Source organism: Pelecanus crispus, chromosome 2 (assembly GCF_030463565.1).
Source record: "Pelecanus crispus isolate bPelCri1 chromosome 2, bPelCri1.pri, whole genome shotgun sequence".
NCBI lineage: Eukaryota > Metazoa > Chordata > Aves > Pelecaniformes > Pelecanidae > Pelecanus > Pelecanus crispus.
In genome coordinates, this window is record NC_134644.1 from 70,097,821 (window position 1) to 70,218,097 (window position 120,277).

The window sequence follows — 120,277 nt, forward strand, 5'->3', positions numbered from 1 at the left end:
CGCCCGCCTCCCCACCTGCTGCCCGAGCTCCGGCCGCCGCCATCCCCCTCCGCCCGCCGGCCGCTCCGCAACGCGGGGCACGGGCCGGCGGCAGCAGCCGGCCCCGGGGCGGCCCGTGACGCCACAATGACCAGCCGCGCCTCCACCAATGAGCGACGGGGCCGCCCCATCCGTTCCGCGCGCGGCGCCCGGCGCCCGGCGCGCGCGCGGTCTGGCGCCGGCGACAACGGCTGCAGCAGCAGCAGGAGGCGGCGGCGGGCGCGGCCGCCCCCTCGCTTCGCCGAGCCCCGGTGACCGGGCGCTGCCGGCGCCGCGCCCCCGGGGAGGCTGCCCCGGGCGGTACCGGTACCGGCCCCGGCCCCGGCGCCTCTGCCCGGCCGCCGCACGGGTGCGGGTCCCCGGGCTCGCCCAGGGAACGCGAGGCGGCTGCGGCAGGCGGCCCGCCCGCCCCTTCGCCCCGGGAGGGCGCTCGGCCCCCCCGGCAAAGAGGCGTCGCCGGGCGTAGGCGCGGACCCTTCCCCTTCCCCTTCCGCTCGCCGTTCTCAGGCGCTGTCCCAGATCCTCCTGCCCTGCCGCTGGCTTCCTCCTTTTCCTAGAGAGTTACGAGAAACTCCGTCACGCTTCGTGAAAATCACATTTCAGCGGCTCTCAACGCTGCGGTCGCCCCTTAACTAGATGCAACACAACTGTACTCAGCACATCGCCCTTACAGGGTGCGGGGGGAGGTTGGTCCCCCAGGGGTATTGATAAAAATTGTCAGGGGGAAGGAAAGCGTGCATCTTCTACCCGAAGCGATGAGCCCGTCTTCGCTGCTGTTTGCACTGGGCCAGCAGAGAAGCGCAAGCGCTGCACACAGGTGCTACCAGGAGATTGATAGCATGGCCACTGCATCCTCAAATGGCTGCTTGAGGTGGAGGCAAAACTTTAGCGATACCAAGAAGGCCAGTTCATCCATAGAATCATAGAATTGCGTAGGTTGGAAAAGACCTTAAGATCATCCAGTCCAACCATTAACCTGACACTACCACGTCCAACACTAAACCAATTAAGGGTAGAGTAGCAATTTCATGTTTCCTGGCTTGGTGGCTGGATTATTTTTTAATGAAAGTAAAAACTAGGAATCATTAAGGTTGGAAAGGCTCTCTAAGATCATCAGTCCAACCATCAACCCAACACCACCATGCCCACTAAACCATGTCCCAAAGTGCCACGTCTACCCATTTTTTGAACACTTCCTGGGATGGCGACTCCACCACCTCTCTGGGCAGCCTGTTCCAACGCTTGACTACCCTTTCCATGAAGAAATTTTTCCTAATACTTAACCTTACAAGTGACCCCACAGCTGTCTTCAAAGCTTGTTGCTTGGGCTCCCCACAACACCTTCATAGACACGTTGCCTCCTCCTTCCTTGTATGTGCTCCTGCTGCTCATCCAACAGGTGAGAAATGAGATGAGGTTTCCTGCAACTGAATGATGTATTATTTTGTGTCATATGTAAATGTTTGTTGTGAGTCTTGAATGGAAATGAGCTGAATTAAAAATAGAAAGAAATGTTTGTTTCAGGGCTTCTGAAGTCTTTTGTTTGCTTCCTGCATAGCAGCACCTTACTCAACTGCAGCCATTTCTGCCACCTGGCAAGTTTTTGCAGCATACATGCAGCACGTCAACCTGCACGTTACTGCAAAGTGTATTTTTCAAAGACCATTTTTGGGGTACCCATCACACAAACATCGAAAACACCCTCCTACGTAGATGAGGTGACCGGTGACAACATTAGGACTCACCTTTCCTACAGGGAAGTAGTAGCTCTGCTACTCGAACGAAGCTCTACTTCATTCCACAGACCTGAAAGTTTGATTGTTAAAGTTAAAAATACACAGTGGAAGTCTTTAATTCTGATTTTTGGATGAGGAGCCTGAAGTTCTTGATTTTAGAGCATCTGACTCATTCAGAGAGAGTAGAACAATCAAATTATGTATTAACTGCATAATTTAAAACATACTTTATTATTTAATGGCTCACATTCCATATATCACTTGTGCATTGTTATAATCATGCAGTTATACCAACTTCTTTCAAAACTTTTCTTGGGAGCCTGTGCCACATTATTTTTCCTTAAGCACAAACGTCTAAACAAGTCTCAAGCTGAAAATAAGAGTAGGCCAGATTAGGAAGCCATCTTTTGTTCATGTAAATACAAGTGGTTTTGAGAAAACATTGAGAAATTATCTTGGAAAAAATAGATATTTTGAAGTAATGGTTACCTACATAGAAGAAACTGCCCAGGCTGACACCAGTTCTCCAGGTTAGCTTCAGAATAATTCCAGGACACTTTTAAGTCTATGTGATAACAACTTTCATGCAATATTAAGATTCTAAAGTACTCATCTGGAAACAGACGACTGCCTTAACTTAGGTTGTTTACCCTTACTTGAAATTTTAAGGGTAAAAATGCTGAATTACAGCATGTTGCTGTGCGAATGTAGTTCAGTTTTGGTCACTGAAAAACACCCTAGTTGTTTAGGAGTTAATCCATTGATGTAAGCTAAACTGACTAGCGATGCCAGACACTTGGGGGGGGGGGGGGGGGGGAATGACAGGTTGACTTGAACTCCTCAGGCTGAGCAGCTGCACAAAAGCTTGTGCCAGCACCAGGGAGGGACCGATCAGGTGTCAGAATATTCTAACCATGCAGGGGCAACTTTCTTTGGCAGTGGTGCCATCCTAAGGTGCTCGCTGACTCCAGCGTAACATACAGCCCAGCACACAGAATATCCAACCACAACAGATCCAGCAAGACTCCAGTAGGAGAGTTCCTGGGAGATAATTTATCTAAAGCTTGGGAGATAACAGGTGATTGAAGAGAGTCTTGCCTCATCAAGGAAAAGTTCCACAACCTGCAGGTCTGAGTGCAGCCTGATGAGAACGCTCAGCCTTGTGAGGCTTTACATCAAACTACTTTTCTTTGTCTAGTAGTTAGTAACTGAGAGGGAGCTCAAAGGACCACCTCCTTGGTGTAAAAGCAGAGCCTACCCTATGGCTCTATATTTCTATATTTCCTATGTTTCTATAAACAGTACTGCTTCACTGCCAGACAGCAATCCTCTGTTTCTGAGTGAGGAGAAAAAGAACAGGTGCATTTATTTTTCCACATGGACTGGCAAAATTCCCCCTTTAAAAAAAAAAAAAAATCTCCATTTGCTAGAACTGCATTACCCATTCAGAAAACAGAAGCAGGCAGTATGTTTCACAACAGGTCTTTGAAGACTAGTATTACTCTTTTTATGACAACTGCTCTAAGAGAATTGAAATTGAGTATGTGAGCAGCTCTAGCCACCTAGTTACGAACCAGCTCCTAGCGGTTAACATTTTGGTGACAGCATAGTTATGACTGGAGGTTTAGGGACAAGAACTTTGATTTATTCCAGATTAAGAAATCTGATAGAGATTATACCTGTTAAGAAATGTTCCTATAGGATCTTTGGATACAGTTTAAGCAAGCTGAAAGTGGTGAACAGGCATGGGATGTTTTCAAAGGGATCTTAACATGGGTAGAGGTGGTAAAAAATATTATGTAAGGTTTTGTTTTGCAAGTAAGTCCACTGAATTAGAAGAGTAAGCAGATGCTTGTTTCTACAGTTGGCTCCATGTAGCCATATTCCTAGCAGAAGGACACTAGGGCCAAAAGGACACAGGAATCGACCACACAAGTTGGACCAGTTTCCAGACTGAAGCCTTAGCTGCTGCTTTGCAGTTTTCTTACAGGAAGAGGGGGGCTGTCGGTGCTTCACTTGTAGTTACTGCAGTAGCAAAAATAGCAGATTGCTGCAAGTCTTCTAACCAGTCTGTTGTTCTGTCAATTGATTTTGAAAGATGAGTATTAAAAATATTTTACATCCTACATTAGAGAAATGCTGTTGCACTGAAGCAAGCATAAGAAGTCGCTGCAAGACACAGGCTAAAGACACAGTGCAGATAAGCTCTAAGTCACTCCTTGAACACATTGCATGATAAATGTTGTCATAAGGATTATGTGAATTCCTACGGTAGCCAAATTCCCTTCGATTATCACGTTATGTCTCATTCTACAACTATAGTCATGGTGAGATTAAAAAGAAATAGTCACTGTACTGTTGATAAAACAAGTAAATAGGTCTTAAGTACCTTGAAATTGGCCATTCCTACCAAGATGTATTATCACTATAGCGGTGGCATGCTCTGCACCGGGCAGCGGGAACCAGGACCACACAGGCTGAGCTGATTAGACTCCTCTCTGTACTTGGACTGCTCCATCTCCACAGACAAATGATGAAAAACCCCCAAACCAAACATGCCAGAGAAGCAGGAATCAACCTGACAGCTGGCAGAGATACATGAACCCTTCTTCAAACCATTACAGCAATGTCAAACTTCACACGAGTGGAGAAATAAACAACATAGCACACAGGCAAGAAGTTGAACCGGGACTGCTTAAGCCACAGACTGTTCTTCGGTCAAACAGGTCCAGCTGACTACAACTGTTCCTTCCCCACGTGCTCTTCGTGTGTCGTTGCACGCCCCGTGGCCGAAGAGTCACCTCAGCCCACTGGTTGCAGCTGAGCAGCCTGCAGGCAGCTCCCGCTCAGCACCACCCACTGCGCCAGCTGCACATCCTTGCTCGTGTCTAACTGTGCAGCCAGAAGTTCTCACGTCAACAACCTTTAGGAGTAGAGTTGTTTTCTCATAAGAGAATGTATAATAGCTCAAAGGACCAGAAACGAGGAACGTCTCCACAGACGGGATCTGCAGAGCGTGCTGTGGGAAGATCCATGCAGGCTCCATCCAGTGCTGAACCAATGCATGGTGCCCAGCATCGGAAAGGACATAAGGTTTACTCGCTATCTGTATTCCTCTTTCTGTTCTGTCTTATTAAAATGGCTATTTTATTAAGCCATTTTTTGTTGGACCTTTCTCGCTGAGTTGCAGAAAGAGCCCTGCACCATCTCCCTCTCACCCGCACTTCACCCCTCCCCAGGGCAGAATACTTACTAATTACAGGATCGCTGCATTCAGCAAGAACCTGCTGATACTGGGGAGTGAGATGGGAAAGAGGGAGTGTGGTGGGCTGACCCCAGGCAGCAGCAAAGCCCCGCCACAGTTGCTTGCTCCCCCCAGTAGGGTAAGGGAGAGAATCAGAAGGGTGAAACTGAGGAAAAAACCTCATGGACTGAGATAAAGTCAGTTTAGTAAGGGAAGAAAAAGAACAAAAATAAGTGATGCAAAGGCAATCACTCACCACCTCCCACCAGCAGACCAATGCCCAGCCAGTCTCCAAGCAATAGCTACTTTGGAAGAAACTACGCGGCCCAGCCTGTTTTTATTGCTGAGCATGATGCTACACAGTCCAGCATGTCCCTTTAGTCAGTTGGGGTCAGCTCTCCTGGCTGTTTCCCCTCTCATCCTCTTGCCCTCCCCCAGCCTATTTGCTGGGGGGCAGAGTGAGACACAGAGAAGGCCTTGATGCTATGCAAGCACTGTTCAGCGATAGCTAAAACACTGGTGTGCTATCAACACTGTTTTGGTCACAAATCAAACACAGCACCATACAGGCTGCTATGGAGAAAGTTAGCTCCATCCCAGCCAGAGCCAGCACAGGGAGTGAAATGCAATTTGGGAAATCCTTAAACTGGCTTTATCTCTGAAGAATGAGTGACAGTGCAAGTGCAGTGTCCCAAGTCTCACCAGAACTATCCCTAGCCTTCTCTGGCTCATTTTCTCTCCCTCTTGATGAAGCTGTGGGGTGGCTTGGAAGCAGAGAGAGAAAAGAAAAATGACAGAGAAACTATAGCTTCAGCATGATTCAAAATACCACCATGTGATCTGGAGTCAGTAGCATTACAGCATCCAAACTATTTTTTCTTTCTCTGTTCCAGGACAAGGACAAAGTGCTTCTGGTGGCATTTACACACTGTAGCACGCTCCTGGTTTGCTTCTGTTGAGATAAGCTCAGCATCTGTGGTACACATAGGAACATCTTCTACACATAAGAGCAGAACAAAACAAATTTACGCTGCCCTTACCAGTAGCAAAGAGTGCATCGGGGAAAAAAAAAACCAAACCAAAAAACAACTTTATTGTGTGAGTAACAACTGAGTCCAAGACAATAATCTGATCTAAATTAGTCTGATTTTTCTGAAACCCCAGATGCTGCAGTTACAGGTCCTTTTTGAATAATACAATATTGATCCCAGAGAGAAGCTGAACATCCTCACATGTCCTCTGAGCCCCTCCAGCCAGCACCAAGAGTGGGAGCAGCCTTGCCCCGCCCCCCCAACCTCAGTGTGACTTGAACACACAACCTTCTGATCTGGAGTCAGACATGCTGCTGTCGTGCCCTGAGGCCATGTCACTGTGCCCCTTCCCCTGGCTATGGAGGGTCAAGTCACCAGTGCTCTTCTGCCCAGGTGACACTTGTGCCGGTCTCTGCTGGCAGCATCCCTTGGCACCCTCTGGTCCCTCTATGTCCTTGTCATTTCAGATGCCTTTTGCCAGGCACACTTGGAATACACACCCACAAGACTCCTGCTGGCAAACGCCACTTGAAGCACTAAACAGAGGAGGGGTGGGAGGGCCTCCTACAGCAGCCAAGCTGCATAAAACACCTGTCATACTCTTAGCATCCCCCTCTCTGCCGCAAATGTCTCCCAAAAGAAAGCAAGTGAAGCAAGCAGGCCACTGTCGGTAAAGGTTTCAGCCTTAAAAGCACATTTGCAAAGGATCTTCGTTTCAGACAAGGAAGCGCAAGCTTTTTCTCCCAACAAAAATAGCCAAAGAATCAGATTTCCACATGCTTGGGTTTTTATATTACTGTCATTGCTCACTGATTCAAACCCTGCTATTAGAGTACATATCATTTATCCTACACCTGATGTTCCCCAGTGTTATTCCCCATATTTGCCCAAATCTACCCATGTTTTCTGCAACCACAGAAATGCTTTCCACTAATTCAAGGTGAATTTAAATTGCCTGTACCAGGAAAACACTCCAGTTGTCTTCTCTGGGATAAATTATCTCTGAAGCCGCAAGGAAGCATGAACATAGCTGCAGTTTGCTCACAGGAAACTTTAGCCATGGTTCTTTACAGCTTCTGGAAAAGCAAAACATGCATCTTCAGACAAGCCACTCCCTCCTTTGTCCAGCTTCCAGCCTCTTCAGCACAGGCTCTTTTATCAAATTTGGTAGAAAAATAATCTTTCCATCACACACCCCCACACACGCCACATTTAATCTCTGTGTACAAAACACACATTCTGCTCTGGACCATGAGGTACCTGGAAGGGAGCCACACGAGGCTGTGGGATCTGAATGCATGGGGTCGGATCACCATCCTTGTGCTGCAGAGGCTGCCTCATCTTGCCCTCGCAGCGGAGGCTGGCAGAGCTTTGCCTGTTACACATTGCATTTTCTTCAAGAAAGCTCCACCATGCACATATGACGCCCAGCGTAAGGAACAGGACTGCAGGGTGATTTGAACGCAGCCTCCAGATCCAGTGTCAGGCGTGCCACCAGTGGGTCATGAGGCCAGAGAAACAGACCCCACTCCCTTTTCTGCTCAGGACAAACACCTCCAGCTCCCTCCTGCAGCCTTTCAGGAGGGGAACTGCTTGATGAATGCTCCTCCACCCTCATTGTCCAAAGACAGCAGGAACAAGGCTGGAGCAGAAAGCAGCGTGGGAAGTAGCATGTCCTACCAATCATGCCTGGGAAACGAAGATTTCTGGATCACCACGTAATAATTCAGTCAACAGCAGCTAGACGGGTGATTTCACACAGCCACAAATGACACACAACTCTTCACAGAGCCAAAGGACGCCACCACGCCAGCCTCTCTAGTCGAAGCATCTGTAGCGGGCTTTCTGCTGCTCCTACATTTATCCCCAATGCAGAACACTTACAGGGAAAACTATACCTTGTTATCTGTTACAGCTACGTAGTGATACATGATGCTCATAGTACACACAAGGAACTTCTGATAAAGAATATCCTTAACCCTGTCAGTTTTCTTTCTGGAAAAACTTGCAGAAAGGGGCTGACTGAACAAGTTTCACCATAAGGGGATTTGTGAGCAGCAGTCCCAAAAAGCAACACTTTCACTGAAGGCAGAGCACCTCCATCACGGATCAGGTTTCCCGACCGCTGGAATTACCCTTTTCTCTTCAAAGATACAGAGCCTGAAATTTGAACCATGCACAAACACCCAACCTTTTAATATTCACCTCAAATTACTTGTCTTTCAAAGAAGCACTACAGTTGTCAGACACCATAGACCCAAATGCCTTTTCCCCATGCCTGAAGCATTTGCATTTCACTCACCACATCTTTCCATGCTTTTAAATAAGAGCCACTTGTTACTTCTACTGATGTTACCAGATGAAAGAAAAGTGATGTCTTCACCAGTAAGTATTCCAGTGGAACAAGCTTTCAGTGAACTACACTATGCTGAGTCAAGAGAAACAGATAAATGTGAAGTTTGCTTGCAAGAAACATCAGCACCATTTAGGACTTCAGCATATAAAAGCTGATGACCTAGTGTCCTGGTTTCAGCTGGGATAGACTTAAATTTTCTTCCTAGTAGCCAGCATTAGTGCTGTGTTTTGGATTTAGTAGGAGAAGAATGTTGATAACACACCGATGTTTTAGTTGTTGCTAAGTACTGCTTATGCTAGTCAAGGACTTTTCAGCTTCCCATGCTCTGCCAGGGGCACAAGAAACTGGGAGGGGGCACAGCCAGAATAGTTGATCCAAACTGCCCAAAGGGCTATTCCATACCATATGGCGTCATGCTCAGTATATAAACTGGGGGGGACTGGCTGGAGGGCAGCGATCGCTGCTCGGGAACTGTCTGGGTATCAGTCAGCGGGTGGTGAGCAATTGCATTGTGCATCACTTGCTTTGTATATTATTATTACTGTCATTATTATATTGTTATTATTACTACTACTATTTTACTTTATTTTATTTCAATTATTAAACTGTTCTTATCTCAACCCAGGAGTTTTTCTCACTCCTACTCTTCCGATTCTCTCCCCCATCCCACTGGGGCAGAGGGAGTGAGCAAGCGGCTGCGTGGTGCTTAGTTGCTGGCTGGGGTTAAACCACAACACCTAGCAAAGCCAGACATTTTTTCTGCACATTACGTCCCTCTAAACAACAATTGCAAAGTGACTCAAGAGAAGCTTCCTAAGAGAGAGGGCACGACCAAGCACAGCATGACTCAAAGACCCAACCCTACAATTTGTCTTGTACCATGACTGTGGTGCAAGAACTAGCTCATACCTAGCCCTTTTCTCTTCAGAGAAAATTTTTGCAACTGCCCATGCCCCTGCCAGGAAGAAAAAAACCCAAAAATTTGCAGTGTGATTTGCATCCTGCCTTCTGATCTACAGCCAGACACGCTGCTGTGGTGGCCCAGGAATACTTGCCTTCTTGTCTCCTTCCAGGACTAAATTTCCTGTTTTCTTTCTTACAACACACATAGTACTAGGCTTTTTTCCAAGATACCCTCTTGCTCTGTCCTCACCTACATTCCAAAGTAGCCCTGAGCCAGACATGCTTGGAGTATGTGACCGGAGGATTCCTGACCCCTGGTATATAAAATCTCATTTGTCAGCAAAGAGGAGAGGGAAGGGGCTTAGTATCTAACATCCAAACAACAAAAGTAATGCATTTCCACAAAACAATTCCTTTTTTGCTCCACACTGCAGGCTTTTACAGCATAGCATCATATAGTAGTGGCATTGAACTTGGAGCTTAGGACTATAAATGTTTAAACATACTTTTATTTCCTAACCTGCTACCCTCACTTCTCCTTCCAGCATTGGAGAGACTGGAATTTCCTTAGGAAAAAGCAAGAGAAACATGTTTCGGATACCACTGCAGCACAAAAGCACAATGTGAAGAGTTCACAGCACAGGCCTGCAGTTCTGAAATAGGATGGAAGCAGATGGCTCCCCAGCCTCTAGGTCACCCTGGTTTTTATTTTTACTTCATGTGCTTCATACCAAGAGGACATATTTAAATTGAAAGTGACTGAAGTCTAAGCTTTTTACTGAAAGAAAGTAGCATAGAGCATATTCTGGCAGGGAAATTAATTTATATTGTCAAACCTTCTCTTTTGTTCCTGTCTCTAACCCCCTCAAGACCTGTTTTTGTACTCATTGCCAACATAAACTTCTTGGTACCCTTTTAGTAAATGAACTATTCTTTACTTGTTGCAGTAAATACTCTTATGAGCACTGGTTGTTTACTGGTTCTCAGCTAAACCTCTGGTTTTGAAACCAACAGAAGGGAAAAAAAAACCCCAAACAGACAGACTGTTGCCCAGCTTCCCTTTGCCCATGGATGCACTCCCAACATGGATTACTGCCTTTAAAAATATGGCTCATCTTACATTCCCAGATTTCAGACCCTGGAAATGTAAGAAACAACTCAACTCTGAAAAACTGAGCCCTCTGAGGAGGGAGAGAATAGAGGACAGCAGGGCAAAGCCGAGAGTGCCAGTTCTCTTTAAAAAAAATGCATTGTTAAGTGAAGTTTTTTTGGTTTTGCTGTTTGTCTCTTCTATTCTTAGGTTTTCTGAACTTTGGAACTTTTCCATGACCATTTTTGGCTTTACAGACAGTTCCATTGTGACTCCATAAACCCAGCTGTGGACTATTGGCCTAATTCAGCTCAAGATTTGAACTAGAAGGGCCATTCAAATTAGCTGTGAAGGCCGCAAAGTAAAAGACCCAGACCTTTGGAGGGGGAAATGCATGGTGAAATACTTCCATCAGTTTCCTTCACAATTTAATTGCCCTTCGTCCATTGATGTGCTGTCTGGATACCACATTTTTTTTGTTCTGACCCCACTGACTTGCCACAGAAACAAGAGGAGCCATTTACAAAAAGCCTTTACCAAGTCACACTTGTTTTCAGTTGCACTGTAACCTAGCCATTGCTAAAATGCGGTGCTACGAAGATTTAGTGCAATTCTTGCAAATTCGTTGGCTGTATAATGCTTGCTCCTCCACATTCCTAGCCAATTCTTTACCCCTGCAAGCTCTTCACTGCAAACAGGACTCTCTTCTCTATTTTGACTTTATTCAAAATACCTGGACACAAGCAGAGCGAGCCACTTCAGCGGCCTCCCGGGGTAAAATACTGCTGCCTAAGAGGGAAGCTGATGTAGCTGTTTTGGCAGGAGGGAAAACCAGGAAGACTATGGCTGTTATCAGGAGTAAAAATGCAAAAATAGTACAGCGCTACTATCTAGCCCTGAGGGAAAGGAGATTTATTAGCAACGAATAAACAGGTAAGAAGCAGCCATTGTTTCTTACTGTTTATGCAACAGAATGCAAAAGCTATGTGGTTGCAGCTAGTAGCTTTGTACAAATGCAAAGCACATCTATATGCTTATTATCGTTCAAATTGTTTTATCTAGTTGACACTGCTAGAGCACTCAAACTCTGCAAAACTTGTTGATCTTGCTACAAGAAGAAAGGCAAAGAGGAGAATCTGCAAGAGTGGGAAGATAAGGATGTACAAAGGAGAAGCCATGATTATGGGAAGCAGGCAGCAATACGGAGGTTTGCTTTGATGCCGGAATCTCACCACAGAGATTAACACACGTTCCTAAATGAGGTGGGGAAGGTCAAGAAGGAAACAGTTAAGTTTATTAAGAAAGATTCTGAGTGATAGGCTTGCAAGAGATAATCTTTCCAGCATTTGAGGTCACTACTAACTCCTGAGAGAAACTTGTTATGGATGAAGGCACTGTTAGTGTTTGGCGTATCTGTAAAGTAGTAGACTAAGGAAAGCTATTGCCCAGCAGTGATATTCTCCTAACCATGTAGGCACAGTAAATTGAAAAGCTCTTCACTTACATCAGGCAACAGTTACAGCACTCGGACACCTGCATCCGCAGCAACACACCTCTGCAATAGATGCACCAGGAGCTTTTTATGCTATAAAGCTGAAAACCGCAGGGATGACCTACATGCTAGCGTGACTGCAAGAGGCACCGCCCAATTCTTGCTGATGCCTTCGGTCTCGTGTGTTTAGACATTCCGGTGCAGGGAACTTCAACAGCCACGGTGTTTTTACCACTCGCATTACAAAACTAATTACATGGGGGAAAAGGAAACAAACCTTAAAAAAAGAGCAACCCCAAAACCCGGGCCTTGTTGGTAGACAAGCGTTTTTCATCCTTTATCCCTTCTGTCCTATGAAATCGGAAGACCCCTGAAGATCAAACCTCAACGTCCTCACTTAGCCGGTGCCCCGCAGACCGTGACTTCTATGGAAAAGCAAAGGAATAGCGCTGTCGGGTGCTACTTCAGGATTCACCCGCTCCCTTCCGAGCGCCGCGGAGCTCCCCGCGCCGCCTGGGCTGCCGGCGGGGCGCGGCGGGGCGGGGCGGGGCGGGCCGGGCCGGGCGCTCACCTGCCCGCCCCGCCGCGGCCCAGGGAGGCGGGCGGCCGCTCGCAGCCGCAGCCGCAGCCGCAGCCGGAGGTGATGGCGGCCGCCGAGCCGCCGGGCGCCGAGGACCTCTCGCAGCTGGTGAGCGCGGTGCTGGCTGCGGCGCGGCGGGGAGCGGCGGCCGGCTGTGCGGGCACCCCTGCTGCGGGGCTCCGGGCCCGGGTCCCCCCTGTGCGGCCGAGCGGAGGAGGGCGGAGAGCCGCCGGAGGGAGGGAGGGAGGGAGGACGCCGGCCCCTGCGGCTCGCTGGGCCGTAGCTGCCCTCCGTGCGCCGCCGCCCGGGGCTCCTGCTTTCTGCTTTCTCTTTTTTCTCTCTTTCTCCTCCCCAGGCGGAAAATGCGCTGCATCAGCTGCAGGAGAATTTTCAAGCGCTGATTGAAAAGATAACGCTGAGAAATATCCTCTTTGGAAGCCGGTGACTCGCTCCGCGGGCGAGGCTTCGCGCCCCCCCCTCCCCGGCCGCGGTTCCTCTGCTGGGAGGGCCCCCCGCGCCTTGGTGTGAAGAGGGGCTTTGCTTTTTAACGTCGGGGTGCGCTTTTTTCCTAAGCATCAAATTAAGCTATAATGATTGACGTTGTTAAACACTTACGTTGTAATGACAAGTGACTTGCCCCCCCCCCCCCGCCCACTTGTTTTCCCCTTTACGAAGAAGGAAATCCTAAAAAAGCTTTTATTAAAAGTAGGAGCTTTTACTAAAAAGCTTTTAATGCCACTTAAATCAGTGTATCGCCACATGTTGTTGGTTTACAAACAACTGTTAGCCTCCCGAGCGCAGGAAGGTGAGCCCTCGAAGAGAGAAATTATGACCTGGAGGGGCACTGAGCTTTCTCATTAGGTGTATTTACAGAAGCTACCTCTGCTTTCTGAAACTGTGAATTTATTACATTTTCCAGTTTTTCTGAAACTTTTCAGGAAGTGGCTGCTTTAGTGTAAGAGAATAATAATGTTTTAGCGGCAGTCATATTCTGATTGTGTAAGTTGATTGTATAGTATCACCTAAAATAGTTCCTCAGAAAGAAAGCAATCTCCTACATGGAAGATACTCCAGTTTACTCATGGGCATGCAGGGAGGTATTTGAAAATATTTAGAACTTAAGTGCTTCTCTGCTGCAAGAGAAAGTGGGATTGTCTTGTAACAATACAACTTTCTGCATGTTTCATCTTGCATTAAACATGAGTAAGAGGCTGAGATCTGGAAGAAAGGTTCTTGTTATTCTCACAGGAAAAAACTACTAAATTACTTTATTCTTATTTATAAATAAGTTATCTTTAACTTTTTACTGGAAGAAATGGGTGAGCGCATTGATGACCTTGAGAAGCACGTTGCTGACCTGATGACAGAGGCTGGGATAGAAAACACTGATGAAGAGTTGAGAGTAAAGAAACCTTCATTTTTACTGTATTTTATGTATTTCCATTTAGTTTTGAACTATGGGCAGCACCTAGTATGAAAATACTGTGTGTATTATCATACCTGCATTTCCTTGGATTTTGAAGAATAATGAGATTCTTTTTTTAAAATATTTAAAATTACTTTGGATTTCTTTTTGCCAAGAGCCAAAGAATGCTACCGCTTCTTCAAAAGAAAAACGGTAGCTCAATGCATCTGTTCCAGCCGAGCACCACATACAAGAGGTAGTGCAAACTGATCCCAAATATGTAAACTTGAGGCTGTACATTTGTAGTAAAAAATGTATGGCTTAAAGCACTCCTGCCCACTGTTCCTGTCCCTCAAGTATGCTAACCTAGCTGACTGAGGATTCTCGCTGGTATAAATTTACATGCATCTGCTTTTAAACCTGCTTCAGCTTCCCATCGTGGCTCGGAGCACACATCTTAAATACCTTTGCTCACCCCAAAGACAGCAGTTGTTTGTTCTTGCAGCAGTAGGATGGCAGATGGAAAGAGCAAGGATAACTTCAGTATTATTGTCAAACACTAATATAAAATCTGTAATATAAAATCATGCTACATGTCAGGATTGCATGCAAGATTTTGTACTGCTGTCTGTTGCAAATGCCACCCCCCTGCCCCAATGGATACCTTAGTCAGTGTTCTTAGTATTTATGAGGCAGCATTACTTCCGTGTTCTGTGGGTGCGGGTGATGCCGTCTTCCTGTTGTTACACGCTTTCCCGATTCAAACCAAGACACATCAATTATTTTTGTCACTTACAGACTGCTTACACAGTGAAAGACAGGAACGTCTGTAAATACATAGACATAATTTAGGCATCTATTTGTTCCGATGCCTTTTTCATGATAAGCTATGTAATAATTTTCAGAAATATAGAAAGACAATCATGAAGATGTATTTAACTGTACAGCGATCTATTTTTATGCTGAATCACATTCATGAATAATTAAACCACTAACCTACTTATTCACTGTTTCTTTGCAGCACTGAAATGGGGATGTGATCAAGAAAAACGGAGAACAGCACCGCACTGAATCTGGGAATCTACAGTCAGCGTCACTAGTCACAAAAAGCATCAGCAAAACCAAACTTGCTTGTATCACATCACAATAGACTCTCAATTTTTTTTGAAACTACCGCCCCAGGAAAAAAAGTAGAAAGCTGGGTTTATTCATCTAAATGGGACACTACTTCTGTAATTGGGAAAGAACTATCAGTTTCACGGGAGTCAAAACCACTATTTTGGATACAAAACTGCACCCTATATAGTGAACTTATCCAGTCACAAACTTTTTCATTGTATGAAAATGTATTTCACTTATTTTAATAATGTTAAAATTTTCATTGTATTTCTTTGTTGCCTTTTTAATTTACATGTCCTCAGAATAACAGGATCCTTCTATGAAAACTTTCCCATTTGCGTGTGCCATTTTGATGCTCCTTTAAATGTTTTACATTACAAAATGCACCTTATCTTATTTGATGTTATTACAAAGGTGCATTTGCAAAACTTCATAGGTCCAATGAACATAAACTGTTCTGCACTAAAAGAAATGGCAGTATTTGCAGAGATTACAGCTGTTCAGTTGTTACTCTTTCCACAAGCCCACCCAAAGCTGTGCACACCTGTGCAGGTAACATCATCCAGGTGCGCACACTGTGCCAATTTCAGTTCTTTAACATTAGCCATTTTGATGAAACAGCCTCAAGACTTTGAGATAGATAGGAATTCTAGTTACGAAACGTGCTGAACAAGACATGGCAGAGTCAAAGAAAACAGGACATCTGCGCTAACTTTAATGTTCTTGTACACCAAAACATTGGCCCTTGTGGCAGGAAAGATTTTGTTTGAAACTTACTGGTAACCTCTTAAAACAAATGCAGAAATGGAAGCATTGTAAGGTAAATAGAATACCTCAGCTAAGGAAGGATAAATATGCTTTTTAAAACTTTGGCAGGTGTTAATACTTACCATCTCTTATAGATTCTTCATTAATATCAAGAAATCATTCTAATCAATGCTTTAATTGGTATGGATTTGCAAGCAATGTCAGACTTAGGGGGAGAGGTTGCTATGCTGGAGGACAGGCTGGAGAAATGGGCCAACAGGAACCTCATGAAGTTCAAAGGCAAGTGCCAGGCCTCACCTCTGGGACAGCGTAAGCTTACGCTGCAGTACAGTTGTGAGGGGCTGGCTGGCGTGCAGCTTTGCGGGAGCGGAGTGGGGTCTGGTGGCCAAGTTGGAAGCGAGTCAGCAGGGCACCCTGGCAACAAAGGCTGCAGCCACGTACTGGTCAGTATTAGCACAAGTAGAGCCAGCGGGTCATCCCCCTCTATTCGACTCCTGTCAGACCACACCCAAAATACTGTGTCAGTTTGGGGGCAGAAATACATTGTTATGAGGCAGTTAAGCAGAGAGCCACCGAGATAGGGCAGAGTACAAAGCATATGAGGGTTTGAGAGAATTCTGTTACTTCAGCCTTAAGAAAAGACTATGGCTTGCTTGCTGGCTCCTTGTTGGCGGTGTTTTACACGAGAGTTAATAAACACAAGGTGGAACACAGGAAACACAAGAAATTCCAGCTAGATGCAAGGAACCCTTTTTTTTTTTTTTTTTTTTTTGTAACTATGCGGGTGCTGAAGCAGCAGAATAGGCTTTCCAGAAAGGCTGAGGCATCTCCATCCTTAGAGATACTCAACACTGGACAGTCCTGGGCAACCTGATCAAGTGGGACCTACTTTGGGAGGTTGGAGTAGACGTCCAGTAGTCCCTTCCAACATAAATGATACTGTAATTAATAACCGCTGTAATTAATAACCACTGTAAAACATTAATTTAATTTTACTTTCTTGACTAATTCTAAATCCTCTAAGACACACCAGATGGTGAAAAAGCATATTCCACTTTGTCTTGTGACAAACTGGACCAAAAGTACAGTTATCTCCTTTCTGCATAGTCTGGCTTGTTTTTAATTAATCCTCCAGTTTAACAAAAAAAACCGAACCAAAACTAAAACACCCACACAACACTGGCTCCATTACTGCAAAACAAAAGTTGCCAGAAATGCAAATGAGAACTTCAAAAGCCATACCACACTGGAATCCAATCCAAGTCTCATGAGTATATATGCATTTCAGTACACCATTAGACAAATTGGAGGTCAAATGAGAGAAAGCACACCTCATCCTTTCTTCAGCTGCTGAATATGCAGCAGAAGGCAATTACCCTTTGGCACTGCAGAACCTATTAAGTACTTAAAACTGACTACTGTATGCATAATCACCATGAAAAAGAAGTCCATCACCACAAGTCAATTAAGCTGGGGGGGAGGGAAGTCATGGAAGATATTTTCTCTGTGTTCTGCTAAATATTCATAAACATGCTTTAGTGTTTTCTTCCTATGTTTAGTGGAAGAAGACCAAGATAATATGCAAGGAAATCCTGAGAGAAGTGATAAGCCTTCATCTTCGATGTTATACATCCAGTTACATTTGTTTTCATTCTCAAATTTAATTAGCTAAAGAAAATTAAATTCATTTTATTCTTTTTTAAAAGCTATAGTATAGTTTTCCCACATATTTGTGTAACAAAAGCAAACAAAAACAGTTGAAATGTTTTTCTGCAAACAGGCTTTTTGTGTACAAAATACATCATACCCCAAAGACAACACAAAGTATTTAAAAAATAAAAACTAAAAAAAAAATCCAAAATTCATCTACAGTATTACTGCAGTGCGACAGTTCCAGGCTTTGTGTCTTTTACTTCTCCAAACAGAATTCAAAGCTTTTAAATAATTCAAAATATGCTCAAAGTTGAAAGATTTGTAGGGGTTTTTTTCCATTTAATATATATATATGTACACACATACACAAGAATAAATTTAAGTGGACGTAGGGTTAAAAAAAAGGCAGCCCCAAAGACATGTCAGTATCTGTATTTAGTGGAATAATCTTTTGGCGATACCACCAAACCTCGACCTTTGCGGGCTCCTCTATAAACAGTTTCGGTAATGTCAATCATCTCTTGCTTATCTTCCATTGCCCAGTTGATCTTGTTGTTATTACCTGTACCTAAATCAATCATGATGTGTTTGTTCCTTTAAAAGGAGAGAAAAAAAAACACCAGACAAGTTAATATGGTATTATAATTCAGAAAGAAACTTTATATCCCCCACAAGAATGCATTGCAGGATTCAAAAGAAGCCCTTATAACATCAACAGGCTTGCAAAATAAGGCTCAAAGAAAGAGTATCCACTCCTGTCACTCAAGTTGACATTTTACTGCCTATTTCTAAAGCTAGAACAAAGACTGCAAACATGCCCCCAAGATTGCTACTCAGTACAATTATCCTTCAGCATATTCCTCATTGTTTGTATTTCTTTCCCACTACTGTCTAACACCAGAGGGAGTTTCACACTTGTCAGTAGCACATTTTATCTCAATGTAAACACCTTAGCTCCAAAAAACCTTAATACTTTGGGTATTTCTTTAAAGCAAGTTTGACAAGCTTGACTGCTGTATTACTGCAGTATTCTATACAGGGAGCTTCAGATTTAAAACTAAAAACAACGGATAATAAAAACAGTTTTCACTATCACTGATTTTTATTCTATTATCAAAACACTGTTACTAGGCTAATTGGAAAACAAGCCATTTTCCTACTTAATCAGTTTACTCTTTTGTAGACCAATGAAAATACAAGCATCGGTATGCTGATATGAGTTTAGAAATGATCTACTGACACACTGTATTTGACACACAAAAAATTTAACTGAGTTACGTTCTGGAACCATCGTGTACCTGAAGAAAAACATGACGGTACAGGGATCGTACAACTCGTACATCTTGTTGAAGTCTGGTACTTCAGTGATATCCACAAGATAAATAACAGCAAAGTTTTTTACCTAAACAGAAGAAAACAGGAAATATAAAAGCAATATATATTACCAAGCCTTTGATTATTTGTATTACCAATTAAAAGGCATAAGCTTTCATTATTGCAACACTTACTTTCCAAAATATTAAGTCATAAAATCACCATAAACAGTCTTGCCATTATTTTTAACCACAAGGACCAATTAACATAGAAAATATTTTTAAATGTAGCCAAAATGCTCATTTCACATCCAGTATCGACTAGAAAGATACTACGCTAAATCAACATCCAGAGAAACAAATGCCCTTTATACACAACTGAGGCCTCACAGTGACATGCACAGCTCTAAACAACTAGAATAACTGCTTTGCGCAAGCCAAGCTGACACATTTTGCCTCTGTTGTCAGATGCTTACAGACTTCAGAAAATTAATTATCTAAAATGCCCTGGTGCCTGCCTCCAAGCATTTTTTCCCCTCTAAACCATCTAATTTGTTTAACAAGGCTTGTCAAATAAAAATAAAACTGGTAATTTAATAATAAAACCTGATAGCTTTTTTGAGAGGCGTAAAGCTAAAACAGGAGCTTAAAAATTTAACTGGTAATGAAAAAAAGACCTTGATGAGAAGCTATTCTCTGGGCAATTCTGGTAAAACAGGCTTTCATTTTGCAGTTACTGAATTAAATGCACAAGAATGCCTCCCCCTTAATGTCATAGTTAATGTCTTCATTCCTGAAAGACATTTTTGTTTCCTAGATGTAGCATATTTAACCTTAAGTGGAATTAGGGGCAGTTTTAGTTTCTAAACTTAGCTCATACATGTACAGTAGAAATGAACACACACATTAAAATACAAGTCAGTAGGCATCTAAGTTACACAAACCTTTAACTGTAAGGTACATTGTCAAATACGTCATGCATTATACCATGAACACACAACCTTGCCCCACCATCCTTACTTACATACAAACACAATTTCATTCCTTCCCATTTGACTATGCAAAATTACCAGTCTGAGGTAACATGTGGTCTAAGGTTTATGACAAACTACTGTGTCACAGTACTTCCCACTTATTAATTTTGCTATCAAATGTCCAGAAATGCTACAATGAGTATAATTTCTGCTTAATATAAAGATGGTTTATTTTAGTCCACAAAACAGCATTAGACTGCACCAGAAAAGTATTATATATGGCGTACCCTGTACTTAAATACCCTAGCAAGCACTTACAACTGAGAAAGTATGGAGATACTTGTTTACCAAAACCAGAAGCACACAGTAAATAAATTTCGATGGACTTCTGCTTCAAGACAGTTTCTAAATTATACAAAATAATCACACTTCAAAGATGTAGATAAGTATTAGTAGTGAAGAAAGTCAAATCTCTTCTGGAGTGAAAAAACATTGAAATAGTTTTTACTGTGCTTTTATGGAGCCAGTTATAATCTTAGACTCTATCAATAATCTAATGAAAGCATCCCATTTAAGCTATGTTCCAAAACAGGCAAGAGGTAAAGCCATGAAAACCCAAGTTAGTCATAATATCAAACTCTAACGTGCTCTGAAGTGAGCATTCATGCCCATTTCCATTTTATAGGAAATATTTCTAAGAAACTTAATGGGATGTTCAGAGTCAACATTTTAGCAGAGAAGTAACTGAAGTTACTCCCTGGTTAGCCTTAGGGGGCAAAAGACAGTTGTTTGGGTTTGGTTTTTCTTTTTTTAAATTAAAAAAAACCCAAACTTGAAGAGCTGTTTTCATTTTCTCCTATCACTTCTTCTTCCATCCTGCTGACATTTTCAGCATCAGCAGCACAGCTTCGCCGCGTGGCAAAATTTCTACAACACGTTTGGCAATTCTGACAAACTAAACATAAAATCTTTGAACAAGTACTTAATTTGGAGACTAGAAAATGTTTTTAAGCTAAACCAAGCATTAACACAATGTTCTTAGGACCTGCTTTGTTCACTGAAAGATTAGTCCAAGGAGAGATTATATGTCACACCAGAAGACCACTACAAAAGCTCTACTAAACCAAAATTTTACTTCCAAGAACTGCATACGCCACATAGTACTGGAACAACAAAACTTTTAAAGTTATTTTTACATTATATACATTTAATTTAGTTGAGCTGTTGAAGAACCAGAAATGCTTGTCACTTGCAATGAACATCAACAGCTTAAGATTTTAGAAAAGAGAACCAGAGTTAATGAATGCATTAGGTTTATCTTCTGAAACTCAGATACTATTCAAGTATTAAATCATGTATCTTACTCAAAAGGACTGGATCATTCAAATCACCTTTGCACAGCATATATGCAAGTTATCACTGCAATCCAAGTATCTCAGACATCAACTGAACCAACCTTCTCTCCTACATGGGAATAAAAGCACAGCTACCTACTTTTACAGAAGTGAAACTGATGACAGTCACCTGCTCAAAAGCTTGTATGAAGTTTAAAGCAGACCTCAAAGCTGGATATGGACTCTCAAAAAGTGGCTCTGTTCTTTCACCCTTGCTTTCTTAATTTCAAATCTGGCAAGATTACCACTCCAAAACCACTTAGCTTGTAAGTGCACTGAATAAGGATGTGTTTTGTTGAGTTTGGACACTGGCTGCCAAGGTCGCCCTTGGCATGGGCCTTGCCATGCAACAGTCCAATATATGTAGCAGCAGGAGGCTGGGATTCAGGCCCAAGAATGAACTAGATAAAAACATGGGTGATATGGAAAGGGTGATGCAGAAGCACTGCAGTGGCCATAATTATCTACTGTTTAGTGGTCATGCCGGACTGGGCAGGCTTGTCACCAAGAGGCTTTTTATTTCAACACAAGCCCTGCAGAACTATTCAAATGGGGGAGTAGGAGTTTCCCCTTTGGATGGAGTAGGAAACAAAGTCAAACAGCAGCATGGATTCAAAATTTTATCAGACTTACTTTCATGGGTTGGGCTTCAATTTTGGTTATTTTGGTTGGTGTTGTGTGTGTCCTCCCCCCCCCCCCCCCCCCTTAATTACTGTAGCTTCACAGATTACTCTATGTTACTCAATGTGCATATACAAAAACCAAAAGTACATTATTGCCTAGCCACAGTTAACAGTCTATTTTAATACTTCACAGAACTGTATCTGCTTGGGTGGACTACTATTAGATCTTTAAACAGAACAGCTCAAGACTATAAAGCAGAGGAATCTATGGGACCCTTAAGATCAGATACAGATTCTCTATCCTATCTTGATCAACACCACACACTTAGCTGGTAAATAAAAAACACAGATGTAGGAAAAATCATATACCAGATTAAATAAATCTCATTTGTCCTCCAAAGTTCTCCCGCCTGACTTTCTTCATTAATAATGTCATTCCAAAAAAAAATTAATGCATTCCTACAACATGAGATTGCCACAGCAATATGATCAATGACTAGGAAGAATGGCAATAATCATGAAGTCTCTTTAAATTTCTGTTAGGGATAAGTAATACTCTTTTTTTTTGTGTGTGTGTGTGTGAAGATTTCAGCTCCCTTTAAGCAGTCAATCTCACAGCCACACATTACCTTACAGCCCGAAGTGCATACAGCAAATACCTAAGGAAATCTGAGACAAGATCTAAGATTCTATCTTCTCATCTTCCTAACTAGTTTCTAGACAATGTTTTTTTATGTTTAGATGTCTTTCTGGACAGGGAAATCACAGGGGGAAAAAAAATACAGGAACTGAGACTAGCTTTTGCAACAAATCATTCAAGTTGAAGGCAGCTAGCAGACTTGCATTACTGAACTGAAAGAGGTGGCAAACACAGTAAGTACAAACTTCAAAGTCTGTACTGGCAATATTTATTTCTTTTTTTTTCTTGCTAATTATGCTTTATAGGGGAAAAGACACAGACATTATACTGCCGAGAGCAATACCTACAGCTAACAATTTTGAAAACTATAGCCATGAGTAAACAGATTAGCTTTGCTCAACTTGAATTACAAACACCAGTAACTATAATACCAGTACAGGTTTTTTATAGCTCCCTCTTTCCCCGCCACCTGCTTTCTCTTCTCTGACTTTTCATGTAGCCTTAACAGAACAGCAGAGGCACAACCAATGTCTGAGCAAAAGCCACAGCTACTCAAACTTCTGATTATGGTTAAACAAACACAAAACATTTGAACAATCCTCCCTAAACACACACTAACCCAATAAAACCTGTTGGTTAAAGTGACCTGATTTCACAAGAGGTTATCTGATTTACAGTAATCAGTCCTAGATCAATCATGGTTTAAAAATATTTCTTAAAAAAGGGGTATTAAAGTAATTTAGCAGCCAAAGCCCTATATTTCAGGGGATGGGTTTTTATAATTGCGAGACCCCTTTTAAAAAAACAAAAAATGTGTATTTTTAAAACAGGTGTTCCAGAGGAATTTTATGAAACTCAGTTCTTAGATATTTGGTTGAAACCCTGACAAAGCAAAAATCTAACATCTTACAATCATCTTTTGTTTTGAAACTCAGTGAAACCTTGCTGCTTTTTCATGTAACACTGGGGGGGGGGGGGGGGGGGAGTCAACTGTAACTAAAGTACATTTCAGTGAAAATAATCTGCTTTGTATTTTCATATAGCGTTCTAGTTTCTTTTTCCCCCAAAAGGATTCGAACAAAAAAAATTCCTGTTTTCCTATTATGAAGTACAGACAAATATTACTGCTACCCAAAAATATGCTGCAGACTAAAACAATATTGCACCATGGTACCAAATGTAAAATATGGCTACATTTTCTTCAAATGTAGCATTCAATTACAGCATGTTAACATTCTGTATTATTCTCTAGTATAAACACCTGTACAATTGGAACTTTTACTCACTCTTTAAAACAGCAGAGATCCAAACATGGCTTGTAAGCAAGAGGATGAGGAAGGATCTCCCCCTTTAATCTGCCATTTCTGCAGAGGGAGATTTTTAAATAAGAAGTTACATTGTTCTTTCTTTCCCCAGTCACCCCTAACTGCCAATACGTCTGCCACATTGCCAAGCATCCTGCCACAAGTCAGTATTAACAGTATCTGAGCATAATACACTCCCACCACGTTAAACACAAAATTACTAAATTAAACCATGTCACAATTCCTTACTGTATTCTATTATGCCTTGGCTATAGGTATAGATCTATTTGGCTATAGGTATAGATCTTTCATTGTAGGGATTTTAGAGACAGAAGTTAATTTATTTAAAGATAACATTAAAAGAGAAAGGAGTACACCAAGAAAAGAACTCTGTATCAAGTTACGTAGTATGCACACAATTTTACATGAAGATAACTGACTCCTTTTCCTACCAAAGTTACCGTTTCTGATTCAGATTTTTTTGCTTCATTTTTTATGTGCTTCAGTTAAAGAAGAGCTATCAATTTTCTACATCTCTCACTATGCAAAACCTTAACCAAATACATGAAAAGATACATTATAGCTGATTGTATATGTTAGCAGCCTAATTTGTCTTCAATATCTTTCTTAAGTGAGTGACCAGCTGTCAGCAGGCATTTAGTTTCCACCTGAAAACAGCTTCAGAGTTTGGCTCCTAACATTTAATTCATGCCATGCAACTCAACGGAATGTCACCTGTCTCCATGAAGAACATTACTGGTACATCAATCAACACCGTCCTGCACATTCTAGGATCTTACCATTTTTAAGAGCCAAAATGAAAGTAACTTTTCAAGTTACTTAAATGGAAATTTGAAGCTACTATACATTCTGATTGTAAAGTGACAGCACTGCATTACCTAGAGCCACAGCAGTCCTACTACCAAGCACTTGTTTCTGCTTGAATGCTCACGTTCATTAAATGATGGATTATTAACAGGCACCAATTTTTATTTCAGAACTTGCAACACTTTTTTCACCCCGTTAAACACTACAAACACGAGGACAGTCAATGACTTTAGGAGACACTCAGGAAAGCAAACCAAACAGCTTTCTCGCTGCCTCCTAAAGCAGGAGTAAGTTTGCAGATGACACCAAGTTGGGTGGGAGTGTCGATCTGCTTGAGGCCCCTCTGCCCTGCAGAGGGATCTGGACAGGCTGGACCGATGGGCTGAGGCCAGCTGTATGAAGTTGAACAAGGCCAAGGGCCAGGTCCTGCACTTGGGTCACAAGAACCCCATGCAACACTACAGGCTTGGGGAAGAGTGGCTGGAAAGCTGCCTGGCTAAAAAGGACCTGGGGGTGTTGGTTGACAGCCGGCTGAACATGAGCCAGCAGTGTGCCCAGGTGGCCAAGAAGGCCAACAGTATCCTGGCTTGTATCAGGAATAGTGTGGCCAGCAGGAGCAGGGAGGTGATTGTCCCCCTGTACTCGGTGCTGGTGAGACCGCACCTGGAATACTGTGTCCAGTTTTGGGCCCCTCACTACAAGACAGACATTGAGGTGTTGGAGCGTGTTCAGAGAAGGGCAACAAAGCTGGTGAAGGGTCTGGAGCACAGGCCTTATGAGGAGTGGCTGAGGGAACTGGGGTTGTTTAGCCTAGAGAAGAGGAGGCTGAGGGGAGACCTTATCGCTCTCTACAACTACCTGAAAGGAGGTTGTAGCGAGGTGGGTGTTGGTCTCTTCTCCCAAGTAGCTAGCGATAGGACGAGAGGAAATGGGCTCAAGCTGTGCCAGGGGAGGTTTAGGTTGGAAATTAGGAAAAATTTCTTTACGGAAAGGGTGGTCAAGCATTGGAACAGGCTGCCCAGAGAGGTGGTGGAGTCACCATCCCTGGAAGCGTTCAAAAAACGGGTAGACGTGGCACTCTGGGACATGATTTAGTCTAGTCTACCCTTGATTGGTTTAGTGTGGACTTGGCAATGTTAGGTTAAAGGTTGGACTGGATGATCTTAAAGGTCTTTTCCAACCTAAACGATTCTATGATTCTAGGAATACCTCTCCAGAAACCGAGTTATAACCTGCCTCAGGCTTCATATGAGCCATCTGAGATGCTGAGCACGTGTCTCGCATTACAGCTCCAGTTTACCTTCTCAGCAATGCAGTATAAGACTTCATCCATTTTCATGCAGGTGGGGTCCCAGTCGTGCCCAAAGCGGATGACTACGACTCGGTCCTCTTCCGAGAGGATGGCCTGGTCTACCTGCCAGCCATTGTGCAAGTGCGGCAACATGTACGACATCCTGAAGGACGGGTGGCGGGCCTGAGGGACGACAGCAACCACCCGGGAGCTGACAGACCGGCCTGCCTCCGCACGGCGCCGCCAGCCCCCCACGGCGGCACACCCCCGCAGGCCCAGGCCAGCGTTTAGCGGCCGCGGCCTGCCGTGGCGCAGCGATGCCGTCACCTCGCCGGGTCCCACTGGGCGCCAGGACCGGGCGCCAGCGCCGAGCCCCCCTGGCCGAGCCCCCCTGCCCCACGCCGCCCCAGCCCCCCTACCCCAGCCTGTCCCGCCCCGTCCCCGCCGCACCCCGTGGGCCTCCTTCTCTCGGCGAAAGGAAGCGACGGAGTCACGGCCTGAGAGGAAGCGGAAGTGAGGCAATACGTTCGCACGGCCGGGCACGCCGCGGGGAAACGCGCTTCCGCCCTGCGGAGGGGGCGGGGCTTCCCTCAGTGGGCGGGGTAGGGCGCGCCGAAGGGGCGGGGGAGGCCGCTTGGACCATACCAAGCGTGAAGGTGGCGGGAGGGGCGGAAGAGCGACTTGGACCGTACCAAGCGGGGGAGGGGGGGTGTCGGTCTGAGGTGTCGCAGCTCATCGCCGCAGGGGTGACATGGCGGGGCCTTCCAAAATCCCCTGCGGCAGGGCTGGGGCCAGGCAGCCGTGCCCAGGGCCAGGCAGAGGCGTTGTCCTCTCAGGGGTCTCTGTGCCTCCATCCCACCCACTGCAGAGCCAACCCCGAGCGAGGGGGCCTGGGCTGGGGCCTGGCTCCTGGGTGATGGCCAAGAGGGCAACCAAAATGGCAGGTGGCCCTGTGGGGGTGTCCCCACTGCCCGAGGAGCCAGGCGCACCCACATGGGCGGGCAGGTTGTGCTGCCTGTCTGCTGGCTGCGGCCACGGGCATCTCCCCTCACCAGCGGGACACGGAGCCACACCATGATGGTCGGTTCGGCCGCCCCGAGCAGTGCTGCTGGGTGGCACCGGGAGGATGAAGCGGAGGTCACCACAACCCAAATCTCCGAACCGCTGCTGCTCACCACTCTACGGGTGTTAAAAAGCTCCCTGTGCCTCCACTGGATTTGAGGAAAGAGATACTGCAACAGAGACAGCAGCTGCATGCACCTCCTGTTTATGGAAGATTTTTGTCAATATACTAACCAAATATATGAAAGATATATTGTCATATATCTTCATGCTTGAGCTAGTGCTAGTTGTGGCTTGAGCGCTGTGTGAAAACACAGGTACGTTTGAACCAGCTGTGTCACAACTGCGTATCCATCTTACGTCTTTCTGGCACACCCTACACCCAGACCCAATCCCACCCACGGGAGCTGCGCTGCCCAGCCCCTGGCAGCAGTCCCGCTTTGGTACCATTACGCTCTCTCAGCTCTCGTAGCCAAAATGCTGGTACTTGAAGACACTGGGTAAACATTTCTGTCAAAGCGATGGGCAACGAAGCCCGGACATTTCAGTGTTGAGCTGGCCATTGAGATAGGGCATCCCAGGCTGATCTTTTTGCTTCTTGAAAGGCACGTATATTATTCTACACTGTACGCTCATTTAAAAGGTTAGCTCGCAGCAGACGGGGAGGAAAGCGTATTTTCCACTACAAAAAGAATCCACGCAAGCTTGAGCTAGGGCTGTGGGGAACAGTCCTGGAACAGCAGTGTGAATTTGTTCCAAGTTACTTTGCCCCACCGCAGCGGAGCTCTCCAAGCATCACCGAAGTCCTCGCTTTGCAGTATCTCCTTTTGAGAAAATTCAGTGCCGGGAGGGCGGGAGGAGAGGAAGGCGGTCTGCCCCCGTTTCAGACCAGAGCTCCCTGGCTGCAGCTGTCCCCCCAGAAGCGGGCGTGATCCCCCGCCCGCCGGACCGCAGCCGGGCCTGGCCGCAGCTTCGCTGGCAGCGCTCAGCGGCTTCACCGGGGACCTCCCCGCACCCCGGCGGCCGGGAGCCGGGGCAGGGCGGGAGCTGAGGCGGGGCAGGGCGGGGGCAGCTGCGGGGCCGGGGCGGGGGCTGCGGGGGGCGGGAGCGGGGGTGTGCGCTGCCGGCCCCTCCAGCCGCCGTCGGATCGAGCTGCCAGGGAAAGAGCGGCAGCAGGAAGCCCGGCCAGGTTAACCCTTTGGTCGTTGTTCAGGTAATCTCGTTTTCTTCTATAGAGAGGTTGGCGGGAGGAATTTACTCTGGATTACGCATGCTATTAACTTGCATTTAAAAGAGAGGTAGGAGAAATGAGGTAGGTTTATTTCGCTACGATTGGGCTAAATCCGAAGTGATACGGCAGTGCCAGTCAGCAAATCTGCAAGTAAGTAGTGAGTGCCGTGGTTTAGCCCCAGCCAGCAACTAAGTACCACGCAGCCGCTCGCTCACTCCCCCTACCCCGATGGGATGGGGGAGAGAATCGGAGCAGTAAGAGTGAGAAACACTCCTGGGTTGACATAAGAACAGTTTAATAATTGAAATAAAGTGAAATAGTAATGATAATAATAACAATATAATAATGATAATAATAATAATAATAATATACAAAGCAAGTGATGCACAATGCACTTGCTCACCACCCACCGACCAATACCCAGACAGTTCCCGAGCAGCGATCACTGCTCCCCGGCCAACCCCCCACAGTTTATATACTGAGCATGATGTCACATGGTATGGAATAGCCCTTTGGTCAGTTTGGATCAACTATTCTGGCTGTGCCCCCTCCCAGTTTGTTGTGCACCTGGCAGAGCATGGGAAGCTGAAAAGTCCTTGACTAGCATAAGCAGTACTCAGCAACAACTAAAACATCGGTGTGTTATCAGCATTCTTCTCATACTAAACCGAAAACACAGCACTATGCCAGCTACTAGGAAGAAAATTAACTCTGTCCCAGCCGAAACCAAGACAGTGAGTCAAGCTCCATCAAAGAAATAAGGCCAGCTTAGAAAAATAGTGACACTGAAGTTAATGCTTACACGTGGTATCTGTTTATATGCCCACTTGTCTGAATCTGAATCATATTTTCACAGTTTTCTCTGCAATGCGGGGACTGGAACTTATCAGTACACATATATTGTTATCAGTTATATTTGATTATATATGCATGCATACATGGAATCATCTTATGTAAATAGAAAACGTGAGGAGAGACAGCTTTACAAAAAATAAAAAGACAGTTAGTGATAGTGCAGATGACACTAGTCCAAAACCAGAATTGTCATATCCTTAACAGGTGTTACATTTAGCACACTTGGACAAGACATCCGATATCTGAATAATTATGTTCAGGAGCAAAGCATTCAGTCTGTTAAAACCTATTTCCTTGATGTCTGGCCAGCCCAATTTGGCTTATAAATTTATTCATCCAGCTATTGCTTCTCATGGACATCGCTGTCACAGGGGAAGTGTGGATTACAGACAGAGGTACAAGACGTGCCCAAGTAGTGCTGGAGGACGAACAATAAGTGCTCCTCAGACCAAGGTTGGTATCTGGATGGCCCCCTCCCGTCTGCAAGGTTCCTTTAAGTGTTTTTAGTCTACTGCTATCCATATAATTTTTTAAAGATGGTTCGTGATACTAGCAGAGCCCCAGTTCTTGAACCAAAGCTGCAGTCTATGAATGGTTCACATGCGCATCAAACGTGGCTGAAATTGTGGCAGACTCAGCACATCCATGCTAATGAAAAGATTAATTACATGCGACTAGCCTGTTCCTAGTGCATCGGCTGGTTTGTTTAAAGCTAAACCAGCTCTCTCTGCAGTGCACTGTGCCTTCCTCATGGATCACCATTCTGCTTGTGAAGTTCAGCAAGTGCTTCTAAAATGAACGTGGGTCTGCCTCTGACCTTCGTGAGTGGTGTATTGTAATGGAGGAGGAAGTGGTGATGAAAGCAAATGGTGTAATACAGTGTTGCCTTACTGGCATTTGCCAGTCAGGTGATCATATCTGGTGCCCAGTTTCCCGTCACTTAACAGCATAAGGTTTAGTTGCCATCCTGTCTGAGTAAGTTGCTGCAGGAGCAGCAGGTTCTGATCATCAAGAAGCTGGACAACACTGTCACAATATGACATCAAATCTTGTCTTTTATTCTATGCATCATTCGTTCTGGAGGGCGAATCTAGTTTATCCTTCTAAGGTCATGTTGTGTGATACTCTAGGAAATATACAGACTACAGCTGGGGAAATTTGCACAATTTTCACAACCATACAGGGCTGGCAGAGTTCAAAATACTTCAGTTGGCAAGAAATAGATTAAATATATTTAAGAACGCGGTATTCCTTTGCAATATGGTTGCACTATTCATCTCATTGCTTTATTTGCTGCTGTTCAGAACCAGTTAGCGTTGTCAGAGACACTTTTCGTGGTGAACTGCAGACCTGTCGCAACAGGGAGGCCCCTTCTAGCCCATGTACAGCAGCAGACTGGAGCTAAGGCAGAAATGCAGGTCAGGGCCAGGATAAAGACATATTACTGGTGTCGAGATTGTAAGCATATAGTTAGGGTAAACCTGAGTTTGCTCAGGAGAAGGGTAAATACGGTTTGATGGAAACTTCCAGTCTGCATTGATGCCCTTTTGTCACAGGTTTGAATTCTGGTTAGTCACTGGAAGCTTGTTTGAGAGGACTGAAGCAGCAGGAAATCTCTACCCAGCACTGTGTGCCCAGAATAAATCAGCATACTGCTGTGGAAAATTGTTCTGATTCAGTTAGCACAATGTCAGGTTTCCTGGACCCAGGTCTAGGACACAGTATAGGATAGAGACCTAAAGCGAGTAGAGCGCAGCAAACAGGACTGTAGGAAATTAGACATGAATGTTGTTAAGACATGCAGCAAATCTTCAGCTGCCATTTTTGTCAATAAGGGCTGCCTTTAATTAGGTGTGTGGCTGTCTGTGGAGCCCCTCTATTATTGCAGGATACAGTACATTTGCATGGGTGTTGCAGAGAGGACTGGGCTCAAAACTGTCTGGGCAGGGGAAAAGTTCTAGTATAAAGGACTGTGGTGTCAGTGGGACATACAGTATCACCTCTAGTGCTCTTCCCCGCTGGTTCAGCATATAGGCGTGGGCGTGCTAAATTTTGTGGGAGGTAAGTTCAAGTACAGATCTGGATGTTTAAAACACTGAAGACAAGTGGTGTAGCAGCTGTCCAAGGACAGCCCTTCGTCATGCAAATTTGTTAGACCTAAACCATTCCTGACAGATGTTTGTCAGACCCATCTGAGCCTCAGTGCCTCCCGACACTACCTGCGGCTTCACCAACCATAATCAACAGGCAAGAAACTTTGATTAACTTTCTAGCAGCCTCTCTTTCACACCACTGCTTATAGAAATGAATTTGTGAATAAGGTTGAGAAGCTACCAGATTTGTGTGAAATCAATATTGATTCAGGGCTAAAATGAAACTATTTGAGAAGAACACCTTGTAGGACTGGGTTTAGATCTAAGGGGGTGGATATTCCTTGGTGTTATAGTCTAAATCAGCACTTAGTGAAAATACTGGGAAGCTGTCTAATGTACCACACCAGTACCAAGTGACTGTGGGTTGATTTATTCTGTATCATTAAAAGCAGTATTGAGTTCCATCAGTTTCCTGATCACTAGCTGATCACTACAGCATCACTCCTTTAAGGGTGTTCTCCTAAACAAAGGAGTATTTCTTCTATTTCCCTGTTGCAGGTCATGGCAGAAGAAGAGTTGCCAGGCGTTTTGGTTCTGGATGTAGGAGGAACTCATGGTGTGCTAGAAAACCTTGCAGCACTTTTGAAGGAACACTTCCGCCTTATCACCATGAAGGAATTTCTTGAAAACAAAAAAGAAATGAGCAAAAAAATCCAATCTGTTTTCGTGCTTGAGTGCAGGCCAAATATTGACCAGGAGCTTCTAGAAAGCCTGCCTAATTTAAAGGTAATTGGAAACTTTGGGGTTGGAGTAGATCACTTAGACTTGAAAATGATTTCTAACTTTGGCGTAAAAGTGACCAACACTCCACATGCCGTGGCGGACCCAACAGCAGACATAGGAATAGCCTTGATGCTGGCCTCTGCCAGAAGACTAGTGGAAGGTAATGTTTTAAATTTTCCTGGATCTTAGCTACTTCTTTGCTATATCTCACTTTTATTATGATACAGGTGATCTGTCCAAATCAGTATTTGGGATACTTTTACAGGGAAAATAAATTTCTGAGGACTCCATTTTCATTCTGAGGACTCTGCTTTTCCTATGTACTGCTTCTTTTTAAGGCAATGTTGACAAGAATAAGGCCTTTGTCTCAATTATGCGCTTAAAGTCACTTGTGATGTCCTGTTTGGAATAATGTCTGGGGCTTAATTCTCCTCTGGCTGTTCACTGGGTGGGCTGTTTATAGCTGTGAAAACTGAATACAAAATGCACCCAAATCAAATGTCACCACTTCTCCATTTCCCCTTGGAACAAGTGTTAGGAGCTACAGGAAAGTACAAAGCATTAGTGGCGATGTCCCCATCTCTAGAGCAGTAATTAGTATAACTCTTCATTTTTTTCCTGCTTCTGCAGAGTTTGTCTAAACCAATATGTTGTATTTCCAGAAGAGCATCAGCATTATTATTGAAAGAGCTGATAATCCTTTTGACAAAGTTATTCCAAACTGTACCACTAACATTAGTCTGTGTCCTTAAAGGTAGGTCCTTTCCCCTCATGCCCTTGGTACGCAATGCCTTTCAGGGGAAGGAAGGTGTCAGTAGAGACTATCACAAGAAGTGGCCTCTGTCTTCAGCGACTCATAGTGTTTCTGTCACCGCTGCTCCACCTCTGAGCATGAAATAACACCTCTTTCCCCATGATGTTTTCTCACTTTGCATCTTGCTGGACCTCAAGTTCTTTGTATAAAAGCTCATAGAGATCCCTGGCTGAGCTGGAATTTGCAGTCTTCACCCTGACTCAAGCAGTGGGGCTGCTTTGGGTTGTGATCCAGGAGACAAATGGTGAGATTTACCCCAGCTGAAAAGAAGTGAAGTCAATGCTTGCGGGGTGGTAAGTGTCAAAGAAGCTATTTTTGAACTTCCAAGAAAATACTCCAGCCATGGAAGAGTTACTTCCCTGAGGAGCCATTCCTCCCAGCACAGTACGTGCCTGGAAGCCCCCCATGTTACTGACTCCAGCCCTGGCTGTTGCAGGGAACGGCACCATCCAGGCCCTTCTACAAACTGGTCAAAATTAGCAAGGATGTTTTGTAAAGGGTGCTGCAGAGCCCCACTGCTGTGATGGTGAGAAACTTTTTCTATCCCCCCAAACTACGTTTATAGTTGGTTTGTACCCATTTAGCATATATTTACATTCAGGCTGCCAGATTGCGGTTTCTCCAGACACGAAGTATTTTGCTGTTGACTGGCTGGGAGTGGAAGTAACCAGAGCGACACTTGGGATCATCGGGATGGGCAGCATTGGCTACAAAGTGGCTCAGAGAGCCAGAGCCTTCGACATGAGGATCCTGTACCATAACAGGAACCGGAGGTAAGAACATCTGGTATCTGCATGCAATTGTTTAGGGGGCAGTGATGGAAACCACAGCTCTGCTGTGTCCCTTATCTTCCTAGTGTTATGGAAATTACGCATACCAGCCACCATAACAGGGTTTGATGCTAGGTTTCTGTTGAATCGACAAGCTGAAAAGAGATTCTTCTATAAAGTGCTTTTTATTCATAGCACTACACTCAAGCTGGGTGCCTGCAAAGAGGGACCTTGAACAAAGAAATCCCTGGGCAATTATACCTTTACAATCTAATTTCCCCACCCCTCATGCGACAGTTTGGGCCAGTAGTAATATTACGGTCTGGGGTCTTCCTGTTCTTCACTGGGTCCTTTCATTGTCTCTAGATGGGCCGTTTCTTATCTCTAAGGTTGCAGCTTCTGTTAATGAATGTAGCTTCCTTATCTTCTGGCTTGAACCAGCTCTGGGGCCTTCTTTTACTTGACTAGGTAAAAATTCAGTATATCTAGGTGAGAGTTCACAGCTTGCAGCCTAAGGCTTCAGCAAATTTAGCTACTAATGCTAGGCAAGTTATGCTAAAAAATTTCTATGTAAGTAGTATACCAAATTGCACAATGCTAGGCACTTGTGGCAGTTACAAGCAGCAGAAGTTACAAAGCCACTTCCTTGCTTTGGCTCCCTACTACTCCCCTCGGGAAGCAGCTCCCCCTCACCTCCTGCACTCACTCTGTCCTGGTTAGCTACTAGCAGTTTGGAACAAGGGCCGTGTAACCTTTCTGAAGATGTTGTCCAAGCAAACGAGGCCTTGTGCCCTCCTTGTGTCCCCTGTTTGCCAGACTGTTCTTCAGGCTTCTGGCAGCATCCCTGGCCCACCCAGCCAGTCACCACTCTCCTCAGCCCAGCCAGATCATTCATCACACTGGCACCAATGACAAGGGTCTTTACTTCTCTTAGTTTTATAGTTCCCTTTCTTTCAGACTTCCCCTTCATTCCTTTTCCACCCCAAGTCCTAACTCACATGTCAGGCAAGGAGAGACTCTACAGGGATTGGCATAGACGCAGGAGAGAAGAATGGGGTCTGACTGCATCCCCAACCTCCTATACCTAATATCACCTATGTGCTTCGCTTTCACATATACATCACTCCTTCAGTGTCCCGACACTCCTGTAGCCTCTTGCTCCCTCTAGCCCACATCCTTCCCTCCTCCCCTCCACCATCCGTACCTATCAATGTCTTTTCCTTTACCTTGTCCTCAAACTTCTCAATCTCTGTGCTGTTCCAGATCCCTCCTAGGGTTGATTGATTGTTAAAGCCAGTTAGAAATAGTTGTGTCAATTTGGGGGGTGTGCATTTTTCCTTCAGAAGAAAGGAGGAGGAAGAGGCAGTTGGTGCCCACTACTGTGAGAAGATGGAAGACTTGCTGCAGCAATCTGACTTTGTTATGTTGGTTGTGAACCTGACTCCTGAGACTCACAGACTGATTGGGAAAAAGGAACTGGGGCTGATGAAACCCACAGCTACTCTTATAAACATCAGCAGAGGTAGGATGGTCTAAAAGCACTGTTTGTGGCTCCACAGTTAGTTAGTGGAAATAACTGAAAGGTTTATCATCACCAATGATGATACAAGGTACAAGGAAAAACATAAGTTTCATTTGGAACAGCTGCATAGAAAAGAAACCTCACATGGGATTACAGATCTGTTGGCACTGAACAAGCATGTAAGAGAGAGATTATAGTTTCAGTAAACAAATCAGAGATAAAAGAGTGGAAAGATTGAAGAGATTAAATGATTTGTCTATAATAATACAGGAAGTCAGTGTCAAAATGAGGAAAAGACTAAAACTGGTCATGTCCCAGGAAAAGCCTTATGCAGTGGACCATAATCCTTCTCTAATTAAAGATTAATAAATAAAATCTCTGTTTTGATTGGTTAATGGTTTTTAGAAAGACATTCTACTTTCTAACAAGATGAAGATCCTGTAATTTTTCTCACTAGCCCCTTGAGACCTTTCCCCACTCCCAGGTAAAAATGTGTTCAATAACATGTCACGATAGCAAGATTTCATTTCAATGCAGGTGCAGTTATTGATCAGGATGCATTGGTAGAAGCTCTCCAGAATAAGGTTATTAGGGCTGCCGCTCTGGACGTGACATACCCTGAGCCTCTACCAAGGTACAGAAACCTGTTTTCCATTCTAGTAATCTGAAATGTTTTAAACTGTGTTCAAAAGTGCGCTCATAATCTTGATCTCCATGGGGAGTCTTTCTCACTGTTTAAGGGCAAAACCTCAGCCTGTCTCACACAATCATAAACAAATGACAAACTGTTCGCCTTTCCCACGTCTGTCAGTTCTTTGCCAGCCTAACTGGCAAGCAAGGCAATAAGGCCAATAGAGAGGAAGAAGAAACGGGTAAGCAAACTTCCCACAGCTTTCTGCTGGTTCTGTGCTTGTGGCCCTTTTATCTCAACATGCCATTGCTGTTTCCTGAGGTTCAGTTCTTAATAACTAGCATGGGGTAGCTGCAGAGTAAATTCCCTGTGTAATACATTCTGTTTTTTCTGTTTCTTACAGAGATCATCCTTTATTAAAATTAAATAACATCATCATAACCCCTCACATTGGAACTGCAACAGTCCGAGCTAGCCGTATGATGGCAGAAGAAGCAATAGCAAATATGCTGGCTGTTCTCAATGGCCAACCCATTCCCAGTGAAGTGTTTCCCAAATGATGTGTGCCAGATGATATCACTAAATCTCATATGTATGGGAAGGCACTATTTCTTACAGTACCACTTTAAAAAAAAACCAACCTGTTCCTGCACTACTCTTGTTGTCATGATACTGCAAAGCTGTTATCTCACTAGACTTGATCTGTACTTATTTACAATTCTGAAAAATAAAGTGGAACTAATAAAAGGCATTTGTTTGAAGATTTTAAACTGAGCAGTTATGCACTTTGGTATCTTCAGTCCATTATTTCAATGAATACCTGTGTTCTGTTTCCAGTACTTGCTGCTACATAATGATAAGCAAGTATACCAAGCAGATTGTGTAACACTCTCAAATATATGAAAGGTGAATTGAGCATTAATTCCCTGCAGAAATTTGACTGTATCCTGAAACACTTTTCAGCCAATATTGCAATATTCTGTTTTTATATCAAAACACTGAAGAAAGCAGACTCCTTTGAAATGATCGTAGGCCTAAGGTTTTGTAATGTAAGAAGAGCTCTGCTTCATCTACATGTTAAAGCAAAGCAAAGCAAATCACTGAAAAAGTATCTTTGATTTTCCTGAGGGGATCCTTTGAAAACCAAGTAAACTGCAAGAGATTTAGTTCCACCATGCAGACAAAAATGATGCTTTTATCTTGACTGGCCATGAAACAATGGTAGGTCTTCCACTGAAATCACGTGGGTGAAGGCACAGCCTAAAGCAAAATTAGTGATCAGTCCTAACTTCCAGCCCAGGGCCAAGCTTTTTCTTACATTCTCTTTCCTATGAGCATGCAACAAAGTCAGAAAATTTAGTAAAAGGTTTGTCACCTCCATAAAATCTGGAAGCCTTTCCATTATTGTGCAATATGGTCAGGCTTCTTGAAGGGATGGTAAAATGAAGTTTTAGCACAGGTAGTGTAGACAGACCAAGAGTTAGACATTCAGATGTTAATAGTGAAATATGACTAACAAGACAACAGCAAGTATTGCTATAGGGGATTCCAGGATCTTCAGTCCTCAAACTGCTCTCCCCGCAGCTCTTCGCAAAATTCCTACGGAAAATCAATGGTAGCTGTAAATAGTCTATTAAAGAAAAAAAAAAGCACTGTCAATTCACAGACCCTCCAGGAACCACAAACAGATGGTCAGTGATTCCTGCAAAAAACCCACATGCTTTAATTTGAATGCATAAGTCCTTCTTGGAAAACACTTGCCCAAGCATCTATTATTTTGTTAACTTATAATAGCCTCAGGAGAAGGCACTGCAGTTAAGAAGTCACTGGTGTCTCTTCAAGACAGGAGGCTGCAAAAATCTCTGCAATGAGGCATTTAAAAATTAACCTGGTAACTCAAAGTTCATGTTGAAGCTGTGCAATTTATTTTCATGAACTACATTTGGTCCAACATTTTTCTAAACTACTTAGACATGGTAATTTGTGATTTCAGGGTAGGGACAGAGATTTATTGTTTGAGATATTTACTAAGATATTATTATCAGACTACTGATGGTCTGAAACTAAGTAATTAATGAGAAATAATTATGCGTTATGACCTTGGTGGCAGTGATATGAAACCTTACAGACCATGAGGGACAGACCTTGTTCAGGCTTGATGATGTGAATACTTCTGTGTGTGTGCGTGCGTGCATGTGTGTGTATAGTTGGTAGTATACTTAAAAGAGCTGCTTTCTTGTCTTGGTTTGTTTACCTCCCTATCTAAATATGTGGTTTATAAGATCTCTTGTCATAGATGTCATTAAATAGGACATGAAAGTGATTATTCTTTAAAATGTCTGGAAATAATTATGTGTGTGTCTTCTGACGCTTTGTATCTTTCTTCTTTGCGCAGATCATGGGAGGAGGAGAGCTACCTGGGCTTTTGGTAAATGAAATCGGTGGCATACGTGGGATACTGCATGGCCACATGGCATTCCTGAAGAAACATTTGTACCTCATCACCATGAAAACAGAAAGCATATGATTAAAAAAGGTCCAAATGGTTTATCTGTGGTATCACAAATCAGTCATTGACCAAGAGCGCCTTCAGAGCCTGCCAAACTTGGAAAGTGATTGCAAATTCAGGAGTAGGGACAGATCACCTGGACCTGAAACCTGTAGCTAGTTTTGGTGTGAAGATGACTAATGCTCCACGTGCTGTTTCTAGCAGTACAGCAGATACTGGGATGGTTTTGCTGCTGGCATCTGGTAGAAGACTAGTGGAAGGTTATATCTCAATTCTTTTGTGGCTTCTAAAAATCATGCAAGATTTACCTACCATTAACTTGGCTTTTCCTGGAGTTACCTGTAGTGCACATAGTTTCACATAAAATGTGAAAATCTAGATACGTTGTGTTGGCAAATAGAATAATTGGTATTTTCATATATTTCATATATCATAAATATATCTAAATTATTACACTATACACAAACATACATAATATATATTTCAACCAGGTATAAATAAAATCATATGAGTTTATTATTCACAGGTCACCAGCCTGGGTTGAAAATACTTGAGCAGAATCTAATCACATTCAGGTGGTGTTTCTGTGCATATAAGTTTATTTTCTGTGTTGTAGAACTTTCCAAAATTTTGCAGTTTTAACAGATAATTATGGAAATTACCAAGTAGTGATTTTTAAAGAAGTTGAACTTTTCTTTCCAAGGAGAGTGGCAGAGGTGAACAGGAAACATGTTCTTATTCTAAATAGCAAAACCATCATCTGGTGCTTCCAAACTCTGCAGTGTTACTGGCGAAAATTCCCCTCTCGCCCCTTCTGTTCTCTTTTCACTCTCAGATCATTACCTGCAAATGGCACTCAGAGACACTTTTGTTGCAAAACAGGTGCAGTAGTTGACCAAGAGTCCTGGTGACAGCTCTGCAGACTGGTGTCATCAGGCTGCAGCTTTGGATGTCACCTACCCGGAACCACTGCCCAGGTTGCCATCTCTCCTTATTTCTCAGAAAGGACGCGTGAGCCTTGCCGGAGGCAGGGGGCATCCCTGCAGCAGGCAGGGGTCTGGCAGAAGCAGCCCCACCTGCCCCTGGGGTGGAGGTTTGTGTAAAAGTGCCATGAATACGAATGGGATGCAGCCCAGATGTTGCATCTGATAACAAGCCAAAGGGAAACCTGGGCGCCAGGAAGCAGCAGGAGGGGGCTTGTGTGCCGTGGGGAGCATTAAACCCCTTCCACAGAATCACCATTTGAAGCTGCAGCAGTGCTTCACTTACAAATTGCTTTATCTGAAGGTGCAACTTGCCATGAATGGGTGGAAGCTGCTTGAGTCACCCCTTCTTAGACCTGCTGCATTGCCCCGAGGTTTCCCTCCCAGCAGGCTTGTTTCCCCAATACAAGGCTGAAGTACTGCAGATCTCTTGGGCCCAGAGGCTACTTAGCTTCTGTAAAAGGACACCTCTACCAGAATGGTGCCTCATGGAGTTAACTGTGCTGGCTGCATTTTGGGTTAGGGTGAGTTTGGTCTTGTTATGTCTGTGTGCCAGGACATCACTGTCCATTATCTGAGTCGCATAACTACAGCTCAGACCATTTTGTAGGGTTAATGTGTCAGAAGGGCTTAATCCTCTCTTCTGACGTAGTTCAAATTGCTGCCTAATGGCAAAAGTCTGCTTCCGGACAAAGCATGGTATAAACTCTTAACATGTCCTTTTAATGTCCAAAATTACTTGAACACAGGTGATCAGGTTCTGTGGATGTAAGTGGGACTTGTAAAGTTATATTAAATTAACTTTGTGTTTAAATACAGTGCAAAAGCCAAAGAGGAGTCCTCCTTTTTATTTGGATGAACAACAGTAGGTAACTTAACTATCTCTTTTTTACTTTCTTCCAGAGATCATACATTGTTAAAAGTAAAGAACGTCATTATAACGCCTCACCTCAGCATTAAAACAGACAAGGCCACCTATGTGATAACAGAGGAAGCAGTTGAAAACATACTAGCAGCTCTTAATGGTGTCCCCATACCCAGTGATTGTCTCTGCATACCCTAGCTGATGTGCACAAGGATATCACAGCTCTCCTTTTATTCTTCTTTTTCCCCTCATCCGCTCTAAACGTTTTTATTCTTATATTTTCCCTGTTAAGAGAAATCTATTCCAAGTGGGCACAGAAAGCTCTGGCTGGGTTTCACATGTCATTAAGAAACAGCTTTTATATTTTAATTTCCTTGCAAAGTGGAGGAATACATTCCTTTTCACTTCCAACCATAGATAGATGCATGAAGGTTTTAAGTGGCTGTGGGAAAAACTACTTCTCCTTGCTAATGCACTTACAGTTCTTGCTAGGCTCCCTAGTCCTAAAGAAAATGACATTTTAGATTACATAATTCACTTTGTTCCCATTCTATTAGCTATCAAAAACAACAAAGCAAGCTACCTGGCTACAAATACTATTGGTTTTCCATATGGAAGTCTCCATTTAAACTAGCTCCTGAGATACAAAATGTTGAGGCAAAAGTCAGTTTTCAGAAACATACTCAGAATTACTTCTTCAAAGCAGACTGGATTTTAGAAGACAATTTGAAGTACTAGCACTAAGGAAAATTAGCCTTCAAGATGAACATGCCACTATGTTTGTAATACCAAATCTATGTGCAGTCTACCTCCAGATTTTCAACTTTGTGCAAATACTTGGAAGAACACTTGGAGCCCTCTAAGCCTCCAGCGCCATTAGTGGGAACACAAAAGTCTATAAAAACACATGCAGCATTAAAATCCAAATCTATAAGTTTTCCTTTGTATCACTGCTTCTGGACATTTGCAAGAATAATTATATTTGAGACAAAATATAACAGGGAGCTTCAGTATTGTAAAGAGAAAAAAAATACTTTGGCAAATTGTTTTTGTGACTGCCATTATTATAGAAAAAATAAAAATCCCATGGTTTTCCTCCACTAGAAATAGCACCTATATTACAATTAATCATTCAAATTCCACAGGAAAAGGATCTCTTTAAATAGAAGAATGCTCATCCATCTCACTAAAGCTTTGCAGGAAACAGTTTACTGTCCTCTCAGTTGTCTTTATGTACTCTTTTTTTCTTAATACAAGTCCAAAAGACAAATAAACCAATACAGAACTCAAAGTGGCAGTGCTATGCATTTCATTATATAGTATGACTTTATGAATAATATGATTATTTAATCTATCAGTAAAATTTATAAGAAAGTTGCCATTTAGTGCAGCTAGGATTTTGCCTGTAGTCTCATGCATTTTACCGAGCCATTTCCACTTCCTTTTTCTTGCAGAAGGTTGTCACTGGTGCTTGTCAAAAGACACCTCCTTCCACCAGTTTAACATATGATGGCAGTACCAACTCTTGCAGCTCAGAGAAACAAGACATTGCAGCTTTTCAGGAACAGCAAGTTGGCTGGCAAGAATTTCACGAGTGTCCCAGGTACCTCCCTGTTCTTGAGGCACAGGCACCCAGTATGCCTTTCACAGTCACCTGTATAACCTTGACAAAAATAAGTTTATTCTTTCAAAATAAAAGGCTAAGCAATAAATTACAGAGCTGAAAACAGAGCTACAAGAAGCTAAAATACCAGAGAGAAAAAATACCTTTTATTAGATCAATATCCTGAAACTGGAAAAAACACACAAGGTTTTGCACATGCAAACTTTTCTCCAGACATGAAGCAGGCATAAAATCTGATACAGTACTTCGCTTCTTCATAAAACAACAGAACATGCTTGGCATTTGCTTGGAGTTTTACTTCTACATTTGCAGATATTTCAAGAATCTGAGCTGATTAGTTACAGAAGTGCTCCCTGCCAGTGGGGTGCTTTAGACAGGAAGACACAGCACTAGACAACAGGATACCTGTCAGTCACTGGAGTGATGGGTTGACTCACAACACCTAATGACTTGGCATTCCACAGACCGGAAATCATCACTTGAAGGACAGCTTCCCAAAATGTATTTGGGAAGCAACTACCTCTCTTTTCAAATTACATTGCAAAAATAGCGCTTTGTTTCCTGCCTTTCCTTAATCCATAAATATTTATTGAAGGTACCAAATTAACTGACATACAGTTCAGGAAACCTTCCTGTGCTTACTAGATGCTGTTTCCCATCTCTGCTATTCTACTCAGATTGTGCTTGGAAAGCTTGGATCAAATTATACAGTTACTAAAAATGCATCAAAAAAATGCAGTGGCCACATGAGCAAAGAGATGATTCATTACAGTTCACTCCATTGATTCAGATTTGTTTGAAACATTTTGACAGGCATGTCAAATGTCAAGTACTGACAGCAGTATGTGATCTGGCATTAAGTGCTGCTACAGTAGTCTACTGGGAAAGCTGGCCTTACCTGTGGCAAGCAGATAGGTTAGTGATAGCACTTTACGATGGTTTAGAGTCAGTGCCAATAAATGCATCGCTCGAGCTGGCCTTGCCTGAAACAACAAACTCATGAATATAGATTTCCCACCTCTGCTTTTTTTGTCCTATGAATCCTGGTCACATATTAATACTGCTTTATAACACGTAACGTAGACATGGGAAATGTATGTCCTTATCCAGTTTCATGCTTAAGCTAGTCTATACATCCCAACAGGGAAATGTATTACATGACATCACACAAAAGTCTTCTAGGCTAATGCAATACTTCAAAAGTCTAATCCTAAGAAACAATTATTATGCAAGCACCTTATTAACACTGCAGGCATCAGCTCGCCCTGCAGTACTACAGGTACACCAATGGCAATATTTAATAATGGGAATTAGTTTACAGACTGTGCAATACTTCTCTCCCCATATTCACAGACCTCATTAATTTCAGAGAACTTTGTCACAATGCTGGTAGTAACACATCCCTTTCTATAACAGAAAACTAACAGCACACTGCAACACTATGTAATTCAGCTTAAGACACTACATGGAGGTCTTTAAGGTACTCTACAAATTAAATCTACTTAGAACATGGTAGTGCACTGGTGCAACACTCTCATCTTGTTTTACCTTAATCAGACTTAGCTTATGGTAACCGTTGTTTGGTTGGTGCCCACACTCCACTTTCTGTGACATTCTGTGTCCTAGTAATTCAAACAGCTCTTCACTCACTCAAAATATAAATGAATTCCTGACCTCTTCTGTCATGTATGTTGCTATACAGATGTATCTTCTCCTGAACCATAACTTGAAAATTAGATGTTTGAGTTACACAAAAAAACTTTGAAGCCATCTGATTCTCTCCACATCTAACCAGATAACAAACCCATTTTCTGTGCTTTTGATATGCGTGTCCTGGATTTTTGCTTAAAAAAGAGTAACATTCCTTTGACTATTATTTTGGGGGCTCCTCTGACTAATTACTCTTTCATTTTGTTCAGTCAAATTTGTTGATTTGCTATACAAAGGGAAAAACTACTGTGTTGTCCTACCAAAGTTTTTTTTCACCTTCAGTACTCAAAAGTGGTAGACCTCCTTCCTCAATCCATAGCTAGAATGACTTGTGTCTGTGAGAGGGACTTTACAATGGTCCTTTGATCTCAGGTATTGCAATACAAGCAGTAAGTTAAAAGATCACCCATTATGTCTTAGCAGCAAACTTGGAAGCAGCTGATATGAAACAGGGAATGTGGAAAGGTTTTAGGGTTTGTTGTTTTTTTTTTTTAAAGAAGAAAATTCAAGTAGACTTAACTAAGAGTCCAGTTCATATGCTGCAACTCCATCTCACTAGTTAATGAGTTTTTGCTTTAAAGTTTAACTGTCTGAACTTGAAATCCATGTAAGCAAATGAAACTCAGAAATCATCACCAGGATAACAAGAACAATGTATGGTTTTGTATAATTATTACAACACTTTGTCATACTTTATCTTTTTGTTAGTCATTTTGTAGAGGATTTGGTGTTGAACTTAACCACCTTAATGCGCAGCATATCAAAATGTGTTTGGTAGAATTCAGGAAGACACAATTTTGTAATCCATTCTTTTGCAAAGCACGACTGTAGTCAGGAGAGACACAGCAGCACGCAATTGCTGGTTATTTCGTAGGGTGGGAGGAGGGAGAACCCCAGTGCCAGCAGCAGCAGTGTTTTCCCAGCTCCCGAGCTGTTCTCCCCGGAGAAGCTGGGCACCTCTCGGGTGTCTGCTGAGCACCTGCACAGCAAGGGGAATCGCTCCAGCACAGGCTGAGTGAACACAGCACTGAAGCTGTACTTGGCAGCCTCCATCACCAGGGATTTACAGTCGAAGTAACCTTGTCAGGAAAATTTTCAGGCGTTTCTCGGCTGGGACAGGCACAGGACTGCCTGTAGCTGGGGTACCAGCCGCAGCGACTGAGCACCTGAGCCCGGCCCGGTTGCTTAGCTCTCCAAGGGCGGTTTTGAGGGTATTCTCAGAGTCATTTAGGTTGGACAAGACCTTCATGCGTGCAATGAGATCTGGCACTCTGCTGGTCAGAGACAACTCTTGGTGCCACGTTAACTCGCGTGCGAATAGCGCAATGACCAACAGAGACCAGACCCTAGCTGGTATTCAAGCACAGAAAGAACGGCGTGCGTGACGTTCATGCAAAATCCTGATTACTTCGTAATTACTAACAGCGCAGATACACTTTTAAAAACATGCAGCTCTTCGTGAGCGCCTGCTGCTCTCTCTCGGCTCCCCCGAGGGGTTTGGGGTACACCTCCCGCCGCCCCGGCACCTCCTCTCCTCCCCCCCCCCCAACCACCGGCCCGCGGCAGCACCTCCACGGGCGGCGGGGCGCGGGCGGGCGGATGGACGGACGGACGGACAGCGCCAGCTTGGGCGGCCGGCGCCGTGCCAGCTTGGGCGGCCCCGCTCCGCCCTGGCCCTGGCCCTGGCCTGGCCCTGGCCCTCGCCCTCCCACGGCGCGGCGGCGGCGAGCGGGGCCGGGCCGGGTGAGCGCTGCGTGCGGCGCCGCGGGCCGGGCCGGGCCGGGCCGGGCCGGGCCGGGCCGGGGCAGGGGCGGGGGCGGCGGCCGCGGCTGCCCGCCGCCCCCCGGGGGGTCCTCCGCGCCTCGCCCCCGCCGCAGCCCCGGCCGCGACTCGACGGGAGGTCGGCGGTAGGCGCGGTAGGAGCGGGCGTGCGGGGCACCGGGGTCTCCCGGGGGTCTCCGCGCCCCGCCCGCCCTGGCTGGGAGCGGGAGCGGGAGCGGGAGGGGGATCTCGCCCGTTCCGTGCCGTCCTCCAGGAGCGGACCGAGCCCCGCGGCCGCCGGCCCAGCTCCTTCCCATCTGCAGTCCCACCCGCAGGCTCGCCGGGACAACCGCGAACGCCTTCAGCGAGGGCTCAGCCCGCCTAAGCCTGGAAACCCAGCCATGGCACCGCGCTCCGGCGGCTGGGGATTTGGGGGAGGAGAGGGGGGAGCCGGTCCTTGCCGAGCAGGGGGTGCGAGAGCAGTGGCGCCTTGTTTCGGCAGCCCTGGAGCTGGGGGTCCTCTCTGTGCTCAGCCGGGAACGAAGTAGTGCCCGCTGGCGTGGGGCCCCACGCGTGTTTGGCTTTCCTGGCGCTGCGGCTGCGTCCCCTCAGCGGCCGAGGGGCAGCGTGCGGGTCTCTTGTCTTTAACCTGAGATAATAGGCTCGATTCTTTCCAGACTCGGCGCAGCGAAGGGTTGTCAGGACGCCGAAGGCGACCGAGGGATAAAAAAAGGTAAACTGGTGTGCAGGAAGTAAAATGATAACTCCAAAGTTTACAGCTGACAAATAGCTGTGTTATATTAAACAAGACTGTTCCTGAGATAAGCTTATTCGTGCTAATTACTTAATACGCTTGTGCAGGTGGCAATCAAAGGCAGAACTTGGGGGCTAAAAGATACCTTTCCACTCACATGGCCGCATTCTTAAATTATCAAGACTTTGGCCTTTAAATATTGAATATTGAACAGGAGTAACACCTGGTAGCTCCTTTGTTTAAGTGTTAACGTAGCTGGTATGCCAGAAACAGTGTTTTCTTCTCTTATCAACAAGATTATGTAAAAGTTGATCATCCTTCTGAATAACATAGGAAGAACGCAAGAAAAGTTCTGCATGTGGGACTGAGTATCTTCAGCCAACTCTGTCATCAAGAGGGAAAACAGCATGTAATGAATGGAGCCAATCAATTCCTGTTTTTTAAAAAAGGTATAACAGGTCACTTAAGGATATGTCCTTTTGGTCTCTCATTGCTTTTGTAGGACATGGAGGGTCAGGAACTGCCTTATGTGCTAATTGACTGTATAGGAGGGAAGCATGGAGTATATGAAGACCATGTTGAATTTCTGGAGAAACATTTTCATCTCATCACCATGAATGAGTATCTTGAAAACAAAAAATTTCTCAGCAAAAAGATCAGAGCTATTTATATGTGGTATCACAAACCAGTTATTAATGAAGACCTGCTCCAGAGCTTGTCTAACTTGAAGATAGTTGCAAGCTCTGGAGTGGGAATAGATCATCTGGACCTGAACCTCCTCTCCAGCTATGGTGTGAAAGTGTCCAACACTCCATTTGTTGTTTCCACTGACACTGCAGACTTTGGGGTGGCTTTGATGCTGGCATCTTCCAGGAGACTCGTGGAAGGTAATAACTGAAATGGTTTCAGTCTTTTTGTAGGAAAGGTGACTCCTCAAAATGTGCAGTTAGAGAATATGTGCTGATGCAAAGGTAAGCTTAAAAGCAGAAATACAGGAAAATACAGGGATGAGGAAAAAGTTGAGACAAATCTGTCATGTTGACAAGAACTTGCATGCAGCGCATACCATTTCCAAACAAGTGTATCAGCAAGTAGATGTGTTCCTTCTTCAGATAGCCCTAAATTCAGGCCTCTTCTCCCTCAGCCCGTAGTCACTTACTCATTCTAGTTGTTCACTGCAGTCTTGCTTTTCAAGTTTTAACAAAAGGGGATTAAAAGGATGTATTTTCAAGGAGGCTTGAAACCTGTCTTTGCCAAGCTGACATGCATCTGAGCCATTACAAACAAGCTCTCCAGACATCTGTCCACCATGCGCTGTGTTTCTTTTCCCTGCCAGCTTTGGTGTATCTGCAAGATAGCCAGGAATCATATTTCGGCCTTACTGAAAGTCTTGACGATACTACAACTGATTCATCAGTTGCACCATTCAGTATTTACAATACAGGTGACACCCGTGGCACTGCCAGTTTCGTAAGCCCTGCTGACAAACCACCATGAGTAAGAAGCTGTGTTGCTGAGGTGCATTTCAATGGTGCAATAATCCGTTCTGCAGGCAGAGAGATGGTGGGCAGATGCGTGATGTACATTGAAGGGAGGTTGCTGCTTTGGCCTTATCTTCCTTGTCTGCCAAAGAGGGGCTGGATATGTTTCTGTCCCAAGCAAGAAATGAATGTCAGATGTCATGTGGACAGTGCACTGTTATTCACTTCTTGTCCAGAAACACAATAATATTATGTTATTGCTCCTCTGCTTCTGCCTTGTCTTATGATAAAAAGTGGAAAAAAAGTAACCAGATGCCAGCACATCCTTTACATGTAATTTTTTCCTTCTTTTCCCTCCTCCAAGGCTATCAGATGGCAGTCTCCCCTGACACGGAGTATTTCCCCGCTGACTGGCTGGGGGCTGAGGTTTCTGGGGCGACCCTGGGGATCGTGGGAATGGGCACTGTTGGCTACAAAGTGGCTGAGAGAGCCAAAGCCTTTGAAATGAAGATTTTGTACCACAACAGGAATCAGAGGTAAAGCTGGTTGCAGCTCCATGGAAAGTCTATTTTGTCACTGCTTTTAAACATCATTCGTACATTTCACCGTCAAACTGATCTCCTGTTCTCCCCGTGTTAGGATAGGACAATGTGCTTGCTGCACTATTGTTATTAAATATTGTGCCAGGAAGCAGTGAGGGCCACAGATCGTGGCCAGGTTCACCCAAAAGTCCAAATCATCAGGTGAGCTCGTGGTGGTAAGGCAGGGTGGAGGCCAGACCGGGGCTGAGGGGAGCTGGAGACCAGCCCTGCTGCGGCATCACACAGAGCAAGCAGACTGCTGCTGGCACAGATTTCTGAAGATTTAACCCCTGCCGTGTCTTGTGGGTTTCTTCAGTAGTTTTCAGACGAGTTACTTTTCACAGGGAGGGGAATTCAGGTCCAATATCAGTCTTGCTTTTGGGTTGGAAAAGAATCCCCGTTACAACCAGAAGCTGTGACACAAATGCATTTATTTTATTATTTATTCAGTGCATTTACATGATACTCATTTCTTACTTTCCATCCCCACAGGTATAGTACTGCACGTTTGTATATAGTGCACTTGGTATTGTGGGAAACAGCTTAACATTTTTCTTTACTAAGTTTCATTCAGATAACTGGCTAACTGCTTTGCACTACAGAGCGAAGAAAACAATTAAGAAACCTTTTCTCCAATGGTGATTTGAACTTTTTCTTGTTGCTTCCTACTGGAGTTTAATTTTGGGTTTTTCCCCTCAGAAACAAGGAAGAAGAAAGTGCCGTCGGAGCTGTTTACTGTAGGAAGATAGATGATTTGCTCCAGCAGTCAGATTTTGTGTTGCTGTCTGTGAATCTGACTCCACAGACACACAAACTGATTGGGAAGAGGGAGCTGGAGCTGATGAAACCCACAGCTACTCTCATTAATATCAGCAGAGGTAGGGTGCAGAATAAACAAAACTGCATTCTGGTTTGCTGGCATAAAAAGTCCAGGGAAAACCCAACCCTGATAGAGTCTGTCACTCTGGAATCTGCAGTAAATTCTCTGTTTACTAGCTTATTTAGATGTCGGTGGTCATGTCTGAGCAGAACATTTAAGCCTTTCCTTAATTATGAGCAAGTAGGTCTCTCAAATGTTAGTGAGCTTGGAGTGTTAGAAGCCCGTGTGTAGTTGTATAATCTCCTACTTACGCTTTTTATTTACTTAGTACAGTGTTGTTGCTACCATACATCAGGGTGACACAGCCCACTCTGAAGTCTGGCATTATACTTTGTTTTATGGTGCTACATACTGCCTCTTAAAATTCCTGACTGTCCAGCTCTGATGCACGTACCCAAGCTTCCTCCTCCCGCTTCACCCCCCTCTCTCTGCTGCTGCTTCTGGTTTGTGAACGTTGCTAGCCCTGCCATTTGCTTGATCACCATGCCCAAAAGGATGGTGAGAGAACAGTACGGAATATGAAAATAAGAGTATCCTTCTTACTGTAACCCAGGTCTGGTTGTGGATCAGGATGCTTTGGTGGAAGCCCTTCAAAACAAAGTTATTAAGGCAGCTGCTCTGGATGTGACATATCCTGAACCTTTGCCAAGGTAGGACATGTATTTAAGTTAAATATAAATGAGTGTATGTGTGTGGTTCAAACTGAGTACAAGTCTGTGAGCACGTGAGAAGCTATATAATCTTGTTAGTAGGAGTACATGATGTATATCATAGAATCATGCGCTAGTCCTGCTGAAACGATGTCCCCAGTCCTTCCGTCCTAGCCAAACAAAATTCGCACCGAGTCATTTGGAGGATTTGTTGCATAAAAAACCTGCAAGCTAGGCAGCAGTTTGAACTCCTCTGCGTATGCTTGGGTCATGCAATTAGTTTTTATTTTTAATTATTATTTTAAATGTTTCCCTTCAGGTGATGAAATCACAGATGAATGTTCTGTGAGTGAGTAGCTCAGTATTTCTTTTCCTTTCCCAGGGATCACCCTTTGTTAAAGCTGAAGAATGTTATAGTAACTCCTCACATTGGAAGTGCCACCAAAAAGACACGCCGCCTTATGATGGAAAACATGACGGAGAGCATACAAGCGGGTCTTACAGGTCTTCCTATCCCTAATGAAGTATTCTGTAAAGCGGCCTGCATTTAATGTTAATGCCATTAGTGTTTGTCCTGGTGCAAGGAAACAGTTATTTGATCACTCTTCATGTAATTATCCCGTGTGTGTTATACAGATAATATGTATAATGCATGGGTTTAATTTATTTAGATAACCAAAAGTGATTCTGTGTTGAAAACTGCAGTACTTTGTCATGAACCTCGGTGAAAAACTCCATATTGAAAAACTCAATGAAAAAGTCCATAGTCTTGCATCAGTGTAATTTATGTTGCTTGCATCCTCTTAAAATTGCCCATCGATGTTAACACCGAATTGAAGGACGTTTAAATCGTATTCTGGTGCTGCCGCCAAACTACAGGGCACAGCAAACCGCAGCCCGTACGCTAGACCAGACCGGCTGTTCCTGACGCTCCGGCAGCAATGCTCATCTTTGGGGAGCAGTTTGCAAGGCCTTTGCTGGGGCAGCCCTGTAATGGAAACGCAGCAGCCAGGTTTATTTTCACTTCCAAGATCATAGAATGTTGCCAGGGATGGGGCCTCTAGCACCTCCCGCATTTCATAGAATCATAGAATCATAGAATCGTTTAGGTTGGAAAAGACCTTTAAGATCATCCAGTCCAACCATTAACCCATACTACCAAGTCTACTCTAAGCCAATCAAGGGTAGACTAGACTAAACCATGTCCCCAAGTGCCACATCTACCCGTTTTTTGAACACTTCCAGGGATGGGGACTCCACCACCTCTCTGGGCAGCCTGTTCCAATGCTTGACCACCCTTTCCGTAAAGAAATTTTTCCTAATTTCCAGCCTAAACCTCCCCTGGCGCAGCTTGAGGCCATTTCCTCTCGTCCTATCGCTGACTACGTGGGAGAATAGCCCAACACCCACCTCAGTACAACCTCCTTTCAGGTAGTTGCAGAGAGCGATACCTGGATTATTTGGATAACTCACTTTACCCAAATAACGGAGCCTGTGCAGAGCCGGGCCCGCACGGCGCTGGCGCTCTGCGCGGTTTCCCCCCGCTCGGGCCCCGAGGCTCGCCGGTGCCCGAGGCCGGCTCCGCCGCCCTCCTCCCCTCCCGGGGCCGGCAGGGCCCCCGCCCACCGGCCCCGCCGCCTCCGCCGGGGCCCCGCAGGCCCGGGCCGCCGCGCCGCGAGGGGGAGCCGGCACCGCCGCCGCGGCGAGCTCCCCGCCGCCGAGCCGGGCCGGGTCTGGCCGGACCGCTGCGGCAGCGGCAGCGGCAGCGGCAGCATGTGGGGCGCCCGGGCGGCGGCGGTGCCGCGGTGGTGCCGGGCGCTGCGCAGCTCGGCCGCCCTGGGCGGCTCCAGGAACCTGCTGAAGAAAATGCTCCGCAAAAACAAGTAGGGGCCGGGCCGGGGGGCTGGCGGGCAGCGGGCCCTCCCGCCGGGCTGGGCCTCGCTGCGGGGTGAGGCGGCCGGGGCCGGGCGGGCTGCCGGGCCTGCCCTGCCTCCGCCGGCGTGGGCAGGCCGTGCTACCGCGGGCCGCCGCGCCGGGCCTGCCCGCGGCCTGGCGAGCGGGCTCCGCGCTCCCGGCCGGGCTGGGCCGGGCCGGGCCGGGCCGGGCCGTACCCAGCCTGCGACCGCACCGCCCGGCCGTGCGGGCCGGGCCCTGGCGGGTGGTTTGCGGGCAAATGGACGAAGCTGTGTGAGCGGGGCTGTGGGACTCGGGGCGCTCCCGTATTCCCGGTAGTATGGGGGAAAGCCACCCACCCCGAGTCGCCCTCCGAGCGGCACCTCCCGTGCCCGTGGGTCGCTGGCGACGGTGCTTGAGTTCTGTGCCAAGTTAGGCCCACCTCTGAAGAAACCTTGGGGTTGTTCGTAGCCCCGCTCCTTGTGCAGCCTCGGCCGTCAGTGGGAAGCATTGCTCCCCGCGCTGCACCTGAGCCTGTAACCGCTGTGGGGAAAACGACGTGCGGACATGAAAACCGTGTGCCTTCCGGCAGGTGGCATTTTAATTACAGGGGATACCCGTTGTTTCTTTGAGCTGCTGAAAGATAAAGCTGATTTCCTTTCCTTTTTCCAAAAGAAAGAAGTTTTGGTATGACAGCCCGACCCTGGGATCTAAAATGGTAAGTGCAAGCTTTTAAGGTGCTGTGTTTATCTGTGCCAGGAGGAACAACCTTCTGCCATTGTGCCTAACTTTGGGAAAAGTGTTTTCTGGTGGGGAAATAGCATAATTTTGTGAATGAACACTAGAGCTCCAGTTTCACTGTGACGTGCCAGGATTGCTGTCGAGAGATGCCGTTCGGCTCCCCGTGGCTGTGTCCTCTTCTGTGCTGATCCTTCCTTCATCCGCGTGAGCACCAACGCTCTCTTGCACGCTCTTGAGCCCATAGCAGAGAACTGATCAAGATTAAAACTTCTGTATACCAGCTTAGTTTTACTTTTATAGAAAAGTAAATTTCCATGTTTGTTTTTCAAACAAGCAATGCTTTTCAGTTAATACTTGTTGTATTTAAGAAACTGATTTATTGAAATGTGTAACTTGCTACAAAATAATAAAGAAACTAAGAAACCTTGACTGGAATGAATGAAGGTCAAAGATTTTCTGAACAGAAATATTCTTTATTGAAACACCTGGTACATAAGATCTATATAAAGCCATCACAGCTTCAGTAATGATATTCCAAGAGCGTACTTAGTAGGGTGCACAAAACTGTATATAACTGCCTAATACAAGTTTCTAACTACTGATTAATGTGTTGGTTTTTTTTTTTTTTTAAAGATGTATAAACCAACCAAGTTGGCTTCTGTAATGAAAGATGACCAGACAAAAAATAGGAAAGAAGATAACATACGCTGCAGAGTCTTGAATAGTCTTATTCATAAAGCTGTGACAGAGATGATGACTACCTGTGAAGTTAATCAAGAACTTTATGATCTCAAGCTGGAAATCTGCAAGGCAAGTGCCAAAGCTACAGCTTGTGTTGAGTCACTCTGACTGCCTTGAGGTCAGCATGGCGCACCAGAGGAGCTTCCCTGGGTGTTGTGATGTGTGCAGGGGAGGTTTTATTGCATTGCTTCTGATGCGGTGCAGCACAGCGAGATGAGGCTCTGGATTCACCTTGTAAGCTAGGAGAACTTTGGCACTGTTGTACGTGGCTTAGTACACCTTTGCCACTATAATGCAAATGCAGCTTAGGTCAACTAAATGGTGATTCTCCTGGTATGACCTTTTTTTTTTTTCCTGTTACTCAGAGATGTACTATTTGCCTTGCCCTTTCAGAAGGAGGAGCCTGGTGTTACCACCCTAAGTGTATCTTTCCAAGAGTCTTTTCTTCATGCAGCTGTGTGAGAGTTGATACCTCCTTTTGTCCCTCACCAGCATCATTACACAGGCAGAAGACCTAAGTGGGCTGTGAGCTTAGTTCAGAAAAAAGGCAAGCCTAAGAAAATGCCATTGGCAAGCAAGGTTCCAGATAGAATTGGAATTTGTACCTAATTGAGCTAGCATTGTTGTAATTCATGGGTTGGAAGGGATGTTAAACCTCTGAATCAGGAGCTAAGTCAGTCTCCACATTCTTGTTTGTTGTCTGTAGTTTTTCTTCCACATTTGCTGTTTTGTTAAGATTAAATGATATCAACGTTTGGCTTAAACGCTTGATGGACTTAGCTTTGTTAGTTAGAAGCATGGAAAAAAAAAATTGCACCTCATAGCTGCATCTGTGACAAGGGGTTTGTCATTTATGATTGAAACATGTTTTTTGCCAGCTGAATTCATTCTTTCTTCAGGCAAGTGATTAAAAGTACATGGGCAAAATGAATCTTTTGGCTCTATATGTGCAGTATCCTTCATATAGTCTTTCTCTCTCTCTAGGGCTTTGAGGATTGCTTGTCTAACTCAGATGGCATGTCTGCACATAAAAATACTGGCTGATGTAGGCAAGCCACAGTACTTTCAGGAGGCATTGCTGTAAATGAAATAACTTACAACATGAGAGAGGGAAAGAAACAGCCTTCTTCCAAATACAGTACGGATTTTATTATACCTGCGTAGAGCTTAGTGTTCGTGCTGCACTGGGATGTGGCTGAGAGTCAGTCCTGATTTACTCTTGAGCTGATTCTGGTCCTATATTGTTACTTCTGTTATCAAAAGAAATCTGGCCGGCTTTCTACAATCCATCAGAATTTGGTTTTTTGGGTATAAAAAGTTAAAATTACATAATAGTAATACAGGTAAGAATCGTGCTTCAGGCTTGATCCATCACAATTTTATCCACTTGATAACATTACTCATGTGATGATGAAGAAATGGCTTGTGTTAGATAGGGTTTTTTATGTGCTTACATTAGACTCAGTGTGGGAGATGGGGAGGGTTGATCCTGCAGTAGAAACAGCTGGTTAATCATCACTGTGGGTTTTTTTTATTTTTAATGAGTGATGAGGCAGGAGTTATTTGGTGGTGGAAAAAATCAGTATCTACTTTGGTTCTTGGGGACAGTCCATTCTGCCCTAGGAAAGAGTAGCACTGTCAACAGCAGACTGTGATGCAGTTTTCACTCCTGGGAATACTTTGATGGAGTTGTCTTTTCCTGCTAATGTCTGTAGACGCCTGCTTATTTGAAGAGTTGGTTTCTGGACTAGAGGACCTCTGAGTTGTGCCTTCTAATGGCTAGTTTATGCCTTCTCCTCCTTCTTCCTCAGCTCCTTCCTTTGGCTGAGCCAGATAGGTTGTTAGAAGTTTGCTGGGTGTACTCTCATAGTGAGAGCCTGTTTTGTAAGACGCTGCTAGATGCCGTGAATGACAGTTACAGAAATCTTTCAGAATGCAGCTTGTGTTTTGGAAGTTTATTCTTCAGGAAGATTGTCAGTCTATCTTGTGTGCTTTGGTCCCTGCACACCATGCGCTTTCAGTTGCATGCATGACAGCTATGAATATTATCTGTTAGTGAGCTAAAGCACTGGAGGTTCCCAGCAGGCTTTAGAGCTGGAGAGACTTACATTACAGTGTAACGGGCATCCTCTTTTCTGTCAGTATCAAAACCAGACTCAGGGTGACAACAAACCAGGCAGTGTCACAGGTCCTTCTTTAGCGGAAACTTACACTTTCAACTGTATTCCAAAATGGTATGCCATAAATTGTCATTCTGTATTTGTGATGGTAGCACCATTGCACTGACTAGATGTAGCACTGGCAGTAACATACAGGTGTTGACAGACGTCTCCTCTGTTTAATTTCAGTTGAAGGGGAGATTAGGCAGTGACTTGCCTAAATAAAGAAAAGGCCTTTCAGGTACCGAATGTAAATCTTATTTGGTGTTAAACTCTACCTCTTTAAAGGCACCATGTAATTTTAGTTCTTAAGAGCAGAGATGGAAGAAGAGGTTCTCCTAAGAATTTACATATCCAGTTTGGGTCACTATGCTTTTTCATGAATTAGAGACTTTGTTGTATATGAAGAGTGTGTGTGTGTATATATATATAATTTTAAAGAAATGTTTGTCTTTTTGTAGGTGTCCCTGGCATCAAACTTTTCAGCATGTCGTGTGTACTGGAATCCTGCTGCTACTGTGGAGAAAGAAAGTTATGTTGAAAGTGTATTGCAGAAGAGTGCTCCACGTATACGGTACTGCTATGGGGTAAACAGGCCGCTTCATAAATTCATAGCCATGTACTAGTACCATTTTTTAAGTATTTCTAACAAGCTGTATCTGGCCTGTTACGGTGCTTTAGGTTTTTAGATATTTGGAGTCAGAGCATCTCCTGTGATGAGCCTCACAGGGAAGGATGACTATCTCAGACCAGCTGTGTATTCTCTGCTGGAGCACAGCTGGCTTATTTGGCTTCTGTGCTTTCCTAGAATTGGACTGGGCTGAGCAGAAAGAAAGAGGAGTTTGGATGACATTTCACTTCATTGTACTAGTGATGGCAGGCTGGACATGCTGTGTGCGACAGTAGGCCAGAATATGATGCTGCACAAGAGGACTGGCAATTACAACATATCTCCTTACAGATTCACTGGGCAATTCTGATCACTAGGGACATCTCCAGAGGGGATGACTGACATTACAGAAATTCTTCACAATACTGATACCAAAAAATAAATGTCAGAATGCTACTGTGTATTGTGATGCTTTTACCCATTTTTAGCAGAGGGTCCAGTGAGTTTTCAGGATATCATAGAGATTTGTGTCTCTCCCTCTTTCCTGGGCTTACCCTCTGCTGTCCAGCCAGTCTGTTGGAGGATCAGGACTTCACCCCATGGTGAAGGTGGCATTGAAGCTTACTTGTAGAGCCATTTCCTTTCCCCTGTTTCCCTAGTCTGTGTAATTCCTGCTCCAGCACAATGCTCTCTTTGCTCCCAACTGCTTGTGCTCTTTGAGAAGGAATGTTGCTGGCTGGGAAGAAGACGAAGGGAGCCCTGTCAGTCCTTCTGCAGCTAGCATGTAGGACTAGTTGTCTTGCCCTGCTGTGAGGGCTCTATCCCCCACTGCTCTCACCCCTACAGTGGGGATAAGGAAGCCAAATGAAGTGAGGAAAGGCCTGCGCCAGCCTGTGCATATAGGAGACAAGTCTAATATCATCAATTCTCAGTGGGATCTGCACTTAGTAGTTCTTGTATGTTATACATTGAGAGTTGGGATTCTGCAGTGATTTATTGCTTAGCACTAACCTGAATGGATATCCATCAGACTGTAAGTTTTGCAAACCATATCCTTAAATTTGCAATACTGCTGGAATTAATGTAATGTATTTTATCTGTCCTGGAGGTGCTGCACTGTTACTTATACTGGTGAATGCTGTATTTTTGCTAGGTATCTTTTGATGAGTCAGCAGATTCTAGGAAATGTACCCCCGATAGTATTTGTAAAAGACAAAGAAGCTGCAGCTGTAAAAGAGGTAATTGTAATCTTTGTCTCAATATACAAATGTAATGATATGCAAACATGGTGACTTAGCATACCATAATGCTTAGGAATATGGAGAGAGCTGATCATTCAATTGCTCTACCAGTCTACATTAAAAATCAGTCTTTGTGTATACCCTTTCCTCTTCATGTTCCAAAGTATTTTAGCGAAGAATCTTGAGTAAGGCTGATGCTCATATACAATGTAAAAGAATCCTTGTAGCTATTGCCTCATGAACTTTTTTTGATGCTACTATTAAAATTTCTGAAGTGAACTTTTCAGAGAAGCTTGTAGGCCAGATCATTAAGTCAATAAAGAAATCCTAAAAAATGAAATTACAATTTTAAGGAATAATATAGGGTAGGTTGTCTGTTGCCTGGTATACGTGATCATAGAAATGAGGTGAGGAGCTGTCTTGCACATTTTAAATGTTAGGTGTTTTTAAAATGCCATTGAATCTAATTAGTGATTTTTAAACGTCTCCTCAAGCTGTTGATGTGAATGGAAAGAACATTAGTTGAAAAGAGTGTGGTCACATTTCTGTGCCCTGAAGTGCCTTATTCTTAGATGTGTTACTATTAACCAATTGCTATTAGTGACTTACAGGCTCATGTGGTGTGTATTAGCAGAGCTGGAAGGGATAACAGGAACTTCAGACTCTCTAGAAATGCGATGAATTGCTTGAACTTTCTATGGTCAGAAAAATTCTGAGTTTCATGTGAATATACTGATCCACAGTGCAAATGTTTTTCACCTGTGTTAGCATCAACAAAAAGCACAAGAATAGAATCATAGAATGCTTTGGGTTGGAAGGGACCTTGAGAGATCATCTAGCCCAACCCCCCTGCAGTGAGCAGGGATTGAACCTGTGAACTTGGCATTATTAGCACCATGCTCTAACCAACTGAGCTAACCCGGCTGGTCTAAACACTTCTGAAAGCTGTTTATATTTGTTATTATGCTCCCCCTAATCAAACAAGAAATTCTACACAAGTAACAAGTGATTATGGAAGCACTTTGTCATTACTATTACTCTGTTATTAACATATCTAGATGGAGCTACAAATACCTACTCCTGCAGGTCCTTCCTTTCAGGTCTGTTGTTGTGGAACCTGTTCCATTAATCACTGTTTCTCAAACTTTGTTAAATGACCACTTACGGTTTTTGAAGAAGAAAACCCCTGGGCTACCTTACATTCAAGTTCAGTGTGTAGGCACCAAGAAAGTTAACCACGCAAGACAAGTAAAAACCCTCCTTATACGGCTTATGTCAGTGAATGGCACTGGGGAGCACTTAGCTGGATCATCTTTTCACACTTCACAGATCATCATATTTATGTAATCCACAGATTCGAATAACAGGGCTTGAAATAATGTAGCTGAACCTGATTTTTAAGTTGGAAGACAGGGAAGGACCATCCAATTAAACTCCTAGAAAAATACATTGAATTAGAAGGGAAGTAATGTAAAGAAAAGTAGGAATAAAAATTTCAAACAAGATACAATTTTCACAATTAGGTACAGTCTATAAGCACTGGATACACTAGATTTGTAGCGTTTACTGGTTAGGTGCCATGTTAAAAGGGAGTTGGTATCTCAGTATTTACATGCAATAGAAATACAAACTTACAGAAAGGGGGAAAAAGTGAAAAAAATCCCAGTGTAAGGATGTTATGAAAAAGGATTTGCAAGACTGAAGTAAGACCAAATAAAACAAAAATTATATATGTCACACAATCCCTAGCCAACTGTTCAGAATGTACATAAAGCAAAAAACTTTGTAGGAATACCTGGATCAGTTATGCTATTTGACACAAACTTCCCAGGCAAGAAGTATAAGCAGTTCTATGTAAATGGAGGAAAAGGCTATTTTGAAATTGTTTTGCTAAATATTCGAAGCATGTGGAAAATAAAATATTTGCTTTTGGTACTTGTCTGTTTCTTGTGTAGGTGTGAACAAAGTAAATTTAATACAGGACCTTTAATATGTATTGTATTCATGTGCTTACAGATTGAGGAATTACTGTCAATTGCTGATTTTGGACCTCCAGAAGAAGTCGAAACATCTCAAAATGATTCTGGGTGAGTTTTTTGAATCAGAATTGTATAAGTGTACGTTTTCATCTCTGTTGGCCAACTTAAATTGGGTATTATTTGATGTGACAAAGTATATTTTAATTAGATGTGTACCTTTTTGTTATCTCAGAGTTCAGCAAATGGTGTTATGAGGAAATAGAAAGTGGAAGAGAGAGACTTTTTGGAAGACCTTACCAAAAAGGCATCTCAGCTTTTATAGAGATCAGTTGGGTCCTTTTATTAACAGAAGAGGCTGCAGAACAGCCTAGGACAAAACTAATATGTAATCATCCCAGAAATTAAATGTAGAGGATGGCATTTTATTTTGTGGCTTAAGCTTTCTTTACCAATGCTACACCCATTTATTAAAATTGAGGGAAAATATTTCTTATTATATATGCTCTAGTTTACTTTCATATTTTAGTGCAGACACATTTTCACAGGCTATTTTGTTGTTGGTTCTTGTGCACAGGTGCCTTGCTGCAGACCACAGGTTTGCAAATATGGAAAGGGACAGTCTACTTATATATATAAGTGGGCCTCTGTGAAGCTGTGGAGAGTGACTGAATTGTCACTTGTAACAGCATAGTGTATATGCTTTCAGAGGCAACTAACCCATAAGGTGATATCAGAACATGCTCTTAGAAATGAGCTGTGTCTGATGTCTGTACTTTGAGTGACATAGTCATCAGGCTTGTTACTTGCAGACCCAATACTACTTCTGTTATTAGTATCTTTACTTTTATGAGGGAAATACTTCTAGAATTTCTAAGAATTCAAGACTTGATGTGTTCATGATATTTAAATTTAAAAAGAAGTTTTGCAACAGTAATACTTGTTTCTTGCTGCTAATTTTCTCATGAGCATAAAAGCTCTACATTTACCAGTACTCCTCTACTTGGCCACTTTTTTCTGATATAAGTTTGGATTGTTGTATATGAGTACAAGTTTACTGATAAATCTCCCTAAGTTAACAAAATAAGTTAATAAAGCACTCTTTTGTGAGGGATTTTTGGCTATTGAGGGACAGGGCTGAACAGTCTATTGGCATAGTGATTCTATGGACTGGATGCTCTCAAAGCCAACAGCCTTGCACTTGTGTGCTGCGGTCTGTTGGTGGAAATGCCTTTTATGCCTTAATGTCTCACAGGATGGTTCATCAGGTGCAAATCAGAAATAGCTTCTTGGGGGAAATCACTGTTGCGTCAGACTTCCCCATAGGGCACCTAACACCTTCCTCTGTGTCTTGTGGACTTAAGTCCAGCTTAAGGTGCCATATGCTGTCATTCATACGCCTGTTTGATGTGTTCTGGGCACAGGCTGCTGCTTCTCACTTCTTGGAAGACCTGGGAGAAGTCTAACTTCTTTGGGCTGCCAGGTCCAGTGCTCACTGTTACCTATGCATACCTTTTCCCAGAAGTAAGCAGTTTTCTCTGGAATTTAGTTGCTTTATTGACTTCCTCCCATTAAATCTGTTTTGACACACTGACAGGCTTATACACAGCCTGTCCTTGGACACATAGTACGGTGGTATCCCTTCCTTCTTAACATAGGGAGCACAATGCTGAACACAGTGCATTAATAAAGTCAGACTGAAACCCCAGGTTTATTTCTGTGTTACTCAAGTTGTCACAGTTAGCATTGCCCCTTAAAACACACACGGGGGAAAAAAAAACCCACAACATTTGTTTTCCTTTCCACAGTAAACTGTTCTCTTCAGCAACGCAATCTTCAGATTCACCCATGCGGTCTAATCTTTTTGGTATTGATCATGAACTGCTGAATAAGCAGATAATGGACTACAAAAGACTGAAAGTGTCAAGAGTTACAGAAAGCATTGCCTGGACAGAAAAGCAGGAGCAGCAGCTTTCTAAGATTCAAACGAAAATGAAAAAGAAAAAAGCAAAGAATCCTCCTGATGATGACATTACACCACAGAAATACTTACTGGACAGATATGAAGCTCATTACTGGGATGATAATGCTGAATCAGTCTTGGACTATGAGCTGGAGGATGAGTTACAGGAAGAGGTAGACGAATTGGAGGCGGATGATGGCAAAACTCTAAGTCAGCCTACTGATAAACTGAACTGAAGTGAAAAAGCCACTCCCTTTAAAATGGAGGCTGCCAATAGCAAAAAAAAAAAAGACTGCCATAGATACTGAAAGATCAGTTTTGTACAGCCTGTTTACCACTTCCTCTTTCAAACTAATAGGTTTGCCACATGTGGGGAGGTTTGCTAGCACAAGGTATGTAAGAAAAACAAAAATGCTATTTGTGACATTCTGTTAAGCAGCTTTCAAGCTGCTGCAGTAGTAGGACTTTCGACCAGAGAGCAGTTTTGTAATGATGAAATATACATAGTGCAGGACTGAGTTAAAACTTCTTGCAGTTCTGTTGATTATTTCCAATAAAATTATGGTTTCTGTGTTGAAATAAAATGTTGGGGTTTTTTTGAGTAATCTGGGTAAAAATAATCACAAAGTGACAGTGTCTGTTACTCTAAGGTCAGGAAGGAAGAGGGAAGCAAAATAATGACAGTGGTGTTCAAAGAGCAGCCTTCAGCACAAAAAGACCAGGACAGGCTATTCTCTAGAGGACCTAGTCTAATGGGGGGCAACTCCTTCCACAAGAAGGTGAAACTCATTGAAATTATGGCCAATAAAATTACAACCCTGAAAGAAAATAAATGTATTTATTTTAATAATCAGAAATTTACAGCCGTGCAAGGGGAACTGCAACCAGAAAAGAATGGAGAAGTGCTCATCTGTTGGGTAAAATTGGGCAAAGCATTGACCGTGACTGAAAAAATGTATTAAAAACTCAAAGGTAGAGAAAAAGCAGCAGGGAAGAATGCTCCAACTGTTTGAGATTTGGAAATGGTTGGGGAATCATATAAAAAGTAAGAATAAAGCTTTCTGGCTCAAAGCAAGTAAAACATAGTAGCATGAGCGTATAAAGTCAGAAGGGCTGAAGCTTCAAAATACGTTATAACTAACAAGGTATTAAAAAGGAATTCTAATAAGGAACATTTAATTCCATTAGTTAATGGGGAAGTAAAGACAGACAATGCACGGGAGGTTGCACTACAGTATGTTGCTCTAGTTTTTGAGAAGGATTTATTAAGACAGTGAGTGTAAGCTCCAGAATATAAAAAACAGTTTAAAGGATTTTTAGGTTGAAGGGAGGAGTTCAGGTCAGCAAAGAACACTGAAATTCACTGTAGGTTATTTAATAATCCCCTTGAAGCATATTCTGAAGGTTGATTGCCGGTAAGAATATGGAGATGATATGGGCTATGAATGTCCATAGGATATTCCTATAAGCTGTTTAGACCTTGTATTGAATAAAGGTCAGGATCTTAATAAATGTATGCATTGCTTTTGTTAGGATACATGTTGAAGCTGTAGCTCGCATTAGTACATGCCTTGAAGTAGGTGAATAATCCCACAAATTTCAGCATGCCTTTTTCAGGCTTTCCACGAGTTCTTCCTAAATTCCACAGGACAGACACGCTTTGAAGTAGATGCTTTATTTTGTTTTCCAGTGAGTGAAGGTATTTATCATATAAGAAACTGTTCATGTGCAGTATCACTGTCAATCAAAGCTAGCCATGAATTTGTTGCAACTTGGCAACAAAGCTCTTAACTTTTGAATGAATGACAGGAACCTGTTAATTGGTACTTGCTAAATGAATCCACAGAATACTAATGTCTCTATCTTTAGTTTCTGCTATATAAAATGTGGCACTGTCCTGACTCTACCTAAAGGTTAAAAAAAGGAAAAAAACCCAACCTACATATTAGGCTTGTGAAAGAACAAAGAGAACAAAGTTGATTACCTCTGCTTCTTGTTTAGTTTGGACATCTGTAAACTAGGTCTGCAGTTCATAGGTTAGATTTCATCTAAAACCATTCATCCAAAACCATTCTGTCAGCCCTAATACCTTCACTCCCCTGTTAAGCAAGTGAGGGCAGTTGACCTCTTCTGCTTGCCACAGCTAATGTCACAGAAACCAGGCTTTGTTACAGAAGAGAGATGGCCTAGCACTTACTCAGGGTGTCCAGGGACAGGACAGCCATTCTGAAACCGTTGATGAGGAAAACGAAGCAAAAGAAACTGGATTTAGAAGAGCTGGAAATCTTAAAAATGACCAGGCGGGATGGATGGGAAGGAGGAAGAGGCCCAGGGGATATCTGGAGGATGGCACAAGAGCAGGTGGGTGGGAGCATCTGCGTCCCTATCCCTGGCCTCCCCCTTGTTAGTGCTCTGCCTCAGCGCCTGCTGGCTTCCCAGGGAAGCAGGGTGGGAAGTTTTCTCTGCTATGCTACCAGTGTAATAGTAACCTCAAGACTTTTATAGCTGTAAAAGGCAATAAATGAATGTAACACTCTCTCTGAGCAATATGAACTATAATCACTTGCAGAATTCCTTTAGTTTTTATGTATTATATAACTACAGATGGGGAAGGAACTTCTGGGACCTTCCGACCTGGTCCCCTACCTCTAATGGCAGCCCCTTGCTGCAGTCCTGTATTCAGCTGTTAATCCTGGTTAGGAATATGCAGCTGGGAGTAATTGTTATTTAACATTGGGAGAATCAGACGTGCAGCTGAATTTAAGCAATTGGTGCCCCTGTGAACATGTGCTACACCAGTCGTGTTTGCATCAATGTGATTAGTTAATGACAGTTTTAAAAAACACGAGCTTTCATTGCTTCCTATGACTGTCAATCCGAACCTTCTCAAACACTCTAGGACCCTACAAGTGTATTGTTCAGATCTAAGTTTCAGACTGAAAGTAAAGAAATACCTCAGTTATCCCTCCAATCTGGCTATTTTCCTGAAGACCTTGTCCTATAAGGTGCTGATTTTGAAGGGGAAATGAGGGCACATAGTTCCTCTACTTCATTTTAGCCAATCAGTTTAATTTCTCTGACTCCTCTAAGACCGTGCTGTGAAAGTCTTTATGCATTTTGTGTCTTTCCAAAACAGAAGTGTCTCTCTAGCAGAATTGCTGAGTAACACTGCTGGGCTGCAGACAGGCTGACAGAGAGAAGTTTACTAACCCTCTCCAAAACATGCAACTCGAGGGCAACAGTCTCCTTACTATTGTGAGTCAGAAAAGTCACTGACAAAAATGGCATCATGCCAGGGAAATTAGAAAACCGAGACGCACATCTCACCAAAATCTGTCCAAAGAATTAGTTATTTGTCATGAAAGCCTATCTACCCTTAAGCCTTGCTTGCATATGTAAAGCTAAGAAATGTAGAATAAAAGCTCAGCAAAGAGAAAGAAATTAGTATATTGCCAATGCCTTGCCATTTTGTCCTATATCTTAACTCTGCAAGAGGATAAGTGAAGACAAAAAGGTTTAGTTTTAAAGATTTCAAAGATCTGTAGAATGTGCCCTATCAAACCAGAAGAAAAATCTTGATTAGCTAGGAATAATGAGTTGCACGCATGTTTTTCTTTCATTCAATCCCTGCTGATAGCACATTGCTGCACTGCACTCATTTGTGCTTTAAAATCTACTATGGTGAAAGACCAGTCATTCTCATAACACCTAACAGACAGCCATCACACTTCAAACTGTAAGAATAAAAATGCAGAAATATTTGTCTATTGTGGTAATTACTTCTGACTTTTTTGGGTAGTATATTCTTCAGGTAGTCCATCTTACCTGGTGGGCTTTGCTCAAACTTACTGGAAAATAAATTCTAATGGAGAACACTTGTAGTTAATTTCAGTTAATTACTCTCTCTCTGGCTCCAAGGAATAGGTAGGGAAAGCAATAAAGACAAAACAAAGCCATGGGAATGGGCATAGTAAAATGGCAGTGCTACAGCAGATGTGTTGAGATCTGTAGTGTCTTGTAAAAGAGACAAGCTCTGTGGCTGGGATCCATGGGCTGTCATAGTTTTCAGCAAGTTACCTGGGACAACCTGGCATCATTTCAAGTGATGATTATTTTATTCTGCAGGTTCAAGTGATATTTGTAGCCCTTCGTTGAACCATCTGCAGTTGCAAGGTTTAGAAACTTTCTGTTGTTGGTCGTGTGTTAGTGGCTTTCCAAATAAAGCAATGCATATATGTCTGTTCCTGGCTCCCACACTAGAGCCAGAAGTCAGTATTTACTCTCTTTGACATGAGGGTTTCAAGGGTGCTAGGTGCTTGCTTTGGTGCTAGACCGAGAAGTCTGTGAGTGTCTCCACTGGTGTGTGTCTTGGGAGAAGGAGGCTTCTGGATTTCTACTGTTTACTTCTTCAGTGGAAAACTTTGGTTCAGGATTTTGCAGCAGTTCACAGCTGTGGTTCACAAGACCTTACTAATTTTATTGACATTGCTAACTTGTAATTGAAAATCATCACCTGATTCTGAGGGGAGGCTTCAACCAGCGAGGAAGGAGGAGCTGCTATTGCTGGACTCTAGGCAGCTTAAAACATCTTTGTCTGCAATCAGACCAAAAAGAGTCTCCTAGGAACACAGGGTGGCTCCTGACAAAAAAACCCCGCTACAGCAGAGCTTGGGTTCTTCTCCTGTTGGCCTGATGACAAGCTGCGATGGCAAACACAAAATCAGAACAGTTGAGGCGGGAAGGGACCTCTGTGGACTGTCTAGTCCTACCCTCCTGCTCAAAGCAAGGCCAGCTGCAGGAGGTTGCCCAGGGCTGTGCCCAGACAGGCTTCAAGTATCTCCAAAGATGAAGACTCCAAAATCTCAGCAACTTGCTCCAGTGTTCAACCACCCTCACAGTAGAAAAGTGTTTTCTTTTGTTCAGACAAAATTTCCTGTGTATTTCAGATTCTGCCTGTTGCTTCTGCTGTCACTTGGCAGCACTGAGAAGAGCCAGGCTCTGTCTTCTCTGCACTTCCTATCAGATATTTATAAACACTGCTAAGGTCCCCCTGAGCCCTCGCTTCTCAAGGCTGAACAACCCCAGCTCTCTCAGTCTCCCCTTGTATGAGATGCTCCGTGCCCTATACTGTGAACAATTAATAACACTGAAATAAATGATCATCTTAATATTGAGCCTATGTTTAAGTATGAGCCAAGACTTGCTAAATACATATAGCTTTTCTAGACTGTGGTGTTCCCAAAGAGAAAGCAGACAATTCAAAACAAAAATGCTACAATGCAGAAGCACCTAACCTAGTCCTTGACCAACTCCTAAACTCCAGGGAACACCTGGACAGATAACAAAAATCCCCATCCACTACAAACTTAAGGCTAGAAAATATCTGGGACTAAGGCAATAAAATAGCTATCCAGCATAAATCCCACGGTATGGAAAGAAAATCATGTCTCTCATTTGATGGGACAGTGGAAAGAAAAGATCAGCTGTGCTAGAGAAATCTCGTACCTTCTTAAATACTGAACTGAGCACCAAAGGGACATTTTTGTCCTAGCCTGAGGTTTTTAACAGGCAAAAATCAATGAGAAAAGTATGTTGAAGATGAGGCAGCTTCATTCACAGAGCAAAGGCTGCTCACACAGTAAATCTGCCTTGCCTGAGTGCTTGGCTGGAGGCCATGTCATTTTTCCTGAGCAACGATCAAGCCAGGCTTTAATGATTACCCCCAAAACACAAAGATGGAGGTTGTCAGTTAGTGGACTCCAAATAGCTGCATTGATGGCAATTTTTTCTGGGGAGGAAGCTGAACTGTCTCAAAATAAACACTACATTTCTTCATCTAACTTTTCACAGTTCATATATAATGAAAGAGCCACCAAAATGCTTACTTCACATGTTCTCTTTCCCTAGGCGGCACAACAGATCTGAAGAGCTGACATGCAGATTGGTATGTCTGTCGCTAGCAGTGCTAGTTTTGCTTGGTAGACTCCACATGGTTATTACAGCCTACAGAGTGTGTGCCTCCTTAAAGAAATACTGAATAACTTAAATGAATATTCAAAAGCAAAACAGTAAGCAGTGATATGCTCAGATGCCATCTCCTCATTAGGAGGCATGAGAGTCAAATCGTTCATCACTGCTGCCGACTCATGTTGCATCATGATCTCTGCCACTGGGCAGGGCTTCAAACACAGTGAAAGAAACTTGGTAAGAACTCGGGGTGTGAAAGTGTAGCTCAGAGCAGACACACAAACACAGCTATACCAGGCTGCAAGGTGCTGCACCAAGCACCTGCGTACCACCATGCACATGGGCAAGCCCTGAACAGGAGATCCACGTGGGCTTTCTTACCACTGCAGCCCTGCTCCCCTCCTGGCAGCGGTCACTGCAGCTGTCGAGCAGGACTCAACAGCTTCCCAGCGAGTAGGTATTGGGCTCATAACAGCTGAAACTACGAGCAACACCACCGTATGCCCCTGTAGTATGTTATGAAGGCTTACAGCACAAATGGGAGCCCTTTTCATTTACCATCGAAAAGTAAAGAGGTTTGCTACAGAAGAGAGGAAACACTGCCCAGGACACAGTTTTGTTACAGAAGATTTTGTGGTAGAAGCAAGAAAGTAGTGTCCTGCAAAAAATGCACAAGAGTGTTCTCCAGGCTGGATGCAATTATTCACCTTACCTGTACTGAGAATTACAACTATGTTGAAGCTCCCCTTTCCCAGGTGGGAAGGGGTCTGGCTCCCGGCTTGCAGGAGACTCTCACCTCTGCTGGGGGAAGAGAGGCGAGGTGGGGCAGGCTGCAGGGCTGCTGCAGAGCTACTGCATCCTGCTAACATAGGCCTTGCAAAACTGAAATCTAAATTTGGCAGTTTAGTTAGTTCAAAGAGTCTTTGTTGAAGAACATGATTCCAATGACTGATAAGCAGCAAAACTGTGCATATTTGGTCAATGGAAGATCAGTTCAAGTATTTTTCTTCTTGTCACCGCTGAAATGTATTGCAAGAAAAGGGGAAATGTCTTTCAGTCTTTCCTCTCCCAACCTGTCCTCTGTTTGCAAAGCTTCCACTGGAAATCAGACTTTTAAAAAAAAAAATTGTATTTTTGGTGGTTTGTAACAAAGAATAGCAGAAAAACCTGTGAGGGAGCAGGCTGGAACAAGCTCTATGCACTCACCAGCATTCAAAGGCTAACAGAAGACAACCAGGTGCTCTCTGTGCGTCACTCAGATTTGGATGCCTGAACTTTAACTTCCTCATTGGTACCTCTGACTGCTTTGTTTAAGAGCTTGACATTTTGTGCATTTCTATTTCTGTCACAGCAGCAGCAGTTAGTGGGAGTTAACACTTCTGTTAGAATAGAAATGAATGCCTATGACTCGGTCAGTTCTAGACACTCAGGCTGCCATTTACCCTTTGGTGTATGACTCCTGGTAATTGTTTCCCTTTTGTGTTAAGATCTGTGGGTTGGAAATCTTCAAAAATCATTATTCTGAGTGCATCCCTTATCGAATGCTTACTTTTCATTTGTGTTGATAGGCTGTTTGCTGGCAGATTCATAACATACTTGTCATGGTAAATAAACATTGCAATTTGCAAGCACAAGCGGTCAGACTTGCTTCTACTTTTCCTCATAGGTTTTGCCTTTCAGTTTTATGAGCTGTGCCATCACTTTGGCTTTTTGATCTTTCTGGGGAAATTTCCAGTAGGTTTAAGAGTGGGATGGGATGCCACAGTTCCAGTGAAGTGAGACAAGATGAGCAGAGGCAGAACAAAACTGGTCTGTAAAACAACACTGTGTCTGGTTCTGTTGTGTTCATTTCTGATCTCCAGGTCCTAGCGTTTTTGATATCTGAATATATGCCGTCTCCTGGATGATTCTTAGCTGTAACAAAGTTTTGTTTGATAGTGCCCATATCATGTTGTTTCACACTTATTTCACGTAACTCTGGTTTTTTCCCCTTTTTCTTTTTGAGGCTACATTCCCACCCTACCTTATCTTTACAGATGACTGACTTTGGCAGTATTTATTTTTCTTTTGTCTCCTCAGACAGGTCAGCAATTTCAAGGGAAGACAGGCATTATGGAAGAGTTGATGATATATGGCTGTATACTAGAAGAGAAAAAGGAGAATGCACTTCAAACCACTGCTTTCATTCACCTGCCATGTAGCCTGCTTAAAAAACTGAAAAAATTCTCTGAGCAATTGCAGCTCAAAGAGAGTTCACATTGGGTTAGTATGGGTTATCTTGTCCATGCTTATTGCTGTGGTATTAGATAACAAGTTCAGACCTCTTTTATCTACAGAGGCTCTGTTTCAGATCCCTGGCACAGGGAGAGGCTTCCCTATTCCCTGAGGTTGTGCTCACGCCCCTGTGGCATCTGCAGGACCTGCTGCTACTGCAAGAAATGGGTAAATGAAGCAGTGTGGGATATGCTTGACTTAGCTGTGACTGCTTTGCAGGCTGGAGTTAGATATAGTAAACATACCATGAAATTTTACAAGTATGATTCTGAAAACCTATGAAAGGACTGGGGAGAGAGTGAGAAAAGAGGTGCCTTCATTAGATTGTTGTTTAATTTTTACAGCAGCATACACCTGTGATCTAACACATTACATCAAACTGGTAGAACTTCTTAAAGTTTTTCTAATATTTCTGTCTCTATTATACCAGTAGACAGTTTCTATTCAGAGAACTATGTAGTTATGTGGCACAAGACAAAATTTTTTAGGAGTGTCTTCTTTAAGCTATCAGTCAGGACTTTTACAGCATTACTTGTCGGGTGTGAATACAGCTTTTGTTACATAGAACCATAGAATGATTTGGGTTGGAAGGGACCTTTAAATATAATGTAGTCCAACCCCCCTGCCATGGGCAGGGACATCTTTCACTAGATCAGGTTGCTCAAAGCTCCGTCCAACCTGACCTTGAACATTTCCAATGATGGGGCATCTGCAACTTCTATGTGCCACCTGTTACAGTGTCTCACCACCCTCATTCTAAAGAATTGCTTCCTTGTATCTAATCTAAATTTACCCTCTTTCCATTTAAAACCGTTACACCTTGTCCTATCACTACATTTAAAGAGCCACTGCAATCATCAGGCACAGTCAATGTGGGTTCACAAAGGGAAAGTCCTGATTAACTACTTTAATATCCTTCTATGATAAGGTCACCCCACACAGTGGATGAAGGGAAGGCAGTGGATGTAGTTTTTATGGATTTTAGTAAGGCTTTTGATATTGTCCCTCCCAGCATCCTTCTGGACAAGTTGTCCAACTGTGCAATGAGCAGGTAGACAGTGCACTGGGTGAAGAACTGGCTGAATAGTAGGGCTCAAAGGGTTGTAGTGAATGTGGCTACATCTGGCTGGCGACCGGTCACCAGTGGTGTTCCTCAGGGCTCAATCCGAGAGCAAACTCTGTTCAATATTTTTATCAATGATGCGGATGCAGGAGTTGAATGTGCCGTTAGCAAGTTTGCTGCTGATACCAAACTGGGAGGTGTTCTTGACTCAGTCAAGGGACAAGTGGCCTTGCAGAGGGATCTAGATAGACCGGAGCACTGGGCAATCATCAATGGCATGAAATTTAGCAAGAACAAATGCCAGATTCTGCACCTGGGACAAAATAACGCTGGACACAAGTCTAAATTGGGAGAGGAGTGGCTAGAGATCAGCCCTGCAGAAAGGGATCTGGGGGTGCTGCTTGGCAGCAGGCTGAGCAGGAGTCAGCAGTGTGCCCTGGCAGCCACGAGGGCAAACCGCATCCTGGGGTGCATCAAACACAGTATAACCAGCCAGTCAAAAGGGGTGATTATCCCGCTGTATTTAGCATTGATGTGGCCTCACCTTGAGTACTGTGGGTGGTTCTGGGCCCACAGTTTAAAAAGGATGTTAAGGTACTTGAATGCATCCAGAGGAGGGCAACAAAGCTGGTGAAAGGGCTGGAAGGCATGTCCTCTGAGGAGTGTCTGAGGACACTGGGTTTGTCTAGCTTGGCGAAAAGGAGACCTCACTGCTCTCTCCAGCTTCCTGAGGAGGGGAAGTGGAGATGGAGGTGCTGATCTCTTCTCCCTGGGTTCCACTACTGCGACGCGTTGGAATGGCTCAAAGCTGCATTCCTCAGGGGAGGTTTGGACTTGACAGGAGGAAACCCTTCTTTACCGAGAGGCTGCTCAAACCCTGGAACAGGCTTCCTGGAGAGGTGGTTGATGCCCCATGCTGGTCAGTGTTGAAGAGGCATTTGGACAACGCCCTTATCAACACGCTTTCACTTGTGGTCAGCCCCCAAGTGCTCAGGCAGTTGGACTCCATCATTGTTGTAGGTCCCCTCCAACACAACTCTTGCATTCCGTTGGATTCGATTGCATTTGATTCTTCTTCCTCCCTCCTTCTTTCCCTACCGGTACCTGACGAGGAAATCTTTGATGACCTTTCTTCCCAGGCCTGCACTAGCAGAAGGGATGGAATGGCTAACCACGTCTCAGCCTAGGCGCTGGCTCTGTCGCCTTGCGGGAAGGAGGCATGTACCTTCTGAGGGGGGTGAGAGCTGGGGATCACCTCGAGCTACTTTGACCACCGGAACAAATTTGCAAAAAGCATGTGGGCGCTGTGGTTTTCGAAAGTCTTCCATGTTCATCCAGTTTAGCTGGCTTTCCCGAGGACGGCAAAACCCCACATCTCAGACACCAGCGAGGCTCAAAGATCAAGGCCTCCGTCTGAAGCAGGAAGTGCTCCGCAACTACATGCGTGCAACCCTTTTGGATGTGCGCAACACCTGTTCCTTTCCTCCCTGTGGCTTTCCTTGGTTTTGTCCCCCGTGCTCGGTTTTAGAGATGCCTGAGCTGTTTCCCTTGGAGAAGCATGCTAAAACAAAAGAGCCAGAGGGCAACAGTACTCCATCAGAGCCAAGGTCCACCTGGCGCACTACTCTGGCCCCCAGGTGGCCAACCAGCGATGTCTGAGGGAGAGCACGTGAGCGGCGCAGCTCGACTTCTGCCAGGGTGCTGGGGGTGCTCCTAGGCCTCAAGGGCTGGCACCGGCCTCCCCTCGCACCCCCACCCACACCGCCTCCTGCCAAGGGCCCAGGGGACGTGCTGTCTCAGCTCAGCCTGGGGCCTTCAGGCCCTGCCCGAGCCATGCTCTAGGGGTGCCCGCCTCTGCCCCTCTCTCCTCCATGGGCCTGCATGGGCCTGGCACCTGCACTGCACAGAGCTGCTCTCCTCGATGGACCCCTCGCACCTAGGGCATAGCTGGGCATGCACAACCATGTGCATAACGTAGCGTAACTCTTGTTCTGTTCTGTTCTGTTCTGTTCTGTTGTATTGCCTGCGCTCACCATGAGTCGAATAACGAGGAGACTGTTATTTGCCTGAAATGCCAGGCGGGGTTCAGCTCCAAAAACACTTTCAAGGACACAAATCAGAAAGGTTACACGTGGAAACAGGATTTTATGTTTCGATTTTATTTTGGCTTATGTCATCTTATGTCGTTTTATGTTACTTTATGTTATTCTTCTGTCATTTCATGTCCTTTTATGTTACTTTATGTTATTTTTCTGAATCTCTTTCCGAGCCGATGCTCACAAGCATGAACACAACGTGCACGTGTAACCAGGAGCAGGACGATGCATTCTTCAGTTTAGCTTGGAAAAACATCCCTCGCAGTCTGGCAAAGGCAAGTCACAGAGCTCCAGAACGTAGCAGCACGATTACGCACCAAGCAGTCCCTGTTTCCCGAAGAGTGACGACTTGAAGAATGAGGATCAGGACCGGCCGCACGCAAAACAAGAAGAAGAAGAAGAAGGAGAAGGAGAAGGAGAAGGAGAAGGAGAAGGAGAAGGAGAAGGAGAAGGAGAAGAAGACAAAGAGGTGTGTGGTACCGCCGGGTATTTTCCAAAGTAGGACACGTGTCGATGACAAGCACACTCTTTGCCTTCCAAAACTTGCTCCGCTGTGCTTCTTGGCCGGTGATGCGTGCGCGAAAAGCAGTGTCGTGCCTGCCCCGCGCTTGTCTTGCGTGCAGGGAGAGCTGAAAAGTGGCGGCTCCTGATGGTGCAGCAAGCCTGGAGCCCTGCCAAGCACAGCCTGTTTTGCACAGGCAAGAACCCCGGGGGAAATGGAGCCAAGGGACAGCAGAGCTCGCTCCCGCTACAGACTTGCAGTGGGAAAGAGAGCCTGAGAGAGCCAGGGCACAAGTAGCGCCTTGCAGGGGCGACAGCGGCAAGCGAGAAGCTCGCCAAAATGGCCCAGAGGAGCCCTGACAAGGGGCTGTGCTCAATGCTACAGAGGACACGAAGCAACCCCCGGGGGCCACGCTGGGGGCCCACCCTGGGAGTCTACAAAGCTTCCTCCCCCCGCGTGCGGGGCACGAGGGCCACCATCGTGGAGCAGGAGCAGCAGGCACCTAGCCAGCATGGCCCAAAGCAGCCCTGGCAAGGGGCCGTGCTCAGTGCTGCGGAGGAAGGCAAAAACCCCCCAGGGACACTTGTTAGCCCACCCTGGGGGGAAAAAAAGCCTTCCTCCCCCCAGCTGCAGGGCACGAGAGGCCACCTGCGTGGTGCATGAGCAGCAGGCAGTGACCTAGCCAAAACGCACCAGAGGAGCCCTGCCCTGACAAGCGGTCAGTGCTCAATGCTGCAGAGGAAGGCAAAAAACCCCCGGGGACCGGTGCCAATCTGTCCCGGGGGAAAATTCCTTCCTGACCCCAGAGCTGGCGATCGGCTATTCCCTGAGCATGTGAGCAAGACCTGCCTCCTCCTCGTCCTGCAGGCTGGTCACGCCTCCCACAAGATGCCCAGACCCTGTTCTCCCTCAACCCGGAGCCATCTCCGGGCCTTCCCGGAGTGGCCAAATGCCCCCGGCCCCATCGACCTTGGGGGCAACGATCCGTCCCGTGCCTGGCAGGACACCAGGGGCTGCTCCACAGCACTGGGACAACTTCCCTGGCAACATCCCTGCATCCCATTCCTTACGGCTGCTGCCACTGGCTCCGCAGGGGATGAGGACGGCGAGCTCTGCACTGCTCCTCAAGAAGGCATTCCCTTGCTCTGGCCACCGCTCTCCCGCTGAAAAGGGTTTCCGTCCGTCCGTCCGTCCGTCCGACCGTCGGATGAACTCTGAAGGTGGCCCTGCCGGCAGCTGGCCTTGCAGTGGAGAACCTCCAGCACCCTCGTCCAGCCCCCGGTCTTCCTCCCTCAGCGCCCCCCCCCCAAGTCATTCTGCCGCCTCCTCCAGGACTTCCTCTCGGATGTCTTCAGGCTGCCCCCCGGGCCAGCTCTGGCAGCAGGGCACGGCAGGAGACTCCCTCTTATCCTGCGCGGGGGCATTGTGACTGCTGCGTTGCCGGGTGCTGGCACTGTGCCCTGGGGGTGACCGGGCCCCCCATGCGCAGCCCCGCCCGCCGCCCCTCCTGCCAGCATCCTTCGCAGGAAGGCCTTTGGGGTGCTGGCCCCGAGGCACTCCCTGTGCCCAGGGGGCCCAGGGGGCTGGCCCTGCCCTTGCTGGCCAGGCACTGGCCACGGCCGCCCAGCGTCCCTGACGCCCCCTCTGCCACTCGGCTCCCAGGGACAAACCTAGCGCTCTTCCTCTTCCTCTTCTCTCGGGCCGTGGCAGAAGCCTGCCCTGCAGCCCAGAGAACACCCCTAGGAGCCGGCCCCTCTCTGCGCCACAGCTAACGCTCACGAGCTCACGCAGCCAGCAGCACCAGGGACTTGATCTGCCTGCACACAAAGCCTTTCCCGGGGGCGCAAGCGGGCTCGTTTCAGCCGCCGCAGCCTGGACGAAAGCCCAAGTGTGTAACCAGAGCCATGGGTTGGCATGCACGGTGCCTGCCAAGAGAGCGCCACCGAAACATACCACAGCCTTTGAAAAACTGGAAAGGCAAGGGAGCTCAGGTGACGCTGGTGTGCTGGAAAGGCTGCTCCTTTTCACACCTAGAACATTGGGATCCCTGCCCAAAGCACAGCCAGGCAAGCAACGACTCTTCCAAAGTGCCAAAAGAGCCCGTTGCTGCTATCGCCCTCACATCCCCTTTTCCCACTGAAAGCCAGCTGCACATTTCTCCATGTTTGTATGGGATACAAAACTCACTTCAGCCACAGGTAAAACTTTCAGAACTCATTGGTGACTTTAACCTTTCTGTAAGTTATTTGCCTACCTCTATTTTTGGGAAAATGTTCAGATCTTATCTAAAAGCCTGGCAAATCTCTTGTTCCTTTAGGATTTAGTATTTTGAGTCCTGAAAGAGGAAGGAAGGTACTATTTTGTACATTAGTGCCAAAATTGGTATGTACATTCAGACTATGTAAATAAGGGCTTTTCTATGATGTACACTCATTTGGCTGTGGTGATCCCAGAGGTGAAAGACAGGGTTTTGGTTCCCTCTGCATGAACTCTGCAGAGATGTATGTCCTGGTTTCGGCTGGGATAGAGTTAATTTTCTTCCTAGTAGCTGGCATAGTGTTTTGGATTTAGTAGGAGAAGAATGCTGATAACACACCGATGTTTTAGTTGTTGCCAAGTACTGCTTATGCTAGTCAAGGACTTTTCAGCTTCCCATGCTCTGCCAGGTGCACAAGAAACTGGGAGGGGGCACAGCCAGAATAGTTGATCCAAACTGACCAAAGGGCTATTCCATACCATATGACGTCATGCTCAGTATAGAAACTGCGGGGGGTTGGCTGGGGAGCAGCGATTGGTGCTTGGGAACTGTCTGGGTATCGGCTGGTAGGTGGTGAGCAATTGCGTTGTGCATCACTTGCTTTGTATATTATTATTATCATTACTGTATTGTTATTATTATCATTACTATTTTACTTTATTTCAATTATTAAACTGTTCTTATGTCAACCCAGGAGTGTTTCTCACTCTTACTCCTCCGATTCTCTCCCTCATCCCATCGGGGTAGGGGGAGTGAGCGAGCGGCTGCGTGGTGCTTAGTTGCTGGCTGGGGTTAAACCACGACAATGTAGAGAGCATGCATGATTTCCTTACCATTCCTTAGCAATGCACCAAGGGACATTTGCTACTACACTGTTGATGGTGAGGTCTTCCTCTTGGAAAGAAGTCCTGAATTGGTTTGTGTTCTTGACCCTCTTTTTCCTTGCACTTCAGTAGCTCTTTTCCTTCTTTGGCCTTCATCCTTGCTACCTTTCTGGAAAGGGATGGTAGCCCTCTCAGCCTTTGTCTTACTCCTTCTAGTCGTCTTCTTCCGTAGGCCCTACACACCCCTAACTGACTGTTTAGTCTTTGCCTGCCTTCACCCCAGACGGAATTTCTCTTTCTTGAACCTGAGAATGAGAAATGTCCATCTCAATACAGGTGAGTTCTCACCAGGGCTTTGCGCAATGCTTGCCTTTCCTATGGAAATATCTTGCCTGACACGCAAGAAGGCATTTGCCTGTATCATGTTGGTGGCTCATAATCACCCTGTGATCTACTCATGCCTCCAGGAACATTTGCCTACTTCCATGTTTCCAGACCGGAGCAGAAACTCAGGGCACTCCACCTCATGTTGTGCTACCTATTTCTACACTGCAGTTCTTTATGCATGGTTTCTTGATGTAGGGGCTACCTCTTCTGTCAGAACTTCAGCTCGTATGGAGTATGGGGGCCACAGAAATAGACCATGAGAAAAAGCTTTTTCTGGTTCATGGATGCCATGAAATCCAGAATATGATGTAGGCAAGGAAACCTACATTTCTTGAACAATGTTTTTCTGCAATCTAAATCTAAACCTGACCATGAACTGGATTCACCCTTTCATAAGTTTGATGACATCAAAGCCTGAAGGGTGGAGCCTGAGGGATGTGTTAAGGAGGCTTTCACCCATCAGTAGCCTGCTGGAGTCTGGCTCCATGCAGTCACGACCAGCAGATCCAGCCCTCCACTGGCCGGGTGAGCAACAGATGCATTGTGTGGGTGGGCTCTCAACAGGAAGTTGGTAGTGCCATTTGTCGCAAATGCAGGTTTGTGAATCCTGCTGATTATGTTAATTTATCGTGACTGAGTGACTTTACACAATTTGATTTAGTAGCAGTTTAGAAATTACTTGTGGCAAATTGTAGGATTTGATTGTGATTTTTTAATAGCACTCAATCATCAGTGATTAACAAAGTGATTAGACAAAATTGATCAAAACAGCGAGTTAGTTAAAGATTCGAGGATGGCAAGGTTGACTCTGTTACTACACGGAAGTCCATAAAGGGAAATTAAGTTACACTGAGTTGGAATGATTCACAGAGAGATTGTGTATGCAGGGGATAAGAAGGACCCTCCTGTTGAGTCACGAGGTTCAGAATAGACCCCCTTGCTTTCTAAAATCCTTTTCAGAGAGGAGTCTAAGTGCAGCTAGGTCCAATCTTAGTCTCAGACTTGGTCAACAGTTTATAGGAATAAGGATAATGCAGCAGTATAAGGCTCACTTTGTAATTAAATCATACATCTACAGACTACTTAAACTGATTCACACATGCATACACACAGACACGAATGTGCATATATATATAAAAAGGTATACCTGTTAAAAATTCCCCTTGAGTTCAGTGAAATACGTTGAATTTCTCAATGGGTGAGGGTTGAGCCTTGAGGAATGAGGGGTTTTGGCCCAGGCTCCACCGTCAGTCTTTGGCAATGGACCTCCAATTTTAGCAAACTTTGAGAGTTTGCTAGCTCTGAGAGGCGTCCCGCTCCAAGGGAGATGCTGGTGCAGCCCGCTGCAGTCCAGGAGAGCTCAAAGGGCCTCACTTAGGACTGCTGTTTATAGGATCATGAGATGATTGGCTTCAGTCATCAGTAAGTTTCCTTCTGAGCCACAATTCAGGCCGGTAGTTGCTGGAATTCCAGTAACAATGATGCCGCTCTGTTTCAAGACTGTCAGGGGTAGCTGTTTGTTCTCGCTCCCCTCATTAGCCATAATACAGAGTTTCTGATAAGGACAGAACCGCTCTCTGCTTCAACCATGTAGGAGTTTCTGGTACAATTAAGGGGCACTTAACTGACCAACTCACTACACAAAGGCTGTGGTCTGGAATTCCTGAAATCATAAAGTGGTCAAAGAAACAAAAGTGGGGGGAAGGATGCACCACCACACCATAGTCCCTTTAGAAATGGATGTCTCCTACTAGGGAAGGAAATAACCACAGCTGGCATTAACTGAGCTTCCATTTTGGAAGTTTCCTTGGAGAAAGTGCCACACGCTAAAAAAGCTCCAAGAGACGAAACACTGCTGGGTCAATGGGGTGCAGCTTGTGGCACTGCTGTCTGTGGGGATAAGCTTTACTCTCCAGCAGTGTGAAGACAGGTCACCAAGTTTTTAAATGAATTCTGCAGGTATTTAGGGAAGAGGAAGGTTGTTGCTGATCATGGTGGTGTGGGTAAGGAGTTGGCTGGGCAGGTAGCCATCTGACACTAAAAGGCAGCTGCCTCTCTTTAAGAGTCCCTATGCACCTGTAAGATAGCTGCAAAAAAGGACTAAGGAATTTGCTTTTTATATGCCAACCTGAAACCACCCGAGAATGTTGGTGTGATGAAATTAGTGGTGGCATTATTCAGATACAAAGAAACTTCATTGTTTGTTTTTTTTAATTGATAAAAGAAACTATGAAAAACACTATTCTAGCACACACTTGGTAATTAATTTGCAAGCCTGGTACAATGAGTGCAGAAAGCTGCCAGTGTATGTCTATTCAGTTAAAGAATCTCAACATTTTGATGCCAGCCCAGTGAGAAGAGACAAAAGGCTCTTGCATGTACCCAGACATGGATCTGGTGCATCAGCAGGCAGAGTGAGGCTAGGGGTGAATTCCCTTGCCAGAAGTGCCCCCTGTCCAGGGGGCTTTTGTGAAGAAAACAGTCTTTAAGGATTTCAAATGACATGGAGTTTGTAAGCTAAAAACTATGTTTTGAGTTACACTTTGAGTTATGAACTGGTAGCCAGTGCATTTTCAGACCTCTTTGCAAAGAGCCACACAAGGCAAATGCATGCTGAAGTAGCACATCCTGAAATAAGTCACTATAGCTGTACTAATTGCATTCCTGTTGTCGTGTTTTAACCCAGCAGGCAGCTAAACACCACAGAGCTGTTTGCTCACTCCCCCTCAATGCGATGGGGGAGAGAATCGGGGGAAATAAAAAAAAGGTAAAACTCGTCGGTTGAGATAAAGACAATTTAATGGGACAGAAAAGGAAGGGAAAATAATAATAATGATAAAAGAATATACAAAACAAGTGACACACAATGCAATGGCTCACCACCTGCTGACCGATGCCCACCCAGTTCCCAAGCAGCAGACCCCCAGCCAACTTTCCGCCTAGTTTATATACCGAGCATGATGTCATATGGTGTGGAATATCCCTTTGGTCAGTTGGGGTCAGCTGTCCCAGCTGTGTCCCCTCCCAGCTTCTTGTGTACCTCCAGTCTGCTCACCGGTGTGGTGGTGTGAGAAGCAGGAAAGGCCTTGACTTAGTGTAAGCACGGCTCAGCAGTAACTCAAACATCAGTGTGTTACCAACATTATTCTCATCCTAAATCCAAAACATAGCACTATATCAGCTACTAGGAAGAAAATTAACTCTGCCCCAGTGAAAACCAGGACAATATCCACCTCTTATTCTATACCATCTACATCATGCCCAGGTCCCACACTTTCCAATACACCCCAATTAATCCCCACCAACTTTCCTGTCTTCTGATATATATACACACAGGTATCATTCCCTAAGTCTATGGGCCACCCCTCTCAAATGCCCGTTGAGTTAATTTAGTCCATGACTTTGGGCTCCATCTGGCATAACACTTCTTCAGGGCAGGAGAGATGGTGTGCGGTGTTGGATTGTTGCATGCTGAAGCCAGTTCTGGCTCCACCACCGCTGCGCTGGTACAGCTCTATTATCGCTGCAATTTGCTCACTTTCATCAAAATTCATTCTTCATTAATTTGGGTGATTCTTACTGTAATACCATTGGCATGGCATATGGCATCCATAAAAGAGATGACATACAGACTTACAGAGCAACTAACATCATACCATTCAAATCATTCGCTATTCTCACCCAAAATCAAATCCCCTTGAGGTACACATCGCACTTCCTCATCCTTCCGCATTACCCACCAAGTGCGCCCAGGTCCTTGAGCAAAAGCAATCCTACGGATGGGTTTGCCTTTGCCCAAGGCAGCAGTAACCCAGACTGTCTTCCCCACTGTATTTTTATGTGCACTACAGGGACTTCATCCCCTTCTACAGTACGTAAAGGTTTTGACTGGGCAGGGCCAGCTCGACTGGCACATCCCCTCGTGTTGACTAACCAGGTGGCTTTTGCCAAATGTGTATCCCAGTGTTTGAATGTCCCAGCATCCATTGTTCTCAGTGTAGTCTTCAACAGTCCATTGTATCGTTCAATTTTCCCAGAGGCTGGTACATAATAACCCTGGTACAAAATAAAAAAAGTCCATGGCAAATAGGTACATAATATATACATACACAATACGCTTTTGCCAAATGTGTATCCCAGTGTTTGAATGTCCCAGCATCCATTGTTCTCAGTGTAGTCTTCAACAGTCCATTGTATCGTTCAATTTTCCCAGAGGCTGGTACATAATAGGGGATGTGATATACCCACTCAATGCCATGCTCTTTGGCCCAGTTGTCCATGAAGTTGTTTTGGAAATGAGTCCCGCTGACTCAATTCTTTCTAGGGTGCCATGTCACCACAGGACTTGCTTTTCAAGGCCCGGGATGGTGTTCTGGATAGTGACATGGGGCACGGGATATGTTTCCAGCCATCCGGTGGTTCTTTGCACCATTGTAAGCACACAGCGCTTGCCTTGGCAGGTTTGGGGGAGTGTGATATAATCAGTCTGCCAGGCTTCCCCATATTTATATTTCAGCCATCGCCCTCCATACCAGAGAGGCTTTAATCGCTTGGCTTGCTTGATCGCAGTGCATATTCCACATTCATGGATAACCTGTGCAATAGCTCACAGTCCACCCCTTCATCATGAGCCCATCTATATGTTGCATCTCTTCCTTGATGGCATGAGCTATCATGGGCCCACTGAGCTATCAATAATTCACCCTTATGTTGCCAGTCCAGATCCACCTGAGCCACTTCCATCTTAGCAGCCTGATCCACCTGCTGGTTATTTTGATGTTCTTTAGTGGCTCAACTCTTGGGTACGTGAGCATCTATGTGACAGACTTTTACAACCAGGATCTCTACCCAGGCAGCAATATCTTGTCACAATGCAGCAGCCCAGATGGGTTTGCATCTGTGTTGCCAGTTGCTCTGCTTCCATTGCTGTAACCACCACCACAGGGTATTTGCCACCATCCATGAGTCAGTATAGAGATAGAGCACTGGCCGCTTTTCTCGGTCAGCAATATCTAAAGCCAGCTGGATGGCCTTCACTTTGCAAATTGGCTCGATTCACCTTCTCCTTCAGCAGTTTCTGCGACTTGTCAAATAGGACTCCATACAGCAGCCTGCCACCTCTGATGCTTTCCCACAAGACAACAGGACCCATCAGTGAACAGAGCGTATTGCTTCTCATTTTCTTGCAATTTATTATACAGGGGGGCCCCTTCAGCACGCGTCACCTCCTCCTCTGGCAATATTCTGAAATTTTTGCCTTCTGGCCAGTCCACATCACTTCCAAGATTCCTGGGTGACTGGGGCTTCCTATTCAAGCCTGCTGTGTGATCAGCGTGACCACTTACTCCATGTAGCATCAGTTGCATGCTGTGTAGAGGGAACCCTCCCTTTGAACATCCAGCTCAGCAACAACAGTCGGGACGCCAGCAGGAGCTGTGCTTCAGCACCAACCCCTTCCAAAGTGGCTCACACCCCTTCATATGCTGCCAATATCTCTTCTTCAGTTCCAGTGTTCCAGTGCTGTCTGCACCAGTCCATGGCAAATGCTAGGGCATTTTCCACCCCTGGGGCAGTCAATTCCAGGTGTACACGACAGCTCTCCAAGCGAAAGCAAACTGTGGTCTGCACTCTGCTGCCAATGGGATTGAGAAAAAAGCATTAGTGCTATCACTTGTGCCATACCACTTGGCTGCCTTTGACTCCAGTTCATATTGAAGTTCCAGCATGTCTGGCACAGCAGCACTCAGCAGCAGCGTGACTTCATTCAGGCTGTGATAGTCAGATGTTAGTCTCCACTCTCCATTAGACTTTCACACTGGCCATATGGGACAGTTAAAGGCTGAGTGAGTCTTGCTGATCACTCCTTGGCTCTCCAGTCAATGAACCAGTTTATGGACGACAATCACGCAGTCTTGGTTGGTGCAATATTGCCGCTGGTGCACCACTGTGGTAGTGATTGGCACCTGTTGCTCTTCAACCCTCAGCAACTCCACAAAACAGAAGGGTCCTCCAAGAGACTGGGCAAAGTAGACAGCTGTTGCATTTCCTCCACCTCCAAGGCACCTCTACCAAAAACCCACCGGTACCCTTTTGGGTCCTTGAAATACCCTCTCCTGACATAGTCTATGCCAAGGATGCACGGAGCCTCTGGGCCAGTCACAATGGGGTGCTTTTGCCACTCATTCCCAGCTAGGCTTACTTGGGGGGCATTAGGGTACACTGTGCACTGGTGTCCACTAAAGCCTTAGACTTAGACTTTCTTCGTATTGACGGAGTTGGCCAGCCAATTCATCTACTGTTTGTACTTCTCCGTCTTTCCAGCTCATTGCTGCCAAGGAGTTGGCATACGACGCTGGTGCACTCTGTACCAACTTCCGCCACGTGGGTCGGCAGGCACTTGACTTCGTCTGGGTCTCTGGTAACTGCTCATTGTCCACATCATCATAGACCACCTCCACCATGGCCAATTTCCTCAGGTACTGGATACCTCTCTCCATGGTAGTCCATTTGCTTGGGTGACATATAACATCTTCCTTGAAGGGACTCTTCCTTCACACCTGATGGGAGTCGCCTCTGGAGGGCGAGGACTTGTGCCCCTTTTCCAATTGCTTTGGAAACTCCAATGCCCCCTTCCCTAGAAAGGGATCCCAGATGTTTGGCTCCCCTACCCTCCATTTCCAGGCTACTGGTCCCATTATTGCACCATCAGAATAGGCAGGTGACCTTGTGCTTGCCTGGACGACAACTGAAATCTTTTCACATGTCTCGCAGATCACTCAGGGACAGGGATCGGGTGGTTACCACCTCATTTATGAGCTCTGCCTCTTCCTCCTCCTGTTCTCACCATGGCCCTGCGTTGGAGTAGCCTGCCTCGTCCACTCCTTCCTCTTCTTAGTAGGAGTTTCTTCCCTTACTAAATGAGCTGATTTTCACATCCAATATTTCTTCTTGTGTACAGGGGTGACTGATACTGGCACAGGTTGGTTCTCTGGTTCAACTGCAGTGGCTGTCGTGAGAGTTAGGAGTAGCCGCAGCGCCTGTTGCTTTGTCGTCAGATCCAGAGACCTTCTCTTCCCCTTGAGGGTACCAAATACTGTTGAACAGGGCCCAGGAGGCATGGGCCAGGCTCCAGCACGTTGCAGTGATTTGTCTCTCTGGGATTCCCAGGGCGACAACGTGCTTCTTCCAAACATTTTACTAGTTTTTCAGAATTCTGCACTTGTTCAGGGGTGAAGTTCCAAAACACTGGAGGTGCCCTAGGCACCATCCTAGGCATTTGCCCATACTACCCCACAACACCCTGCCACTCATAACTATCCAGCCTCAGGGCAGATCTCTGGGTGGTAGTCTTAAATAGTTGTTTAACCTTAAACAAGACCTGAAACACATTCAGGAGACAGCAGTAGGAACATGCTGATTTGAACATCCCAAGGATATCCAGAATTCTCAAGAGCTATTGGAACAAGCCTGGAGGAGAAAGGGAAGGTGAAGGAACGGGGCAAGTCTCCCTCCTTGTCTCCCCCATCAATTGGCTCTCCAAGGAGAAAAGGTAAAGGGTGTAATTATTAATAGTTTCCAAGAGATGGTTCCCAAAGTATGGAGATGATGACAATGCTGCGTACAAATACCACATTAGTCTCACGACCAGTAATTTTATCGTATCGTAAGCCAGTGTTACACAGTACAGCAAAATGATAACCTTGATCCAGGCCCCAGAAGTAATAAACAGCACAACAGGGAACATAGACAGAAAGTAAGGTATTATGTAAAGCAACTCTGAGAACAAGCGCAACAACTCTGAGAGAAAATAAATCAACATTGCAACCAGCGACTATTAACCTAATAATGAATGCTTATAACAACTTTGTTTTAACACACTCTGGTCAGATCTGTCATTATCTCAACCCTTTGAGCCCCAGGTTGGGCACCAAAAAAAGGACTGCCATGGTTTAACCCAGCAGGCAGCTAAACACCACAGAGCCATTCTCTCACTCCCCCTCAATGGGATGGGGGAGAGAATTGGAAAAAAAAGGTAAAACTCACGGGTTGAGATAAAGATACTTTAATAGGACAGAAAAGGAAGGGAAAATAATAATAATGATAAAAGAATATACAAAACAAGTGACACACAATGCAATGGCTCACCACCTGCTGACCGATGTCCAATCAGTTCCCAAGCAGCAGACCCCCAGCCAACTTTCCGCCTAGTTTATATACTGAGCATGATGTCATATGGTGTGGAATATCCCTTTGGTCAGCTGGGATCAGATGTCCCAGCTGTGTTCCCTCCCAACCTCTTGTGTACTCCCAGTCTGCTTGCTGGTGTGGTGGTGTGAGAAGCAGGAAAGGCCTTGACTTAGTGTAAGCACGGCTCAGCAGTAACTGCAACATCAGTGTGTTATCAACTTTATTCTCATCCTAAATCCAAAACACAGTTCTATGCCTCCTACTAGGAAGAAAATTAGCTCTATCCCAGCTGAAACCAGGACATCCGTACTGGGGGGGGAACACAGTACAGGAGTGCAACCCTGTAAATTGGGCGTCACCATTTCACGAGCATGTTAAGGTACTTGAATGCATCCAGAGGAGGGCAACAAAGCTGGTGAAGGGGCTGGAAGGCATGTCCTCTGAGGAGTGTCTGAGGACACTGGGGTTTGTCTAGCTTGGCGAAAAGGAGACCTCACTGCTCTCTCCAGCTTCCTGAGGAGGGGAAGTGGAGATGGAGGTGCTGATCTCTTCTCCCTGGGTTCCACTACTGCGACGCGTCAGAATGGCTCAAAGCTGCATCCCTCAGGGGAGGTTCGGACTTGACAGGAGGAAACATTTCTTTACCGAGAGGCTGCTCAAACCTTGGAACAGGCTTCCTGGAGAGGTGGTTGATGCCCCATGCTGGTCAGTGTTGAAGAGGCATTTGGACAACGCTCTTATTAACATGCTTTCACTTTTGGTCAGCCCTGAAGTGCTCAGGCAGTTGGACTCCATCATTGTTGTAGGTTGTTCCTACTCAACTCTTCTACTTCTATTCTATTCTATTCTATTCTATTCTATTCTATTCTATTCTATTCTATTCTATTCTATTCTATTCTATTCTATTCTATTCTATTCTATTCCACTGTATTCCACTGTATTCCACTGTATTCCACTGTATTCCACTGTATTCCACTGTATTCCACTGTATTCCACTGTATTCCACTGTATTCCACAGGCCCTGGTAAAAAGTGTCTCTTTGTCTTTCTTATAAGACCTCTTTATATATATCGAAAGGCCACAATAATGTGTCCTTCTCTTCTCCAGGCTGAACAACCCCAACTCTCTCAGCCTTTCTTCATAGGAGAGGTGTTCCAGCCCTCAGATCATTTTTGTGGCCCTCCTCTGAACCTGCTCCAACAGGTCCATGTCTTTCTTGGGCTGGCGACTCCAGAGCTGGATGCAGTACTCCAGGTGGGGCCTCACCAGAGTGGAGTAGAGGAGAATCGCCTCCCTCCACCTGCTGGCCCTGCTTCTTTCTATGCAGCCCAAGGTATGGTTGGCTTTCTGGGCTGCAAGTACACAGTGCCAGCTTATGTCCAATTTTTCATCCACTAGTATCCCCAAGTCCTCCTCCACAGGGTTGCCCTCAATCTATTCATCCCCCAGTCTACATTGATACTGGTGATTGCCTGGACCCAGATGCAGGACCTTGCACTTGGCCTTGTTGACCTTCATGAATTTCACACAGGCTCACATCTTCAGCCTGTGAGTGACCCTCTGGATGGCATCCCTTCCTTCTAGTGTATCAACTGCACCACTCAGCTTGGTGTCATCTGCAAACTTTCTGAGGGTGCACTCAATCCCACTGTCAATGTCATTAATAAAGATATTGAACAGTCGGTCCCAACATGGATCCCTGAGGGACACCACTTGTTACTGATCTCCATTTAGACATTGAGCCATTGACTGCAACTCTTTGGATGCCACCATCCAGCCACTTCCTTATCCATTGAATAGTCCATCCATCGAATCCATATATCTCCAATTTAGAGACAAAGATGTTGTGCAGGACCATGTCAAAGAGGTCTTACAGACGTCAAGGTAGATGACATCAGTTGTTCTTCCCTTGTCCACTGATGCAGTCACTCCATTGCAGAAGGCTACCAGATTAGACAGGCAGCTATGATATACTCATACACTTACTAAAATACAGTCAGTATATTGTACTAAAATACAGTTAGTATACTATACTACTACTAACTGTCCTAATTGCAGAAATGTTAGAATAAATATTATGCAGAATATGCAGAAGTTGAAGGCCTACCATTCAAGTGGCCAACATCTGTGTTACAGTCTTTGACACTTCACCCCTAGTTATGAGACAGCAAAGTTCCTTTAGGTGGAGAATCCACAGTACATTAATAGAAAGAAAGTCTTTAATACATGGGTTTACCTTATGGAGAAATACATTGATACAACAATTTTGTCTTCAAAACACAGTCTTCCATCAAAAAAAAAAAATTGACACAGTGTAACTTCCCGAGACCATTAGCCTGCTCCTGATAGTTATATTCTGAATGTGGTGGCTGGTCAGCTGAAAGTGAGAATTGCAGTAATCTGCAGGATTAGCATGTTAAGTGTCTTCCTCTTAAAATTAATTGCTTTTATTACTATATCTGTCTATTGTTATCTTTTTTTTTTACTGCAGGTGTCAGTTCTGTCTGATGAGCTGCAGATAACACCGCTAATTCTCTCCATTGGCCTCAGTTCAGTAGTTTTAAAGCAGACCAATAAATGTATAACTGAGGCATGCTGAACTAGTATGCTTGGGTGACTCGGAGGATTGTGAATACAAGTAACTTAAGTTTAGGAGAACCCATGGACTCGCCCTCTCCACTCCTAACTGGTTTTGGCTAATTTTCTTTTTAATGTATTTATTTTTTTCTAGGAAGGTGATGATGCAGTAAAGAGATTCCACCAGTTGTTTCTTCTCAGGAATGCTAATGACAACTAGGTTTGTACCAGTCGTGTTCAGAAAGGCTCTACACAACTTTGCCTGAATTATTTCTGTTCTCAAATGGCCACCCCTAGAGCCCTTCTCAAATCTCTTATACACAGATAAAAACACAAATAACTTTAAATGCCATAAAGACTTGCCCTGTTTTGTAATTATCTCACTTATGCTGTTTTTCAAGATATGGAGCGGAAAGAGTGATAGCTCTTCATAGAAAATTAATACATTAACTACATTAATTTTCCCCCCTTACGCACAGCATATCCCTGAGGTCTGTCATTGCTTGGATTGAGACTCTCTAGGTCAGTGGCTGACAACACAAAAACATTAGAAAAGTGCTTTGCAGCTTTTTAGTACACCCGTGAGTGGTTGCTGACTATCAGAAAATCCTGCAGTGTTGTGCTCTGTAGAAAGCTCCATTTGCAGAAGAGCAGGCTGGAATTTCATAGCAACAGGATTAGAAAACTGATCCATCCCTTGCTTTTCTTTCTCCTATTCTACTGCTACTTGCATCGTACCCTTTTCAGCCTAACTATACCTGAAGTGGTTGAACTAGGAACTAATCACATAATTAACAACAACAAAAGAAACTTGACTCCTTGCGGTTTGAAAGGGAATAAAATAAAAGGAGTGAAATCACGGGTGATTATAGGACAGAAGGTGAGCAACAGGAGTTCCATAATGAAAGGAATGTACAATCTTGTTTATGTGAGGCAGAATGAGACCCAAGATAATACAATTTTTACTGAATGGAGAATGGGCAGAGAGTGAAACCTGCAAGTGCAGTCCTAGCACTGTTCTTCTATAGGTTTAGTTTGGCCCATATTAAATAGACAGTTTAAAATATTAAACCTAACAGGTCTTAAGATGAGTGTGTATATGACTAAAATTATGAATGTCATCTTCAGCCATGTTGTTACTTGTATGTTGCTCTGCACATATCAGTCTATGTATATGTATCTTTAAAAAAAAGGAAGTCAATTGCACCATTGCATTTTTGAAGCTAAGTTGCAAAACACTGATGATGAATGTCATTTTAACCATGTGAATTTCTGTGAAATAAACAAAGTAACACTTGCTGTAAGTGTGGGCTGGCTCACAGCAGTGACAGGAGCTCTTCCACCAGACTCAGTGGTGCACAGGCTGTGGGAAGTGGTGACAGGCAGCATGTGTTCCTGTGAAGTATTTCACTCAATGCAGACTACAGCAACACAAGGAGGCCACAAAAGTCTCACTGTCTGCTCTGTAGCTCATTGTGGCATATTGGGTACTTGTAGGTCCCAGAGAGGTAGAAGGGGTGAGGGCTGGGGTCCTGTTATCTTCTGTGTCCTCTGGTGGCTTATAAATCACCAGAAAAAGGGAAAAAAACCAAGCAAGGTAATTAACACTTTTTTCCCCCCAATGGAGACAAATTTTGACTTATTTGGGAAACTAAGTTGTTCATTAAACTCAATTTTTTCCATTTGTTGTTAGTGGTAATGTCCAAACTTCCTACAGGTGCAGGAAGATTAACCTTAGGTACACAGCAAGCTCTAATTCTTTTCCCACTTTCTATTTGGAGAAGTTAATCTATGAACTATGTTCAGTAACATTCAAATTGTGATAACTGTGTTATACTATTCCCAGGTAATGTCTGCTATCTTTTTTCTTTTACAATAAGAGGAATTACCAAGTGGGCAATTTTTTCCACCCTCCCAAAGCTGATAGAGGTGACTCAAAGTAATGCTCTCCTAACAGAAAAACATCCCCCTGCCCCAAACTCTGATAGCAATGGAGGTTGTGATATATGAAGTCATGAACCTTGAAGAATGCATGGCAAAGTCTTTTGAACTCTGTTGGCCTTGCATATAAATACTCAGTGCTATACAGTATCACCAATTAGATTGGGCTGCAAATAAGCATAACCATCAAGTGATTACAAAAGCACCAAATCTTGCAAAAAGTGGTAGAGATTGAAAGACAAATTCTTGAAAATGCCTGTTCCCAAAACCAACACTTGTTCCCCACTAGCAACACTTCAGTTGTTAATTCTGTGTTTCTCAGGTGAAGTTCTTGAGCTGTTCAAAGTGAGCAGACACTCACTCCAAGGGACCTGTTGTTCTGTATCATGTGTTTCATTTTTAATTGCAATCAGAGTATAAACCTGGACTGCTGACAGTTAGGCCAGCCATGGCTCTGTATGTTCAAGCCTTGGAAACCTCTAAGGATGAGAGTGCCACAACCTCCCTTGGGCCAGTTCCAGGGTTGGGGCACCTTCATATTAAGCAAATATTTCTTAATGATCCTGACCTGCAACTTGTGGCCATTGTCCTTCATTTTACTGTCTGCCACTATTGAGAAGTGTTTGGTCCTGTCATCTTTGTAATTAATCTTGAAGTAGCTCTAGACTGCTATTAGATTGTCCCTCACACTCCTCTTCACTAGATTGAGGCAGCCTAGCCTTCTTGCATCTTGGGCATACCCTATCCAGCACCAGAGATTTGACATCTAGCTTTCCCAAATAGTTGCTGTTTTGCTGTCCCTGATCTTCCTGAACTGTGCTGGCATGCACAGAGGTCTGAGAGGAGACTTTGCTCAGGAAAAGTGAGATTAAAAGACATTGAGCGCTTCAGCCTTTTCCATGTTGTCTACCAATAAGCTGTATGCACCATTCATCAATGGACCCATATTTTCTCTTGACCTCTCTGCTGCTAATACACTTGTAGAAATCCTTCTTGTTGACCTTTTTATCTCTAGAAAGTTTTATTTCTAGCTTAGCTTTGGCCTTCCTGATTTCATCCAGAATACCCTTGCACTTACACTTTTCCTTTTGTGCCTGCCCTTGTTTCCCCTCTTGTATGCTCTCTTTTTGCCTTTCAGCTCAACAGCAAAGCAGGGAGCCCTACCTACCTTGCTTCTTTTCTACCCTGAATAAGCCAATGTCCACTCCCCCAGAGTCCAAGCCCCAATCCTACTGCTTACCTTCCTAGCCTTTCTCCAGATCCTCAATTTGATCATCTGGTGGTCACGGTAACCCAAATTACTATCTACAGACATATTTGCCATCACTTCCTCCCTGTTTGTGAGAGGCAGGTTGAGTAGCACATTAACTGGGTCAGCTTATCTTATGTTTGCATTCAGAAATTGTCATGATTAGAGCCTAGGAAAGTCATGGACTGCTTGTACATTCCTGTTTTACTGTCCTAGAAGATATCTGGATGATTGAAATTCCACATGAGGGCAAGGGCTTGCAACTGAGAGGCTTCTGATAGTTGTCTATAGCTCATCCACTTCATCCTCTTAATCAGACAAGCTGTAACAAACTCCACCACAATGTTCCTTCCATTCTGATTTTGAGACAGAGACTGTCAGCGAGCAGATCTCCAGTGTCACAGTGTAGCTCTGCACAAAGTGCCCTGTGATTCACAGACAACATACATATATATATATATATTTACATCTGTAAGTGTATGCACTTTGGAACTGACTATTAGTAGCACTCTAAAAATCTAATTCAAGACAGGATGAAAAATGTCGATCCATTTATTTACACTAAGTTACAAAATACCTGACTAGCAGGGCAAATGTAAAAGCTGTTCAGCAGATGATTAACTATTCTTGCAAGTCAGTATCAATGGATACATTTGTGTTACCTAGAAAACAATTTGTTTTTCTGCACCCTTTCCTATGTAGCTATCTGACTGCTGTGCCAATACTATTCCACAAGACAGTGAATAGTTAGTTATTCCAGTATGGCAAAGTGTGGGCAATCACTCTGTGTCAGGAACCACTGAGATCTTTGTTTCAGAAAGGGTGTTGGAAAGGAAGACAGGCAAGTTGCAAGAGCGCTTACAAAGCTGAAAAGAAAAGCCATTCTTTATTTCTCTTTGAAAGGTCTGGGACTTTTTAAATACAGCTTCTAAGTAATTAAAATATTTAAAAATTAGTTTCTCAATCTTGATACACAGTACTTGTATGCGTTGACTTTTTATGGTCAAGAGCAGACCTCAGTGAAGCCAAGATAAACACTTAGCTGAAGTCTAAAGGTTAATATTGACGAAAAAACAGACTAACTGCCTAGCTGGTTAGAATAGCATTGCTGCATTACTGCTGAAAGGTGCTAGCAGAGATGTTTATTTCTGTGCAGGCTTAAAGCTGATTAGACCATCCAAATGTGTGCATGACTGGACACATGTTTGCACTGGACTCATCTCTGAACTGGCTCAAGCTAGCAGGGACAAATATGAAAAAATAACACAGTTTATAGCTATAGACAGCCTGCTAGCTTTATGACCCAGCTGACAATGTAAGAAATATTTTAGATCCATAATGGCATTGTGCATATTGAACTAATTGTGGTAGAAAACCAAGTAACCTGAAAACATTGTTTTCTATTCATAGATTTGGCATCCTTCATTTTGAAGAACTTCTGATACTTATTCCAACAAAGCAACTCCATCACAAACCAAAAATCACTCCATAGAAAATCACAAGCAGCCCCTCAAAATTTACTTATTTTCCCCAATGGTCAGCTGCAGCCAGGAAACACCTGGTACCCCTACCTGTTAGTTCCTCCACAGAGCACTCTTCCCTTCTAGTTCCCCATGCAGCTAAGTAGAAGAGCACCCTTTCACTGGCTGAATGCCTGGGGGAAGCACATCAGTGGTCATGTATCACAGTTACAAGGACTGGCATCACGGAAGAGCTGAGCACTATAACTCCCACCCGTTCCCTGAAATCACCCTTCAGTTTTAAGGTTAAGGTATGAATGAAGAAAGCAATTTCCTTACAGAATGTATGTACAAACACAGGAGGTGCAGAATCTACAGAAAAAATTTAAACCCAAGGGGATGCAATACTGCACCTGATGGTCACCAATGCAAGTGAGCTCATTGGTGATGTCAAGACTGGAGGCAGCCTGGGCTGCAGTGATCATGTGTTGGTGGAGTTCACACTCCTGAGGGATATGGGAAAAGCAAGGAGTACAGTCAGAACCCTAAATTTTAGGAGAGCAAAATTCCAGCTCTTCAAGGAGTTAGTCAGAAGGACCCCCTGGGAAACGGTCCTCAGGGACAGAGGAACGGAACAGAGCTGGCAGATCTTTAAGGACAGCTTCCATAGAGTGAAAGAGCTCTCAGTCCCCAGCTGTAAGAAATCAGACAAGAAAGGGAAGAGACCAGCATGGCTGAGTCAAGACATGCTGGTCAAACAAAAGAGTAAGAGGGAACTGCATGGGCAGTGGAAGCAGGGACAGGAGAAGTGTACAGGGAAGATGCCTGGTTGTGTAGGGAGGGGGTCAGGAAGGCCAAGGCACAGCTGGAGCTGAACTTGGCAAGGGATGTAAAGAATAACAAGAAGGGCTTCTACAGGTATGTCAACCAAAAAAGAAAGGTTAAAGAAAGCATACCCCCCTGAGGAACAAGAATACCAACCTAGTATCAACAGACGAGAAGGCTGAGGTACTCAACAACTTCTTTGCCTCAGTCTTCACTGGCAACATCTCTCCTCGCCCCTCCTGAGTCGATGGACCGCAAGATGGGGACCAGGGGGGTAAAGCCCCTCCCACTGTAAGGGAAGATCAGGTTTGAGACCACCTAAAGAACCTCAATGTACACAAGTCTATGGGACCTGATGAGATGCATCCCAGAGTCCTGAGGGACTTGGCTGATGCAGTTGCCAAGCCACTCCATGATATTTGAAAAGTCATAGCAATCAGGTGAAGTCCCTGGTGACTGGAAGAAAGGAAACATTGTGCCCATTTTTAAAAAGGGAAAAAGGGAGGACCCTGGGAACTACCGACCTGTCAGCCTCACCTCTGTGCCTGGGAAGATCATGGAACAGATCCTCCTAGAAGCTATGCTCAAGCACATGGAGGACAGGGAGGTGATTCGAGACAGCCAGCATGGATTCACCAAAGGCAAGTCCTGCCTGACCAACCTAGCGGCTTTCTATGAAGGAGTGACTGCATCAGTGGACAAGGGAAAAGCAACGGATGTCACCTATTTGGACTTCTGTAAGGCCTTCGACACAGTCCCCCACAACATCCTTCTTTCTGAAATGGGGAGATAGGGGTTTGATGGGTGGACTGTTCAGTGGATAAGGAGTTGGTTGGATGGTCACATCCAGAGAGTAGTGGTCAACAGCTTGATGTCCAAATGGAGACCGGTGACAAGTCGGGTCCCTCAGGGGTCCGTACTGGGACCAGTGCTGTTTAATATCTTCATCAATGACAGACAGTGGCATTGAGTGCACCCTCAGCAAGTCTGCAGATGACACCAAGCTGAGTGGTGCAGTTGACATACCAGAAGGATGAGATGTCATCCAAAGGGACCTGGACAAGCTGGAGAGGTGGGCCTGTGTGAACTTCATGAGGTTCAACAAGGCCAAGTGCAAGGTCCTGCACCTGGGATGGGGCAACCCCCGATAGCAATACAGGCTGGGAGATGAAGGGATTGAGAGGAGCCCTGCAGAGAAGGACTTAGGGATACTGGGGGATGAAAAGCTGGACATGAGCCGGCAATGTGCGCCTGCAGCCCAGAAAGCCAACCGTATCCTGGGCTGCATCAAAAGAAGAGTGGCCAGCAGGTCGAGGGAGGTGATTCTGCCCCTCTACTCTGCTCTGGTGAGACCTCACCTGGAGTACTGCATCCAGCTCTGGAGCCCTCAGCACAAGAAGGACATGGAACTGTTGGAGCGGGTCCAGAGGAGGGCCACAAAAATGATCTGAGGGCTGGAGCACCTCTCCTACGAGGACAGGCTGAGGGAGTTGGGGTTGTTCAGCCTGGAGAAGAGAAGGCTGCGGGGAGACCTTATTGCGGCCTTTCAGTACTTAAAGGAGGCCTATAGGAAGGATGGAGACAATCTTTTTAGCAAAGCCTGTTGTGACAGGACAAGGAATAATGGATTTAAACTAAAGAAGAGTAGATTTAGACTGGATATAAGGAAGAAATTTTTTACAAAGAGGGTGGTGAGGCACTGGAACAGGTTGCCCGGAGAGGTAGTGGAGGCCCCATCCCTAGGTCAGGTTGGACGGGGCTCTAAGCAACCTGATCCAGTTAAAGCTGTCCCTGCCCATGGCAGGGGGTTGGGCTAGATGATCTCTAAAGGTCCCTTCCAACCCAAAGCATTCTATGATTCTATGATTCTAAAACAAATGAAAAGAGAGCTTTGCCATTCCTGTTTCTTCCTTCAGCATCTAAGCTTCCTTCCATTTTGAAGGTGATGGGCTGCTTGCTGTTCACAACCTCCTGACCAATAAGCCAGTCAGCAGTTCTGCACCCTTAGGTTACCCTTCATGGGAGATGATCTGGAATTAGGCATTGCTACTTCTTTTTGCCCTCCAGAAATGGTTATGGTTAGATTCATATCTTCTGCAGTCCTCTAGAGAATTTTCTAATCCTTCCATTAAATAAAGAGGATTTTTAAGCTTTGTCCTAAATAATGATGGACTGTCTGGTCCCACTGTGGAAGCACTTAACATACCATAAAACCTGAGTTTTCTAATCACTGACTAGATATCTGGCTCTCTCCTAAGCAGTTTGTCCCCCCACTGTGGGACAGAATTGAGCATTATTCACCTCCTGGTCAAAGCTGTTTTATATGAACCCTGTATTATATGCAACCATGTCTTTTACCACCACACCTAGAATTAATGCACACAGCACATTTCTGGCTTGTGTTCAAGAGACACAAAGGTTGTGATGGGAGTGTGGGTGGCTGAGAAGTATTGTGACATTTCAAAGTGTGTAAGAGAGACCACATTAAGCACAGTGGTTCTGTCTACCAACAGAACAGCCTTCTGTAAATCGAAACAAGGTTTATTGGATAGCTGTATAGAGTTCCCCGCTCATAGACACTGATCACCTCTGGATCCCCTTTTGAGGAGTCTAGTTCTTTCCATGATTTGTGTAGGAGTCTAGTCAGCCCAAGGTTTGAAATTCCACCCTGGAGAGAAGTGTCTCATTTTCAGGAGGACATGGACAGAATTGCTGATTGAAACACCATGTGGTGAGTGAATGCAAAAGGCAGGACGAGAAATTAGCCTTTGCAGACCCTCTGGACCCTTCCTACCCAACAGGCAGGCAGGTCAGCACCTGAAGTGAGGAATAGCACAGAGCCCATGGTAGGAAGTGACTGCTGCTCGAGTCAAGTATGGGGGAATGGGATGCAGGGGAGACTGTCACGTCAGAAGGCGTTAAAAGCAAAAGTGTTTGTGTGCATATAACAGAGTAGCAGCAGTGGTTCAACACAAGACTCAGGAAGCAGGAAAACTGAGGTGAGTGGGAAAGACACGGAGGCACTGGTCCAGACCATACTCTTCTCTATCTATATTGCATTGCCACAGTCTCACCCGGGGAAAAGGGCTACAGGGCTGCCCTCCCTTGCTTGTGGTTTTGTAATGTGTATTTTTCAAATTATATGCTTTATGTTATGTATGTGGTTCTGGGGATAAACCAGCTTCCCCCAGTGAATTTCATTGGGTCCCATGCACAGCAAAAGGATGTTATTTTCTCAATGGGTTAGTGATTTGCTTGTAGCTTAACTAAGCACTAGAGAAACTGCTGACTGACTACATATACTGTCCAGATAGCTATTAACCACTTTCAACCATGCCACAGGGATGTGAGCATTTCCAAAGAGGTGAAGGCTGTCAATTATGTAAAGGGAAAAGTATTAAAAGCATTAAAATTACCTCCCAAACATTACTTTATTTCAGTATTCTCTGGGAGGAGGCAGAGAACATGACTGGACCCTGTGGGTCTAAAAATAGCCTGTTCTGGCAATGGAGGAGGGGAAATGCAAAAGGACTCAGTCACAGACTATGTGGATTAGGTAAGAGGCTGGTCCCTGGTGTTGTCAGCTGGCTAGAAGGACAAAAAGAGAGACCTTTCAGATTTCTTCTGAGCAGAGGCAGATAAAGCATGTTTTTCTTTAGTTACAGCATTTATAAGACTTGTGTCTGTGTTGCCTTTCTTAGATCTTGCAAATAAATCCTCTGTTTGTTTTAACTGGCTGGAGTTAAGGGTGATTTGAAATTGGTACCTTGAGAGCCCTCTCCCCCCAAGACATGGCAAGCTTTTTCACTGGGAATCTGGACAGAGCATCATACCAGAACAACTGATGTGTGGGTCTCTATCTGAGCTGGATGAGCCAGTCTGGGAGCAGATAATGCAGAGATCTGAGTGGCAAAAAGAAATCTAAAAGTGACCAAGATGAGTTAGGAAAGCTAGCTGTCATGTTGAGGGATAGAGGAACACTCCCTGAACACCAGACTCTCCAGGGATTTTATGGTAGGCCCAACAGGTATCTGCAGAATGTATCTGTTTTCCTCTATTGTTGGAGACACTAGAAGTTAGAGAAAGTGCCTAACCTCTGGTAGATGTCTTTCCTTGTTCAGAAGCACTGCTTCAAAGGATGGCAGCAGTGGAAAATGAGACTCCTGCCCTCAGGTCCTACATGTTTTGTCTTGAGCTTGGTTCACATATTTTCCCTATCAGAGACCCAGACAAGGACAAGCCTGTCACAGCTGAGCTGTCTGAGCTGAGGGTCAGAGCACAGCCAGAGCAAGGCAGCTCCACAGGGCAAGAGGAGCCAGGACCCGAGGGGCACAGTGAAGCAGGAAGACAGGGCTCCCCAACACGACATGGTCTCACAACACTTGAGCAAGACGACCAGAGCAGGGCTCATGATGGTAACCATGGGCAGCTCTGTCACCAGACAGGTCCATAGGGATGAGGCAGGTCCAAGGTCAAGCCAGAAGAGCAAGTCAGCAAAGTATGATTCCTGGCAGAGGTATACCTACAGCCTAGTGGAGGTGAGGACCTGAGCTTGGAGGCTTCTCCCAGCAGTTGAACCCCAGGTACACACCTGGGCTGCATGAGAGCTGGCTTTGGGTGCAGGCAGCCAAAACCCTCAACAGAAGGTGGGGGAAGAGGTTCAGAGTCTGTTGGGGCATTCAAGGCCCTGACACAAAGATATGTATTTTTTGTTTTCCCGTCTGTTTTAGCTGTAAGCAACATGACCTTTTTTATTTAACAGTAAATTTTTAGGAAGCCCATCAGAGGCAAGAGGGCTAGTAGGATGAACTTGGAGCTTACTAGGCACTAGAAAATCCAAATAAGAGTAAAGTGTTCTGCAAGCCCCAGCTGTGGAGGAAGCTGTGAAGGATGCTTTCCCCAAATTAGACAGTGAAACCCAATGATAAAATATTGTCCATAAGAAAGCATACTTCATTAGTCCATCTATTCCCAAAACTATTTGATCCTCTTTATTATTTACTTCATTATTCTTTCCACTCCTTTCTTCACATTTATATAGGTATCAAGGGATGTCCAGCTTGGCAGCAATGGTCTTCTGTGCCTGACCTTGTGTTACATTAAGCCTGGAGTAACATCCATATCAAGTCAAGTTCAAAGTGTGTTTGTCCAGCACAATGATGCCAATGTCATCATCATGGATTTCACTCCAGATATGCAACTGCCTCACATGCGATACTGGGTTTGCTTCAATAACTATACTTCCATATAAGGTCACAAAAAACAGAACAGTTACAGCCCTCACCAAGGCCCCTGGGACTGAAGGTCTGAACTCAGCAACTACCCAGTCCACTATGTGATTCTCTCTTTGAACCTTCTGGAACCTATTTGGTGAAGAAATGCTACCTATCTCCATGTTTTACATGGAAGAAATTAGGCACTGACTCAGCCGATGGAGTGAGGCAAGCACCTTTGGGCCAGTTGTCATAACTCATAGTGGAACTCAAACCCTCCTGTTTTAAATATGTCTCACACTCATCTAGGCTTTTTCTTATCTAGGATATTCATACCCCTTCTTCTGATGGGAATCAGGAAGAACAGTCCTTTAGCCCAGACATCCTCCACATGATGTTCCCTGAGACTAATTAACTCACTGATGGTTGTTCAAGCAACTGTACCAGCCACCTTGGGACTGGCAGCTTTGGTACCTGCTTGCAAACAGGACTTTGATAGTTGGATTAAGCTTAGAAAAAGATCCAGAGTCTGGTAGGTAGATGTGAAACATAGCTCTTTCAAGGAGAAGTTCCTAAGCAGCCAGGTGGGATGAGAACTCCAGAGATCTGTAGGCAGGCTGAACAAATGATATGTCTGGAGGGCTTTCATATCAGCAGCTTCAAACACATTCCTGGTATTAAAAACATGATCAGAACTAGACTCCTCACAATTACCCCTAGGTGCTGCGCTTTGAAGAAATACATGTTTCCTAATCATCACCATGCCGCTCCTCCTTTGCTGGCATTGAATCCAATTGAATCTGTTCAGCTGTATTAAGCCTAACTTCACAACAATCTCACATTTTTTCCACCTTTCTTGAACAGTTCTTTGTTGGCCATGAATCTGCTACTGTCTGTGACCTTTACAGTTTTCCTGAGATTCTATCAGCCTTCATTTGGACCTCTCTAGCCAAACCACAGTATGTGGCAAACTATCAGGATAAGATAACATGAAGACTCTAATCTTGATAAAGTAGTCTTAGAATATCATCTAAATCATCCTTTTCATCTGTCTTCTTTTCAAGGAATACTTAGAATTGGAAGAAAAGAAATTGTATGCACCTAAATTATTCAGAATTTGCTTTGATACATTGACAGAACCAATCCATTCTTTCTCCAACCCAGATATTGCTAGTCAAGACCAGCCATCAAAAAGTTATCTCCTTGCTATACTATCAGCTGACCTGTGTACCTCTCACACTCAAAATAAACTTAATCTCTCACAAAATATAAGGTAAACCTTCCTGTCTGCTTTAGGAATATGTTAAGACAAGGCATCTGAAAGGTTGTAAAATGGAATAATCTCTTAAACTTCTTAGATATTGTGACTTGGATTTATATGTCAACTTTGGGAGAGGGAGCAGCACCACAACCATTTTTTTACTTACCCAGCTCATTTCCAAGAGCATGTCTGCCAGTCATCCGTGCTGGGCACTGATGATTTCACAGTAAGTGATCTTTACTTCTGTCCTGCCCCCCCCAGCAATATTTCATTAAACCTCTGAATCTATACAAGAGGAGGGATTGTTCAGGGTGTTACACAGCTAAAGCACTATAACTGTAAATTAAAAAGTATGTTCTCTTGTGCAGAGGGTGAAGGACTTACAACCGTAGAAATATTCAAGTAGGATTATTATGTTTTTAAAAAGGAACTTAGAACATTTTGAGGTTGACCATGAACATTCATAGCACCACATTTAATGAAACTGTTAATTGTTTTGGACTTAAAGCTATTACTTTTAAAATGAATGGGAAAATTCCTTTACATGTGAATAGCATAAGATCAAATATTTAAATATTCACTTAATTATTCCAAGTACACATGCAGCATGCTAACTGGAAAAATGAGGCTGTAATTTATTTCAATGATGTCCACAAACATTGGGTTGGGACTAGCCAAAGACAGCCCAGCTTCTTGGAATTAGCAGAAATATGTTGATTTTACACCTGGCCAAGGACTAGACATGTTATCTGCTTGGTTAGATAATTTAAAAAACTCCACTGAATGTTAAATCTAGTGACAACAAGCCACTAATTATTCTCTTATAGATTAGTCTGCAGCTCTGTTAAGCATCAACTATTTTATGGTTTTTTTTACTCTTATTTCCCATAAAATGTCCAGGACAGCACGCTGAGCAGACACAGGCTACACCTCCTGCAATGCTGCTTTTCCTTAAAGACTACACCCTAACTACTGTGGATATGTAAATAAATACATACATTAATTACATTTATTCTAATAATTGACTAAACATTATTTCTGGACAAAGAAAAATACTTAATATGTAATATGTACATAATTTAGAAAGGAGCTATATAATACCGACTTACAGTTTTCTCAGAATACTTGCTTGATGAAAACACTGTCGTCAGTGGAACATAGCAGAAAGGCTGAGTAGGTTAATAAGAATGTGCATGTATAAATACTTATTTAGCACACAAATTACATGTGACATCAAGCCCCATAGGAAACTTATTTGCTGATAAAACTTAAACAAGGAGAAAATACAGGTGAGAAAAATATAGCTCATGCTTTGAAGATATTCTCCAGTTTAATAAAGTTCAAAATAATGTAGAAATGTTGAAGTACTAGTAGATTTCATTAGCCTTATTAGCCCTCTTGTGTGAACCAAATATGTACTCCTACAGAGTTATTCAGCTCCCTTTGATGTTGGTAGACACACACCCATGTACTTCCAGAACAACGTAGGGAAAATCGGATGAAACTTGAAGGGATGTTTGACATTAAAAAGGCAATGATTGGCAACACCTAATACATTGTTATAACTGGTTTTTAATTGCTCTTCTAAAAATAGGGAACATCTGAAAAATAAAATATCAGAATTGTATGTGAGCAGTGTGGGCAAAAGAAGTTGTGACTGTTTTTTTCTAACATTTTCTTGTTTGCATTTCCAGACTTTAGAAATTATAGAAAGTAGACTGAATTGTGTTTGTCAATGGAATTCTCAAAGTAGAAATATTTGCACCTATCGAAGAATTATTTCCTGCATTATTGTGCACAATTCAGGATTAAAATTTTTTGACCAGATATATTTAATCTTTCTAGACATACTTTTGTCAAACTTGGCTAAATGCTACAGGCTTGGGGAAGAGTGGCTGGAAAGTTGCCTGGCCAAAAAGGACCTGGGGGTGTTGGTCGACAGCCGGCTGAACATGAGCCAGCAGTCTGCCCAGGTGGCCAAGAAGGCCAACAGTATCCTGGCTTGTATCAGGAATAGTGTGGCCAGCAGGAGCAGGGAGGTGATTGTCCCCCTGTACTTGGCGCTGGTGAGGCTGCACCTGGAATAATGTGTCCAGTTTTGGGCCCCTCACTACAAGAAAGACATTGAGGTGCTGGAGCGTGTTCAGAGAAGGGCAATGAAGCTGTTGAAGGGTCTGGAGCACAGGTCTTATGAGGAGCGGCTGAGGGAACTGGGGCTGTTTAGCTTAGAGAAGAGGAGGCTGAGGGGAGACTTTATCGCTCTCTGCAACTACCTGAAAGGAGGTTGTAGTGAGGTGGGTGTTGGTCTCTTCCTCCACGCAGTTAGCGATAGGACGAGAGGAAATGGGCTCAAGCTGTGCCAGGGGAGGTTTAGGTTGGATATTAAGAAAAATTTCTTCACGGAAAGGGTAGTCAAGCATTGGAACAGGCTGCCCAGAGAGGTGGTGGAGTCCCCATCCCTGGAAGTGTTCAAAAAACGGGTAGATGTGGCACTTGGGGACATGGTTTACTGTAGTCTACCCTTGATTGTTTTAGTGTGGACTTGGTAGTGTAGGTTAATGGCTGGACTGGATGATCTTAAAGGTCTTTTCCAACCTAAATGATTCTATGATTCTATAATGCAAATGAAACTGAAAATTTGCTGATCATATTTGAAATTCAGAAATATCAGATTATTTCTAAAACTAATTTGATTAATTTTGAGTGTGAGTTAGTGCCTGAGATACTAACTAGTGGATGGACTTTGAAAGATTCTTCGTTCTTTTCTGGTTACCTTTACTTCTTAGTTTGCCTGAATTATTCTTTTCTACAACATGACCTTGACTTTTAAGATCTGTCTTTCTTTTAGCCAAATACGTCACATAGTTTAATGGTAATTTTAAATCTATTTTTGTAAGTAAAAACATCTTGATAAACATTGTTTTGTTTAGTAAAGAAAGTGATCTTGCTTCAGCTATAATTAACAAGTAATTGTGATACATTTTTCCTCTGGAAATCTTTACATTATCCTCATTTAAAAAAAAAATTTATATAGAATATGAGGAGAGGTAATTTAATTAAGTATCCAAACTAATACAATCGATTTAGGGATAAATATCAAGGACAAGTTAATTTGGCCTAGATACTGTATTCTGGCATATGACATGATCTATTGGTTTTGTTAATATTACTTAATGAAGACTGAGACTAGAGATTGGCATATGTTTGTATTACCTAATTTCAGAACAGAAATTAAGACCTATTGTGTAATTTCCAACTGGGAGCTTGGGTTTTAAATAGTTCTCAAGAAAGTCTTGTGCCACCTAGCTATGACAGTGTCTCACAGCAGAAAGTGAAAAAAGCAAGTTGTGATTAAAAAGTTTCATTATGGTAAATGAGAGACTAGCCTCCCTGGAAAGAGCTTCTCTATCCTTTTTTTATTTTACAATGGTACTCAGGTTTTTCACTCTGTCATCCTTTTAATTCCTCCAGCACTGACTCAGCAATGCGCTGCAAGCTGTAAGAACAACCAGACCTTTTGAATATGGTTACTTTTTGCATAACTTCTGCTTGCCTGGCATTGTGCTTTGCTTTTTCTTTGTGCTTTGTTTCTTGGCTTCCTTTTCTTCTTCTAGAAGAGAAGCTCCTTCGTTCTTGATAAAATCTTGCTTGAAAATCTATCGCGTTCAGTAAGAGGATTTCTAGTCTTCATTGGAGTTTGGGGCTGATCTAAGGGAAGGGGATGCCAACTTGCATCACCAAACCCTGAGCACAGTAGATGTCCTGCTATTTTAACTGGACTTAAATGAAAAGTACTTTAGCTCTTAATACATCATTTTGTTTGAACTAAAGAATTCAGGAGTTGTAACTGTAGGGTATTGTTACTTAGGAAGGATGGATTAGAGAAGGTCTCCTGCAGGGAGCAGAAAAATGGGGTGGCAGTGGGAGACTGGCGCATGGCTCCTTTGGAAACTCTTCCCAGGTCTTCTGTTTCTCCAGAACTGTGGCAACACTACAACAATCAATGAAACACCTTTTTCTGACAAATTAAACATATACACTATGCAAAGGGAGAACTTGTAACGTCTGTTTGTTGGGAGGAGATTTTGTAAAGTAATTACATTAATCTTTAAACTTCTAGAATAGGCCAGTGAAAATATTCAACAGGCAGTTTTGAAAATGATCACCGAGACTGGTATGTGCTGCAGCATCTGCTTCAAAAGCAAGGAGACTTTTGCTACCATTACATTAATATAAGTTGATGTAGAATAAGTACTGCAGAATTGAAGAGAAAATGTTTTGGCTGAAAATGCCTGTAAAAAGAGCTCCCCTCTGTCCTCTTGCACTTCCCCAGAAGAGCCATCTAGGTCAGTACTGGTTTGGGATCTTACTCCAGGACCTGGAAGGCAGCTATAGAAGTTAAGTCTCCTGACTTTTATATAGCCTCTGAGGAGTCCCTTCTGCCAACCCAACTGTTGGCTGTACATCTGCAGGTAGGTGCTCTTTGCTCCTGCTGTTCTACTAGGAGAGAGCTAATGGGAAAGAGCTGAAGTTACGAATCTCACCCACAGGAAGGAGAAGACAGGGCTAAGGCACTCACAAGTCACTGTGAGCTGCCAAAGCACTCTGTTGCTGCTGTTGTCACTTCCTCCAGACCTGAACTATCCAACAGTATATGCAAAAATATTCCTTAATATGTTACTGTTAAATGCTGCTTAAAATGTTAAAGGGTGTAACTAACTAAACAAATATTTAACTCCCATGTGACAACAAAGCTACATGTAATTAAAACACAATTGCCAAATTTCTTGATATCTCCTAGTTGGAGAAGTACTTGTCTTGAAATACATATCCAATTCAAATGACTAATCCCGTTGGACTGAGTTGATCAAAGCTATTACTATCTAAGAAAAACTAACTGATCAGCTGATCTTTTTACTTTTTACTCTTTACATTGTGTGTTTCTGACTTCTCTTCACTCTGTTGTCCTCAAACCCACTTATTTTTATATTTCGAAACTGTTGTTGACTTATGGGAGAGATTAATACATACATTGCTCCTCCCTTTTAACCTTATCCATTTTTATTCTTCCAAGGCCTCCTCTTAAATTAATTTTGCGTGTTGCTATCCTATTTGTTTTTTACAAGGGGAAGAATTTGAAGTGTAGTCACAGGTTTCACTTTGGAAAGTCTTAAGTGTGTGCTGGAGGCTAATGGACCTACTTCCAATGTGTATAATTTAATGCTGGTCCCACAATGTGAAAATGCAACCTCCTTTCCCAAGTGAATGAGCGCTAACTCCACCTCATTTAAACAGCACCTGAGTTTGCTGAGCGCACGGCATGAGTTGACAGCTGGAGATAAACAGATACCAGATTTACAACTGAAGTTATTATGTAAGTACATTTAATTTACGCAGTTTATAAAGTAGCTCCCATTTTTACTACCATGGTAGAAAACACTGGCTGATTTTGAAGGCGTCTGGACATGATCCTGGGCAACTGGCTCTAGATGGCCCTGCTTGAGCAGGTGGGGTTGGACCAGATGGCCTCCAGAGGTTCCTTCCAACCTCAACCATTCTGTGGTTCAGTGAGATATTCCACAGTCTTGCTGTAATGTTCAGCCGTGAAAGACTCCACAATTATTTGGTGATGCTTTGTTGCAACAGGAGTTTAATGTTGTTGATTATGTGGGAACCATTGGGCATTTCCATTTTGGCAGAGCCGTATTTCATTATTTTACTTTATGAATTATTAGACAGCAGCTAATAACTTTATTTTAAATGCTACATTTTAACCAACTGGGACATAACCCTCCTCGCACTGTGGTCATACATCTACTATGAATAAATTATCCTTCATAGATGGCTGCCCTTTTTTCCATTAATGTTTTCAAGTCTTGACTTACCTACACCCTTACTGCATATACAACAGTGCAGAAAGTACATGACTAATGAATTTAGAGCATACCAATTTTTAATAACAGAAAGCTATCACCCCAAAAAACTTAGAACTAATTATGTTTCAATGTACTTATTAGAGTGTTGACTACAAAGATAAATAATTTTTGTGGCCACTACAGTAAAAAAACAGAATAATTTTCTGCCAATGTGTCTATTTTATTAGTATTACTTTTTGACAAGATACCAGTCAGTCTAATGCTGTGGCCTTCACAGGCTTTGATGGGAATTGGCCAACACATCGACCTGCATATGAGCTATATGTAGACAAACAGTGAAATCACATGGCTACCAAGGCCAATGGCAGAATTCCCCTGGCTTCCATGTGACGAGCATTTCATTCACGCAGTGAACACCTAAAGAAACTCTAGTTGAAGTAATTAGCTTGTGAACCCTTTGGAGATGGCCTAGGCAAAGCCAGGACAACCTTGTGGGGAAGGGGAGGACTAAAAGCTGCCCCAGGAAGATGGCAGGGATGGCATGGAGCAGGTCCTGGTGTGCCAAGGATGGGATCCAGCATGGCCCCACATGCCTCCACTGCAGTGCACCTCCTGCCACGACCTGCCTCCTGCCTGCTCTGGCCACAGAGCCACACCAGGCGTCTCAGTGGTGGAGAGCCACCCACGCTGCTGCTGTGGCTGGTTGTCTTGGTCCTTGTGGTATGGCTGTTACCTGCCAGCACAGAGAACCAATTCTGTTTCCATCTTGTGGTCATTAGAAACCATCCGCCATCATGGTAGGAGTAAGACCTGCATTCACTGCTTGGCATGGAGATGTCTGGTAGAAACAGCTCAAGAGATTGACCTACAGCGACGCGCCTTTCAGCAGACCGCAGTGCCTTCCAGCGCCACGGGCGTGATGCCACCATGCTCCCAGACAACGTCACCAGAGAGGTGTCCCGTGGGGCTCCTCTGGCCAGGACCCGCACCACGGCTCCCACAGCTCCTCGCCAGGGTGCCCTGGCCTCCTGGAGCCCCAGCCCGCCATGGCCGCCAGGCCTGGCTGAGGAGCACCAGGGTGGAGAGGCATGAGCCATGCGTGGAGGCGCCAGGTGGGGCCTCCTCCAATGGGAAGTCTGGCTGCCAGGCCTCACCTCGCCCTATTGGCTGGTGGAGGTGGGAGGGGCCTTCAGCCCCCAGCAAGCGCAAATGAGGCTTCACCCAACATTCCATGCAAATCAGTAGCGAGCTGCTGGGTGGTCACGCGGTGACTTCATGTGATGGACACGATGCCACCAGGCTCCTCCCACTCCAGGATGACGTCACTCCCCCAGCTCTCGCGAGAGCCCCCAGTGGTGGCCCTTGGAGGGCGCAGGCAGGAGGGGCAGGTGGCACGGGCGCAGGTGAGCCCCGGGGCCGGAGGGCGCCCCCACCTGAGGCCCCGCCCCCAGCCGCGCCCAGCTCCTCTGGGGAGCCAATGGGAGCATTGGCCCAATTCTCTTCCCATTGGCTGGCTGCCTGGCATGCAAATGAGCCCCGACGTCACTTCCTGGGATAAATCGAGCGCCATTTTCTCTTTCTGGCTCTGGATGAGGAGCGGGCGGAGGCCGAAGGGCGGGTGTGGGGCGGCGGGCGCTGCGCGCGGGGGCTGAGCCGAGGTCGGTCCCGGGCTCCAGCGATGCTGCTGCTGCCGCCGCCGCCGCCCTCGCGGTGCGCGGAGTGAGCGCGGCGGCAGGCGGAGGAGGAGGAGGAGGAGCCGCGGGGCGGGGCGGCGGGCACGGCGCGGCGCGGGAGGGGCGCGGCGGCCGAGGCGGCGGCGGCGGCGGCGGCGGCGGTGGTGGGGCCAGCGCTGTGAGGAGCGGGAGGCGGAGGCTGCGGCGCGGGCCCGCGACCCGGCAGGCGGCGGCGGCAGGAGCAGCGGCGGCGAGGCGGCAGAGCGGCGGCGGGCTCCCCCTGCAGCCCGGCCGGGTAGGTGCAGCGGGGTGAGCCGGCGGCGCCCGCAGGCGGCCCGCCCCGAGGGGCGCGGGGAGGCGGGGGCGCCCGGCGCGGGCAGGGCGGCCGCCGCCGGCCGAGGCGCTGTAGCCGCGGGCTGTCAAGAAGCGCCGGCTTCGGCGCCGCTGGCTGGCTGCGCTCGCCGCTCGGCTCGGACCGGCTGGCCTCGGCGGGGCGCCGGGAGCCCAGACCGCGCCGAGCCGCGCTGCGGGGAGGCGTGCGGCCCGATCGCTGCCAAGGGGTGTTGAGCCTCGGCGGCAGCGGAGTGCCGAGTCTCCCTGCCCGGGAAGCACCTGGAGGCGCCGGCGGCGTTTATGCTGAAGCCCCCGCGGTAGCCGGACCGCTCCAGGCGGCCCGGGCGGGGGCTGCACCTGTCAGGCCCGAGGGTGCCGTCCCCGGGGCGGTCGGCGGCCGGCCTGTCGGAGCAGCCGGGCAGTGCCGGTGCTCGCCGGCGTGCCCTGGAGACCTAGCCGGCTAACGGGGCGCGGATGGGGCAGGGCTGCGGGGTCCCTGCCTGCCGGCGGGGCGGCGGCTGCCGCTGCCTTGCGGGGCGCTCCCGCCGCGGCTGACTCCGCTGAGCCTCGGCGGTGCCCGCCGTGTTTCCTCGGAGGCAGCCCGCCTGGGCTTGCCTGGGAATGACCCCCTGCTCCCCTGCCCGCAGCGCACGCCAGCGGAGGAGGGGCTTCCGGGTTTGCCCATGATAGGAAGTCGAAATTAGCCTAATGAGACATTTTAACACAGGGAAGGCTCGCTGCTGTACGACTGCGGTTTACTAAACAGCTGTTCAGGACCGCTCCCCCCCCAGTTTCTGTCAATACTTAAGCGGTAGAGTATCTAAGGAACCAACTTAACGGGTTGTCTCAAAGTCTGTGCATGAAAAGTCTTAATTGCTTCTAGACAATACGGGCATTTGAAACAGTTTGTGGAAAACTGTAATATGTACGGGAATAGTTCGCATGCAAAATTAGAATGAAAATGTTAATGGCATGCAAAATTAATATATTAAGTATTCTTGTGGTACTTCACCAATGCATACGTTTTTGCAAAAATTAGAAAGCTTATGAATAATGTAAACAAACATAACCCTTACAATGCAAATCGTTAAAACCATTTGAATATGCTTGCCTTGTTCTAGAGAGCAAGTAGTGGGAAGTTCTTTTTGTCCTGATTTGTAAATGGATTAAAAGATGGGTATTTGACCCTTGCTGCAGTGATTCATTGTTCCGTACTGTCACAATTCTGAACAACTCCCTTTCAACTGATAAATACTTAAGTTCTGCCAGGTAAACTATCTGGGGGGGGAATCAGTTGTTTTCCTTAACAGTTTTCTATCATCAAAAATGCATGTTTGAACCCTTAAAAGTTTTAAAGACTTATAATGAGATACTTACAAAGACTCAGTCTTGCGATCCCCAATCCAGTCAATATTCTACAAATTTTAGTGGTCTCTTTAATAAAATTTCAGTTGAATTTTGAACAAGAAAAGGGGATTTCTTTAGAGCGATATTTAGTCAAACTGTGTGTAATAAATATGCTGTATTATAAGCTGTAACAAGAACTGTAATTCTAATAGCGCATTTTGTGCAAGTTTTGTAAAAAAAAAATCAAAAACCCCTAGATTATAGTAAGTTTTCAGACACAATGAAGAGCATGCAAACACAGTCTTATAATGCCTTATGTTTTACCATTGGGAAGTCCTCTATTTGGGTTAAGTTGTGTTGAAGGCTGGTAGAGCTGGCTTGTGCTTAAACACTTCAATCCTTTTGCTGAAACCTGTAGCACAGCCTTATTTTTTTCAGTTCTGTCCCCTTGTTGAATTATTCAGGTTGTGGGTTATCTGTGCTGCAGACTGTTCTGTGTATGTGTGAAATGTCTTTTGAGTGATACTGGGCTGACTAGTGCTGTACAAATACAGTTGTACTGCTTCCTAAAGTAGCTGGGCTTGGTCTGTGATTCTTCTGCTCGCATAGGCATGGGGCTGATGAGTCCTGCAGGATTTGAGTAGGCTCCATGTAGATGCTCAAGTCGTCTAGAATGCGCTTGGGTCCTGCTGGGTTCAGTTTCTGGCTAATGCTGATCCCCAAGGGAGTCAAGATCTGTGTGAGTCACAGTGCTCTAGGAAGGCTCCATGAGTTCGAATGGTATAGTCCCTTCTTCTCTTCTAAGTAGTCTTGGATAACTGAGACTTGATTGTGTGTTACCGAAGCATCGTAACAGTTATTCAAACCACAGTCGCTAAAGTTAGTGATCTAAGTTTGTTTTGATTTGACCTTTTTAGGTAAAAGGCAGGTTGATGCACTGTATCTTTATCTGTGTAATCATGCACCTTAATGTTTTTTACTGTGTTAGCAACTATTGAATCATGGCCATCCTTGTGTTGGATTAGATGACTGTTTTAATGGGCGTGTGATTTATAGCAAAGAAAAGAGCAAAATTATTGTGACTGTAAGAGATTTATAACTCAAGACCCCGAAAGGTTTCTGATTCAGTTGCAAAAAAAAAAAAAAAAAAAATTGGTTGTTTTTTTACCTGAGGCTTCTATCAAGTTGCACTTGGCTAGAAATTGGAATTTAAAAAAATGAAGTGGCGTTATTTTGTTGACCGGAACTACTGTTAGTAAGTTTTATTAATCTATTTTTCTCTGTAGTAATATTAATTTACAACAAATGAAATAATAAACAAGAATAGTATCCATTCTAATCAATTGACTTTTTTTCTTTCCAGGAATCAAATCTTTCAGAGCTGTTAAAACATCTAGAGATGTTTATAGGAAGCTATATGCATTTCTTCCCTCTCCCTCCAAAGGCTGGATAAGCTTTGGTGATGCCAACGTACTCTTAAATCTGGTTAGGTCTCTATCAGAAGGCACAGATAAGAGTCCAGGGAATGGAACCGTCCGTGTAATATGTGGTTGAGCAGATATCCAGGTATGACTTCTTGGAGGGCTTGTAAGCTTATTAGAAACAAAATTGATGAGAGAAAAATTCGACATGGCCAAGCTGAACTCATGTTCTTGTAGGCAGTTTCTCAGCGTGCCTGTCCTAGCTGCTGTCTTTGCCATCCAGTGTTTGTGTTCTTTAGGTTCTGAGAATTAGTGGATCACATGCTCTCATTTCATTTTCAGGAATGAAGCAGTTATCGTTTTCTCAACTAATATTGAATTATCAGCTTCTAATGAGTTTACTAAAATGAAAATGAAAAATTCTTTATTGGTGCTTGTCAACTCTGATAACTGCTGAAATAGAAGTTGGTAAACAAACTGTTAAAAATACTTCCCACCCAAATATCGCAAAACCTGAAAGTCTTTATAAATAATCTCTTCCACAGTTACTAATGATAGTTTACTAGATAAAAAGGCATAAAAGCTGAGAATGATTGAATTTCCAAAGCAGATAATAGGAAAGGACAAATTCCATAAGCCTTTCATGATTTCCCTACTATGAGCAGTTCTATGAGCAGGAGACTAGTGAAGGCCAGCTTCCTAGGAACGTGTCTAGATATCTGGCTTCTGTGTAGGTTATCTGATGTCTAAAAAGGGTTACGCTGCAGCCTTTTTTGTCTGTGGATCTTCTAATAAGGTTTCTCTCTGGCTGACTATTTTCATGAAATCTCTAGAAATGCTCGATTATCTAGTTTACTGTTGGATTTTGCTGGATGTATTTGCATGCACGTGGAAGGCACATTTGTGTCTTGCTCCAGCTCCATACCACTTTCATATTTAATTTGATTGCATATGCATAGTTTCCTTAGGAACACAAACTAATAGTGGTGATGATTTGATGTAAGGAAAAAACCTTTCACTGTGAGCACAGTCCACCACTGGAAGAGGTTGCCCAGAGAGGCTGTCAAATCTTTTGTCTGTGGAGGTTTTCAAGACCTGACCAGCCAAGACACAGAGTGCCCTGGCTGCAATTCATTGTTGAGCCTGCTTTGAATAGGAGGCTGGACTGGGAGTCTTCTTGAGGTCCCTTCCCAGGTAAATGAGTATTGTTCCAAGCAGGCTAAAAGGAAGGCAAATAGGAACTTTCCATTTTGTGGTGACTTCTCACTTTGAAGAGTTGAAATGTTAGTGTGTTTGCTTTTTTTTTAATGCAGAGCAATTATAGTCAAGCTTAGTTACTTGACAAACTACTAGTATTTGTTTTTGACTAGTAAGATACTGTCCAGACTGTTACCTTGTTGTTTAGACTAGTATTAAATTACTACAGTACTACTGGAAGGGAAGAGTTGCATTTGTGATCTTTGAAAAGCTGAATGTAGTTGGACGTTACATGATCACAAATGTTGTAGAAATGAAGGGAATGTTTAGTGTTGCATGAAAGTCCAGCTTACTGTATCATTATGGAGGTGTTACCTAAAGGAACAGTAAATGCAGGAATAGAGCGATGGATAAAATGCCTGAGCAAGGGTTGAATGACCTTTTTAGAACTGAGTTTGGGACATCAACTGCTACAATGATTCTTTTATTTTGCTGTTAACTTGCCTTGGTTCTGTTTATGAAAAGGTACTGTCTGTGAAAACTCAATAGATTAACAGTTTTTTGGAAACTAAAAGTAGCTGAAGATAAACTTGTCTTTTAGGTAGCCAGTGTGGTAAAAGGATCAAGACTCTTGGGCTAGAATAACTCAGGTTTAATTTTACTGTAGTGCTTTCATGTTGAGTTTTCTGTTTAAGACTGGGATGTGTACCAACAAAAGATTGACTGTAGTTATGCATGGAAACAAAGTGCAAGCTAAGGCTTCAAGAGAAATAAATTAGTAGTAGAAGTGTATAGATAATAAACTGTATAGTAATCAGGGAATTAAACTGAGGGCTTGAGGGAATAAGCTTACAAGGTTGAAATTGTGTGACCTTTATGGCAGGGCATTGCTGGTCTAATGGATACAGGGAATGTTAGATGAGTAACTTAAACTGCTTGGGAGTCAGACTCTGAAGACCAGCTGAATAACCTTGCTCATGACACATAAATATACATCTTTTTTGATTGAAGACCAACTACTTGAAAGCTGGCAAATAAGTAATTTGTATTCAAGTTTCTTCTTTTTGTTTTGGGGTGGGTTTTTTGTTTGTTTGTCTTTCCTGGATGAACGACTTACATTTCAGAAAGATTACTGGTTAAGAAAACTCTTAAGATATATGGATGTTACATACTATACCACCTTTGTAGACTAATGTTTCTTTTTTGTGAGATAGACATGCCTCAAGAAATGTCTGCTTCACCTTCTTCAGTAGCATCAATGTATCAGTTAAAGGACTGAGATGGAGGAACTGTTTCCAGTGGAGTCTAACGTATTGAACTACATCTCCTTCTGGCTGATCTGAGCATGGTGACATCGTGTCAGCTCTGTTGTTACCTGCAGTGGACCATGGGGTTGGTGCACATAACCTGCTATCGTAGAGGGACTGATCATAAAGCTTTAACCAGGGGCTATACAAATTTCTGGTTGACTACACTTTAAAAAGAGGATTTTAATCTTAATTTTACTCCTTGAATTTTGATAGAATGCCAGATTAGTTACTCTGATTTGTTCCATTCTGTGTAGGTTCCTGTTCCACACCCACCCCAATGGTATCAGAATGTCTGCCAGACTTCTTACTGATAAAAAATATTAGAAAACAAGACTAGCATCTGTCAAATGGGGCTCCCTCTCCATTTCTCTCTACACACCTTTCCTTTGGGGGGAGAAGAAGAGGAGAATAGCATGTGAGTTGTTTGAATTTTAATTAAAAAAGCCTCAATTGTATGTTTTGTACATAGATTAAGGTGGGTTTTTTTTTCTTCTTGAGTGATGACATAGAGGGTAGAAAATTTACGGGTTTTTTTGCTTTTGGTGAGGCTTAGCATGTAGATTCTGTCTTATTTGGGAGGGGTTTTTCCAACTATTTACAGGAAAGTCTTGCCTTTCAAGGCAAACATTTCATGTTGACAGTGATCTTGCTTTTTTTTTTTTTTTTGAGTACAGCTTTTCAGGACCATCAAGGCTGAAGTACTGTTTGGGGTTTTTCTTTATTTTTTTTTTTCTTTTTCTTGTTAGAACTTGTCCTGGATGGATGAATTGTTTAGCAATAAGGGTCTGTTGGGTCCTCTGCCAGCTATTTAAGAACAAAGAAATACCTGTGAAGCTCCCAATGACCTTTTTCAGTGCAGGGTAGTTCTGTAGCATTCTGTGTGCATTTAAGTTTCTTAAATCTCAGTCTAAATTGTATTTTGGTGTAATCTAGGGAAGAGGTGATAAAGGCAGATACTTCTAAAGCTAAGCCCATGGGTATACCTTATGATGTACTGGGAGCTGAAGATAAGCATGGCCCAGCTGCATGGGGAGTGATAAAAGCCTAGCTGTTTGGGAAGTGCTAGACCCTTCCTGGTGGTATGTTCTAGAGAGGTGGGCAACCAGCTGTGCAGCAACCCTTCAAATACATGACCTGCAGCAGATAATCTGTCTTTCTATAATCTTGCTTTAGTCATCATCCTCCTCTGTATGTTGGACTCCAGCTATTGCAGCTTGCTGGAGGGAGCAGGGTAGGGTATAAATCCAAATTCTGGAGTAGAGGAAGGTGATAGAGCTATATACACTTCAGAGGAGGAGGCCTGAAAGCATATGGGTATTAAAAAATTTGTCTCACTTCAGCATATTTAACTATCAGTGCCATACATTAATTACATTTTATTTCTACTGCATTAATGTTGTAGTAGCTTGTTTTATGCCAAGGTCAGTTTACAGCAGCAGAAACTTCTGCAGGAAACTTAGATTGTACTAACAATCATACTTTAAGCATGTACATACATGACACCAAACCAAATTATCAAAGAGGCTTCTCATCTTGATGCTAACATTCAAGGTGAAAGGTGTTGAATTCCTCCTTCCTAGATGAGATGATAGTAATTTTCTGAATAGAGCTTAGTAAAATTCTGGTGTTCGTGTTCTCCTACAACAAAGCCACACAACACAGTATAGCTGCCATATAGACACAAAAAGATTTGAAAGAAAAACTTGGAATTTTGTTTAGATAGAAGACATGTAAAGGATTTCCCTCCCACCCCCCCCAAATCAGATTCTGTTTCCTTTAAGAGGAAGCCAAGTGATCTACTGGGAAATATTAATGAGACCAGTTCTTTGGCTTAAGGCTTTTGGGTTATCATATTTAAAAATACCTTTTTCAGACTTTAGGTTTGTTTTAATACTGTTAAATGCGAGTGCCTGTGTTCAAGTATTCCATCACTTTTTTGTATTTCTTTTTCAGGAAAAGTGCAAAATGTTTCAAATTCCTGTTCAAAACCTTGATAATATCAGGAAGGCTCGAAAAAAGGTGAAGGGCATTCTTGTGGATCTTGGGCTTGACAGCTGCAGGGAATTGTTGAAGGTAAAGCATTTGAAATAATGTAAACCAATCTGAAACATAAACCCTTGAAAAAAATTTCACTTTTTAGTGTATATATGGTAGTTCTCTGCCATAGATCTTTATGGTGGGGGCTTTACTTGAAGGAATACTCATGGCTGACTACTCACATGCCAGGGGTGGAATTTAGTGTTTTAGTACATAACATTGAAAGAAACTATTTCTCAACGAGATGTGTTATAGATGGTGCTGCATATTCTCTGCTAGTAATATTTCAATTAAAGGAAACAGTACAGCTTTAGGAAAAATGCCACAGACTAATGAAATGTTATTTGTGTATTACACAGCAACTTTTTGCAATTTTTTAAAAATCACAAGCAGATGAAGACTTGAGTCTACTCAGAGGCATCCTGTCACACACATATCAAGGGCCAGCCTCTGAAGGATATACAAATTGTCAGTATTTCTGAAAACAGACAAGTAGTTAGACCCAGTAATGTTGTTGCAGGCCTTTAAACTTTGCGTCCGGGGAAAAATACCAAACTTGTCTCACTGAGTGGCAGTTCAGTTCTGCATCTTAAAAAGTATATGCAAGTATACTGGGGGGATCGGGATGAACCTACTACTGCTGTTGCAACTTTCAGGAGAAAGTAGTGTGCAACAACCCTTCAAATAGATGACCCACAGCAGATAAATCTGTCGGGAGGAATTCACACCATCAGATTGGCAAGCCAGAAAAAAGTGCAAACACTGTGTCCTGGTTTCAGCTGGGATAGCATTCATTTTCTTCCTAGTAGCTGGTACAGTGCTGTGTTTTGGATTTAGGATGAGAATAATGTTGGTAACACACTGATGTTTCAGTTACTGCTGAGCCAGGCTTACACTAAGTCACGGCCTTCCCTCCTTCTCATACCACCCCACCAGCAAGCAGACTGGGAGTACACAAGAGGTTGGGAGGGAACACAGCTGGGACATCTGATCCCAGCTGACCAAAGGGATATTCCACATCATATGACATCATGCTCAGTATATAAACTAGGCGGAAAGTTGGCTGGGGGTCTGCTACTTGGGAACTGATTGGGCATCGGTCAGCAGGTGGTGAGCCATTGCATTGTGTGTCACTTGTTTTGCATATTCTTTTATCATTATTATTATTTTCTCTTACTTTTCTGTCCTATTAAAGTATCTTCATCTCAACCCGTGAGTTTTACCTTTTTTTTTCCAAATCTCTCCCCCATCCCATTGAGGGGGAGTGAGAGAATGGCTGTGTGGTGTTTAGCTGCCTGCTGGGTTAAACCACGGCAGTCCTTTTTTTGGTGCCCAACCTGGGGCTCAAAGGGTTGAGATAATGACAGATCTGACCAGAGTGTGTTAAAACAAAGTTGTTATAAGCATTCATTATTAGGTTAATAGTCGCTGGTCGCAATGTTGATTTATTTTCTCTCAGAGTTGTTGCGCTTGTTCTCAGAGTTGCTTTACGTAACACCTTACTTTCTATGTTCCCTGTTGTGCTGTTTATTACTTCTGGGGCCTGGATCAAGGCTGTCATTTTGCTGTACTGTGTAACACTGGCTTACAAAACGATGAAATTACTGGTCGTGAGACTAATGTGGTATTTGTATGCAGCATTGTCATCATCTCCATACTTTGGGAACCATCTCTTGGAAACTATTAATAATTACACCCTTTACCTTTTCTCCTTGGAGAGCCAATTGATGGGGGAGACAAGGAGGGAGACTTGCCCCGTTCCTTCACCTTCCCTTTCTCCTCCAGGCTAGTTCCAATAGCTCTTGAGAATTCTGGATATCCTTGGGATGATCAGCCGGGTTAGCTCAGTTGGTTAGAGCATGATGCTGATAACGCCAAGTACACAGGTTCAATCCCTGCTTACTGCAGGGGGGTTGGGCTCGATGATCTCTCAAGGTCCCTTCCAACCCAAAGCATTCTATGACTCTGTGTTCAAATCAGCATGTTCCTACTGCTGTCTCCTGAATGTGTTTCAGGTCTTGTTTAAGGTTAAACAACTATTTAAGACTACCACCCAGAGATCTGCCCTGAGGCTGGATAGTTATGAGTGGCAGGGTGTTGTGGGGTAGTATGGGCAAATGCCTAGGATGGTGCCTAGGGCACCTCCAGTGTTTTGGAACTTCACCCCTGAACAAGTGCAGAATTCTGAAAAACTAGTAAAATGTTTGGAAGAAGCACGTTGTCACCCTGGGAATCCCAGAGAGACAAATCACTGCAACGTGCTGGAGCCTGGCCCATGCCTCCTGGGCCCTGTTCAACAGTATTTGGTACCCTCAAGGGGAAGAGAAGGTCTCTGGATCTGACGACAAAGCAACAGGCGCTGCGGCTACTCCTAACTCTCACGACAGCCACTGCAGTTGAACCAGAGAACCAACCTGTGCCAGTATCAGTCACCCCTGTACACAAGAAGAAATATTGGATGTGAAAATCAGCTCATTTAGTAAGGGAAGAAACTCCTACTAAGAAGAGGAAGGAGTGGACGAGGCAGGCTACTCCAACGCAGGGCCATCGTGAGGAGGAAGAGGCAGAGCTCATAAATGAGGTGGTAACCACCCGATCCCTGTCCCTGAGTGATCTGCGAGACATGTGAAAAGATTTCAGTTGTCGTCCAGGCAAGCACAAGGTCACCTGCCTATTCTGATGGTGCAATAATGGGACCAGTAGCCTGGAAATGGAGGGTAGGGGAGCCAAACATCTGGGATCCCTTTCTAGGGAAGGGGGCATTGGAGTTTCCAAAGCAATTGGAAAAGGGGCACAAGTCCTCGCCCTCCAGAGGCGACTCCCATCAGGTGTGAAGGAAGAGTCCCTTCAAGGAAGATGTTATATGTCACCCAAGCAAATGGACTACCATGGAGAGAGGTATCCAGTACCTGAGGAAATTGGCCATGGTGGAGGTGGTCTATGATGATGTGGACAATGAGCGGTTACCAGAGACCCAGACGAAGTCAAGTGCCTGCCGACCCACGTGGCGGAAGTTGGTACAGAGTGCACCAGCGTCGTATGCCAACTCCTTGGCAGCAATGAGCTGGAAAGACGGAGAAGTACAAACAGTAGATGAATTGGCTGGCCAACTCCGTCAATACGAAGAAAGTCTAAGTCTAAGGCTTTAGTGGACACCAGTGCACAGTGTACCCTAATGCCCCCCAAGTAAGCCTAGCTGGGAATGAGTGGCAAAAGCACCCCATTGTGACTGGCCCAGAGGCTCCGTGCATCCTTGGCATAGACTATGTCAGGACAGGGTATTTCAAGGACCCAAAAGGGTACCGGTGGGTTTTTGGTAGAGGTGCCTTGGAGGTGGAGGAAATGAAACAGCTGTCTACTTTGCCCAGTCTCTTGGAGGACCCTTCTGTTTTGTGGAGTTGCTGAGGGTTGAAGAGCAACAGGTGCCAATCACTACCACAGTGGTGCACCAGCGGCAATATTGCACCAACCAAGACTGCGTGATTGTCGTCCATAAACTGGTTCGTTGACTGGAGAGCCAAGGAGTGATCAGCAAGACTCACTCAGCCTTTAACTGTCCCATATGGCCAGTGTGAAAGTCTAATGGAGAGTGGAGACTAACATCTGACTATCACAGCCTGAATGAAGTCACGCTGCTGCTGAGTGCTGCTGTGCCAGACATGCTGGAACTTCAATATGAACTGGAGTCAAAGGCAGCCAAGTGGTATGGCACAAGTGATAGCACTAATGCTTTTTTCTCAATCCCATTGGCAGCAGAGTGCAGACCACAGTTTGCTTTCGCTTGGAGAGCTGTCGTGTACACCTGGAATTGACTGCCCCAGGGGTGGAAAATGCCCTAGCATTTGCCATGGACTGGTGCAGACAGCACTGGAACACTGGAACTGAAGAAGAGATATTGGCAGCATATGAAGGGGTGTGAGCCACTTTGGAAGGGGTTGGTGCTGAAGCACAGCTCCTGCTGGCGTCCCGACTGTTGTTGCTGAGCTGGATGTTCAAAGGGAGGGTTCCCTCTACACAGCATGCAACTGATGCTACATGGAGTAAGTGGTCACGCTGATCACACAGCAGGCTTGAATAGGAAGCCCCAGTCACCCAGGAATCTTGGAAGTGATGTGGACTGGCCAGAAGGCAAAAATTTCAGAATATTGCCAGAGGAGGAGGTGACGCGTGCTGAAGGGGCCCCCCTGTATAATAAATTGCAAGAAAATGAGAAGCAATATGCTCTGTTCACTGATGGGTCCTGTTGTCTTGTGGGAAAGCATCAGAGGTGGCAGGCTGCTGTATGGAGTCCTATTTGACAAGTCGCAGAAACTGCTGAAGGAGAAGGTGAATCGAGCCAATTTGCAAAGTGAAGGCCATCCAGCTGGCTTTAGATATTGCTGACCGAGAAAAGCGGCCAGTGCTCTATCTCTATACTGACTCATGGATGGTGGCAAATACCCTGTGGTGGTGGTTACAGCAATGGAAGCAGAGCAACTGGCAACACAGATGCAAACCCATCTGGGCTGCTGCATTGTGACAAGATATTGCTGCCTGGGTAGAGATCCTGGTTGTAAAAGTCTGTCACATAGATGCTCACGTACCCAAGAGTTGAGCCACTAAAGAACATCAAAAAAACCAGTAGGTGGATCAGGCTGCTAAGATGGAAGTGGCTCAGGTGGATCTGGACTGGCAACATAAGGGTGAATTATTGATAGCTCAGTGGGCCCATGATAGCTCATGCCATCAAGGAAGAGATGCAACATATAGATGGGCTCATGATGAAGGGGTGGACTGTGAGCTATTGCACAGGTTATCCATGAATGTGGAATATGCACTGCGATCAAGCAAGCCAAGCGATTAAAGCCTCTCTGGTATGGAGGGCGATGGCTGAAATATAAATATGGGGAAGCCTGGCAGACTGATTATATCACACTCCCCCAAACCTGCCAAGGCAAGCGCTGTGTGCTTACAATGGTGCAAAGAACCACCGGATGGCTGGAAACATATCCCATGCCCCATGCCACTATCCAGAACACCATCCCGGGCCTTGAAAAGCAAGTCCTGTGGTGACATGGCACCCTAGAAAGAATTGAGTCAGCGGGACTCATTTCCAAAACAACTTCATGGACAACTGGGCCAGAGAGCATGGCATTGAGTGGGTATATCACATCCCCTATTATGTACCAGCCTCTGGGAAAATTGAACGATACAATGGACTGTTGAAGACTACACTGAGAACAATGGATGCTGGGACATTCAAACACTGGGATACACATTTGGCAAAAGCCACCTGGTTAGTCAACACGAGGGGATCTGCCAGTCGAGCTGGCCCTGCCCAGTCAAAACCTTTACGTACTGTAGAAGGGGATGAAGTCCCTGTAGTGCACATAAAAATACAGTGGGGAAGACAGTCTGGGTTACTGCTGCCTTGGGCAAAGGCAAACCCATCCGTGGGATTGCTTTTGCTCAAGGACCTGGGCGCACTTGGTGGGTAATGCGGAAGGATGAGGAAGTGCGATGTGTACCTCAAGGGGATTTGATTTTGGGTGAGAATAGCGAATGATTTGAATGGTATGATGTTAGTTGCTCTGTAAGTCTGTATGTCATCTCTTTTATGGATGCCATATGCCATGCCAATGGTATTACAGTAAGAATCACCCAAATTAATGAAGAATGAATTTTGATGAAAGTGAGCAAATTGCAGCGATAATAGAGCTGTACCAGCGCAGCGGTGGTGGAGCCAGAACTGGCTTCAGCATGCAACAGTCCAACACCGCACACCATCTCTCCTGCCCTGAAGGAGTGTTATGCCAGATGGAGCCCAAAGTCATGGACTAAATTAACTCAACGGGCATTTGAGAGGGGTGGCCCATAGACTTAGGGAATGATACCTGTGTGTATATATATCAGAAGACAGGAAAGTTGGTGGGGATTAATTGGGGTGTATTGGAAAGTGTGGGACCTGGGCATGATGTAGATGGTATAGAATAAGAGGTGGATATTGTCCTGGTTTTCACTGGGGCAGAGTTAATTTTCTTCCTAGTAGCTGATATAGTGCTATGTTTTGGATTTAGGATGAGAATAATGTTGGTAACACACTGATGTTTGAGTTACTGCTGAGCCGTGCTTACACTAAGTCAAGGCCTTTCCTGCTTCTCACACCACCACACCGGTGAGCAGACTGGAGGTACACAAGAAGCTGGGAGGGGACACAGCTGGGACAGCTGACCCCAACTGACCAAAGGGATATTCCACACCATATGACATCATGCTCAGTATATAAACTAGGCGGAAAGTTGGCTGGGGGTCTGCTGCTTGGGAACTGGGTGGGCATCGGTCAGCAGGTGGTGAG

General features: G+C 44.6%; 6 protein-coding genes and 1 pseudogene across 9 annotated transcripts in view; 6 read left to right on the forward strand and 1 right to left on the reverse strand.

Moving 5' to 3' along the window:
• The first annotated feature begins 12,534 nt into the window (after positions 1 to 12,534).
• On the forward strand, positions 12,535 to 13,948 carry HSBP1L1 (heat shock factor binding protein 1 like 1). Its single transcript, XM_075705023.1, has 3 exons — positions 12,535 to 12,579; positions 12,827 to 12,893; positions 13,779 to 13,948. Exons 1-3 carry the CDS (start codon positions 12,535 to 12,537, stop codon positions 13,946 to 13,948), a joined length of 282 nt encoding a protein of 93 aa, XP_075561138.1.
• A 3,189-nt stretch (positions 13,949 to 17,137) lies between these two features.
• Positions 17,138 to 26,295, reverse strand: TXNL4A (thioredoxin like 4A). The gene is made up of 4 exons (XM_075705848.1): positions 26,234 to 26,295; positions 25,793 to 25,966; positions 18,715 to 18,818; positions 17,138 to 18,010 (listed from the first exon to the last, which is right to left on the reverse strand). The coding sequence occupies exons 2-4, from the start codon at positions 25,943 to 25,945 to the stop codon at positions 17,839 to 17,841; spliced, it is 429 nt and encodes a 142-aa protein (XP_075561963.1). The 5' UTR covers positions 25,946 to 25,966; positions 26,234 to 26,295; the 3' UTR covers positions 17,138 to 17,838.
• A 1,731-nt stretch (positions 26,296 to 28,026) lies between these two features.
• On the forward strand, positions 28,027 to 36,287 carry LOC104033789 (putative 2-ketogluconate reductase). 2 transcript variants are annotated; one of them, XM_075705513.1, is made up of 6 exons: positions 28,027 to 28,058; positions 31,583 to 31,967; positions 33,223 to 33,394; positions 34,735 to 34,913; positions 35,451 to 35,547; positions 35,948 to 36,287. In XM_075705513.1, exons 2-6 carry the CDS (start codon positions 31,586 to 31,588, stop codon positions 36,102 to 36,104), a joined length of 987 nt encoding a protein of 328 aa, XP_075561628.1. In that variant the 5' UTR covers positions 28,027 to 28,058; positions 31,583 to 31,585; the 3' UTR covers positions 36,105 to 36,287. The 2 variants fall into 2 exon arrangements, with proteins under 2 accessions (XP_075561628.1, XP_075561627.1); XM_075705512.1 differs by lacking the exon at positions 28,027 to 28,058 and adding an exon at positions 29,184 to 29,384.
• Positions 36,288 to 37,942: 1,655 nt separating this feature from the next.
• Positions 37,943 to 40,099, forward strand: LOC142592875 (glyoxylate/hydroxypyruvate reductase B-like; annotated as a pseudogene).
• Positions 40,100 to 46,255: 6,156 nt separating this feature from the next.
• Positions 46,256 to 49,893, forward strand: LOC104025837 (putative 2-ketogluconate reductase). The gene is made up of 5 exons (XM_009488627.2): positions 46,256 to 46,637; positions 47,596 to 47,767; positions 48,512 to 48,690; positions 49,246 to 49,342; positions 49,725 to 49,893. Exons 1-5 carry the CDS (start codon positions 46,256 to 46,258, stop codon positions 49,891 to 49,893), a joined length of 999 nt encoding a protein of 332 aa, XP_009486902.1.
• Positions 49,894 to 51,115: 1,222 nt separating this feature from the next.
• Positions 51,116 to 61,154, forward strand: RBFA (ribosome binding factor A). The gene is made up of 7 exons (XM_075705784.1): positions 51,116 to 51,225; positions 51,911 to 51,953; positions 52,610 to 52,786; positions 55,338 to 55,450; positions 56,640 to 56,724; positions 58,744 to 58,814; positions 60,512 to 61,154. Exons 1-7 carry the CDS (start codon positions 51,116 to 51,118, stop codon positions 60,900 to 60,902), a joined length of 990 nt encoding a protein of 329 aa, XP_075561899.1. The 3' UTR covers positions 60,903 to 61,154.
• Positions 61,155 to 106,555: 45,401 nt separating this feature from the next.
• The window catches only part of ADNP2 (ADNP homeobox 2), a 25,483-nt gene continuing 11,761 nt past the window's right edge, over positions 106,556 to 120,277 (forward strand). The window contains exons 1-5 of one of the 3 annotated variants that reach the window (XM_075705830.1): positions 106,556 to 106,593; positions 109,342 to 109,544; positions 111,811 to 111,988; positions 112,161 to 112,321; positions 113,860 to 113,979. In XM_075705830.1, the coding sequence (XP_075561945.1) occupies positions 113,872 to 113,979 (108 nt within the window). In that variant the 5' untranslated portion in view covers positions 106,556 to 106,593; positions 109,342 to 109,544; positions 111,811 to 111,988; positions 112,161 to 112,321; positions 113,860 to 113,871. Of the gene's footprint in view, positions 106,594 to 109,341; positions 109,545 to 111,810; positions 111,989 to 112,141; positions 112,322 to 113,859; positions 113,980 to 120,277 lie in introns of those variants that run through there. The other 2 variants (XM_075705831.1, XM_075705832.1) reach the window with 2 other exon arrangements.

Bases quoted from the DNA above. Each gene is read 5' to 3' on its own strand.
- TXNL4A (XM_075705848.1), bottom strand. From the start codon at position 25,945: ATGTCGTACATGTTGCCGCACTTGCACAATGGCTGGCAGGTAGACCAG. The intron at 18,819-25,792 runs GTAAACTGGAGC...TCTTCTGTTTAG, and splicing joins TATACTGCATTGCTGAGAAG to GTAAAAAACTTTGCTGTTAT. The intron at 18,011-18,714 runs GTACACGATGGT...CTCCTTTTAAAG, and splicing joins ACCGTCATGTTTTTCTTCAG to GAACAAACACATCATGATTG.
- HSBP1L1 (XM_075705023.1), top strand. From the start codon at position 12,535: ATGGCGGCCGCCGAGCCGCCGGGCGCCGAGGACCTCTCGCAGCTG. The intron at 12,580-12,826 runs GTGAGCGCGGTG...TCTCCTCCCCAG, and splicing joins CCGAGGACCTCTCGCAGCTG to GCGGAAAATGCGCTGCATCA. The intron at 12,894-13,778 runs ATATCCTCTTTG...TTAACTTTTTAC, and splicing joins TGAAAAGATAACGCTGAGAA to TGGAAGAAATGGGTGAGCGC.
- LOC104033789 (XM_075705512.1), top strand. From the start codon at position 29,184: ATGTTCAGGAGCAAAGCATTCAGTCTGTTAAAACCTATTTCCTTGATG. The intron at 31,968-33,222 runs GTAATGTTTTAA...ATTTACATTCAG, and splicing joins TGCCAGAAGACTAGTGGAAG to GCTGCCAGATTGCGGTTTCT. The intron at 34,914-35,450 runs GTAGGATGGTCT...ATTTCAATGCAG, and splicing joins TCTTATAAACATCAGCAGAG to GTGCAGTTATTGATCAGGAT.
- RBFA (XM_075705784.1), top strand. From the start codon at position 51,116: ATGTGGGGCGCCCGGGCGGCGGCGGTGCCGCGGTGGTGCCGGGCGCTG. The intron at 51,954-52,609 runs GTAAGTGCAAGC...TTTTTTTTAAAG, and splicing joins CGACCCTGGGATCTAAAATG to ATGTATAAACCAACCAAGTT. The intron at 56,725-58,743 runs GTAATTGTAATC...ATGTGCTTACAG, and splicing joins AAGCTGCAGCTGTAAAAGAG to ATTGAGGAATTACTGTCAAT.
- LOC104025837 (XM_009488627.2), top strand. From the start codon at position 46,256: ATGGAGGGTCAGGAACTGCCTTATGTGCTAATTGACTGTATAGGAGGG. The intron at 46,638-47,595 runs GTAATAACTGAA...CCCTCCTCCAAG, and splicing joins TTCCAGGAGACTCGTGGAAG to GCTATCAGATGGCAGTCTCC. The intron at 47,768-48,511 runs GTAAAGCTGGTT...TTTTCCCCTCAG, and splicing joins TACCACAACAGGAATCAGAG to AAACAAGGAAGAAGAAAGTG.